At 53.9% G+C, this 132,612-nt stretch overlaps 12 protein-coding genes and 1 pseudogene across 30 annotated transcripts in view; 8 read left to right on the forward strand and 5 right to left on the reverse strand.

The window, feature by feature from the left end:
- The window catches only part of AGFG2 (ArfGAP with FG repeats 2), a 25,997-nt gene extending 180 nt beyond the window's left edge, over positions 1-25,817 (forward strand). Inside the window, exons 1-13 of one of the 5 annotated variants that reach the window (XM_045541440.1) lie at positions 1-199; positions 9,110-9,203; positions 10,072-10,187; positions 11,629-11,782; positions 12,363-12,528; positions 13,201-13,326; positions 14,011-14,043; positions 19,178-19,298; positions 19,534-19,616; positions 19,806-19,889; positions 20,767-20,895; positions 21,187-21,287; positions 21,590-25,817. The exon at positions 1-199 is cut by the window's left edge and continues 180 nt beyond it. In XM_045541440.1, coding sequence (XP_045397396.1) covers positions 1-199; positions 9,110-9,203; positions 10,072-10,187; positions 11,629-11,782; positions 12,363-12,528; positions 13,201-13,326; positions 14,011-14,043; positions 19,178-19,298; positions 19,534-19,616; positions 19,806-19,889; positions 20,767-20,895; positions 21,187-21,287; positions 21,590-21,649 — 1,466 coding nt within the window. In that variant the 3' untranslated portion in view covers positions 21,650-25,817. Of the gene's footprint in view, positions 200-3,821; positions 3,997-7,266; positions 7,899-8,599; positions 8,972-9,109; positions 9,204-10,071; positions 10,188-11,628; positions 11,783-12,362; positions 12,529-13,200; positions 13,327-14,010; positions 14,044-19,177; positions 19,299-19,533; positions 19,617-19,805; positions 19,890-20,766; positions 20,896-21,186; positions 21,288-21,589 lie in introns of those variants that run through there. The other 4 variants (XM_045541442.1, XM_045541444.1, XM_045541443.1 and 1 more) reach the window with 4 other exon arrangements.
- Positions 25,818-26,662: 845 nt separating this feature from the next.
- On the forward strand, positions 26,663-29,368 carry LOC123631629 (insulin receptor substrate 1-like). Of its 2 annotated transcripts, XM_045541439.1 has the most exons (3): positions 26,663-27,297; positions 27,477-28,621; positions 28,963-29,368. In XM_045541439.1, the coding sequence occupies exons 1-2, from the start codon at positions 26,901-26,903 to the stop codon at positions 28,601-28,603; spliced, it is 1,524 nt and encodes a 507-aa protein (XP_045397395.1). In that variant the 5' UTR covers positions 26,663-26,900; the 3' UTR covers positions 28,604-28,621; positions 28,963-29,368. The 2 variants fall into 2 exon arrangements, with proteins under 2 accessions (XP_045397395.1, XP_045397394.1); XM_045541438.1 differs by having other exon boundaries at positions 27,477-29,368.
- A 147-nt stretch (positions 29,369-29,515) lies between these two features.
- Positions 29,516-31,171, reverse strand: SAP25 (Sin3A associated protein 25). Its single transcript, XM_045541455.1, has 6 exons — positions 30,924-31,171; positions 30,617-30,717; positions 30,423-30,529; positions 30,168-30,330; positions 29,962-30,059; positions 29,516-29,883 (listed from the first exon to the last, which is right to left on the reverse strand). Exons 1-6 carry the CDS (start codon positions 31,067-31,069, stop codon positions 29,590-29,592), a joined length of 909 nt encoding a protein of 302 aa, XP_045397411.1. The 5' UTR covers positions 31,070-31,171; the 3' UTR covers positions 29,516-29,589.
- Positions 31,172-31,385: 214 nt separating this feature from the next.
- Positions 31,386-43,211, reverse strand: LRCH4 (leucine rich repeats and calponin homology domain containing 4). 3 transcript variants are annotated; one of them, XM_045541446.1, is made up of 18 exons: positions 42,814-43,211; positions 39,184-39,328; positions 38,897-39,023; positions 38,629-38,734; positions 35,797-35,933; positions 35,545-35,657; positions 35,306-35,405; positions 34,958-35,048; positions 34,796-34,872; positions 34,627-34,688; positions 34,399-34,518; positions 34,189-34,257; positions 34,008-34,111; positions 33,783-33,866; positions 33,477-33,562; positions 33,150-33,287; positions 32,984-33,061; positions 31,386-31,720 (listed from the first exon to the last, which is right to left on the reverse strand). In XM_045541446.1, the coding sequence occupies exons 1-18, from the start codon at positions 43,031-43,033 to the stop codon at positions 31,616-31,618; spliced, it is 1,962 nt and encodes a 653-aa protein (XP_045397402.1). In that variant the 5' UTR covers positions 43,034-43,211; the 3' UTR covers positions 31,386-31,615. The 3 variants fall into 3 exon arrangements, with proteins under 3 accessions (XP_045397402.1, XP_045397403.1, XP_045397401.1); XM_045541447.1 differs by having other exon boundaries at positions 31,643-31,781; XM_045541445.1 differs by lacking the exon at positions 31,386-31,720 and adding an exon at positions 32,038-32,682.
- A 49-nt stretch (positions 43,212-43,260) lies between these two features.
- FBXO24 (F-box protein 24) lies at positions 43,261-52,507 on the forward strand. Of its 5 annotated transcripts, none has more exons than XM_045541448.1 (10): positions 43,261-43,580; positions 45,764-45,862; positions 45,956-46,139; positions 47,094-47,332; positions 47,542-47,776; positions 48,422-48,580; positions 48,843-48,964; positions 49,219-49,350; positions 51,385-51,555; positions 51,893-52,507. In XM_045541448.1, exons 1-10 carry the CDS (start codon positions 43,542-43,544, stop codon positions 52,253-52,255), a joined length of 1,743 nt encoding a protein of 580 aa, XP_045397404.1. In that variant the 5' UTR covers positions 43,261-43,541; the 3' UTR covers positions 52,256-52,507. The 5 variants fall into 5 exon arrangements, with proteins under 5 accessions (XP_045397404.1, XP_045397407.1, XP_045397408.1 ...); XM_045541453.1 differs by lacking the exon at positions 43,261-43,580 and adding an exon at positions 44,935-45,525; XM_045541451.1 differs by having other exon boundaries at positions 43,344-43,604; positions 45,764-46,105.
- A 748-nt stretch (positions 52,508-53,255) lies between these two features.
- On the forward strand, positions 53,256-58,512 carry PCOLCE (procollagen C-endopeptidase enhancer). The gene is made up of 9 exons (XM_045541454.1): positions 53,256-53,648; positions 54,536-54,644; positions 55,018-55,276; positions 56,153-56,277; positions 56,804-56,940; positions 57,277-57,530; positions 57,769-57,846; positions 57,956-58,126; positions 58,268-58,512. Exons 1-9 carry the CDS (start codon positions 53,554-53,556, stop codon positions 58,432-58,434), a joined length of 1,395 nt encoding a protein of 464 aa, XP_045397410.1. The 5' UTR covers positions 53,256-53,553; the 3' UTR covers positions 58,435-58,512.
- Positions 58,513-58,875: 363 nt separating this feature from the next.
- On the forward strand, positions 58,876-62,341 carry MOSPD3 (motile sperm domain containing 3). 4 transcript variants are annotated; one of them, XM_045541458.1, is made up of 6 exons: positions 58,876-59,059; positions 60,297-60,564; positions 60,783-60,858; positions 61,072-61,301; positions 61,847-62,011; positions 62,132-62,341. In XM_045541458.1, the coding sequence occupies exons 2-6, from the start codon at positions 60,360-60,362 to the stop codon at positions 62,161-62,163; spliced, it is 708 nt and encodes a 235-aa protein (XP_045397414.1). In that variant the 5' UTR covers positions 58,876-59,059; positions 60,297-60,359; the 3' UTR covers positions 62,164-62,341. The 4 variants fall into 4 exon arrangements, with proteins under 4 accessions (XP_045397414.1, XP_045397412.1, XP_045397413.1 ...); XM_045541456.1 differs by lacking the exon at positions 58,876-59,059 and adding an exon at positions 59,697-59,830; XM_045541457.1 differs by lacking the exon at positions 58,876-59,059 and adding an exon at positions 59,861-59,943.
- A 3,496-nt stretch (positions 62,342-65,837) lies between these two features.
- TFR2 (transferrin receptor 2) lies at positions 65,838-80,778 on the reverse strand. Of its 3 annotated transcripts, none has more exons than XM_045541462.1 (19): positions 80,722-80,778; positions 79,490-79,550; positions 78,981-79,206; positions 78,695-78,881; positions 74,000-74,140; positions 73,815-73,926; positions 73,595-73,717; positions 73,102-73,218; positions 72,877-73,016; positions 72,448-72,611; positions 71,667-71,786; positions 71,220-71,302; positions 71,075-71,138; positions 70,909-70,976; positions 70,753-70,829; positions 70,589-70,673; positions 70,277-70,504; positions 69,762-69,902; positions 65,838-66,564 (listed from the first exon to the last, which is right to left on the reverse strand). In XM_045541462.1, the coding sequence occupies exons 2-19, from the start codon at positions 79,520-79,522 to the stop codon at positions 66,280-66,282; spliced, it is 2,394 nt and encodes a 797-aa protein (XP_045397418.1). In that variant the 5' UTR covers positions 79,523-79,550; positions 80,722-80,778; the 3' UTR covers positions 65,838-66,279. The 3 variants fall into 3 exon arrangements, with proteins under 3 accessions (XP_045397418.1, XP_045397417.1, XP_045397419.1); XM_045541461.1 differs by having other exon boundaries at positions 78,981-79,233; XM_045541463.1 differs by lacking the exons at positions 78,695-78,881; positions 78,981-79,206; positions 79,490-79,550; positions 80,722-80,778 and adding an exon at positions 75,450-76,825.
- A 286-nt stretch (positions 80,779-81,064) lies between these two features.
- ACTL6B (actin like 6B) lies at positions 81,065-93,186 on the reverse strand. The gene is made up of 14 exons (XM_045541464.1): positions 93,060-93,186; positions 92,506-92,582; positions 92,136-92,301; positions 91,772-91,872; positions 86,838-86,935; positions 86,112-86,206; positions 85,938-86,044; positions 85,414-85,503; positions 85,203-85,264; positions 84,960-85,074; positions 84,784-84,864; positions 84,574-84,669; positions 84,295-84,381; positions 81,065-81,298 (listed from the first exon to the last, which is right to left on the reverse strand). The coding sequence occupies exons 1-14, from the start codon at positions 93,082-93,084 to the stop codon at positions 81,218-81,220; spliced, it is 1,281 nt and encodes a 426-aa protein (XP_045397420.1). The 5' UTR covers positions 93,085-93,186; the 3' UTR covers positions 81,065-81,217.
- Positions 93,187-98,541: 5,355 nt separating this feature from the next.
- On the forward strand, positions 98,542-99,430 carry LOC123632017 (annotated as a pseudogene).
- Positions 99,431-101,499: 2,069 nt separating this feature from the next.
- GNB2 (G protein subunit beta 2) lies at positions 101,500-106,832 on the forward strand. Its single transcript, XM_045541466.1, has 10 exons — positions 101,500-101,860; positions 104,083-104,228; positions 104,467-104,505; positions 104,614-104,720; positions 105,036-105,099; positions 105,178-105,340; positions 105,436-105,502; positions 105,763-105,964; positions 106,057-106,273; positions 106,354-106,832. The coding sequence occupies exons 2-10, from the start codon at positions 104,172-104,174 to the stop codon at positions 106,458-106,460; spliced, it is 1,023 nt and encodes a 340-aa protein (XP_045397422.1). The 5' UTR covers positions 101,500-101,860; positions 104,083-104,171; the 3' UTR covers positions 106,461-106,832.
- A 2,488-nt stretch (positions 106,833-109,320) lies between these two features.
- On the reverse strand, positions 109,321-121,562 carry GIGYF1 (GRB10 interacting GYF protein 1). The gene is given in 28 exon segments (XM_045541465.1): positions 109,321-109,458; positions 109,555-109,684; positions 109,758-109,921; positions 110,013-110,173; positions 110,264-110,385; positions 110,387-110,452; positions 110,702-110,926; positions 111,010-111,150; positions 111,260-111,342; positions 111,541-111,641; positions 111,759-111,875; positions 111,965-112,065; positions 112,202-112,368; positions 112,474-112,645; positions 112,805-112,905; positions 113,082-113,219; positions 113,723-113,831; positions 113,948-114,201; positions 114,428-114,598; positions 114,781-114,821; positions 115,156-115,264; positions 115,378-115,489; positions 115,638-115,733; positions 115,841-115,970; positions 116,067-116,178; positions 116,436-116,587; positions 117,230-117,471; positions 121,500-121,562. Coding segments are annotated over 25 exon segments (3,099 nt in total). The 5' UTR covers positions 116,102-116,178; positions 116,436-116,587; positions 117,230-117,471; positions 121,500-121,562; the 3' UTR covers positions 109,321-109,405.
- A 5,645-nt stretch (positions 121,563-127,207) lies between these two features.
- POP7 (POP7 homolog, ribonuclease P/MRP subunit) lies at positions 127,208-128,411 on the forward strand. 3 transcript variants are annotated; one of them, XM_045541469.1, is made up of 2 exons: positions 127,208-127,298; positions 127,718-128,411. In XM_045541469.1, the coding sequence occupies exon 2, from the start codon at positions 127,728-127,730 to the stop codon at positions 128,148-128,150; it is 423 nt and encodes a 140-aa protein (XP_045397425.1). In that variant the 5' UTR covers positions 127,208-127,298; positions 127,718-127,727; the 3' UTR covers positions 128,151-128,411. The 3 variants fall into 3 exon arrangements, with proteins under 3 accessions (XP_045397425.1, XP_045397423.1, XP_045397424.1); XM_045541467.1 differs by having other exon boundaries at positions 127,249-127,469; XM_045541468.1 differs by lacking the exon at positions 127,208-127,298 and adding an exon at positions 127,478-127,571.
- The last annotated feature ends 4,201 nt before the right edge of the window (positions 128,412-132,612 follow it).

Genomic DNA, 132,612 nt, shown 5'->3' on the forward strand with positions numbered 1-132,612 from the left:
GCCCAGGCCCGGGTGGCGGGGTCGGCGGGGGGAAGGCAGAGGCGGAGGCGGCCTCGGAGGTGTGGTGCCGCCGGGTGCGGGAGCTGGGCGGCTGCAGCCAGGCCGGGAATCGCCACTGCTTCGAGTGCGCCCAGCGCGGGGTCACCTACGTGGACATCACCGTGGGCAGCTTCGTCTGCACCACCTGCTCCGGCCTCCTGTGAGTGGACCGGCGCGGGGGGAGGACCGGAAAGGAGAGGCGGAGAGTCGGCCTGGGGACCACGGGGACCCGGGGCGGGCGGGGAGGCCCAGGCTCCGAGGGGCGAGGGAGGGAAGCCGAGATGGGAGGCGGCGGGGAGGCCAGGAGACGCGCGCCGGCTGTCGTGAGGGGGTCGCCTGCTGCAGAGGTGTCGTGGGGAAGGGAAAGGGAAGTGGAGAGAAGACGAGACTGGAGTCGTGTTGAGGAGGGGAGGTGGAGGTGAAGAAGGACACCCGAAGAGGAATGGAGAAACTCCCCGAGGGAGGCGAGGCGAACTGCAAGTGAGGAGGGAGAAAGTGTGGAGAATTGAAGGGAACTCGCGTAGGGTGGGGTGGGGTGGGGTGTGGGGATTTAAAGGGCCAGAAAATGACATACACTTTTAAAGGGAAGTTTATGTAGGTGGAAGGCAAAAAGGAAAGAGGTAGGGAAAGCTGGCCTCGGAATGAAAGAGTACCTTTCTACCTTCTGGCGTGTGTCCCTCCTGGAGTGTGAGATCCACAAAGCAACTGAAAATAGGTAAATCAGCCGAGACTGACAGCCTAGAGCTAGTGGAAGGTAAGGAGCTATGGTCCAGAGTTCAGGTGCAGATCCTAATCTCTCAGGGCTTTGGAATGCTACCCAGTTGCTAGACTTATGAAATCTATTAGATAAGAGAGTAGAGCCAATGGGTTACCCTGGTAGAGAGCTTAACTTTTGCAAGGGTTTGGGAATCTGGACAAGCCATCCTTAAGTGTAATCATTTACACCTTTAAGCTCCTTGTTGCCATGGCTGGATCCTGGTGGTAGCATTTGGTAAACTCTTTCTAGTTTGGAGGTAGGGGAGCTTTGTTGTATAATCTGCAATGCTCTGCTTGGCACTGGCACTGTATTTGGTCATGCCAGAGCTAATTTAGAGCCACAGTTCTAGCCCAGATTTCTGGTTATATAGTAACCTTCTTGCTCCTCCCTTAAGGTATTATGTGTCTAAATGCATGATTAACATCTGATACTAGGCCTGGATCTCTGTTTTTTGTTTTGTTTTTTGTCAGGGAATTTATTTTGACTTTTTTTTAGCATTATGTTAAGACACTGTTGTTTTGGGGTTTTTTTTTTTTTTTTAAAAACAAGGAAAGCTTTCCTTGTTCTAATACTTTTAGGAGCCAAAGAGCAAACAATATTGTTCTTGCATGACAGATGGGAGAACAGAAGCAAAGAGAGGTTTAGTAACTTATCCAATGCTGTATGGGGGTTGCTGTTTTCAGCATTTATTGTTTGATATTAGTTATGATCACGAGAGACCAGAAATGAGGATCCAGGTCTCCTAAGACACAGTTTGGGATTATTTCTCTACTGGATTTTTACCTCCTTTGCCAAACTTCTATGTTCTGATCAACCTCATTTGTGGATTGTAAGGATGAACTCGATTTTTGGTCTAAGTAAAAGTCTTTGTGGCTCTTGGGATAATGATTTAGAACCAAAACAGGAATGTGTCTTAAGTTGAGATAGAGACTCAAATAAAGCAAGAAAGTAGAGACTTGAGGTTGGCACAAATATTCTGAGGCGAGAAGAAGCAAAGTTAGGAGTACTTATAGTGTAAAGTAGAAAGAGAAAGAGCAGATTCCCGAAGATCCAGTTATGAAAAGGAAAATCTGATTAGAGTCTGGAGAGAAGTAAAAGGAAGCAGGGGGATAAAATTGATGGTCTATCAGAGGTAAGTCCTAGGAAGACAATGTTAGGGAAGTGTTAACTCATTCCCACAGTTAGCGGTGATGGCATGAAAGATAAAACTCAAAGTATCCCACAGATAACATTTCCCTTCTATAATGAATATCTCTCAATCAGGACAGAAGGAAGACCAAGGGATCTGGGACACATTAAAAACCTGGTTTCTTTTGCTAGAAAAGTTATCATAACTCCTTAAATATCAGTACACAATTTGTAGAACCTTACCACTTTTTCTCTGTGGTCACTATTGTTGATCTCATTAATGAAAAGTCAGATACCCGTGATCTGGCATACACTGGATGGAGGTGGCTGACTGATTAGTTAGGATTGATTAGTTAAAGATTGATCAGTTTAATAGAGAAGTACCCGAAGAGGACTGGCTCAGTATAAGGGTGTATGTGCCTCAGACTAGGTGGGGGCTTAGCTCCTTAGGAACTGAAGTTCCCATGGGACCAAGTAGTAAGACTCTACTAGCCCTTTTTTTGGTTTCAAGAAATCCTAGAAAAGACATTTTTGTTTAGTATTTTGGTAAAGCATTATGAGAATCACTCATAATGGGAGTGATTCTTGAGGTGGTAGACTTTAAGGGAACATATTTTGGTGGTTAGGAAATGAGAAGTCAGGCTGTTTGTTAGCAGGAAATGAGAGTAGAGTGAAGGATCACGAGGTTAGGCCAATACATGAAGCTCAACTGAAGGCACGTTGATCTTATAAGGAGAGAAATACCAGGAGAAACTCTACAAGGAAGTTGGAGTTTCCCTGGCTGTGGCTATCTGCCTGGGTTCTAGTGGTACTTCTCATTTACTAGTTGGAGTTCTAGTTAAGCATAGACAAGGGCAAGGCATATAAACCTTTTAAAGGAGTCTTAACAAAGCATTACCTGTGTCCCTTTGAGGTACTATGGCAAGGGCTGGGAGCTGGTAAGTGGGCCATGGGCCGAATGTGTAAGGCAGGGGATGCTTACTGCTGGCTGCAAAGTGAGGAGAGAGCACACACAGTCCAGCAGACAGTAGGGAGGCATGGCTCCGTGGTGGCATGTAGACCAACTAGCATCTTCAATCCACATGGCTGACTGCCCATAAATTAGGATTTTGTGTTGGTGGGAAGTGAAAATTGTGGTAGGCCAACAGCCTGTGCATTCATTCATTCAGTCAGTCAACAGATATTTATTGGATGCTTATCAAGCCCCAGACACTGTCTTATTCACTGGAGATATAGTAGTGACAAAGTCCCCATCTTCACGAGGCTTACCTCCTAGTGGAGGCCATGGACTATAAATAAATCATTCTACATGTAATTGTAGGTAGTGACAAGTGCTATGAAGTAAAATAAAGCTCAGTATGGATTAGGGAATGATGGGAGCTCATATTGAGATATGCAAAGAGAAGAAATATTCTTTGTTAAAATGAAGAAGATATTGAGGAAAAAATGAAATAGCATACTTAGCACCATAGCCAGAGAAAGGAGACAGCAGGATGGCTTTATATTTTTATTTATATATATATATATTTATTTATTTATTGAGACAGAGTCTCGCTCTGTTGCCTGGGCTAGAGTGAGTGCCGTGGCGTCAGCCTAGCTCACAGCAACCTCAAACTCCTGGGCTTAAGCGATGCTACTGCCTCAGCCTCCCGAGTAGCTGGGACTACAGGCATGCGCCACCATGCCCAGCTAATTTTTTCTATATATATAGATTTTTAGTTGGCTAGATAATTTCTTTCTATTTTTTAGTAGAGACAGGGGTCTCGCTCTTGCTCAGGCTGGTCTCGAACTCCTGACCTCGAGCGATCCACCCGCCTCGGCCTCCCAGAGTGCTAGGATTACAGGCGTGAGCCACCGCGCCTGGCCAGGATGGCTTTATTTTTAAAGGCCAGTTTTCTGTTCGCTGTGTTACAAATATGTCTACCTTTTAAGGGGATGGAGTCTTCTGGGAGCAGTGAGCAGAATTACCAGAGTTCCCAGCTGGCTGAGTTGGCTGATGTAGCAAAGTTGACTGTTCCAGCCAAAGTTGAATTTCCTAAGATCTGAAGAACAATGCACATTTTTAAATATTGGTGGGTAGGTGTGACTATGCCTTCATCCCAGCATGTATGAGCTCATTCTCGCTCTCTCTTTTTTAATGAGAAATATTTTTTCAGCTGTAGCAAAAAACTACAGCATTGGTGTGAGGGCCTCAGGGAGACACTGCTAGTTTCTGTTTCTAAATTTACATACATACTGCCACAATTGTAGGTCCCACGTTTGACCTAGTTTTATTCATTTGGTTTTCTTCCAGTACCTAATTTCCTTAACCTAGATATGTATCTGTTTAATTTCCCAAACATACACATATGCTTGTTTGTTTGTTATGTTTCTAACTCTTCTAATGGAGGATGAATCTGCCATTTGAATCTTAAGATGGGGTAAAAGATTGCCACTAAAAGCAGTGCCTTCAGTGTTTTTTCTCATTCTGGTTTGCCTGAATGCCTCTCTGGATAAACCACTGATCTTTATAAAGAAAACAGACATTGAGGCCTGAGAGCTCATTGACATCAGAGATGGACAATGGACACTAACTTTGAAACCCAATTTTTTCAGCAAAGTGTGACATGCTTCCTTGACCTGGCTGTTTGGGTCCATCCTTTAATCTGTCATCCATCAGGTCTCAGTAACAGTTACTTATCTCTTCTACTTCTGCCCAACTTTGCTGTAATAATGAGAGTCAGAATTAAGGTGGGCAGAGCTCTGAGCTGGGTGTCAAGAGATATGTTTGACAGCTCTTTTTTTGTGACAGGTTCCTACCTTGCCTGTACCTTAGTTTCCCTGTCTGGCTTGCTAAGTAGTGGTTCCTAGCTGAAGCATTTTTATTTCCATGGAAGGAAAGGTGTAGTATGTTGTTCAATAATTCAGTACTTTTCCATCTGTCTGGGTTGGAGAGATACACATGTACCTTGCCCCTATTTTAGTCCCATCCCTCCATCCCCTCCTCCCTCACCTTTCCTATTTACCTCTGCTGGGCGGAGCTTGGCACAGTCTCACTAAATTATAGATTTAGGCACTTTATCATAAGGGGCCCATGAACCCCTTGACAAGCCCCTAAGGAAGTAATAAATCACCAAAGGGATGAAAGAAGATGTGGAGGAAGGGAAAAGTAAATGGGATTGAGATTGAGCCTAAAGAGGAGAACAGCTAATGATATTATCGGTACTCTACCTGAGTCTAATCAGGGGAGCAGTTTATCATAGCTACTGAGGAAGAACAAGGGAAGTGGGTTGAAGCAGAATTTAGATTAGGAAGAGAGTTCCTAAAATTAGTGAAATTGACCCTGGAGCATGGTAATAGGAGAGCTTTCCTGTTAGGGACTATTGAGAGTTCCTAATAGAGACACTTGGCGATGTTTGAGTCCAAGATAAAAACTGAACTGCTTTAGTTGTACCCTGCTCAGAGGTAGAGAAGTGGAATCCCAGGAGCAAAGAAACACAATCTGGAGTGTATGAATTTGAACACAAATATTCAGAGGCAAGGAATTCCCAAGTCCATATTTGGCACAAATAAGAGAACCTGGGTGCTGGGTAGAACTGGTTTTTTTCCACTGTTGACCTGGCAGAACCTTCTTATCTGAGCAGGTTTGATGCTTTTATGAAGCAAGATAGAAGCAAAAATTTGGGCCAGCTTGAGGGTGATCGCCACAGAAAAACAATAGGTATGGTATTTTTGGAAATAGTAGTATGCTTAATAGAATCAAAGAGTTCATCCTTGCCAAGAAAAAAAAAAGGAATCAAAGATCAAAGGAAAAGAGGAAGAGAGGAAGGGAGAATTGGGCAGAGTTTAGCATCTACACAAAAAAACTGGCTTCACTGGCCGAATAATCAGAGTACTTTAAATGCCCTTTAGGTGCCCTGTGAAAAAGAAACTGAAATAGATAAAACAACATGACTGGCTGGAGACCTGAGTCCTAGTAATGTACTTGCCTTTTTTTTTTTTTTTTTAATAGGATCTCACTCTGTTGCCCAGGCTGGAGTGCAGCTGGAGTGCAGTTGTGTGATCATAATAGCTCACTGCAACCTTCACATCCTGGGCTCAAACAATCCAGCCTCCTGAGTAGCTGGGACTACAGGCACATACCACCATGACCAGCTAATTATTTTATTTTTGTAGAGCTGGAGTCTCACCATGTTGCCCCAGGCTAGTCTCGAACTCCTATGCTCAAATGATCCTCCTGCCTCGGCCTCCCAAAGTGCTGGGGATTACAGGTGTGAGCCACTGTACCCAGCTGTACTTCCTTGCAATTGGAAAAAATTGCCCTTTTCAAGGAAAATAGATTTAACTCTGTATTTCCTCAGCACCTCCTGGTTAGAAATAACAAAATGGATTTGCTATGATAACTGAAGGGCAGTGCCTTCTACCAACTCTTCCTTCTCTTGGGAAGAACCTGAGAGTTTGTTAGGGAGACTGGGTGCAAGCTGGAGTGTTGTGTCTGTTTAATTCCAGGCCGGTGACTCACATCTGGCCCATTGCATGACCCTGGTATGTACCCAGCACACCTAGACCATTTGATTTCAGCTACTGGGAAGAGAGGGGCTCTTGTTTCTAAAATGCTTCTCTCAGCCAGTCATGGTCTGTCTATGATTCAGAAAGAAATATTCTGACTCATAGGCCATGTAACTAGGCCCTCTTCCTGGGCTGCAGAGTGTTGCCTTGTAGAGAATTCTCCCTGCCCCCAAAGTGTGGCTCTGGTTATACATAATCCAGTCTACAGACATCAAGGTCAGAGCAATGCTTTTTCTACTGTGCTATGGAAACATCCTGTTCCACCAGATTCATTTGGCTCAAGGCACCTAAATCACTTCTTATTTTTTCTGCCTTCCCATCATCCTATCATCCCCACCCAAAAAAAAAAAAAAACTTCGAGTCCAAGCTCAGACATAAGAAGTTCTGTTGTTCTAAGCATCCTGTCTTGATTGATGCCTCAGTTGAGTCCCTCCCCCTCCCTTAACAAGGAAGCACACCTCCCTGTTTACACTTTGCTAACAGTTCCTGGTTGTCCTCTCAGGAAATGTCAATGACCTTTTTGTGATAGGCCTAGAATCTGTTTTTCTAGTGTAAACATAATACGTTTTACCTTTCCCATGACCATTTCTCTTCCCACACTGCTGCATCCTGGAATCACATTCTCCCTGATCCAACAGTGCTGGACTGAATAAGCACCCTACTGCATTGAGAGGTATCCTTGTCCAGGCTTCCTGGGTCCTTCCTGTTAAGCTCCTGGTGATAGACTAGATCCTATAATTTTTGTATCTCCCCAGGTGCCTACCATAAAGCCTTGTATTTTGGCAAAGTAAATATTGGTTAGTAGAAGGCAAAAGAGAAGACCTCTGAGATCATAGGAACAATGAGGTCTGGCTAGACTTCAGAAACTCCTGATATTCTGAGGGCGAAAGGCCAGTGGTCAAGGTGAGAAAGAGCAAGAGAAATACTATAAAAGCAGCCTGGCTAGAACTTAAAGCAAAACCAAACCAAGCCATTAGCAAGAGAGGCTTTAGGAAAGAAAACTGGACTATCTTTGAAATGTGATCGGAAGAGAGTCTTCAGGGCAGATCAAGTTTAAGAGCTATTGTTTGATATGTAGTAACAAAGCCTTGCTTTTGGTTTTCCCTGCTCTTATCTTTCCTTGGAGCTTCAGTCTTCTTTGATATTGCTTGTCTTTTATAAGGGTATTTTGAGACCCTTTACTTAAAAGTCTAGCAGCAGAATTGCTGAAAACAGCCTCCATTGTAGCCTCCCTCCAGTGTTCTGTCCTTTGTTAGAATCCCATAACGAATAATCAGCCATCCAAAAGGGCAGCTGCAACTTTGCTGTTCACTCTGTACTGTGTCATCTGCCCCCTACTCCCTGCCTCACTGCCTTCGCTTACACCAGCAGAAACATTGCCATTCTCCCAGAGTTGGCAGGAGCACCTTTATTCTGTGTATGTGTGGTAAGCATGAATGTGTGTTTTTCCCACCTTCTTTATGAATTTTTTGGATTTCTATTTGGTAAATTTTGTGATTTCTTTTTTCTCCTTTTGCTTTCCTGAGGCATCAGCCAGGACCCTATTCTAGATTTACTTTCATTTTAACATCTTTAATTGCCCATTTTTTCCATGAGAGGAAAAGTCTGAAGAGGCATAATCAGCTGAGACTCTTTCCTTCTGGTCCCAGGGTATAGTTTATTTGTTTTGGTTTGGCCAGTTTTGTTTTAATCTGATAAGGGCAGTAGGTCTAGATAGAGTAAAACTTAAGGTGCAAGGAAAGAGGAACATATGAAGCCCTGCCTGGCTTAGCCCCAAGTTTCCTGTTAGAACACTCTGGAGACCAGTTGAGTCGGGGCAAGGACGCCTTCTTTTCTACTGTAATCTCCACAGGCTTTCTGTAGGCAGAACGAACTCCTAGGGAGTTAACAGAACATACAGAACAGGCACAAAAGCATCACTACAGGATATATATTCTTGCCCGTGCCAGTCTCATATCTCATGGTTGAACTTGATTTCTTGCTTTATTGAAAGATTTCGAAACAAGAAAGTCAAATATTTCTTTTCCCAGAGATGGCTTCCTGAAAGAGAGGAACCCTCTCTATCCTTACTGCCACTCCACATTTATGTGTAGATAAGAGTAGGGGCAGCTGGCCTAGGGACTCCTTTTTTAGTCACCAAATCCTATCTTTGTGTTATCAGGAATAGTCGTGGGCCTTTGTTTTTGCCTTCCTTCATGCTTGAGGGATTTGTGTTTTCATGGGCTCTGGGATCTTGGGAGATGTGCTGCAGGTCTAAAACAATGATAAAACAGGAAATGGAAAGTGGTCACATGTCTGAGTTCCAAAAGTACCCTCTTGGCCTACAGGCTGAACACTGAAACTATCGGGATCTAAACCAGGCTAGAGGAAGCTTCTGGATGGGCAGGCTCTGCCCCTCTCCTGAATGACTGGAATTACAATATGTTCCTGACTCTCCCTTGCCTATCTTTTTATAAGAAGCCTCCAAAATATTCTTGTTTCCCTTCTTTCCTGGAATTAGTAAGTAGCTTCAGGTGGAGGGTTCTAGCTGAGCTTACTTTATGTGTTGTTGTTTTATCCTTTCTCCCTCCCCCTCCTCCCATAGACAGCCTGCAGTGCTAACTGCATTATACTTCTCTTTCTATTTCTCTCCCACAGGAGAGGGCTGAACCCTCCTCACCGTGTCAAGTCTATCTCCATGACAACTTTCACTGAACCTGAAGTAGTATTCCTGCAGTCTCGTGGCAATGAGGTGAGCTGCCACTGATGGAATGGTCAGAAGGCTGTGGTTGCCTTTTCTGTAGGTAGAGCTTTGCCTCAAGATTGTAGAGAAACCCTGTAGTTTTCTTTTTTTGTCAAGTTTCTCTTAATTTTTTAGTATGTAAGATTTTTTATCTTATGTATATTTGTATATTTACAGAATCTTAGTTATACAAGTTATGGTTTGTCTGAGCCCCTTTTAGGGGAATCAAGGGAAGGAGCAATAGCTCCATAGGGGGTGGCCCCTGGGCACTGGAGGGGAAAACGGGTAGAGCTCCAGCTGAGGAGCTTTCAGAGCTGACTAGGCCAGCCCCTCTGAGTAAGATCTCCTGGAGCCAGCTCTGCTGACTTGAACCTGGACAACTGGGTTTAAGTCTATGTCATTTACTTGAAAGTGACTTAAACCCCTTCCCCAGCTAAATCTGTTGATTGAAAGTTGCCATCCTTCGTGTTAGCAGTACCCCTAGCTAACTTACTTAGAGGTGACTAGCTTACTTAGAGGGTGCCATCATGGGCCTCTGGAGGATGCCCTGGAAGCTGGAGCTCTGAAAATTTTCCCTGACCCTACCCCCATCTTAATTTAGTTCTCAAATAATTCTCATGGTCTTCTATTTTCTTTTTTCAATACATATCATAAAATGTAATTACAAATTTATTTTTACTTGTCTAAAGCATGATCTCCCCATTAGATTATAAACTCTGTGAGGACCAGGGATCATGTCTGGTTTGTAGGTATACCCAGATTCTAGCACTGTGTCCATGCTCAATAAATATTTATTGATGAATAAATTGGAAATGGTATCTCTTGTATTTCATGCTTTCTGCTCCAACTCCTTTGTCACCTGACTTCATTCTTTTAGGTTTGCAGGAAGATATGGCTAGGTCTATTTGATGCTCGGACATCTTTAGTACCAGATTCCAGGGATCCTCAAAAGGTGAAGGAGTTTCTCCAGGAAAAATATGAGAAGAAGAGATGGTAAGGAGGAGGAAAGAAGTTGCTATGGAGATGTGTTCAAGACATCCTTCACGTGACAGTCCAGTTTCCAGAGTTCAATTTGGGCTTCTTACAAAGGCTAGACTTGGGTTGATTCTGTTCTACTCATTCAGTTAGGGCTAAATTTTGACTTCAAAATAATAAATCTCCATAAAAGGACAACTTATTCCCAGTTGCTAACCCTGCAGATTTGATGACCCCTTTTTGGGGGAGACAGTGGACTAATTGGAATAGGGAGGTAGGCCTGTGGGAGTCCATTTTTACAGTTCAGCTGATCTTGTATGTGGGGAGAGATGGCTGGGAGCACATGTCTTATAGCTTTATGCTCTTACCCATCGTTTCATGATTTATGTGTATAGTCAGCCCTCTGTATCCACAGGTTCTACATCCACAGATTCAACCAACCACGGATCAAAAATATTTAGGGGGAAAAAGATTAAAAGATAATACAACAATAAAAAGTAATATGAATTTTAAAATGTAATACGGTAATTATTTGCACTGCATTTACATTGCATTAGGTATTATAAGTAACCTAGAGAAGTTTTAAAGTATATGGGAGGATGTGCATAAGTTACATGCAAATAAGTCACCATTTTATATAAGGGACTTGAGCATCCTCTGATTTTGGTATCCACTGGGCCCTGGGGCAGATCCTGGAACCAATCTCCTGAGGATACCAAGGGATAACTGTATTTTGTTTTCCTGATGGAGAAAACAGCATTTCCATTCTCCTTTGCCTTTTCTTTCCCAATTATCACTTCCTGTTGTTTGATCTCTGGGGTGTGTGCACACTGGGAGTAACTACAACGTGGGGAGGAGAATGCAGAGAACACGGAGACTGACGTGGATAAAACCACATTTTGGAGTCCCTCCTAGGGATGTCTTCAGGATTAAGATGATACTTCCAGAGTAGGGGAAGGGGATTTTATCAGAAGCATCAGGAGCTGGCAGATAGAAATATAGACTGTGAGCAGCTAGAGGATGAGGTGGCAGACACCTTTTTGGTGCAACTGAGAAGGAGGAATCTGAACAAACACCCAGGAAATAAAAAGGGGGACCTTGAGTAGGAAGTTGGAAAATAAGATCGCCTGTCCATCAGCATTATTGCATGTGTTATTGCTTGAAACCCAGACGGTTTGAGATGTCAAAAAGAGGAGGGGGAGAAGAAGGAAAAACAGGCACAAACCAGAGCAAACTGAACTCTCCTGCTGAAAAAATGGTCTTCAAGTGCTCAAAGGAATGCTCACAATAGGCAGAATTTTGCTAGGTCACTAAATTCCCATCAAAAAAGGGTACTACTAATGGAAAAAAATATGAGCAAGGACATTGACTCCTATAACTGTGTTTTCCCAAGCACCTAGGCTGAGCCTGGTCCAAGGTTTTATCCCTCTCTTTACAGCTTAACTATTCTTTCTCAAAGGTATGTCCCCCCAGACCAAATCAAGGGGCCCACTTATACCAAAGGCAGTACTTCCACCCCTGTTCAGGGCTCCATGTCAGAAGGGAAGGCCCTGCGGACACTTCCAGGTGATCCCATGCCATCTCTCTCAGCTGCTGCCTCCACCTCGAGCCAGGTAACTCTCAGATCTGCCCTTCATGTTTATGTTGAGATTTGGGAGATAGGGGTGTCAGTTTCCTAAATCAAATCCCCTGGACTTAGCAGATAACAGTACAGAAGGTATGTGCCCTGCTGTTGCCTATATCATGCATTTATCACCTCTGAACCTCATATATTTTGGAAGATAGAGCCCTACAGGAGTGGTATTTAAAGAAGTCAGAGTATCAACTCCAAATCTGACCATTCCCACCAAGGAAACACAAAAGGGACGAGGACACTGCATCCAATACCTGAGAAAGATGAGGAGGTGACAGCTCCAGGGGCGCTTTTGGGCAACATTCCTGTATATCTTAGGGTTATCTTGGCTCGTATGCTCTAAAATGTGTGGTTCTGGTAGCTGAAGTATTGAGAGACAAGGGTGATACGAGGTATGAGAGGAGCTAAGGAAGCTTCTGGCTGGTAATCCTCTTGGTTGAGGGCAATTACTCACTGTCTTCTCTCTCCACCTGCCTACTGGGGACAGTCTGGGGAGCTGTGGAGGGGCCTGGGTCATGTCTGGGATTCTAAGTGCTATATGTAATTCCTTCTCCTCCAAGTCTGTCAGTGAGTCTCAAGCTCAGACATCCCAGGCCCGGAGCTCTCAGCCACCTTCCCACTCTTCTGTCAAGAAAGCAAGTACTGACCTGCTGGCTGACATCGGTGGAGACCCCTTTGCTGCTCCCCAGGCAGCACCAGCTTTTGCTGCATTCCCAGCCTTTGGAGGTAAGTGACACTTGGAATGAGAACCTCCCTATAACATATGTACCTATAACACAAGAAATTCAGCCCCTTGGGGTGGCCGAGTTTCCCAAGGCTCTAGATCTCTACATGCATGCAGACGTGATGGTCATTCTGAAGCAGCAAGGCTGGGAGGACTAAGGTCAAATAAGTACAGCAGGATTATGTTTGGGGATTTGACCACAAGGCATGCGGTTAGGGGCTCCTAGCACTTCCTTTCAGAACACTGCGAATAGCCTTTTTATTGCTTTCTCTCTCTATTAAAATGGGAGGAGGGGGATTATCATGTGTTCATTTCCCCTGCCTCCTTCCGAAAGATCAGCAATGGCCAATAGAGGGTTTAGCAAAGTGGTACCTATATTCCCTTTTTATTTTTTAACCTCCTTCCTCTACAAAAAAAATTGTTTTTAATATGATTCTGCCCCAAAGTAGGCCCTGATAAAAATGTTAATGCCTCACGGAGTAAGGATAAAAGATGGCAGGGAGTGAATATGGAGGCCTCTGGATGTCCCTTTCCCCAGCTGCCATCTCCCTCTGAAGAAGACACTATGGAAAGGCAGATAACCCAGAACAGTGGTCCTTCCCCTTTAGAATTGGTAGACATGTAGATATGCATTACATTTTCTATATATAACTTTTTATTTCCTCCACCTATAGGCCAGACACCTTCCCATGGGGGCTTTGCCAACTTTGATGCCTTTGGCAGTAGCCTCAGCTCTTCTGCATTTGGAAGCATCCCTCCAACTGGCCAAGCCCCATTCCCGGCCCAGCCGACACCTGCAGGTAAACTCTGCCCCACTGGTTTCCTTTCTCTCTTCCAACTGCATCCAGTTGTCCATGTCCATACCTCGCCTTTCATTCACATCCTCACTAACCTAAAGAACTGTGCAAAGGAGATAAAAGCACAAAGAGAAGCAGCTCCAGGAAAGGATGAGAATGATCTGACACATTCTTGTCAGGAAGAGGGGGCTCTATTGCTCTATTTTTTCGCATAAAGAAAATGATGACAATTGCACCAGAAGCTGTCCAGATTATATAGTAGGAAATTTCTGACTAGGAAGTATGGAAGACTCGAGTCCTAGAAAAATTGAGAATGGACATGACCTTTTCTCTAAAGTGCTCTGATTGTCAACATGGTATACTGCCTGAAAGGGTCAAGGTTCAAGATAGTCTCCAGAAGTCTTCACCCATCCTTCTAAGAGCAAAGGCCTATAAACTCTATGCCGTGTCAATAAGCAATTGCAAGAGATTCTAAAGTTCTTCATAAAGCATTTGGCTCCTCCCTATGCTCCCAGACATCCAGTCTTCATAGCCTTTGGGCTGCCCTCTGCCTTCGAACATCCTGGACACATGGGAGGGCAGCTGGAGCACTGTCCAGCCTAGCTGTCTTGGGAAAAGCCAATGACTTATGCTCTCTCTTTCTCCCTTCCTCCACCCACCCTTTCCCTTCACCACCCTCACTGCCAGCCAGTCGGATGCTAACTGGAAGTTACAGCTCTGGTAAGTTATTCTTCCCACCGACAGCCTACCCAAGGTGCTCTGATCATAGAGTTTTGAGGCTGGAAGGAATGGTTAAAATTTAGTCATTTTAAAGATGAGGCAGTTAAGCAATTTGCCTAGTCATGCAACCCACAGAATGGCAGAGCCAAGATCAGAGCCCAGACTTCTTGACTGTCACTTTGCCTTCCCACGGTGCCACTGTGAGCTGGTTGGTTGCTTCTGTTTTTATTTTAATTTTTTTGGATGGGAACAGAAAGAGACATTTTATATTGATAAAAGTTAAAATTCACAAAGATATTCTCACAATCATGTACTTAAAGTAACAGCATAACCTTGAGATTCAAAACCAATTAGACATAATGAGAACATAATGAGCCAATGGAATAGGAGACTGTAATACACTCTCTCACAAGATTAGCAGATAGATAGATGGACAAGGAAGGAAGTAGATGATTTGAGCAACAGTTTAATTAGTTTGATTTAAGAAATGTAAGTGGAACTTTGTAACCAACAGACAGAATATATATTATTTTCAAACCTTTAACCCTTTTATAATTTGACCGTACACTAGGAAACAAATTTATGGAGATAAATTCTAACAAATAGAAGCTGCGTAGGTCACATTCTATATGGTAAAAGCTATCCAAAACAAAGCTTAAAGGTGTGAAATGGAGAAGATATAACATGGAAAACAGACAAAAGTTAATATCCACAAAGTATTTGTAAAACTTTTATAAATATGAAAGAAAGAATATGATAATGTACAAGGGATACAAGCAGGTCATATGCAAAAAAAATATGAAAATATCCTCAATGTAACTAATCAGAAATGTAAGCTAGAATAATTTTGTACATTCTGTTGGCAAAAAATATTAAATATTGATGATAGCCAACATTTTGTGCACCATTGGCAGGAGTGTAAGTTGGTACAAGAATATTCAATTTAGCAAGAAAGATGCGTTCCTGAGAATGGAAGCTATAAAACATCCAAGGGTGTTAAAAAATGATCCTTTGAGAAATGCTTTACTAGCACAATTGATTGCTTTAAAGACAGAGTTTTCAGGGCAGACCCAGAGAGAAGGAAGGTCTCAGCCTCACAGATGTCCCAGGCATTAAACCCTTTGTCCAGTATCTGGTCCTCTCAAAAAGCAGTCAATCTGCAGCCAAACCCAGAGCCAACCAACATTTAAGAGGATCCTGCCATTGCTGGAGCTTTCACATATTATGTCTATATGGAAGGAAAGAGCTCCCTTTTGCAGTGGAGGAAACTAGCTCAACTTGGCCAGTGACTTGGCCAAAATCTCCTGCTGATAAGTAGCAAACTGCATTCACTTTCCACTACACCAAGATCCTGCAGGTGTTCCTGTGAGTGTGACATAAAGAACAATTGAGGCCAGATTTGGTGGCTCATGCCTATAATCCCAGCACTTTGGGAGGCTGAGGCGGGAGGATCGTTTGAGGTCAGGAGTTCTAGACCGGCCTGGGGAACATAGCAAGACTCCGTCTCTACAAAAAGTTAGCCAGGCATGGTGGCACACGCCTGTAGTCCTAGCTACTCAGGAGGCTGAGATGAGAGGATTGCTTGAGCGCAGGAGTTTGAGGCTGCAGTGAGCTGTGATCACACCACTGCATTGCAGCCTGGGAACAGAGGGAGACCCTGTCCAAAAAAAAAAAAAAAAAAAGAACCATTGAGTATCAAATAGGAAAGGAGATCTTGAGAGGTGGGCGTCTCTTCTGACAAGCCTGGTTTTATTTTTATGTTTCTGAGGGGGAGTATGGAAAGGGGAGGTTTTAAAAACTGCATTTTTCCCTTGAAGCTGCTATAAGGCATGTGTACAAATCCAGGTGCATGGAGTGAGGCCCTGGAAGTGTTTAAGAAGCATATGCAAAGCAAACGAGCACAGGTATTCCAAGAAGCCACCCCTCCTTTGTGCTAATAGGCTGTCTGTGCAGGAGGCTGACTCCACCTGGATTACGGACTGTCCTGCCCCCTAGTGTCCACAGGGAGGTACAGCGTGGCCCGCAGCCCAGGGAGGAGCAGCTTCTCTCCCAGCCTGGTAGGGTTGAAGGCCTGGTCCTCGAGGGGGAAGCTCCTGAACATGAAGGCCCAGAGCAGTACTGAAGAATCAGATCCATCTGAGGAGAGAGCTGTGTTCATGTGGAAACTCCATATACTGCACTCTGAGGCAGTTGGGCAGGGGAAAGGCCTGGGCCTGGAGAACCAGTGGAAGATTCCAGCCTGTCTTACATCCCGTGGTTTGGAAAGGACTGATGACCAAGTATGCCCAGTGGCATTATAGCCTCACACTGGAAGCTTGCAACCAGAACTTGTTCATATAGAAAGCCCGGGCGTGTGGCAGGGAGATGGCAGAGGAAAGCACTGTCTTGTGAGTGCTGACACTCAGTGAAAAGAAACGGGCCTTGAGGGTCTGGCAGAAGGTGGGCACTGGGCACTTGTCTCTTCCCTGCTGGATTCTGAGCTGCTCCAACTTAAGGCCCGGGTCGCCCTCGTTCATGGTTAGTGCCTGGCACAGGGAAGGTCCCCTTAAAAAGGATAAAGACAGCCTTTAGAAAAGGAAGTGCAAGGAGATTCAAACTACAGTTGTGGGGCATTCAGAAAAGCCCAAAACTTAACTGATAAGAAATTAGGCTGTGGTCTCAGGGAGCAAAGAAGCTTTGAGAACCAGCCTGGCTTTTCCTTTTCCTTGTCTTGTGTCTTTATCTTTTCCTCTCCCTTTTTCTTCCTCTTACCTCTCAGAAACAAGTGATCTTCTACCCCTCATCATTTTCCACTTTCTGCAGGATTTCATCCCATCGGCTATCTTACCAGGATTTCACCTCCACTTCCTCCGCCTCTGCTGACATACACCCTTTTCCTACTACAAAGGCGCTCAAGGTTTCCCATCCTACAAGATGTTTCCACAGCCTTAGCCATGCTAGTCTCTGTTGTCTCATTTTTCTCTCCACACCCATGGCTCTGGGAAGAGGAGCCTGTGGCCTTCACTTATTCATTTTTTATTTTCCTGTTTGCCCACTCTTTTTTTTTTTTTTTTTTTTTGAGGCATAGTCCCACTCTGTCACCCTGGCTAGAGTGCCATGGCGTCAGCCTAGCTCACAGCAACCTCAAACTCCTGGCCTCAAGCAATCCTTTTGCCTCAGCCTCCCAAGTAGCTGGGACTACAGGCATGCGCCACCATGCCCGGCTAATTTTTTCTATATATTTTTAGTTGTCCAGCTAATCTCTTTCTATTTTTAGTAGAGATGAGGTCTCGCTCTTGCTCAGGCTGGTTTTGAACTCCTGAGCTCAAACGATCCACCCGCCTTGGCCTCCCAGAGTGCTAGGATTATAGGTGTGAGCCACCACGCCAGGCCTTGCCCACTTCTTTTAACCATTTTGTGGCATAATGCATACTATTCTGCACCTTAACAACACTATAAGATCTATTTTTAATCCGTACGTTAAGAGCTTCCTCATTCTTTTTTATAGCTCCATAATTGTCCATTGTATGTATATGCCATAATTTATTTAATCAGTCCCTGTTGATGCATATTCAGGATGTTTCCAGTCTCTTGCTGTTAAACAGTGCCGCAGTTAATAGCCCTCTGTGTGTCATGTTTTGCATGTTTGCAAGTTAGGTCTATAAGAAAATCCTTAGCAGTGGAATTAGTCTAGTGGGGACACAGTTGATACCGAAATAAACCAAAGCTTATCACTACAAGTATGTCAAGTGCTATGAAGGAAATGAGCAGGGTGCTGTGAGAGGAAACCAGGGTCAAATTCACATCAGTGGGTCAGGGAAGGCCCACCCAAAGATATGTTTCTGTTCAGCCTGAGGGTGAGTGGGAGTCAGCCTGCTGAGGCCATGGGAGGGGCCTCTTATTGCAGGCCAAGGCTGCAAGCTGAGGGTTCAGGGAGGATCTTGTTCACTCGTCTGAGACCTTGTCTTGCTTCTCTGACCCTGGAAGCAGTTTCTTGTATTGTAGGTAGATAATCCCTCATGTTTGTGTTATACTTTACCGATTTCAAAACCTTTTCATTTATCTCAGAGGGTCTTTACAACCAGCCTACAAGAAGGCTCAGGAGAGTGAGATTTGCTGGAGTCACAGCACATGGTAGCAAGTGGTAGAGCTGTGACTAGAATCCAGTTCTCCTGGTTCTACCGATTTACATATTCATTCAGTAAGCAACTATTGAGCACCGTCATGTGGCAGACTCTAGGCAAAGTCTGTTTCACTTCAGTAATAAGTGAGTCTTCCAGCACTCATAAAAATAAAGCTTTTTTCCATTTGTGGTCTCATTTCACCTTCACAACAGCCCCCAGTGGTCAACACAGTCCCAAGATACAGAAGAAACTTTTGACATACCGATGAAGAGGCTTTCTTAAAATGACAGGGACTCACGCCTCCTCCCACAAGACGAAATTGCTTGGAATTTCCAGGACTCTTGCCCCCTGAACTGTTTGTAAGGACTCTTGCTTCCCATGGGGCTGGCCCTCCATGCTTTTTCTTCTTGGCTGTGAAGATGGGGAGGGCAGTAGAACCTGGCAGCTGGCCTGGCCCCTTAAGCAGCATACCCAAGCTCAGGGCGTCAGGGTGGCCTCCAGAGGGGAGGTGGCTCAGTGGGGAGGGAATGGTGCTGGCTGCTGGAGATGTGCTTATCAGCTCCACAGCCCAGGACAGGCTTCTGAGTGTGCTCGGCCCTTGCTGTTCTTCACAGCTCCTCTGCCTGCCCCTTCATGTGATGTCTCAATCAATGGAAACACTGGTTTGAGGAAAGGACAAACTTTTTCATCTCTTGAGGGAAAAATGGGACATGTAAGCCAAACTAGAGCAGCAGGGAGGATGGCCTGACACAAGGGAGAGCTGCTGTTCGCTCAGCAGAGGCAGCTTTGAGCACAGGGGAGATCAAGATGGGCTGAGCTATCTCCTTGCCCAGAATCCTAAGTGGGAGACAAGCCCTTCTGAACTGGGTGGGCCCTGGGAAAGTGGGCTGGCTCAGAGAACTCAGCGGGTGCATCTCATACCATCACTCCACTCCTCCTCCTCCACTACACCACTAGCTCCATCTCCTCTCCTGCCCCTTCTGGCCTGTCTCACCGCAGCACTGCCTGTTGTATTTCCTATGATTGCCCAGGGAGCAGCCAGGTGACTCCATTTGGTGCCACTCCTCTCGTACCTGCCAGTCAGCCAAACAGCCGTGCAGATATGGGCAGCTTCCTGGGACCTGGGGTGCCAGCTGGAGGTATCCCTAGCAGGTACGTTCAGACATCGAGGACTCTGCCTTAGGGCAGGAGCGCCAGCCCAGAAGCACGGGCCTTGCCTCCTAGCCTGATCAGCTCCTCCTGGTCTCCTCGCCGCCCCCTTCCCCTCCCCTCCCCTCTCCTCCCCATCCTTGAAAGTGGGACAGGTTGGCCATCTCCTGGTCCCTTGCTCAGCTTGTCTCCTTGGTCTTGAAAGATGTGCATGCCAACTTCTCTCCCCATATTGCAGCATCTTCGGGATGGCTGGCCAGGTCCCCACACTCCATTCTGCCGTGACTGGCAGCGGCAGCAGCACAGGGCTTGCCTTTGGAGGTGAGTCCCACCTATGGAAACTCAGGCGGATCTCAGACCAGGGGGAGACTAGGGACTCTGGACAGGGAGGGGAGTGGAGAGAGGTGCACACCAAGATTTAGAGCAATGCTCAGTCATCAGAGGCTTAAGCAAATGAGAAAATAAATAAATACCTCTTTCTCCTATCTCTACCCATGCCACCCTGCGCAGCCTTCACCAACCCTTTTGCAGCCCCTGCCGCCCAGCCCCAGCTGCCTTCCACCAACCCATTCCAGCCCAATGGCTTGGCCCCAGGTAAGCCTCCAGCATGGTCACCGTTTGAGACTCTCCAGGATGCACATTCCCCCACAGCCTCTCCCTTAACCCTTGTCCTACGCTGTCAGAAGTGGCAGGCAGCCCGGATCATTGCCCTGCCCACTCATTGCCAGGCCACCTAGCACTCGAGTCACAGAATCATATTTCCAAATGAGAAAAAAACAAACTGCTACTTACTGAGACAGAGCTGAAGATCGTTTTAGTGTTGGCCGACAGTGGCAGTGACTCTTCTGTCTCCAAGCCACAGCAGTGTCCCTCTGGGTACCTAGCCTCTCTTGGTTCTGTGTCCCAAATTTAAGCCACCTGAAACCACAGCCCTGTTCCCTGCCTCATCAGCCCGAGCCCTGTGTTCTCCTCTCACCCTGGCTCTCCCCCTGCTCCCTGAAACGTCAAGGCCAGGGAGAGAAAAGCACAAGAGCTAAGAGCTCTGGAGCTGACCACGTGGCAGGCCCAGTGCCCAGTGCTTCACAGCCATTGTTTAATTTTCACAGCAGCCCTGGGAGATAGGTAACTGTCCCCATTTCAGAGATGAGAGAACTGAGGCACAGAGAGGGTTAGAAATCTGCCCTAGTTTATGCAGTTTAGTCGGTAGCAGGAAGCTGGGCCCGGTTCTGTGCCAGTGTTTGTAACCACTGTGCTCTCCATGCCACAACCCCCTGGTTGGGGAGAGGGCAGCTTTGGTTGGTTTTGTGAGAAGCTGAACAATTCCATGGCTCATTCGGGTACTCCCACCAGGTACCTCTTGTTAGGGGGAAAAAATATATATCCCATTTGCCCATCTCGAAGGGATTTAGGAAAAACAGTTCTCCAGCCCATCTTGCAGTTCTCCTTAGCGTCACGTTTCCCCACTCCACAGGGCCCGGCTTTGGGATGAGCAGTGCTGGGCCTGGCTTCCCCCAGACGGTGCCACCCACCGGGGCCTTTGCCAGCAGCTTCCCACCAGCGCTGTTCCCCCCACAGAGCTCGCTGACTCCACAGCAGAATGGTAAGGGGCGCGCCCTCCTTTCTCCCCGCCCTGCTCTGTGCCTTAGAGCCACGCCTCGCAGACACCCGAGCCGGTGCCCTTTTTGACCAGTAGGGGGCGCCAGGGGAGCGAGAGACCTGCCCGTGTGCTCTGACTCTGCTCCGTACCTTTATTCCCCTCGTCTGGGAAGGCCCCTCTCGCTGTCCGCCTGGGGACGTAGCAAGTGCCCATCCCGCAGGAGGGTGGGCGGAGCTGGTTAGCGGCGGCAGCGAGGCGGACTCTGACCTCTGAGTTGTCGCTCTTGTTTCCCAGGCTCTTCCTTCCCAGGCTCTTCCTTCGGGGACTTAGGATCCACCAAGCTAGGGCAGAGGCCACTGAGCCAGCCAGCTGGGATTTCCACCAACCCCTTCATGGTGAGTACCCCAACGTCAGGAGAGTGGTGTGGGGCGTGGGCTTTCACTCCGGGGGTGGGGAAATAATCCTTCCGGAAGGGGGCGATGTGAGGTTCTGCGTTGCCCCAGCCAACACCACTGGGTTGGTCCCTGCCGGTTCTTCCAGGCCCTGTCATTTCCCGCCCCTCCCAGTGCTTCTCCTTCATTTTCCCCGCTTCCCCCAGCACCACAATTTTAAGGGAGAAAGGAATCCTGAACTGTGTTTCTTCTCTGGCTTCCAGCTCTTTGCCTCTAATTTAATAATTTGTTGCATTTCTTTCCAGACTGGATCCTCATCAAGCCCATTTGCCTCCAAACCTCCAACCACCAACCCATTCTTGTAGTACTGTGTCCTTGGGGGCCTCTTCCCTGCATTCTGGGGCCCCTCTGCTCCCTGTAGCTCTGGTGACCACTTGCCTGTGGGCATTTCTGTGGGCCTGAGACCAGCAGGGGCCCTGTGCTGCGGGGTCAGGGGCTTGGGGATGGTGGAGGTGCTGATGCTTTGCTCCGGGCTTACAGGCGAAGTGGCAGCTCCAGGGTCAACTGCCCCAAAACTCCCTCCCTCCTTCCCTCCCTCCTCCTCCTGCCCCCATGGGGAGGGAGGCCCAGCAGGAAGGAAGACAGGGCCTTGTGGAGGAGCCATGGTATTTTTTTGGACTATTAATTATGATGACAGCCTTGTCCTCTCACCCCCATCCCTGTCCGTGGGCAGAGGAAGCTGTGGGCACAGACTGACCGGCCTTCCCCCGTGGGAACAATTCTTCCCCCATGCTCGGCTCCCCAGCGCTGTGCTCCACGTGGACAGAGCACAGTGGTGAAACTAGGGTAAAGATGAGACATGGTGTTGACAGGGACAGTGACAACACAGCTCTGGGATCAAGAAAACCTGGGCAGCCTGAGTGCCCTTGGTGGCCCAGCTTGGCCAGCGCACGCTTTCCTCCACCACCCGCCATTGTTTTGCTTCCCCAGCGCCCCTCCCCGTCCTGGGCACTCAGGATGAATAGTTTTACCTGCATACACACAGGCCCAGCTCCTGTCAAGCACTTTAGTTAGCTGTTGGTGTCATGTTTGGATACCAGTGTTTTATATTTATACATAGAGAGAATTTTCTAATATAGCCTATTATATATATATACACGCACATACGTACATATATACATATATATACACACATCCAGCCTGTCTCCTTCTCCCAAACGTCTCCCATCTGTGCCTCAACCATCAAAGCCAGAGCTCCAGGGGTGGGGAGAGGGCAGCCACGTGTCCTGACCACCCCAGAACCTAGGCTTTTCCAGGGAAAGGCTTTGTGCAATTGGCTGGGTTTTTTTTTTTTTTTTTCCTTTTTCTTTTTTTTCCATGTGCCTTCCCCGCCCCCAAATCTCTGCACCAAAGCTCATTGCAGGCAATGTTGGAAAAGAACTGCATTTGAAAGAAAAGGAAAATGGCTGCCATGTTCTTGCTTTGGCCCAGCTTGAGGGGCCACAGGTCAGTCAACATGACTGATCCTTGACCTGGCTCTGCTGGTCTGGACTGCCTGGGTCGGTGATGACGCTGTGGTTGGCCAAAGACAGGACAGAGCTAGTCCCTGTCTGAACCGGAGTCCTATCTTAGCAATGGGAAGGAACATGGGTGGGAGGGAGCTACCCCTGCGAGGGGTTGGAGTTCGGTAGATGTAGTAAGGGGGGCAGTTCCCACTGGGGCTAGAGGTGGGCAAAGGAGGTTAGTGCCAACATGGAGATGGAAATAGACCATTCCTATATCTGGGACATTCTCTGCACCCCCCAGTCTGTTTCCACCTGGGGATGTTGTATCAACAGCCATGGACTGTTTGTGTGGTGACAAGACAGACTGTGGGGTAAACACTTCACCTGGCTCAGGAGAAGCAGAGGACTCAGGTTTGCTGTTTGGCCCAAGGCCAGGAGAGGCCCTTCCCCTTCCACCATTGTCCAGGGACTCCTGGCCCTTAGCTGTTCATTCTTGGGATTTCTTTGGGTCTTCCACAGAGAACAACAGAAATGTGGGAATTGGGTTATCAGTTTATTTACTTTGCAGACTTTTCTCGAAGTACCCCTACCTGCTGCTATTTGCCTTGCCAGGGTTGGCCTCCCTGCCTTTCCAGGGATTAGTACCCACCCTGTCTGTGTCTGTGTCCCTCCCAGCCTTTACCCTCCTTCTGTCTCCTGGTGGGGCCTCCCAGGGGGTACCATCCTTTGTTCCCTGGGTTTTTCATGTTCTCTCTGTTTCCCTTCTCCCAGTATTTTTCTCTGCCACCTTGATTAAGTAGGGGTGTCCTCCCTACTTCTGTCACCCATTCTTTCCTTTCTGCTTAGAGCCAGGAAGGGAGCAAGTTGAAATCTGTTACAGTGTAATAGTATATTTCCCCACCTCCCTCACCCTTGCGAACTCCAGGAACACTAGGTAGGAAGTGAAAGGACAGGGAGCGGAAGGGCTTCTCACTGTGTTTCCGCCACACCTGTGCTATCTCCCAGAGGTTTCCTCATGGCCTAGTGCCTGGCCCAGGTCCTCCCTGCAGACCTCCCTCCCCTCCCAGTCACCCTGTCCGACATGGACTGCAGCCAGCACACCAGCCAGGGCTGGATGACCCATAGGAGAAGTTATGCCAGGTCAGCCTCAGACCCCAGGGCAGAAAAACCCAGTAGTTCCCTGGGCACAGGCTGAGAGAGGACTGCAGCTGCCTTCCTTGGCTCCAAAGAGCCCCAGCGCCTCGGGCTCCCATCCTCCACTGAGCCGCCTCTTCTGGCAAGTGGCAAAGAACGGAAAAATCCCTAGCCTGATAGGAAATGTCTAAATGACAAGGCTGTGTTCCTCCCTGCACAGCCATGCCTGGTGGCTGCGAATGTGAACCCACTGCACACATTAGACTGGAGTGACTCACCCAGGCTCACACCAGCCTTCTGGCAAGTCTCTACCTCAACATGTGCCCCTGGCCAATGCTGTGACCATGTGCTGCAGACAGCAGTCCCCTGGCTAGGCCGCAGCCTTCAGCAGGTCACCTGTGGGCTGCCCCTATGGGTGAGGAAGCAGGAGCCAGCCCCCAGCTGCTCTCCATATTGGAGCCTACCAGGTCACACCTGGGATCCATGGGGTGGATGTAGGGCCTAAATGTATGGCTGTTCCCTCATCCCCCTCCACAGAGTAGTAAGGACTCAGGATGGGGAGGGAGGGGCACATGGAACAGCCCAGTGTCCTCCCTGCAGGTTCCTCCCCCTGGTAGCATTCTTCCATTGGAACCTAGAACATGGTGCCCTGCCCCTGACATGGGAACAAAGGTAGACTGCTCCCCCCCGCCCCCGAGGTTGGGAGAAGCACTCTTGTCCAGCACAGCTGAGGTTCTGCCACTTCCTGTCCCTGGGAGCAACTCAACGTTACCTGGGCTCCAGGCTGAAATAAATCTTTTCTAGGTAAGGTCAAGGTCAGTGTTGCCCGGGCAACTGACACAGGGCAGTTATTTGCAGGCTCTTTCTGGTACCCAGCAGGCCAAATTACCTGGCATTGATCACCACCTCACTCCCACCCCTGCACCCTCCCCACCCCCTGCCCCTGGCTTGCCCAGATCCCTGCTGCTTCCTGCTTTAGCGTTACCCAGCACTCAGGGCTCAATGACACAAAAGTGGTTTGGAGCTGGTCTCTGTGACAGCAGCTGTGATTTCACAAGGACTAGGGTGCTTGTTGATGGGGAGCAGGAAGGAGAAGGTATGAAGAAGAGACCCTCCTTGAGTAGCTTCAAATCAAGCCTAGGGGAGTAAGGCTCCCAGGCCAGGAGCACAGCAGGACACCTGCAGTGTTCTGCTCCTTGAGGTGGCAGCAAGACATCTTTTGTGTCCCTGCTGCTTCACACACTGCCTGTATCAAGGCCCTTGCCCACACAGGGGACTATGGCCTTGAACACAGACCTGTTTGGTGGCCATTTATAGATCCATTGCATACCTGCCTCTCCCTGGCCAACACCCACCACAGGGCAGCTGCTGTGGCTCCCCCCTGCCCCCCCCAACCACCTGAGCTGTGCGCCTCTCTGCACCTTGGTGGAGCTTCAGCTGACAGGGGGCATCTGGAGCAGGTCTTGAGGCCTGTCTGCCCACCAGTCAGGTACCCATCCCTGTGATGCTCGTTGGTTTCCTGCATCACTCTCACCATGACCTTGGAAGAGGTGTGTGAGGACCCAGGCTCCTTGCACACAGCACACTGGCTTCCTAGTATGCCAGCTCACAAACAGGCCCCTTCCCCGGGAGGTGGAGAAGTGTGGGTGGGAAGTTCTGCTCTCCCCTGCTCAGGCTGCCCTGGGCCCTGGACTAGTCTGAGAAAAAGAAGTGGGTTCCCTTGCTTCCATTCTGCTGTTCTATCTTGTCCCTTACCCGAGGGAGCATCTCCCTGAATACCATCTTGAACAAGAGCCACATGGTGCCTCTTCTCTCCTGGACCCTTAGTGTCCCCCTTTAGGAATTCTATTTGCCTGAAGAATGGTATCATCAGGTCTTCTAAGGCCTCACCATGTGTCAAATGCTGGTTTGTCTCGCAGAGTGTGCGCCATCACCCACCCCAAGTGAGTTGGTGGTCCTTGGATCAGAACTGAGGTGCAAAAATGTCCAATCCCCCAACCCCATCTCAAACCTCTCAGGACACAAGGAGCAAAGGGTACCCAGACCCGGAAGTCTGAATTTCTGTGATCACAGCCTTTCCGCTGGTGGTGGGGTTGCATTTGGGAGCAGTGGTGGTGAGGAGGGGTTGAGGGCAATGGGGCAGCATGAGGATATTGCCCCTGAGAAGTGGCCTGTTCCTTGGCAGAATCTCTGGCAGGTATGGCCTATACACAGGAAGCAATCCAAAGTTATTTATCCAAAGACACCTCTATCACCCCAAACTCAGTAAGAAATGGAACCTCCTGCTCAGAAATCAATCCTGCCCCATCCTCAGCCGCCATGGCTCCTATGATTAGCACAAAACCATTCCCGGGCACGAAGGGGGCAGGTGGTGGACGCCGACAGGCCAAGTGGCAGGTTAACCTGGGAGAGCTGCTGCTGCAAGGGAGGCCCTGCTTGGCCACCCTCTAATCGCCAGCGCCGTCACCACGGACACAATTCAGTCACACTCGCCTCACACCGAGGCTTTCTCGGTTGCCCCGACCTGCCCCTGTCGCGGCCCCCAGCCCGCCCGGGAACAGTCAGGTGACTGGTAGAGACGCCCCACACTCCCTGCCCCTACAAAGTACTCCGCGCCGGGGGTAGAGGCCGCCTCTCCAAGACTTCCCAACTTCAACGCGGGCGCCCGGCCGAGCGGGGGTTAACCTCAGGGGGTGGGGATTCCAGGAGCCGCCAGCGGGAGGGAGGGAGGCAGGGAGGGAGGGGAGCCAGCGGCGTCGGAGCCCAGGGTGTCGCGGGCCACCGGGCAGCCACTGGGGCACACGCTGTGCGCAGACCCCTCAAACTGCAAGTTGGGAGCTAGGGAGAGAGACGCTGGGCATCAAGACGGGCCGCAAGCTGCAAGGTCGCTGCTCCACTACCTCGGACCTGCCACCTCAGCCCCACCTCTGCTGGTCTCTCCCCGCGGCTCAGGCCGCTTTATTGCCTTCGGCTCAGGATGAAGCCCGCAGGCGGCGGCCCCATGGCAAACCCAGAGTCCAAGTGCGCCGACGTGTCCCTCGGCTTGCCGCTGCCCTGGGCCTATCCGGCCGACGTGCGGCTCTGCGGCCACCTGCGGAAGCAGAAGTCCCAGCGCCGCCGCTTCTTCGCCCTGCGCACCGACCCGCCGCGCCTCGAGTGTTATGAAAGCGAGAAGCAGTTCCGCGGCGGCCGAGCGCGGCCCCAGCGCACCGTGAGCCTGGTGGGCGCGTGCACCATCAGCAAGCGCGCGGACGCGCGCCAGCGCCACCTGATCGTCCTGTACACGCGCGACAGCAGCCTGGGCGTGGCGGCGGCCAGCGAAGCGGAGCAGCAGGCGTGGTACAGCGCCCTGCTCAAGGTGCGCGCCGCCGCCGGTGAGGCCAGAGCCCCGGGCTGCAGGGGGCCCGGGGGCGGGGATCGTGGGTTTGGTTTATCCGTAGCCCAGGTCACCGAAAGTTCAAACATTAAGCGTTTACCCGTCTTCAGCTCTCAGGGCAGTGATTCCAACCGCCCGGCCCGGGAGCCCCCTGTGACCAGCGCATTGTCTCCCCAGGTCCCAGCTCCCACGAGGACCCCGGGACCTGGATCCTCTCACCGTTCCAGGACGTCTGGCCCGTGACGCTGCGGCCCAAGGGTCTGGGGCGGACCCGAGGCCTGGGCAGCGGCGGCTACCGCTTGTGCCTGGGTTCGGGGGCCCTGAGCCTGCTGCGGAAGCCCTGGGGCAGGGGCTCCCGGGATGCCCGGGCATTACCGCCGCCCGCCCTGCGCCTGCCCCTGCTCAGCGTGCGCCGCTGCGGCCACGCAGACTCTTTCTTCTTCCTGGAGCTCGGTCGCTCGGCGCCCACGGGTCCCGGGGAGCTGTGGCTGCAGGCGCCCGACGGTGTGGTGGCCCAAAACATTCACGAGACCGTCCTGACCGCCATGAAGCGACTCGGGAGCGGTGGGGGCGGTGGCAGGGCTGAACCACTGCCCAGGGATTCCCCAACGAGCACCTCCAGGCTCTCTGTCCCCCAAACTTATGAGACTCCGGCCTCCGCGACCCAATCGAGCAGCCTGAGCCGTCGGGGGTGCCTGGGTGAGAGGATCAAGCAAGCAACCCTTAGGACCCCGGCGAGGCTAGGGGCGGCAGCCTTGTACTCTAAGGGGCTGGATCCGGGCGGGGGCTACATAACCATGGGAGCCAGGAGTGACTACGAGCCCATGGGGGGCGGCGAAGCGGGCGGCTACACGGTGATGGCGTCCCCAGGGCTTTGTCTGGCCACAGCCAGCGCCGCTCCGGCTCCCGGGCAGCCTCTCCAGGACTGGGGGGACACTGAATACGTGCCCATGAACCGCTTTCCGCCAGGGTCCTTTTCCTTGAGCTCCCTGCTCCGTTCCTACAAGTCCGGGACTGGGAAGCCTGGGCCTGGGCTCCAGGGCGCCCATCGCGGCACTGGGGGCAGCTGGGGACTGGCGGGGGCTCAACCCTGTTCCCTGCCGCCGTCCGAGCTGGCCGGGAAGTACGTATACATCGAATATGCGGCCCCAGACTGCGTAGGAATGGCCACTAACGGGCCAGAGCCTCCCGACGGCCACCTCAACTACGTCGACTTGGACCTGGTACCTCCTCTGGAGGCACACGGCGACATCCTCGGGGTCCGCAAGCTCCTCCCCCATAGCTACGCGCGCATCGAGTTCTAGAACCTCCAGGAGGCGCCGGTGAGGAAACACGGGCAGCTGCGGATGCACCGGGACGAGGGAGGGAAAGCAGGGCAGAGGTGGGAATGCCGCCCCCCACCCCCAAGGGGGAGGGCCCCAAGGCCCAGATGTCCCATCGAACATGTGACCTGCAGAGGCGATGAGCTCCCCCTTCAGGCCGCTGCTCGCTCTGTCTCTCGAGCTGTGGCGCCTAAGGAAACTTGAAGTTTATCAAGAAGTTGACTATGTTTAGGGGAGAAAATTCTAGAACCTCCCCCCTCCCCCCACCAAAATAACCCCCCCAAACTATAAATTTCTGGGTTCTGTCAGCTGAAGGCCTGATCCTCTCTATTTCCCTGCAGAGTTCGTGCATGCAGCCAGCCAGATTTGGTGGTGCCACTTTGCCACCAATGACATTTGTGTGGACCTGCCCCTCCCACACACACCTGCAGTGCCTTCCTTGTGTCTCCTCTGAACCAAGAAACTACCCACACCCAGCCCCAGAGCTGAACTCCTGGGGCCCCAGCACAAGAAGGATGGGAGCACCAGGGATCTTAACCACTCATGCCCCCAAAAGTGATGTGTCTCCCCACCCCAAGTTGCCTCTCTTAGAACCAGCCACCTGCTCACACAATCCTGCCTTCTCCAAGCCTGGCCAAGTTTGATGGCTCCTTACTTTCTCCATGTTCAGCCCCTCACTGTACTGTGGACCACCCACCCAGCCACCCACCCACTCATTAAAGGTGCTCTGCTTGGTGAGGCTGGAAACGCTTCAGGTCGTGGATTCCGCCACTGTACAGTAGGGAGTGGCCAATGCGGGACACAAATTTGGGGGAGGACAGCCAATGCAGTGGGAGAGGAAGAGACCCCATCCCTGTCTCCGTGCCTAACTCTGCGTTCAGCCACAGGAGTCTGTTTTGCAAACCAACAGTTTTATTGTCAACAGAACCTTCCTGGAACAGCGGGGGCCCACTCTGCCCCCAGGAGAGTTAGGGACAATGTGTGTCTGGGGTCTGTGGGAGAGAGGGGTCAGTGCAGTGAGAACAGCTGGGGCCACCACTAGGGCCTGGCTGGTCAGAGATGGGGTCTGGGGGCCCAGCCAGGGCTGCAGGAGCCACCGAGGAGCTGGGTCTCGGCTCCCCCTGGCTCATCTGCAGCAGGCCGGTGAGGGCAATCAGCTCGGGCCCGCTGAGCCAGGCGGTGGAGCAGCGTGGGGAGGGCCTGGGGAGGACCCAGGGGGACATGACCGGGGGCGGGAGCAGCAGCTTCAGGGAGCCCATCACCTGAGGAGACAGAAGGGAAGCTTTCCTGCCAGGTCCCCGGAGAGGAGACTGGGGTGAGGCCAGCTCAAAAGCTCTCACCTGCTGCGGGGCCTCAGACAGGTACAGGGGAACACGCTGCCCACGGGGCAACAGAGGGTCCGACAGAAACACATCTTCTCGGCACATCACCGGGAGCCCTGGGGAGGAGAAAGCTCTAGGGCACAGGCTGGGGCTCCCACCCCAGCCCTGTTCCAGCTGGGGGTTGTGCAGCGTGGCTCCCAGCCTGGGGGCTCCAGGGTTAGTACCTGCATCCTGTGGCGCCTGCTCTCCATTCTGATGCCCTGTTGCTGGGGTCCTGGGGGTCCGGGGCCTGATGCCCCCCCCTGAGGCTGCCTCGTACAGTGGCCAGAAGGAAGGATGACACAGCGTCCGGCCTGAGAAGGAGGCGCCTGACCCACAGCTGGCCCCCTGAGGAGGGGCAGGACAGGGTACTGGGGCCTCAGCCCTTCGCATCGCATCCCTGCCCACCCGAGCCAGAGCCGCAGGCTCCCCCAACTCACCCACACCAGCTGGGCTCCTGCTTTGGCCTGGTAGTTGGGGTCCCAGGGCGCTAGCAGAGTCATCCTTGAGGGGGCCAACTCCCAGATCCTCTGGGGAGAAAGGGGAACTGGGGGGACACTCGAAGGAGTTAAAACAGGCTCAGAGGCAGTGAGAGGATCTAGGGGGTGGTCAGAGGCAGCAGGCCCCGTCCTACCTGGGGATCCCGGGGACTGCTCAGGGGCCGGGGCCGGGCGGTGGTGGGGCAGGAGCTGCTCCGTCCGGGTCCAAGACGCACTGAGGGCCCGGGGCTGCGGGCTGGAGGGGGAAGCACTGAGATGCTCCAGTCAGGCGTCCCCACTGCCGCGTCCGAGTATTTCCCGGAGCCCAGGGGCAGGCCAGGGGTGCCTGGCTTGGGGGAGTCTGCCGGACCCACACTGCCGTAGGACAGTACGGTCTGCTCCAGCTCCTGTGAGGCGCCGGGCCAAGGCGTGGAGGCGCCCCCAATCAGATGTCCCCCTCACCTGGCCTGTGGGGGTGTTCCCGGCTCCCCTGAGGCTTCCTCTCCAGAGCTCCAGGCCGCGCCCTGGTCACTGCCCTCAGAGAGGCCCGGCACTTCGGGCGCCGCCTCCTCGCCCGCGCCCCACCGCGGAGGCGGCCAGGGCAACATGCCGCGTCAGGGAGTGCAGGGCAGCGCCGCCGTGCCCTCCCCGCCCGCTCCGCGACCCTCAGCGGCGCAGCCCCGCCGCCGGCGCGAGCACACCTCCAAGGGCCTCGCCGCGACGCCGGCGCCCAGCGCGTCTCCCTGGCCACGTGGCGCGCGCCCCCGCCGGGCTCCCGCGGGCGCCCCCTGGCGGCGGGGCGGAGAGGTCCGCCCGCTGGGTCACCCTCAGCTCGGCGGCCCGCGCAGGGCGCTGCGGGACCAAGCGACCCCCGTCCGCGTGACACTCGCGCCCGCTCACAGACACATTCAACCTGAGGGCCACTTAGAGAGCTTCCGGCTTCCCTTTATTGCGCTTGACACGACATCCGCTGGGCCTTCCACCCAGAACCTCGGCCGCCCCGGAATGGCCAGCCAGGCAGGCCACGGAGCCCAGGCTCAGGGCCAGGCCCGAGGCCGCCCTCACCAAGAAAGTCCTTGTCAGAGAGCAGAGCCCAGGCGCGTCTTCTGTTTCTGGGGTCCCGGCGGTCGGGCCCTGCGCGCCTAACGCCACCCCTAAGGCCGTTCCAGCAGTGCGTGGACGACAGCAGCGATGTGGGGGAGGCCCCTTCCTGGGGCCCCCTCCTCTTCCAGGATGTGGTGGGGCTGGCACAGGGACTCCTGGGGGGAGGCGCCCGGGTTAATTTCCCCCTTGTCACCCACTCTGCTCAGCTTCCCTGCCCTGGCAAGGTGTAGGAGACGAAGGTCAGGGGCATCCTGGGCAGACACTGTACACCCAGGACTTGAGGACAACGAGATGCAAGGAAGCTGCCAGCAGATAACAGAAGGGAGATGACACAGGGGTCCAGGCTGAGGGGGCAGGAGAGGCCTGTCATCCCCAGAGGAAAATGCCGGAGCAGGCAGGCTGACACACAGAGGTCTGCCAGGGCCACTGCCGGGGCCAGCGACGGGAGCAGACACAAACACATACACAGGCAGCCAGTCTGTACAGTTTATACATAGAGACAGGAACCCAGCCTGGGCCCCGCATCACTACAAATATAGAGTTCTCTCTACAAAATAGAGATAATTTAGCCCCCCAGGGCAGCTGGGGGGGAGGGTGGGGAGAGAGGGGGTCACAGAGTAAGGGAGAGAGTCAAGGCTCCTGGCACCCCTCTGGGGAAACAAGGGCAGGGGCCGGAGCATGAAAGCCCCATCAGCACTGCAAGGGTGGGGACCACTGAGGGCTGGAGGAGGGAGGCCAGAGGCTGGGGGCCCAGGGTCTGGGGGCACCAGAGTGGGGCCTCTGAGGTCAGTGTCTGTGAAGGGGGTACACTAGTGTCTTTGGTAGGGGCTGAAGGCACCACCGGTGGGGGTGGGGTTGAGTGGAGTCTTATAAATAGAAAGTGGGGAGGAGGAGGGTAGGGGAGGGGTGACTTCGGGTCCTAGGAACCCAGGAGCCGAGTGTAGACGACATAGAGCAGCAGCATGAGGACCACGTAGAAGAAGATGAAGCCGCGCAGACCAGAGGGGGGCCAGAGGGGCGGGGGGGCCTTGCCCCCCACCCGCTTCACAGCCTCCAGTATGGTCCGCAGCCCCTGGGCGGTGCCCTGGAGGAGATCCGAGGGCGAGCACAGGTCAGCCTGGGGAGGGAGAGTAGGGCAGATGGACAAGGACAAAGGACAGACGTCAACAGCAGCAGCAAGACAATCTTTCCCACCCCCTGCCCTCACATTGCCAAGGCCAGAACCACGCCAACGTGCAGGCATGCAGGGCAGGAGACATGCAGGGCAGGGGACATGCAGGGTGGGGGACATGCAGGGCAGGGGCACGAGGACATGCTTATTTCTGGGAGCAGACCCCTGTGAGAGGAACCCCACCATCCATGCAAAGTGCTCGGCTCAGCCCAGGATGCTGCCACTGTTTAGAGAACAGCCCCCATACCTCAGGCACTCCCATTTTTCGACAAGCTTCTAAGAAACTCTCCACATTCTTCCGAGACTTGAGGGCACTGAGTTTTGGCTGGGGGTGGGTAAGAAAAGAGGGTAAAGGGAGAGACCACAGGCAACCCCTGTTCTGTCCCCTACTTCCTGCCCTGGCCCCTACTGACCACGGCAGGTGAGGGCACGTGAATGAAGGGCACGGCGCGGGGCCGCAGCTGGTTGGCCAGCTGACAGAGGATGACCCCATTGGCCAGAGCCTCAGCCAGGTCCTCAGGCAGGGGCCGCTGCAGCTGTGACTCGAGGACCTGGGAGACAGGGGAGACAAAGGAGCAGGTCAGAGACACGAGGGAACTTATGCCTGCCCCTTTCTGTCCTCAGGGTAAGTACCAGGGGACAAAGAGGACGTTGAGGGAGGCCTGGGTCCTGAGGAAGGAAAACTGAGGAGGTGCCAGGTGGAGCCCAGGCCCTGCCCACAGGATCCCACCTCTGCTTACCTGGCGCAGCTGAGCCATTAATTCCTTCTCGTCCGGAGCCTGGGGGGATCGCCGAGGCCTCAGGACGGAGTCTGGCGAGGAAGGGCCTAGGAGGAGAGGGGAGCACGTAGCTGTCTCCACTACTCACCGTGGACTTCGTGGCTGGGTCCCAGTGGTTTCACACCCACACCACTGTCTCCCTGCTTGCAGGATTTTCAACACAAAGGGACAACAGACTCAGAGAAATCCCATGCCAGAAGGGTGACACAGTCCGGCAGTTAGTCCTGGTTAGTGCTGGGTCAGTGCTGGAAAGGTGGGGAGACCAACCTGAGCCACTCTGAGAGGAGGAACGGAAGAGGAAGCTGTTTGGTCTCTGAATGGAGCCGAGTGGCCGGGGAGCAGGTGCTGTCGCTGAGGGCCAGAGCCAGGGACAGGGACAGGGCATGTGAAAGAGACATCCACTCCATATCCCACTCTTCCCTCAGGCCACCAGGTCCCAACCAGCCCCTCACCTACACAGCCCCCCATTCTCTTCCCAAAGCCCTATCCCACCTGGTCCAGCTATAGGAAGGGGCTCCTGGGAGGCAGAGGCAGGGGAGGGAGCTCCCTGTCCCCCTGTGGCTCCCAGTTGGGTGGCATTGGACTTCGGTGTGCCGCTAAGGAGAGACAGAAGAGAATTAGAGAGGATGGTTGGGAAGGAGGTGCAGGGAAGAGGACTCCGGAGGAAACCTACTTGTAGGTGGCTTGAGTGGACAAGGCGACAGGTCCTCCCCCAGCAGTCCTGGTCCCTAGCTTCAGGAAACTGCAACAGCGAGGAGAGGTGGAGTCAGCTTGCCCTTCAGGGCCACGAACCCTGGAGCAAAGCAACTTAGGAGGGGCTCGTTTCCATCCATTTCCAGGGCCCACCATCCAGCAACAGCCCCAGCGGAGCCTGTGCCCACACCTGTCCTTCCTGGGGGCGCCCCACGCCCCACTCTGCTGCTGCTGCTGCCGCCGCTCCCGCTCCTGCCATAGCTGCAAGGTGTCTGGGCGCCGACGTTCCTCCCCTGCTGGCTCCTCCCGCCTAAGGGGCCAAGACAGGAGAGAGGTAGGTCCCGGGGTTGGGGAAGGAGAGTGGCCCAGGAGGCCGGGAGGATGGGCGGCGGTGTTGGTGCAGGGGGCTCTGGGGTACCTGCTGCTTGGTGCCCTCTCCCCATCCCCTGCCACGGCGCTTAGTTCAGGTGGCCGCTGCTCCTGAAGAGAGAACAGCAGAGAGGCTGAGGAGGCCTGTGCCCTCACCCCTGCACTGTCTCCTCCCTCCAGCTCCCCCTCTCCTGGCAGAGACACGGCTGGACCCTCACCTCAGCAGCACCTCGCTCTTCGTCCTCTCCAGGGACGTGGCTGTCAATGAAGTCGATCTGCTCAGGGTCTCCGTCAGCTGGAGAGGCCAGGGCATGTCAGCAGGCAGGGGGCCCTCAGGCTTTCACCTACCACTCCCCTCCCTGGCTGACTCTGCTACTCACCAGCGCCATCCTCCCTCCTTTCTCTGGGCCCCCGAGGCTCCCGGGCCAGCTCTGAGATCCGGAATGATAGCTCCGAAAATTCATCTGTTGACTGTAAGGGCAGAGATGCTGAGATGGGACACAGCCTCTCTGCAGGTTCAGGGCCTACACGGTACTGTGTGGGACTGAGATTGGGGTCTGTTGCTGAGCCAGCCCTTCCCCAGAATACTGGGGAGCAGGAAGGAAGAGAACACAGCTCCAACCACCGTCTGACACTCTGGGATTTGGAGGTACCAGGCAAAGGGTCCCCAGCTCAGAGGTTCTCTCCCAGGACTGATACCCCCAGTCTCTTGGAAAGGAGGCCCTTACCTCATTTCCAGACCACCTCTTGCTGCCACTGTCAACGCTGTGGAAGCCCGAGTCCAGCCCGCCATCGTACCGACGTCCCGGAAATAAATCCTCAGCAGGGCTGGGGCCAGCCAAGAAGGTCTGGTCAGTCCTATGCTGGGCAGCAACTCCCTTATCCTCCCTCCAGAAACCAGGGTCCCTCGTGCCAGGAAGGGGAATTAAGTATCCAGGTGCTTCCTTCCGTCACACCTAGGACTTACCAGGGACTGAAACTCGGGGGCCGAGAAGGGGCCAGGTCCCCTAGTGCAGACCTGCGCTGCCCAGCCTCTGTTGACAAGTACTTGAAGATGTGAAGTTTCCCCTTCAGGCAGATCTATGTGTGAGGAGGCACACACGTGGGAGTGAAGTGAGGGAGGGCAGCTCCCCAGATCCTGCTCGGCTACCAAAGGGATCACCCTCACTCCAGCCCAGCCTCATCCCTGTCCCCTGGTCCACCCAGGCCAGCGCCTCACCTGGGCAGGCGGGCTCTGCAGGGGGTTGCTGTCCAGCAGAATGACCTGCAGGTGCCTGAGGCGGCAGAAGGAGACCGGGATGCGGGAGACACGGTTACAGGAGAAATCCAGGCGGATAAGAGGAAGGTCCCCCAGCTCTGGGGGTGGGTGAGGGAAGAGTCAGGAGCGTGCCCAAGGAGGGGCCCTGTGCTCACCTCCTCACCCTCTGCTCTGGCCAGACGGTCACCCCTCGGCCCATCACAGTCTCTCCCCAGGGTGGCTCAGGTCATTCTCTAGGAATAACCTCTCTGCGCCTCTCTCCGCTCAGATCCAATCTACCTCCTGAGCTGCGCCTCCCGAGAAGGGCCCCTGGACTTCAGCTCCTGCTCGGCCCAGGCGCGTCCTTCCTCATCTCCTCACTTGCCCACCCTACACTTCAACCGATCCTTCCTTCTCAAGTGGCAGCACAAGACACAAACCAAACCGTGATACCCACTGCTCAAGCACCTCCCGCGACCTCCCTGGCTGCTGAGGTTGGGTGGGTTGTGCCCAGCCCAGGAGCACCCAGTCCCATCTGCCCTGTACTCGCCCAGCCCTGCATCCTGAGCAAGGCTCTGCCTGCCCACAGGGAGGGGTGCCTCTGACCAATTCTCAAAAAGGCAGTCTGGATTTGTGGTAGCTTTAGACACAATAAAAGTCACAGCTCCCTAGCCCAGCGTGGTCAAGGTCTGAATAAAAGAATATCTGGTTCCGCTCACATTTCCCACCTCACTGACCACCTCTCCAGTCCCTCAGCTTCTGGGCCTTTCCAAGTGCTGTTTGCTCAGCTGGGAGAACTACATTTTTCTGTCCATGCATCTTGCGAGGTTCAGCTCAAACGTCCCCTCCTCTGTGAATCTTTCCAGGTTCACGGAATTCATTGTTCCTACCTCAGTGTCCCCAGGGCATTTTGCTTGGATCTCTTTTTATGGCCCACAAAGAGCCTTGACTAAATGCTTATTTGTACCCCTCTTGATGTGGAAGGAAAAGGGCAGATGCAGAAAGGGGTTGAGGAGAGGCAGAAAAAACAATGACCACTTGACTCCTCTCTTGTTCTTCAAATGAAGTTCAACCCCCTCAAGCCCACGCCCCTTATTTTTTTGAAATAGGGTCTTGCTTTGTCACCCAGGCTGGGGTACAGTGGCATCATCATAGCTCATTGCAACCTCCAACTCCCAGGCTCAAGTGATCCTCCTGCCTCAGCCTTCCGAGTAGCTGGGACTGCAGGTGCACACCACCATGCCTGGCTAATTTTTTTATTTTTTGTAGAGTCAAGGTCTTGCTATGTTGCCCAGGCTGGCCCAGGTGATCCTCCTGCCTTGGCCTCCCAACGTGCTGGTATTACAGGTGTGAGCCACCACCCCTAACCTACAAGTTCAGTCTCTTCCAGGGGTGGGGAACCTACAGCCTTGGGGTCACATGTGGCTTTCTGGATCCTTGAGTGTGGCCTTTTGACCGAATCCAAATTTTACAGAATAAAGGGATTTGTTCTGTGAAGTTTGGATTCGGTCGAGGGGCCACACAGGCCCTTCCTGCCTAGGCTTGGCCTGCCTTTCTAGCCATATTCCAGCTGGACTGTGTTCCCTCCCACCTCCATGCTTTGCACATGGTGGCTCCTCTGCCTGGATACAGAAGGATGGTGACATCTCCTTCAAAGGCCGGCTCCTGCTGCGCCTGCACCCACACCTCCAGGTCAAGTTTTCCCCAGGTTCCCTGGGGAGAGCCAGTGCTGCCTCCCCTCCAGCTCTCAGGGCTCTTTAAATATCCCGCCCTAGCACTTCCCTCTGAACATCTATCTCTCCCCATTAAGCCATTAAATCTTTAAGTGATGGCCCCAGATCTTAGTCACACCACCCACATCTACCTGTGGTAGCCACCTAAAACACAGGAAGCACACACACAAAAACTAAAACACAGGAAACACACGCACAAAAACTGAAACACAGGAAGCACATGCACAAAAAAACAACACCAGCTGAATAAAAGAAGTTGTGGGGGCTTTGGAGCAGAGGCTATCAAATGTTGATGCGTCTCAATTAGCTTCTTAAATGGGATTGCCTGGGCTCTAGCATGTAGCCCCAGAATCTCTGGAGAGGAGTCAAAGGGCACTACCTGACTCAGGTGTTTAAGGGCTCCTGCTGGAGTGAGGGATGACCCTCGTGACCATGAAGGCCGGTTACAACCTTGAGATTCTACCTGGAGCCAATGCACTCAACTGCTCCCCTTTTTATGCCAGTTTCCACATTTCTAAAATAGAGCTAAAGATCCATGCCTTGCCAGCTTCAGAGGGTCACTATGGTTAAGATCAAATATGATCATTTTGTTTTATGTACTGCAAAACCCTAGGCAACTAAGGCAAGATTCTTCTTTGAAGGTTCCTTGCCTGTGACTTCCTCAAGGTAGAGACATTATTTTTGACTGAATGGTTGTGTCCCCCCAAAACTCATGTTGAAATCCTAACCCCCAAGTGATGGATTAGGAGGTGAGGCCTTTGGGAGGTAACTTGGGTTATGAGAGTAGAATCCTTATGAATGAGATTAGTGATTAGTGCCCTTATGAAAAAGAACCCAGAGACTGTCTCTGCTCTCTGCCACGTGAGGATATGACAAGAAGTCAACAGTCTGCAACCCAGAAGAGAGCCCTGACTAGAACCCAATCACAGTAGCACCCTGGTTTTGGACTTCCAGCCTCTAGAACTGTGAGAAATAAATTCCTGTTGTTTACAAGCCACTCAGTCTATGGTATTTTTGTTACAGCAGCCTAAGCTAAGACACACACGTATACACCTCCCCTCCAGTTCTTCATCTTTCTCACCATCAGGCAAGGTGCTGAGCTGGTTCCTCCGAACGTTGAGATCCCGCAGGGAGGAGAGGCTGCACAGCTCCGCGGGGAGGGACTGCAACTCATTGCTGCTCACATCCTGAAATTGGGAAAGCAGGTCCTTATAAGACCAGGATCATCAGAAACGGCCCCTCTGCTTCTGGCCACCTGCCTTTAGTCCAGCCTTTCCCCAACTTCCCCCCAGAAGGTCCCTGGTGCCAGGTTCAATGTTCCCTCTTTTTGCCCCATTTCCCATCCTCACAAGCTGTCGCAGGCTTCCCAAGGCGCCAATGTCAGGAGGCAGGGCTCCCAGCTTGTTGTTGCTAACAATGAGCACCCGCAGGGGCAGCTGGCAGATGTAGGATGGCAGTGACGACAGCTGGTTTCGGCTGTGGAAGGGAGAAAGGCAGTAGGCTGGCTCCTCAGGCATGGCATCCCAGCACTACTCTCTTCTCAGGGCCACCGGGAGGGCCACTCCAGGTAGTGTGTATTGGTACTTGAGGCTGAGAAGGACAAGCCCCCCACTCTCCCCTGGCTCTGCCTCCCTACCTGAGGTTGAGGTAGGTGAGGGCTGTGAGATTCCCTAAGGCTGGGTTCAGGCATCTCAGACAGTTGTGGTAGAGGCTCAGGCCCTCCAGGGACACCAGCTGGCATGCTGCCTCGGGCACCTCGGGAAACCGGTTCCGGGACAGGTCTAGGAGAAGCAAGTGTCAGAGGAGAGTTGTGGAAAGGCCCAGCCCCAGACAGGAGGACCTTGAATTCCCCTCAGCCAGCTGCCCAGCTCCCTACCCCAGCAGATCTAAAGAATCAGGCCTATAAACCTGGGCTCCCGGGAGAGATAACAAAGCCTTCTGCAAACTGGAGCACGTTCCCAGCATGACTAGAATGGCAAAGGGAAGGCAAAGGCCTTAGAGTTACTGAGCTGGAGAAACCAAGACTTGGGTGGAGGGGATACCATGAACGCCATTTTCAAATACACAAATGAAGAGCTATCCCAGAAGAGTGGCTAGATTCTATACCTCTTGTGGTTCCTGTTGTTCTGAGATGCCAGGAGAGGTGGAAGGCAAAAGGTCATAGGAGAAGGTCAGTGCTCACAAGAAAACAGCAAGGTGATAGGCTGGGAGGCTCCAGGAGAGAATATGGAAAACCCCTGGGGAAGACAACTGGGAAAGCCCAACCCTCGTCAAGGGCCCTTCCTCTCTACCTCAACCTGTTATCAACACAGGAGAGGAACCACGGTCACGACATCCTAGCTCTGGAGATTAAATAAGGCCCCTGACATTGGACAACAGTTTTTCACCAGCCCCTATGACCAGCAAGCCAGGTGCAATGGACTATGACGTTACAGATCCCCAACGACTGGGAGGGAAAGGCAGGAAGACCAAGTTGGAGATGGGAGCTGGCATCCTCAGGTCCCTCCCATTTGGGCTCCCCTGTGCCGGGGCTGGCCTCCTTCCCTCCCTCTTCCAGCCCCTTCGGCCTTCCTCTGCTTCCTCTCTTGTTGGCCCAGACCTCGAGAGATCAGCACCTTTGGGTGCATCTTGGGCACGGAGAGGAGAGGGTGGAGAGGAGGGCAGAGTCTATTACCACTCCCTTATCTCGAGCAGTGGCTGGCTACCCCAATGCCAGCAGACAGGCCTCAGGATTCCCCCAATCCAAAGACACTGACTGCTTGGACCTCCAGAAGCCTGTGCTTCTGTTTCCTCAGCTCAGCCTTTACTGGGAGGGGCCCAGTGCCTGCTGGGGAAGTCCCAGGCATCAGACCTTGGGTGAGCTTCTTCAAAGGCCTTCCTCAGGGAGGGGCAAGCAAAAGTTGAGAGGAGGCGAAGCTGGGGTATATCCCCCAAGGAAATGAGTCTTGTGACAGGAAATGAAGGAGAAACAATCTGTCAGGTTGTGTCTCTGGTAGGCTCTGTGTTTACCAGGGTAGATGACAGCCTAGTGCTCCAGGAATCACTCTCTCTTCCTCTGTGCCCAACCCTGGTGCACACAGACAGAAGCCCTGGCACAGGAGATGACAGTTCCGGAGGGGGTGGGAGGACTGCATCTGGTCCTCCCACCCTCACCCTCCCTCCACCTGCCCGCTTTCTCTATGTCCACAAATGTGTGTGTGCATGTGTATGAAGGGGGTGGAGACCAAGTTCTGATGGAGTAGCGGGGGCAAAAGCTAGGAGTGGAAGGGACCCAGGCTGGAGGAGGCAGGGCACAGGGGGCACAGGATGTGGTGTGTGAGAGAATGAACCACACTTCTCCTTTGCTAGAGCAGCCCCTCCCCCCACCTCAGGATTCTTCCTACTATCAGCCCCCCTGGGAAGGAGTCCAAGGGACATCAGGGACCTGAGCCATAGGAAACATGCAGGGAAGACACTCAGAAAGAACTCAGAAAGCAGGAGCAGCGGGTTCAAACTGATTCGGGCAGCAGAGCGCTGAGGCTTTCAGTCTGGTTTGGATGGCAAGAAGATGTGGAGGGTAGGGTATGGGCAACTGTATGTTTTTGTCACTTCCCCTTTCTGCCCCAGGATATGAGCACCCTGCTTGGGCACAGAGGAAAGAGTTCTGGGCAAGATAGACCCCACCTGGTCTAGAACCTGGGTCTGGAAAGGTCTGAGAGCACAGAGGGGTTCTCAGGAAGCTGGGATCTTCCCGCTTCACACAAGCAAACTCACAGGAGCACTAGCTGCACCCTGAGCCGGAATGTGCTGGGGGAGGAGGGCGGGAGGGGGTAGGAGCTGGGAGGGGCCAAGGAGTTCTGGGTAGTTTTCCCCAAGAGTCCACTCACTGAGACAGAGCCCTAAGGAAGTAAAGAATAACATTTGGTCTTTGTCAAAAAACAAGCAAGGGGGAGGGGAAAGGGAACAGACAGCGAGTGTCACACAGCTGCCGAGGTCAATCTGGAGCTGGGGGTTAGGTGGGGGGTGGGCAGGGACTGAGAGGGATGGGAATGGCTCCTGGGGCTCACCCATTCCCTGAACTCACTCATCGAGTACTAGGCAACACAAGTGGCAGTGCTTAAACTGGCTCTCCCCAGAACACGGGACAGAGACAGGGTCTGTGCCAGCCTGAGTGTGCAGATGAGCAGGCACCTGCTTGAGGAGCAATGTGCCCCTTCATCCAGCCCTTATCCCTCCCACCCCAGGATGAGAGGAGGAGGAGTCCCTCTCACCCACAAGCCTGAGTTGGGGTGGGGCTTGAGGAATGTAGTGCTCCTCCCTTCTCCTGATCCCCACCCCCCAGCTGCCAGCCCAAGGTCATAGGCTGCCTCCTGAGCAGCTGAGGCCTGACTCACCTGTCATAAAGAAGTGCCCCCCCACACCATCCCGAAACACCAGGGTGGAGAGAGCATGATTAGAGGGATCCTGTGAGTGGGGGAGTGGAAGGATAGTGGCCATCTCTCCAGCACTCCCAGCTAAGAGATAAGATTTCCTTCCTTTCAGCAGCTGCCTCCAGTCCCTCCCCTGAAGGAAAGTAGAAACTAAAACGGGAATTCTAGGGTCCCTATGAGGTCACAGGTTCAACAGTGACCTCACACATGCAGGAAGGAGGAGGAGTATCAGATAAGGGGGTCAGGGATAATAGGCAAGAGCTCAGGGATAAAAGTGTTAGGGGAGGTAGACTTGCTTCTTTCCCAAAGGCTGGCTGGGTGAAGAGTGGAGCGGGCCAGTGACCTTAGGGAGTGGGACAATAGCAAAGTAAGCAGAAACATCAGGTGTGAGGAGCAATCCATGGGAAGGGGGTGCCCGGGGCTGCTCAGATCTCGGTGGAACGGGGGAAGGAGTTGGAGACAAGGAGGAGGGAGAGAACTGAGTGGTGAGAGGAGCTCGTGGGGGCTGCTTTATGGACCGATCAGAGCTGAGGTTGAAGAGATCATGCAAATGAGCCAACCAGGTGAGAGGCGGGACCATTCTACAGGTGTGCAGATATGCAAATAAGAAGGGGGGGGAATCTCTCACAACGCTCGGCCAGAGACGCTGGGCGTTCTGTGTAAACCCGAAGTGCGTTCATTGTCTAGTGGTTCTTAAAGCAGGGAGGGGGTGGTCGCAGGCTTATGCCAATCAGGAGGGGCCAGAAGCCCGACGGCCAGGTGAGGGGCGGGCCAGACTCCCGGGCTGGGCGGGGAACAAGCGGGGGCGGGTCTATGCAAATGAGGGTCCCGGTCGGGCCCGGGCTGGGCGCACTCACCAGCCTGGGTGATGTCTGACAGGTCGTAGCTGCGGGCCGCGCCCCGGGGGAAGTGCTTCAAGCGCCGGTTAGACAGGTTCAGGGTTCCGGTGGCCACGGCCTCCTCTAGGGCCCGTTCTGCACTGCGGCTCCCGGGCAGACCCGGAGACCCAGGCACAGAGGTCGTGGCCGCCGCCTCCTCACCCCCGGAGGCGAGAGGAGCCGCTACTGCCGCCGCCATCCGCTCCCGGCGGCTACCGCTGCCTGACTGACGGGACCGGCCGTCCCTCCTTCCCCCTCCCCCTCCTTGGAGCCGCCGTAGTCTCCTCAAGGGGGAGGAAGCGAGGTCAGGGACCCGGCGGACCAATCGTGGTCCCGAGACGCGTCAGAAGCGGCTAATCAGAACACGCCGCGGGGGTGGAGCCTCCAGCACTGGAGCCTGGCGAGAGAAGGGAGGGGGACTAGAATGGAGCGCTCGCCAACGGCCGTCGCTCCAGGCCGTCCCGCCCCGTGCAGCCGCATCCAATCACAATGCTTAGGGCTGAAGATGGAGCCAATCAGGTCCAACCAGGAGGCGGGGACTCTGGCGCTCAACTAGAAGGGATTAGAAGCCGAGCAGGGAGCGCCTACCAACGAAGACCAATCGCAAGCCAGACACAGGCGAGTGACTGTCAAGAAGGCCAATTAAGTTCTCCGGAGGGAACCTGGCCCGGTCTCTTCTCTGAGGAAAGACTCTACCTACCAATAGTATGGGCGAGAAGGCGGTCCCTTCGCTGAGGAGGAGGCGGGTGAGCTAGAACTTTGAGACTGAGGTAAAGAATGTGAGCGCGGGGCGCTGGGCCACCTGGGAGCTCAGTGCGGGGCTGGGGTAGCGAGTGCGAGCCGGACGTATTAGGGAGCTAGCCAGCGTCGAGGGGGTGAGAGAGCTCGAAAGAAGCCAGGTGACTGCCCGAAGCCAGTGCGCAGGCGGCTGTCGCATCTGAAGGGGTCGCGCAGGCTACTTCCGGCTGCGGGGGCTGAGGCCCTGCAAGGGTCTCAGGACCCCCGGGCTGTGTGAGGGCGGGCAGCTTCCCAGAGCCTGGAGACGCCCGACTCGCGGAGGACGGAGTAGGTGGAGTGTTGCCTGGCCTGCCAGCCTCACCAGAGAAGGCTTCCTCGTAGGCAGGGATTGGGATAACCAGACCTGAAGACTTCAGAAGCTTAGAAAGGACCATCACTTAGAACAAGCCCTTCTTTTTACGAATGGAGGAACTGAGGCAGAGTGCAGTTGATGTGTTAGCAAGAGCAAACAGCAAGTTCCTGACAGCTGGCCCTGGAAGCCAGGTCTCAATCCTCCACGCAGAGCCCTTCCCCATCCCCTCAGCTTTCACAGGGGACTTTTTCTATTCACGACCTCTTGTTTGCCTCCTGGAGTGAAATAGAGTGAATAAAGGGGACCCAAGTGCAAGAGGAAGCGGAAAATACTTTTTCTGTCCACTTAGAAATCTTAACTTCCTTTTTAGTGGCATAAGTCCCATAGTCCCCTCCATATGTTGACAGTTGCCCAGCCACAAGGAACTTAAGTTGCTTTCTCCTAAGGCACATCTCAGATGTTGATATTCCTGAACAGTTATTGAATTGTTAAAATTCCATCTTAGGTATCCCAATCTTGCTGTTTGCTAGTCACCATACATAAGGGAGTTTGATCGGGTGGCCAGCCTAGCCTGTTAGCGCAGTGAATGAATGGATCTGTGCTACCTGCAGGGAGGGCCGGTTGTCCTGCAGGACTGAGTTCCTCTGAGCTCCAGCAAGAGCCAGCTAGTCCTTGGATTAGTTGGTGCAGATGTTCTGCCCCAACATGAACAGGCCCAACCCTGGCCTCTGCTGTTTCTCCTCATAGATGTCACTTCTCATAAGGTGAAGCTACTAGCAGAGATTCTGGAAGAGATCCTAAGCTTTCAGAGTAAATCCATCCCTTTCTCCCACCTTAATAGGTTGCCCTTCATACTTGCAATGGTGTCACTGTCCCCCAGGAAAGCAGTCTGCTTTTGGAAGTGTTTTCAAGAGCCTGTAAAGAGTTTGTGCTGAATTGTACCCACTGACATCTGGTGCATGCTTTTGTGAGCTGAGTGGTCATTAGCACCTTTCCCTCTCACCTGTCAAACTGAGTTTATACTTTTTATTTATTTATTTTGAGTTTATACTCTTGAGCTACAAATGTCTGGAGGCCCCAGCCTGCTGAGATGTGAAGAATTCACCAATGTTTCTCTGCAGAGTTAGTGCTAAAAGGGCCTCAAGTGGGCAAACCTCCTGCTACTCCCTGAAAGTAAAGGCCTCATGGACCAGTAGTTCACACTTTATTTCTCCAGTAAAACACATATCCCTGGAGCCTTCAGAGGGCTTGGGATGAGCTAGAACCCAGGAACTGTCTAAAAGATAATTTCCCGGGCAAAGTTAAAGAGAATAGGTCACAGTGGCTGGACAGTGAGGTCACAGAGAGGTTTGTTCGCCCCAGACTCCATGAGGGAGGGGCCTAGGAGGCAGAGGGGCCCCAGAGGTCCCCCAAGCCCAGGAAGGGGACATGGTGTGGGAAAGGCAGCAGGGACAGGGGTCAGGGAGCCGAGTACGGGGGGCCAAGGGGCCTGGAGAGATGAGGGCAGGAGCAGGGAGGGGGCAGTCAGGATGATGAGGAGAAGCCGGAGACGGAAGCTGCCAAAACTCACCGGGCTGTGCGGACGGGAGGAGGGGCTCAGGGTGAGGGAGGTGACCACAAGAGATCGGGGAGGGGTTATTTAGGGCAGCTGGGCCAAGGAACAAGGCAGACAGGGAGGGATGGCCTGTGGACCTGGAGAGAGAGATGGGAGGATTTGACAGCACCAAGCTGGAGTCAGATGAGCCCCAAGATAGGAGTTAACAAAAGACAGGCTGAAAGAAGGAGAAGAGAAGGTGGGACCCTCACGGAACCCCTATGCTCCCCCTTCTCCTTGGGTAGGTGAAGCGGAGCTGCCCTTCTTGTGGCCCAGAGCCTGGGGGTGAAGAGAAGAAGGGGAGAGGGAATCCAATTTCTTTTCAGTTGTTCCCCCCAGAGCTGGTGAGTCCTGGGGGGATATTGAGAATAATAGGACTGGGGGCCAGACCACAGAGGGGCTGCCAATGACCCCTGCTTCCTTGCTCTTCCCCCCAGGTGGAGCACATCGTCTCTTTCCTCCCAGTCAAAGATGTAGTCGCCCTAGGCCAGACCTGCCACTACTTTCATGAAGTGTGCGATGCTGAGGGCGTGTGGAGATGCATCTGTCGCAGGCTCAGTCCACGCCTCCGAGAGCAGGGTTCTGGGGTCCGGCCCTGGAAGAGAGCTGCCATTCTTAACTGTATACCTTCCCCCGAACCTCCATTTCTCCTGGCCTCTGTCCTACCTATTCTTCCTGCTCTGTAAAGTTGCCTGGTGACCTCTGCATTCCCAGCCATCTTTCTAGGGCCCCTCTTCTCTGAAGAAACATGTCCAATTTAAACATACTCCATGGCATACTTCTTCCAAGTCTCTAGAGCCACCCTCCAATAGGCGTCCCACCCATAGCCCCCATTAGCATCCCTGCTAAGTCTTTCTCTGTATTCAAACTGTCCCAATCTTACCCTAGATGCAGCCCTCACTCCCCAGATATGGAGTTTTCCCTCCTCTAAATGAGGGTTTCTCAACTGTGTCACTATTGACATATTGAGTGAAATAATTCTTTGTTGTAGGGGGCTGTCCTGTGCATTGTAGGATGTTTAGCAGATCTCTGGCCTCTACCCACTAGGTGCCAGTAGCAACTCCCGTATTGTGACAACCAGTGTACCCCGAGGGACAAAATCACTGCCAGCTTAAGAACCATGCTCTAAAACCCTTCCCCTCCAGGGAGCCCCTATCCAATTACTTCCTTTCACTCCTGGGAGAAGAGGAATCCAGATAGCAGATCTAGAGCTGAGGGCGACAAAGGGTGACTGGCCTTCCTTGGTCATCCCTTTTCCCTCTTCTTTCTGCCTCTTTTCTGTATCTCTATTTTATTTCTTTAATGTCTCTGATGCAAGGTTGGACCAAAGAGGTGTTCCCTAAGAAGCATATATGTGGCCCTGGGGTGAGGTGGGGCAGAAACTAAAGTTCACACATGGGGTATAATCCAATCTTTCTTTCCACATCTCTTTTGGAAAGGGTCTGTTCCTCAGTCCTGGGGATGGGGAGGAGCTAAATACCAAGATGTCTGAGAAATCTGGTTTCCCCAAGCTCTGACTCATCTCCCTTTTGTCATTTCCATCCCTTAAACCTTCCATCTTCTTCCCTCTTCCAGACACAAAGGGCCTGTATTTCCAGGCATTTGGAGGTCGCCGCCGCTGTCTCAGCAAGAGCGTAGCCCCACTGCTAGCCCATGGCTACCGCCGCTTCTTGCCTACAAAGGACCATGTCTTCATTCTTGACTACGTGGGAACCCTCTTCTTCCTCAAAAACGCCCTGGTCTCCTCCACCCTTGGCCAGATCCAGTGGAAGCGGGCCTGCCGCTATGTTGTGTTATGTCGCGGAGCCAAGGATGTGAGTAGCAGAACCCTGACAGCTGAGAACCCAACCCTCCTCCAGTGACCCAGGCCCCCACGAGTCCTGAGGAGTCTTCCTCAGGACATCTGCCCTCCCACACCAGGAACCTGAAAACAAGTCCTCATTTCTCAACCCAGGACCCAAGTCTCTCATCTCCTGCCCCAGGATCCAGTTGCTCCAGCCTCATTCCCATCCTTTTCCCACAGTTTGCCTCAGACCCAAGATGTGACACAGTTTACCGTAAATACCTCTATGTCCTGGCCACACGAGAGCAGCCTGGGGTGGTAGGCACAACCGGCAGCCGGGCCTGCGACTGTGTTGAGGTCTATCTGCAGTCCAGTGGGCAGCGGGTCTTCAAGATGACATTCCACCACTCCATGAGCTTCAAACAGATTGTACTGGTTGGTCAGGAGACCCAGCGGGCTCTACTGCTCCTCACAGGTGTGGCCTAAAGCAGTGGTTTGCAAATTGCTTCCTGCAGATTCTTCAGGCCCTGACGCAGGAGAGTGGGTGGGAAGCCTTTCCTGCAGCGTTCTGCATGCCACCTCACCCTGGTCTCAGTCCAGATACCTGTGTTTCTGTCTGTCTTCTAGTCCAGGATTCTGCATAATGTTTCATGTGAATAAAGGGCCCTGCTGCCAAAAAAATAGTTTGGAAACCACTGCTCTAAGTGAATGCCTGATTTTTAAAATTCTAATCTCTCCAACCTACATGCCAGGCACCTCACTTTATACCCTAACTATTTCTCACTTTCCCAGTGTCCTCTATGCCTGACCACACCCCCAATCCTGAGACCCTGTAGATTTTTGAATACTAGGAAGGGCCCTAAATCCCTAGATCTCTCACTCAAATTGGATTCTGCCAAATCTAACTGCTAGGTTTTCTCTCCCTCTCTTGTCTTGCCAAAGTCTGGGGGACTTGAGGTCATTCGTTTCTTATTTCATCTCTATTCTTTTTCTTCTATCCCCACTGTAGGGCAGTAAATGTTTCATCCCAAATAGCTTAGGGAGTCTATTAGGATGCTAATGTGGATATCACAGAGTCCCCTCCCCAACATAATTGTCTGTCTTCCCACCACCACCCCAGAGGAAGGGAAGATCTACTCTTTGGTAGTGAATGAAACCCAGCTGGACCAGCCACGTTCCTACACAGTTCAGCTGGCCCTGAGGAAGGTGTCCCGTTGCCTGCCTCACCTACGTGTGGCCTGCATGGCTTCCAACCAGAGCAGTACCCTCTACATCACGGGTAAGAACCACCTGCCTTCCTCTCAGTTCCCCAGCCTTGGACAGACCCTCCAAATACTGATACCCTTCACCCTTATTCAAGCTCTCTGGTGAACCTTCAGGCATCCTAGTGAAAAGATGTGTTTAGGTTCCCAGGCATCATGCTGATGCATTTCTAGTGGGTGTGAGACTCTCTGGATCTTGGAGTTTTTGTCCCAGGTGGGGCTTTATCCCTAGGAAATAGGTGCCCAAAGCTGCTGAGCTGAGGGCTCCTGACCCCCCAGACCAGGGGGGAGTGTATTTTGAGGTGCATACCCCAGGGGTGTATCGTGATCTCTTTGGGACCCTTCAAGCCTTTGACCCCCTGGACCAGCAGATGCCGCTTGCTCTTTCACTACCAGCCAAGGTAGGATCCTGGAGGGATGGGGCAGACCAGAGGGTGGGGCTTTAGGGATTGGAAGGTACTAAGGATCTGAAATATGAGCAGGAATCAAATGATTGATCAGGAGGGACAGGGGACCCAGAGAGAGGGCTAACATAGAGGGCATGGCCAAAAGAGATTAGCTGGGAATGGCACATTAGTGGTTGGGAGATTGCAGAGCTCAGAATTCCTCTGGAGGGAACTGAATGCCCACCTCCCATTGCTAACTTACCTCCTAGATTCTTTTCTGTGCTCTTGGCTACAATCACCTTGGCCTGGTGGATGAATTTGGCCGAATATTTATGCAAGGAAATAACAGATATGGGCAGCTGGGAACAGGGGACAAAATGGACCGAGGGGAACCCACACAGGTGAGACTATTTCCCAGCAATTCTCATCCTGACCCCCTTCCTCCAGTTCCCTAACCCCTGGATCTGTCCACTTCTCCAATTTCCATAGAATCCACTTTCTAGTCCCCAGGAAAGTTAAGCCAGTCAGTACGTAATGCCTGTGGGACTGTTGCAGGTTTTACCCAGGGTTGGCACTATGAGGTCGGTTCTGTGCAGTGCACACTGTGAAGTGCAGTAGGGATTTAGTGAAGGGGTGGGGGGTCTGGGTGGGCTAGAGTAAGTAGAAGAGGTGAGATGTGAGCAGGGCTTCGTGGGTTAGATAGCATTCAGGTGGGGTAGGAAAAGACATTCCATGGGGATGGGGGTGGGGACAAAGCTTGCACATACCTGGGACATTGACAAGACTGGCCTGACCAAAGCACAGAGGGAGCATTAGGAATCAGTGAGATATGGGGTAGTACAAGTGGGCACAAGCCTGGAGAGGTAGAGATTTAGGGAAGAGTTACTGCAAGTTCTGGAGCAGGAGAAGGCAGTCCCCAAGGGGTGACTGAGAACATGTCAGCTGGTCTTAGTGCACAGGAGGGAGAGTGGAAGCCCACTGGGAGGCTGTTGACTGATGGCAGCAATTGAGACAAGGGCCTGGGGCTAGTACCATAGCAACACGAATGGAAAGGAATGGATGTAGGAGATGTTTTCAAAGATAACGAACAAGCCCTCAAAACAGATTAGATGTAAGAAGAAGGATATAAGACAACGCTGGCTCCGGAAGAAAGACGTTATCACCAACAAACATGAGGTTTGGAAAGGGATGTTGGTTTGAGGAAAAAGAGTGTGAATTTGAACTTCCTCCAGTGAGAATAAAACACTAAATTGGAAATGTCTAGCTGGCAATTAGATTCCAAGTTAGAACAAGGTTGAAAGCACAAAAATAGAGATAGAGGAGCAACTGTGGGCAGTAGCCCATGTAGGCAGGGGGTAACGAAGAGATGCTTCTGAGCTAGGAGGCACACGCATACCCCTCTAACACCATATCCTAGAAGCCATGGGAGCAGGAAGTTTCAGACGGGGTGGGTGGAAGGGTGACAATGTGACAACACTGTAGAAGTACATTTACTGACATGGTGGTCATGCAGTATTTTTAGATGAAAAACCATTTATGAAATGGTTTACAAAGTACATCCCATTTTTGTTTAAAAATACACAAGTTACGTGTGTTTGTTTAAGCTATAGTGAAGACTATCTAGCAAGATGTTAATGGTGGTGGGATTTCCAGTGATTTTTTTAATTTTTGCTTGCCAATATTTTGTAAGTTTCCTATAATGACCATAAATTACTTATCTGTGTCTTCAGAATTAAAGCACTAACAGTGTCAGGAGAATGAGCATGCAGGAGAGGTCCTGGGATTTAGCAGCTGGGAGGTCAAGTGCCTTTGGAGAGAGCATGCCAGTAGTGTGGTAGGGAGAGAAGCCAGATCACAAGGAGGTTCAGGAAAGACTGGCTGTGGTAAGGAACAAGAATGTGGTCAACCTCAGTGTGGTCATGTAACCAACATGCTGCTTAAAAGAGAGAGATAGGAGGCAGCTGGCATCAGATGGAAATGTTTTCTCAAAATAGGGTGGCCATTTTGGAAGAGAATGATGTGACAAATTGAAAATGCTAGAGAAGTAAGGTCCTTCCTCAGGGGCGCTAACCTGGAATTGCACCAGGAGGGAGAGGGGCCTTAACCCTGGGGAAGAGGAAGGCTAGTCCTCCCCTGAGGCTGGAAGGCAGTATGAGAGGACTGGCACAGACCCTCGGGCTGAGAACGAGGGGCTAGATAGCAGGCCCTGGCCTTGGTCAAGGTGCTTGCTTATTGTCTGGGGAACAAAAACGAGGTACAAAGAGAAGTATGAAACCCCACGTGGCCAGATTCTTGGGGGCTGCGGGGGTCGGCAGGGGAGGCCTCTTCCTTCCCTAGTTTACATTCTGCCTGGGTCTTCTAGTCACCCTTCTCAGGCGTGGGTCCCCCAGTCACTTGGTGTCTTCCACTCAGGGCCCCTGGCCATGTGTCCTCAGGTACATTATCTGCAATGTCCCATTGCCCTGTGGTGCGGCCTCAACCACTCCCTGGTGCTGAGCCAGGGCTCAGACTTCAGCAAGGAGCTGCTGGGCTGTGGCTGTGGGGCTGGGGGCCGCCTACCCGGCTGGCCTAAAGGAAGTGCCTCCTTCGTCAAGCTCCACATCAAGGTCAGAGCAGGGTCAGGCACGTGGGCAACCAAGGGAGGCAAGAGCAGTAGAGCCAAGTGCCCACAGGGCTGTAGCTGGGACTCCTGCAGGGACCCAGGGGTCCCATTACCCCAGCACCATCCCACCTCCCTTTCCTGCCACGCAGCACGGCTCTCTCACTTAGCAGACCCTGCTGGCCTCATCCGACCTCACATGACCTTGGGACTTAGCCAGCTGTAGCTCACTTGCTGGCTCAGGGCTGATGTGAGAGGGAAGAATATAATAGGCGGGTTAGCCAAGCTCCCTGGGACCCCTGCAATGAAAGGCCCGCTCAGCCACGCCTCTTCTCTCCTCCAAGGTCCCTTTGTGTGCTTGCTCCCTCTGTTCCACCCGAGAGTGCCTCTACATGCTGTCCAGCCATGACATCGAGCACAACCCCTCCTATCGGGACCTGCCAGCCAGCAGGGTGGTGGGGACTCCAGAGCCCAGCCTAGGGGCCAGAGCACCCCAGGACCCTGGGGGGGCGGCCCGGGCCTGCGAGGAGTACCTCAGCCAGATCCACAGTTGCCCCACATTGCAGGACCGCATGGAGAAGATGAAGGAGATCGTGGGCTGGATGCCCTTGATGGCTGCACAGAAGGATTTCTTCTGGGAGGCCCTGGACATGCTGCAGAGGGCTGCTGGAGGGGGTGGCCCAGGCCCTCCACCCCCTGAGAGCTGACCCCCATCTCCTAGCCTCACCCCTGGAGGGAGTCTGGCCCTGGGCCAGGGGCTAGGGAGAGCTGGAATGGTAGCAATGAACACTGTGTGTGCATGGGGTGGAGTCACAGGGGGTGGGGACTGCCAGACATGCCAGGGTAGGGCAGGAAGTTGTTTTGTAAAATGTTCGGGGGGCTGCCCAGGAGGGGCCCCCCAACTTGACTATCATGGACAAGAGATTTGATGGACAAATAGAATAAAAAGCTGAAGCGAGGCCCAGTTTGGAAGCCTGGGGCCTGGGAGGGACGTGGGGCAGGGGCAGGTGGGCGAGGAGGGCAGAGTACCAGCTGCTGTAGCTCTCAGTTGTTGCAGAGCTCAGGCAGGGCACCTGAACCCTCCAGCTCACTGTCACCTTCCCAGAGGCCACTCAGCCTTTTTGACTTGGAAGTCCTGGCCCTGCCTTCTGGAACAACTGTGTCAGCCTATACTATTTGGTTTCCCCGCTTGGATCCTCTGTCTACGAGATTCATCCCCATTGTGAGGTGGCCACTTCCTTCTGACCCCAGAAAGCATCCAGCCCATTTTCCTCATTCCTGTGATGTCCGCCCCCCTCTGCTCTTCCTTGCTGTTACTTCCTGGGCCAGCATGGTCTCATTTGTCCTTTCCCCCTTACTTTTTCTGCCTCTTCCTCAGTTACAGGGACATTCCCTTTATCAACATGCCATGCCTCCCTGCCCCTCTCCTGTACCTCCAAATATATGGGAGAGAAAAACGAATGAGCACAATTTTCTCCTTGGCCTAGCCTGGCCCAGGTGTGGAGAGAAGGCAGTAGCCATTTGAAGCGAAAAATGAGCTGGGGTCAGGGTGGCCTGGAAGGGGGTGAGTAATTAGGGATTGAGAGTCTCAGGAAGCACTTCTTCTGGTGCCCAGGAAGCAGGGAGTGAGGAGGCTCCGGGGCTGGGGGGTTCTCACAAGGCTCAGAGGCTATATTTGCAGGGTGCTCGGGGGCACTGGACAGAGTAGGGTTCCAGATGACAGGACTTGACTCCTGGATTATGGCCTCTGCCCCTCATTGTTCCACCCCCTACTTAGGTCAATATTGATGTGTCCTAGACCTAGAGAGGTCCCTGGACTCACCACTGTCCCAGCTCTACTCTCCCTGTCCCGCCTTCCCCGCCGCCCGCCCCACTGGCCAGTCCCCACGCCCACACACCCCAGGCTGCCTCATCTGGCACTGATTATCCTGCTGCTGCCGCTGCTGCCGCTGCTGAACTCAGCTGCTGCCTCTGTCTAGAGGACCCCAGCGCCTGCCCCCCAGCCATGCTGCCTGCTGCCACAGCCTCCCTTCTGGGGCCCCTCCTCACTGCCTGGGCCCTGCTTCCTTTCGCCCAGGGCCAGACCCCCAACTACACCAGGTAGGTCTCTTGGCATCTTCCAGATAGCTTGAGTGAGCTTCAAAAACCCTGATTCTTGGGAGGTTATGCCTGTGGATCTTGCCGGTTCTTTTGCTGACACATCACCCCCTAGATTTCCCACTGCCCTACCCTTCTCTGGTCCCATAGTCCTCTCCCTCTGTTGCAGGATCATAGTCTCTAGCAGGTCATCTCCGCTCCCATCCTTCTACCCTTTGTCCTCTAGCCTCTTAAGTCTTCCCATCACCCAGACCCTTGGCCCCCCACAGACCCTAAGAGAGCCAAGACTGAACTTGCCTGGCAGCTGGACATCTGGATTTCAAGAAGGAATTAGAGATTGTTGGGGGAGGAGGGAGCAGCGAGTGGAGAATTGGGAGTCAGACACTCAAACAGTTAGCTGGAACAGGACAGGGCAAATGGTGGGAGCTCAGGGACCTGGCCTCCAGGTTCAACTTGAGGGCCATCGCTGTTGCTGTTCCCTCATCGGCCCCTCCCACACCGCCTCGTGGCTGTGTCCACATCTGGAAGTAGTTAGGCGGCTCCTGTCCCCGACTGCCAGGCAGGGGGAGGGGGGAGAGTGAGGAAGGGGGGCAGAGGAGGATTCCGGGAATTCCTCTTGGGGTGGGGGTGGGGACCAGGAATTTCTCTTGGGGTGGGGGTGGGGACTTGGGGGGCTGGAGGCATGGTTGAGTTGCTGGTCTCACTTTCTCCTTATCGTTATCTTTTGCTGGTGTCTTTCCCACCCCAATCCCATCCTGGCCGGCTGAGGCTGCCCTGGGGGTCCCAAAGACCTTTCTCCTTCCTCCCCTGGGCTTTCTTCCTCTAGTCTCTGTGCCCATTACCCCATCTCCATCTCTCCACTCCTGACTGACCCCTCTTCTGTCCTCCAGACCCGTGTTCCTGTGCGGAGGGGATGTGACTGGGGAGTCAGGTTACGTGGCAAGTGAGGGTTTCCCCAACCTCTACCCCCCCAACAAGGAGTGCATCTGGACAGTGACGGTGAGAAGGCCCCTCTGGTCACTACCCCTTATCAAAGTCTCAGAGGCAAAGGCCTGACTGCTAACCTGCCCACCAGCACCACTTTCTCAACCTGGGGTTGGTCTAGGTCCTCTCCCCTCTCTTCTCTGGTCACTGAGGGCATCAGTCCCACAATAACAAGTCCCTTGCACCTTAGCTCTTCACCCTGTACCCAGATTCTGATTCTCCACTCCCAACCTTCCAGCCGTCTCTAATCTCTCCAAAGACATCTTGTCCCTCGCACAAGCCACAAGGTGGGCTGCAGAGACCAGGCCTTCTGCTGTGCCCCTGCCTGGGGAAGGGGAGATGCCCTCTACCTGGGCTGTGTGTGGCCTGACTTTGTGGGTCCCGTCAGGTCCCTGAGGGCCAGACTGTGTCCCTGTCCTTCCGAGTCTTCGACCTGGAGCTGCACCCGGCCTGCCGTTACGATGCTCTGGAGGTCTTTGCTGGGTCTGGAACTTCGGGCCAGCGGCTCGGACGCTTCTGCGGGACCTTCCGACCTGCACCCATAGTTGCTCCCAGCAACCAAGTGACCCTGAGGATGACGGCGGACGAGGGAACGGGAGGACGAGGCTTCCTGCTCTGGTACAGCGGGCGGGCCACCTCGGGCACTGGTGAGACCTCCCTCACCTCCGCCTTCCCCTCTCCTGGCCCCGCCCCGGCGCAGGCCCCGCCCACAGCCCTAACCTCCGCCCCAGACTCCCCGCGCCCGAGAGCCTAGGGCCCCCAATATCTCCCTTACCCACGTTCCTCACTAACTGCCCTTTCAGTCCCTCCTCCCCGTCTTCTCTCCCCCCTCCCGCACCCACCCACCCCCTCTTCCAGGCCCCCCCCCAGGCGCGAGGCGGAAATGGGTCACCGACCCGCGGGTGGAATGGGCGGCCTGGGGTTACTGGGACGGTGAGTAACTGCCCGCCCCCGTCCGCAATCGGGCTCCCTCCGACGGGCACGAGGGGGCACCCCAGGGCTAGGGGACTGTTAGGTTCCCCTGACCAGGAGCCCCCTGCGCCCAGCCCTGGGCTCCCGATTGCGGTCCCATCACCCCCTCCTGGCGGCAGAAGTCTCCCTTGAAATGTTTCAGGCAGGGATTTCCCCAAAGGGGCCTCGGATTTCCCCAAATCCAGGGCACCCTTACAGCGTGGGCTTTCCAGCCTACAAAGGAGACTCTTCTGCCAGGCCGGGGAGATGGGATCTCCCAGGGGAAGAGGCGCGGTGTGGCCGCGGGTCGGGGAGGGACAAGAAGGGAGTATGTCCAGCCAGTTTCTCCTCCCCCTTCCAAGGCCGCCTGGGCGCCGGAGGTCCAAGAGTTCCCTGAGCCGCGCTCCTCCTTGGCCCCCTTTCTGCTAACGTACCCCTGCTTTCCTCCCCTTCTTCTTGTCCCTTCATCCTGAGACCCAGACATCCTGCCCGGGCTCCCAGCCTAGAGCTCTCCTAAAGCTGACCGAGGGTCTCCACTGCCACCCACCCCCGCTCCTGTCTCCCCTCCCCAGAGCACCAGTTTTGCGGGGGGCGGCTGGAGAAGGCCCAGGGAACCCTGACCACGCCCAACTGGCCCGAGTCCGATTACCCCCCGGGCATCAGCTGTTCCTGGCACATCATCGCGCCCCCAGACCAGGTACCGACCCCCTGCCCGGGCTGCCCTTGGGGACCCAGGCGTTGCCCTCCAGTATGCAGCCAGCAAAGATTTATTGAACAACTTTTATGTCCTGAACACTGAGCTTACCGCCGGTGGGCACCTAAACCAGACCCAGGTCCTGCTTGCATGCAAACAAAAAATGTAAAATTACAAGTGTGACGAGTCTTAGGAGAGCAAGGTACACGGTACAGGCATAAACTGTGTGGTGCTGGTGGCGGGGGGGTGGGGTATGGGGGATGGAGATCCATCCCTTGAGAGTGAGCCAGGACGAATTTGCCGAGGAGGACCGCCACGGACGCCCCTGCAGGGTCCCGTGGGTGGGTGTAATCCTCCAAGCTGTGGTGTGAATGTATTAAGGTGGGAGTTCAGGGGGCGTGGGTTCAGGGGACGCAGGAGGGGGCAGTGGGAGCTGCTGCCTGAGCCCAGGAGGCGGCGGGGAGGAGGCGGTGAGAAAGGTGCGAGCGCCCGAGTCCAGCCGCGCAGCTCTGCCTTGGCCTGCCGCCAGGTCATCGCGCTGACCTTCGAGAAGTTTGACCTGGAGCCCGACACCTACTGCCGCTACGACTCGGTCAGCGTGTTCAACGGAGCCGTGAGCGACGACGCCAAGAGGCTGGGGAAGTTCTGCGGGGACACCATCCCAGGGTGAGGGGGCGGGACCTGGGTGGGCGGCGGGTCCCAGCGTCCCCTCTTCCCCAGGTGAGAGAGGAAGGGGACCGCGCGGCAGTTTTGAAAGGTGGGGCTAAGCGGAAGGGGTGAGGTCTGGACCTGTGGGCTGCAAACGGGTGGGCGGAGCAGATAGCCGCCGGGCAAAGAGGAAGTTTAGCCCTGGGCTGGGGTCCACAGGCTAATGGGGCTCTGCGAAGTCGGGAAGCTAGTGCAACTGATGGGAGGGCAGAGGTTAAAAGGCCACCGGGGTGGGGAGGGAGCCGCGGTGCACAGCCCACCCTGACACCGCCCCCAATGCCCCACCACCTGCAGCCGCATCTCCTCGGAAGGGAACGAACTCCTAGTACAGTTTGTCTCAGATCTCAGCGTTACCGCCGACGGCTTCTCAGCCTCCTATAGGATCCTGCCGCGGGGCGCTGTCGAGGAGGGGCCAGCCCGGAGCCCAGGAAAGGACGCCCCACTTCTTGGCCCTGGCACTAAACCGGAAACTGGGCCCAAAGTCAAGGCACCCACCAAGCCCCGACTTCCACCTGCAGAGAAACCAGAGGCAACTCCGGTGGGCCCTGGTGAGTCTGGGAAGGCGGAAGAAGGTGGCACGGACTGAAGGGAGCTGTTTCAAAAAGTTCTTCATTCATTTATACAACACTCACTGTGTCTCCGTGCCAGTGGCCATACTGGGTGCTGAGACCCAAAGCTCGACAGAGCTCTGAACGAATTAAAATCAATGAGGCTGTTATGGGGAAAGTGGTCCTTCCTACTTGCTGAGTAGGTCGTCCTCTACAAACAGCGCCCCCTTCCTCCTAGATACACCCAGTGTCCCCTGCCCAAAGCAGTGCCGGCGGACAGGCACCTTGCAGAGCAACTTCTGTGCCAGCAACTTGGGTAAGAAGCTCCTGCCCCTGATTCCAGCTCCTCTAACCACCCCCATTTACTGGTTCCAGTCCTGTCCTGGCCTCCTGTTCCCTCATCTCTCACCCTGGTTTTCCCACAGTGGTGACTGCAACAGTGAAGTCCATGGTTCGGGGCCCAGGGGAGGGCCTCACCGTCACTGTGAGTCTTATTGGTGCTTACAAAACTGGAGGACTGGACCTGCCCTCTCCACCCACTGACACCTCCCTGAAGTTTTACGTGCCTTGCAAGCAGTGCCCCTCCATGAAGAAAGGTAACAAAGATGTGGAGAAATGGGGAGGAGGGGACTTAGCCACACTAAGATGATTGAGGTGTAGAATGTGAGTGAGGAGATGCCTTGCAAGACTGGTGGCAACCACAGGAGCTCTCAATCCCTTCCTCCCCTTCCCCCCAGGAGCCAGTTATCTGCTGATGGGCCAGGTGGAAGAGAATAGAGGTCCTGTACTTCTTCCAGAAAGCTTTGTGGTTCTCTACCGCCCCAACCAGGACCAGATCCTCACCAACCTAAGCAAGAGGAAGTGCCCCTCCCAACCTGCACCGGCTGCTGAGTCCCTGGCCTGAGACCCAGGCCAGCTCCAGCCCTAGCCCTAGCCCTTGGGTCCCCTTTGTTATCCAAATAAATGTTTCCTAACTGAGGAAGGGGTCATGTCTTCATTTCTATGGTTTAGAGGCCCATCTTGGGGAATTTCTTTTCCTGCTTTCATTCATTCATTCAACAGACATTTACTATACAGAATAATCTTTTAAGAATTAAGTCATATCTTGTCACTCCTTTGCTCAAAACTCTCTTATAATTTCCCATTGGTCTAGGAATAAAATCCAAAGTCTAACTGTGGGTTCAAAGCTCTAGGTAACCTGCATTCTCCCTCCCCCCTCATCTCTTACTATTGTCTCCCTTGCACTGGTCAGTTCCAGTCACCTTGGCCACCTCACTTCCCGTTGCTGGTTTCTAGTACACTTCTGGCTTAGGGCTTTGCTGTTTTCTCTAGCCATAATTCTCTTCCTAAGTCCAGTCAGATCTGGTCTCAAAGCTCATCCTAGCCACACATTCATTTGTTCGTTCCAAATGGCAGGCAGTTTTAAGTGCTGAAGATACAACAGAAAACAAAACAAACCCCCTGCTCTTGTGGAGAGGAGAGAACATTCTTCAGGAGGAGAGAGAAACAATAAGATGTCAAGTAGTACTGTAAGTACTATAAAGAAAACAGAAGCATGATAAGAGAACAAATGGGTATGGGGTTATTGAACATATGATATGGTGCTCCGGGAAGGCTTTCAGATAAGATCAACTTTGTTTTTGCTCCACTGCTAACTGTGTGGCTTAGGGTGAGATTCTTCACCTTACCCAGGCTGTTTCCTCGTCTGTAAAAGGAGTTGAAGATTCGAAGGGATGATGTAAGTGGCAGCGTTTGGCAAATCTTAATTTCCTGTAAAAATGTGAGTGATTTCCCAGGCCCCTTACAGGAAGGAGAGGAACAGGAGACAAGCCCGAGCTGGGCTGAGATCCGAGTCCCAGCTGGGAGCAACCTCCAACCAGTACAACGGGAAACAAGCTTTAGGTTGCTGCAGAGGCTTCTAGGAGAGCCTGGAGTTGAATTGGAGGAAAAGGGCTTCCTCGTGGGAGATCCAACAATTTGGACAGTCTCAGAGTAGGGAGGAAGGAACAAAGCCCAGCCCGAAGCCCCGTTCCAGTCTCTCCGAGTTACTTCAGGGCTGGGATTCGAGCCAGAGACGCCAGCAAAAGTTTTACGCCCCTGGGGTCAAGCCAATCGCAGGCGCCGGGGGCGGGAGCGGTCTGTGTGGTCTTTAAGCGCACCAATCGGCGCGTACTTACGGCGGAAACGAGGCCGCCCTTGCCAATGACAGAGGTCGTACGGCGGAAGTGCAGAATGGACTCTCCGGAATATGGCATCCTTGGTCTGGCCACAAGCTGATTGGCAGATGCTTTGACCACAAGGTGTCACAGCACGAGCGGCCATTCGGAGGCGGGAACTCAGGGAGGGGTCGGAGACGCAGACAGGGTCTCCCGGAGAGCAGGCGGCGTACACGGCAGCTCTGCAGGAGGCCGCGGTAGCGGGCGGAGTCTGGCCAGAGAGGGGGCGGGAGCCCCGGAACGCCCGGAAGGGGCGGGACCCGAGGCGGGGCGGGGCTTATGGAGATCGCGAGCCGGGCCTGAAGAGAAGGCCCGGGTTGGAAGCTGCGAGGGGTCGGGTTTAGCGCGGTGGGCGTGGCCATCGAGGTGGGGTTTGTGGGGCGAGTCTAAAGGAACCTGGGGCAGAGCTGAAAGAGGGAAGAGCTGGGGAGGCCTCGGTGCTTCTCTGCGGGAGCCCCATTGAGCGGGGTTCTGAGGCGGCGGCGGTGGCATCAGTCCAGGCCCTGCTCCAGGAGCTCATCTTGTCCCCTTTCGCCCCTCACGCCCCCAGCTCTAGACTCCAGGCCCTGTCCCCTGAGCTCTGCCCTCGGATGTCCGACCGCCCAGAGCCTGCATGCGCCGTGGGGCGCCCCAGGACCAGGAGCTGGTGGGCCCGGGGGCCCCTAGCCGGGGGTCCCGGGGCGCCCCTCCTCCCTTGGGACCCGTTGTCCCGGTCCTCGTCTTTCCCCCGGATCTAGTATTCAGAGCAGACCAGCGGAGCGGACCCAGGCAGCTGCTGACCCTCTATAACCCCACAGGAACTGCGCTTCGCTTCCGAGGTAAAGGGATGGGCGCCTCATGCAAGGGATCTGGGGGCTGGCGACAGGACACTGGGGGGCTGTGTGGGCTGGAGGAATCAGATGGATAGGGTCAAATGTCCAGCCTTCGTGAACTGGAAGAGTCACGTCCAGCCTTGGGGTAGAAGGCAGAGGGAACTCCAGTGACCCGCCATGGGCAGGGCTTGTCTAGGGTCTCTTTGCTTGTCTTTGTACCCCAGTCCTGTGCACAGCACCTGCCAAATACAGGGTGTTTGACGCAGAAGGATATGTGAAGCCTCAGTCCTGCATTGACATGTGAGTGAGTTGAGAGGGTGGGGAGGCTTATGGAAGCCAGGGGTCACTGCCACCTGTTGCCTTAGGTCTGAGACCTTGTCCTCTTTAACATGTTTTCCCCACCCTGTCTGCTCCCTAAGGGAAAGGCTTCTGTGGGGGGAGGCCTGGATTTACTTGGATTAGTGCCTCTCACACACTTCCCCTCAATGGGCCTCTCTCCTACCTTGGAACCAGTGTGATTCGCCACGTGGCCCCCATTCCCAGCCACTATGACATCCAGGACCGCTTCCGCATTGAGCTGTCTGAGGAGGGCGCTGAGGGCCGAGTAGTGGGACGCAAGGACATCACTTCGGTTCTGAAGGCTCCAGCATACCCCCTTGAACTTCAGGGACAGCCCGACCCAACACCCCACCCAGGGCCTCCTGCTGGGACAGCACCACCCACGGCCAAACACGTTCAGGAGAGTGAGTTGGGAGATAGGGATTCTTGAGTTCTGTAGGGTGGAAGAAACTAGCATTGCCCTACAGATGAGCTATGTTGGATTTGAAGTGGTCGGTTGGTCAATCTTTTGCCTTTTGGTGGAAAAATTCCTAGGAGTTGAGATTTTATATCAAGTACGGGGGATAAAAAGACTTTATAATTTCTCTGGTTTCTGACTTTTACTTAGAGGAAAAAGTTCTTCCTTAGGTCTAACTGCAGTACTTCTTGTTATGTGCCAGCTCAGTTCGGTTCAATAGGAAACCTGTATAGAGCAATTAATGCTGTACCGAGTTGTGTGCTGGGTATGGGAGTTAGAGAGAGGTCTCTGCCTGTCAGATAGGTGCACGGAAGATGGTTGTGAAGACAGAGTGAATGCTGAGGGACCAGAGGAGAGACAGTTTCTTGTGTCGTGCAGCACGCCCCCGGAGGGCAATGAAAAGTAGATACGTCTCCCATGTTCAGGCTCCTCCCTGAGCCCTTGGGCTGGGCAGCCTGGGGGCCACAGCTTCTGATGAGCTTTGTTTCTCAGACCCCCACCAGCAATTGGCCACTAGCTCCTTCCTCCTGTTCTTGCTGACGGGGATCGTCTCTGTGGCCTTCCTGCTGCTCCCACTCCAGGACGAACTTGGCAGCCAGCTGCCTCAAGTCCTACATGTCTCCCTGGGACAAAAGTTGGTGGCAGCCTACGTATTGGGTGAGCACAGTCGTGGCTGGGGATCTAGGCCCCAGAGAAAGGGGAGCGTGGGCTGGGGGAGAGCTAATTGAGCCCCATGACTGCTCACGTGACCCTGCTCTTTCTTTGTCCCCTCTCCAGGACTCCTCACCATGGTGTTCCTCCGGACCTGAGCCCCCTGCTCAAGCCACTCCCCCCCACCTCTGACCTGGGCAGGGACTTGAGGCAGCCACTGTGATGCCCCTACCTTGCCTCAACTCCTCTTTTCCCCTTCCTGCTGGACCCCCTCAAAATACCCAGGGATTTGTACTCATTTTCCAAGTTGAATAAAATACATTTTTAAACTCAAAATGAGAAACGTAGGGTATTTACCCCTGTCTTCCCACTTCTTTCTCGGTACCCAGACAGTGAAGAGGCCTGGTGAGGAGATAGAAGACCTGGGTTACTCCTGGTGCTGCATCCAAAAAACTGTGTGACCTTGAGCGAGTCATTTCCTTCCACCGCTAAAATGAGGGCATAGGGGAAGTTGATTCTTAAGATCCACTTTAACCCTAGAATAGGATCCTGTCCCTAAGCCAATGTATCTAACCAAAAAAGCGACAAAAAAAACCCAAAAAAACCAGCACCTAATCCTGCCCCTGTTGTAGAACTCCAGTCTCACCATCCGGAGCCAACAGAGCCTCGTGCCAGGGCTGCCTGCATGTTTACGATTCCCACAATCCTCTTCTGCATTTTTGACATTTTATCTGTTTTTACCTTTCCTTTAAGACTTCAACTCCTGTGGATCAGAAACACCAAGGTTCCTGCCAAGATGGGGGCAGATGGCCTTGCCTGACATAACCCCACCTTAACCAGGCAGGAGAAACTAAGGCACAGGAACGGAACAGGATCCTCAAAAGGTGGGCCTCCAGCTCCCCTGCTCTCCCAGCCATGGGGCCAGTGACACTGGGCAGATTGCTGACTGGGGACAAAGAATCAGCCAGATAATGTGAAGACAGACCCAGTCTGGTACACCACTGGAAGGTTATCAGTTGTTCCAGCTTTACTTTGGGGGCCTTGGGAGCTGCCCCACTACCCTGGGAGTCTTGTCCCTGCCACACCCAGAGCTTGCCCCAGGGGGGTGTGGCCGAATGGGTCTGCAGTCTGTGTCCAGGAGTCTGGGGAGGGCTTGTGCCATGGCCCAGCAAACCCCTCTTGCCAAATTACCCGTGCATAGAGGATAACCATTCATGCTAAACTGGCTAAGCCCAGGTCCCCAAAATGCATTTGAGGTACCACACAGGTTAATGATCCTGATAGTATTTGCTGTGAAAAGGCCTTATGGCTGGTGTGGTGAAGAAGGCTTTCTGAGACACAGCTGTGAAGGGGTGGGATGGAGGTGGGAGGGACTTGGGACACAGACTTTTTTTTTTTAAGTAGATTTTTTTAGAAAACAATACTGAGCTTACTGCCTCAGTTGGAGTGGGTGTGTATTAAGTTTCCTGTAGCTGCTATAACAAATTATCACAAACTTTGTGGCTTAAAACAACACAAATTGATTCTCTTACAATCATGGGGGTTAGAAATCCAAAGCGAGTCTTCTGGGGCTAAAATCAAGGGCTGTATTCCTTTGGGAGGTACCAGGGGAGAACCTTATTTCATTACCTTTTCCAGCTTCTAGAGGCCATCTGCATTCCTTGGCTTACGGCCCCTTCCTCCATCTTTAACGCCAGGAGTGTAGCATCTTCAAATCTGTGACTGACCCTCTGCCTCTGTCATCACACCTCCTTTCTCTATCTCTGCCCTTCCTGGCTCCTTTTATAAGGTCTTTTGTGATTACATCCCCCCACTCCAAATCCAGGATGATCTCCCTGTGTTAGTTTGCTAGGGCTGCCTTAACAGAATGCACACACCGGGTAGCTTAAACAACAGGAATTTATTTTCTCACAGCTCTGGAGGCTAGAAGTCCAAGATCAAAGGGTTGCCAGGTTTGGTTTCTTCTGTGGCCTCTCTTCTTGGCTTGCAGGTGGCCACCTTCTCATTGTGTCCTCACATGGTCTTTCCTCTGTGCATGCACATCCCTGCTACCTCTTTGTGTGTCCACCTTTTCTTATAAGGACACCAGTCAGAGTGGATTAGGGCCCATGTTAACTTCACAGCTTCAGTTTACCTTCATCATCTCCTTAAAGGCTCTGCCTCTAAGGTAGCCACTTTCTGAGACACTAGGGGTTAGGGCTTCAACGTGTGAGTTTGAGGGGGTGCAATTCAGCCCACGACACTTTCCACCTCAGCGCACACCTTAACTCATCCATCTCAAGGTCACATCCACAAGGTCCATTTTAGTTTCATTAGGTAACATTCATTCACAGGTTTCAGGGATTAGGACGTGGACATCTTTGTCCAGACTGTTATTCTGTCCACCGCAGGGAGCAAAGGGACAAGGTGAAGAAGGGCTGAGAAACCGCTTTGGGAAATTTGTTCTGGACTGTGTATCGGGGAAGGAAATAGTCAAGGAGGTTTCTGACCCCAGTTCAGGCTCAGGGGGTTAAGAAGGGGGCAGTTGCATCCTGAAACCCAGGAGCTGGAGTATCCCAAGTCTTAGGCTAAGAGGCCTTTACTTCCCAGTGTCCTGAGGAGCTGGGTGAGCCCTCTCATGCTATGCTGAGAACAAGAGAGGACAAAGTAGCCTGAGAGATGGGCTCTAGGATTTATGTGGCTGCCCTGGGAGTGAGAGCCAGGGCCACAGCCTCCTGAAGCTGTGATTAAAGGTAAATGGGGGCCGGGCACGGTGGCTCATGCCTGTAATCCTAGCACTCTGGGAGGCCGAGGCGGGCAGATTGCTTGAGCTCAGGAGTTCGAGACCAGCCTGAGCAAGAGCGAGACCCTGTCTCTACTAAAAATAGAAACAAATTATATGGACAGCTAAAAATATGTATAGAAAAATTAGCCGGGTATGGTGGCGCATGCCTGTAGTCCCAGCTACTCAGGAGGCTGAGGCAGGAGGATTGCTTGAGTCCAGGAATTTGAGGTTGCTGTGAGCTAGGCTGACGCCGCAGCACTCTAGTCCGGGCACCAGAGTGAGACTGTCTCAAAAAAAAAAAAAAAAAAAAAGGTAAATGGGGCCGGGTGCTGTGGCTTACACCTGTAATCCTAGCACTTTGGGAGGCTGAGGCGGGAGGACCCTTGAGGCCAGGAGTTCAAGACTAGCCTGAGTTGAGACCCCATCTCTACAAAAAATTAGAATAATTAGCTAGATGTGGTACATGTACCTGTAGTCCCAGCTACTCGAGAGGCTGAGGCAGGAGGATCGCTTGAGCCCAGGAGTTTGAGGTTGCTGTGAGCTATGATCATGCCATTGCACTCTACCCAGAGCAACAGAGCAAGACTCTGTCTCAAAAAAAAAAAAAATTAAAAAATAAATATTTTAACTTTGAATTTATGTTTTGGAAGTCCATCTCCATGCCTGAGAGAGCGGGACATTAAATAGCAAGCAAAAGAACACCATGACAGGTTGAGAGATCACGGAAAAAAAAAAATTGTTCCTGCTTTTTGAACAAAGGGGTCCTGCGTTTTCTTTTTGCACCAGGACTTGCAAACTGTGTAGCCTTACATAGCCATCTCACGTCCCAGGAGAAGGTACAGAGCCAGGCCCCCACCTCATGGTGGTCTTTAGAGAACAGGGCCTTCACTATTTCTTAGACACTTCCCTAAGGTGACAGGACCAGCTCAGTTTCCCCCACGGAGACAGCATTCTCACGTGCATCCTCTCTGATCCCTTCTGTCCACCCCTTCCTTGGGGCTCAAGGGAAGGATGATGGGATGGGGGTGAGGGTGAGGAGGAAGCATGAAGATGCTTATGAACAACCAATGTCACCAGGTGGTTTATTGACATCCAAACCCCACTCCCTTCCACCGCAGACCACCTGTTGGCCATAAGGCTATGGTGGCAGCAATCTCTCCCACTAGGAGAGCTGGCAAGGTCCCAGGTTCTAGCAAACCTTTCCCAGTGGTCTGTAGCTATGGAGGACCCTGCTCCTGAAAGGGGGAGGGGCTGTGATTCACTGAAGGGATGCTGCCCTCTGGTTAACCGACAGACTGACCGTCACTTATGGAAGGACTGCTCACCTACATTGCAGGGCCAGGGATTTGTGGATGTCTGCCCTGGGGTCTGGCCCCAAGGAGAGACGGGAAGGGCTAATGAGAAATCGGTTAGCAGTGACAGGCCACTGGGCCACCTCCCTCACCCTGAGTTGCTCAGGCGGGGAGCCAAGGAGCTCCCGACAGGGCGGACAGGGGAGGGCGGGCAGGCCTCAGAAGTTGTTATCAATGTTCCAGACGTCCCCGCTAAGCGCGTTGGCGGAGCCTTGGAGCGTCCAGGTGAGCAGGGCTAGTTGGCGCCGGAAGCGGCTCTCCTGGAAGCCCAGGCCGGGCACCACCCCCGAAGAGGTGGCCCCAGGAGCCCCAGTACCGTTGGTGCGCAGCAGCCGCAGGTGGTCGAGCAGGGCGCCCAGCGTGTGGTCTCCACGACCCAGGAAGATGTGGCGGAACGGGGAGTCTGCTGGTGACACGTACTGGGACAGGAAGTAGAACTCCACCTGCGCCGAGAAGAGGATCAGGTTGGGGCAGGGGCTCTGCTCCAGGAGCTAAGGCCAGAGTCATCCCTGCCGCCTGCCAGCCCCTGCCAGCCCCTGCCAGCCGTTCCTAACAGAGCCTGGGGCCTAGTACCTGCTCAATAAATACAGTTGAGCGGTTCCTTAAGCCCCGCCTCCCTTTGGCTGTCCTATCAGGAATAGCCGTACTGTGACGTCACCAGTAGCTGGGTAGGATGTGTCTTCAAGCTGTGTTCTGGGTTCTGGCCTCTTTTCTCTCTCCCAGAGCCCCCAAGCCTGCATCTAGGTCTCCCCACTCTTTCTTCCTCTCCCATTCACTTCCCTGTCCAAGGCTGCGAAGAACAATCTATCGTCCTCCTGTTCCACTTCTTAATACTCCACCTTCCTACACTTGAGTCATTCTGCCACCTCCACCACCGTCTATAGCCCAGAGTCAAAGGCCAATGGGATGGCCCAGTCCTAATGAAGCGCCTGATTCTTCATCGTCACCCTCTGACCCAGATGCCGTTCCCTCTTTCCTGAGATGGCCTCGCTCCTGGCCTAGTCTCCTCCTATCCTCTGCCAGCCTCTCTGGTTCCTTCCGCTCCCACCTGTGGGCAGCCGTCAAGGTCCTGCCTCCCTCTGCTCTTCTCTGACCTTCAGTTCAGTGGTCCCCAGCCCTGACTGCATATTAGAATCACTTAGGGAAGATTTAAAAGTACCATTGTCTGGGCGCCACCCCAGCAAAATCAAAACCTCTAGGGGTGGTCTCAGATGCTCACATCTTTTTAAGGCCTCCATGGTTCACTCACAGAGCTCATCCATGCCCCTGGCTTCAACCAGGACCTCTATGGAGACAGCTGACAAGTCTCCTCACCCAATCATCCACTGGGATCCTGCCCTCCAGCCTTCGTGACCTCCCCACTGGGTTAGGGGGCACCTAGACACAGCCTCACACACATGTCAGCACTAGCCTCTTGTAAAACTGTGCCTTGAGCCCACACTCATGAGCACCATGGTCTTCCCCAGGTGCCAGACACTCAATATGGAAGGGAAGTGAGAATGGGGTGAGCAAAGGGTGTGGGATAGACTGCCAGGTCTCTAATTTCGGCTCCCCCACCTACTAACTGTGTGACCTTGGGTAAGTTACTTAGCCTCTCTGAGCCGGTTGTGCATACAGTCCTAGCAACCTCACAGGGACTGGGGGAGTCCTGTGGGAGAAAGTGAAGGAAAGCCCCTAGCATGTGGTAGCCCTCTATCCTTGGCAGCTGCGATTATTATTCTCCTACTCTTCCCTCAACACCCAGTCTGTCCACTTTTCCTTCCAAATGCCTCCCATCCGTCCAGTCCCCACCTACAAGCATTTGCTGCCGCCTGCCACCCGCACCCAGAACTCAGCCTTCATTAACTTCATTCTCTCTTCAGGCCATTTCCTCGCTGGCCAAAGTCCTCCCACATCACCTTCCTGCTCAAAAACCTCCCTAATTTCTTAGATGCCAAGACCCTAAAAATCCATTCTTATCCTGGTGTTCAAGGCTCCCAACAGTTGATGCCTAACCAGCAATTTGGGGCTCCCCTCCCCTCTACTTCTCCACGGGGCCTTTGTTCTGGCTCTGCTGGTCCACGCCCTGCTTCCAAGTAAAGCCAGGCCTATACAACTGCCACACCCTTATTCTGGGTCTCTCTACCCTGAAATGTCCTCTTTTCTTTGCACCAGCCCAAGTTCTGCCTGTTCTTCAAGATCCATGTCACAATCTAAAACAGAGGTCAGCAAACTTTTTCTGCAAAAAGCCAGATAGTAAACATTTTAGTCTCTGCAGGCCATACTTCTATTGCAGCTACTCAACATTGCTGCTGTAGCACAAAAGCAGCCACAGATGATACGAAAACCAATAAGCGTGGCTATGTTGCAATAAAACTTTATTTACAAAAACAAGCAGCAAGCTGAATTTGGCCCGCTGGCACTAGTTTACCAACCCCTGGTCTAGAGCTGCAAAGGTCCCTGGGTTTGGGCCAGCCCTGTGTTGCAGGCTCTGAAGTGCTGAGATCTTTCCTCTCCGACCCTGAGCCTGAGTCATGCATCTTACACACAGGTGCCATTTATCCCAGGGCAGGGGGTGACTTTGGGAGAGGGGTGTCTGTTTGTGTTCTGACACAGCAGACCAAGATCTGTGAATGGGGATGAACCATGCCCAGTCTCTTGTCTTACCCCAGGGTCACATGTGTCTCAGTGGAGGGGACAAAGGGAAGGGGAGAATGTAAGGAGGAGAGATAAGAAGCAGAGGAGGAGATCGAGGAGGAGAAGAGAACGAGAGAGACTAGGAGAAAGGAGTGAGGAAGAAAGAGCGAGAGGGACAGGTTTGTAAATAGAAAGAAGGAATACATGATGCCAAGGGAGACAGGCAGGGTTCCAAGCAGGAAAGAGTACGGAGAAGAAAGAGCACAAACCACCCAAGGGCAGACATGTTCTCTCTGAAAACCATGAGTGCAAGTTCACACGCGGCTCAGTATGTACACTGTGGGTTCCCTGCTCACCCCACACTCACGGAGGACCAGCCTGCTTATGATTTTGCCCTATAGACCTTTTCCCACGCCCGTTGTCCCTACCCACACATTTCCAGAGATCAAACCATTGAGGGGTTGAGTTCTTGGGGTAAGGAAATGGAAGGAAGAGGAAGAGGAGGGGTTGGAACTGGAGGTGGGGAGTAGGCTGCAAAGTATTCAAAGCTAAGCAGGAGGGACTGTCGAGGGACTAAGACCTCGTTTAACTTTCACAGGACACCTCCTCCAGGCAGCCTTTCTGGATTTCACCCATTTCATTACCAGAAGGAAGAGAGCTCTCCACACTGAATTTCTTTAGCCTTTTGGATCTCCCAGGCCGTAACCTTATGCCTCTTGTACTGTGGACCACTGGGGGCATGCTTTTTCTCTCCAGAGGTATGGGGGAGGCAGTGGCAGCTGTGGGACAGGAGTCAGGGGGTCTGTCCCAGTTCTGCCAGGCGTTGGCAGGTGACAGTGGCCAAGGGGCGCTCCCTCCCTGTCCACTTCATCACTTTGCAGGGCCTGCCTCAAGGACTGCTGTGAGCATTTTGGGTGTCCAGGACTGGCAGCGCCCTGAGGACAGGGCCTGGTCAGGGGAAGCAAGGCGGCGGGAAGGAAAGGCAAGCACCGGCGGCGGCGCCCCAGCTGGGGCGGGGCCTCACCCGCATGATGCGCACGTTGTACATGCGCATCAGCCGCTCGTCGCCCGGCTCCGAGCTGTAGATCTCCTGCCGCAGCTTCTCCGCCGCCCGGAAGAAGTCCCCGCGCGCCGAGTAGACCCACTGCAGAGTCAGCCCGCGGGCCTGAGGGCGGAGGCGCGGGCTGGGGCCGGCGGCAGGGCCGGGACCCCAGTCTAGGATGGGTCAAAGTGCTAGGGGACGGGGCTGGGACCCTGGGCCTGGCAAGGGGTCCAGAGTGCTGGGGGCGGGATGAACGGGGAGGAGACCCTGCACCTGTGCAGACGGGGGAGGCACGTCCCGGGGGCTGGGGAGGGTACCAGCTGCGTCCCAGGGGCTTAGGAGACTGGAGGCAGGAGGAACAGGGCCAGGTTGCCAGAGGGGACCTAGACCCCAGGGATTGCAGGGAGAAGGGGCCGGACCCCCTGGCCTGGGCTGCACTCTAAGGGGATATAGAGCCCCCCACCCCCAGGGTTGGGAGCGGGGCCGGCCTCTTGGACCTTGAGGTCCCCAGAGTACTCGTTGAGGCTGCCGATGTGCCTGAGGACCACGTCCCCGTAGCGGCCGAAGTCGAGGGGCAGCAAGTGATCGTGGCTGAGCCGGATGAGGAGTTGCCCGGCGAGCTGGGCCACAGCCTGGGCCACGGCGGGCAGCCGGCCTCGCAGCATCTTGTGCAGGTTCTCATAAGTGTCCTCCTTGGTGTGCAGGAACGGGTACGCCTGGTCGTCCTGCAGGGACAGCACAGGACTGGGGCGGTGGCAGGCAGGCTGGGGGACTGGCACTCCGCCTGCGGCAGGGTGAGGAAGTCTCACCTCCAGGAAGGAGAACTCAACGGCAGGGACCCCCACACAGGCCGTGAAGGAGTAGGCGCTGCTGTCCATGGCCAGGGGCCGGATCCTGGGGGCAGGTGGGTGGGAGGGCTCTGTGGGCTCAGGCTCCCCCACACCCACCCAGGTCCCCCATGGCCCAAACTTACACCTCAGCATCCCAGCTGGGATTGGTGAACACCACCTGCTCATAGATCGTCTGCCCACTGTGGTTAGGAGAGTCCACCTGGGGGCAGGTGGGGAAAGGGGTCAGGCCCCACCCCTGCCGGCTGCCCCCCATCCCCTGTTCCTGGCGGGGCTCTTGCCTGCTTCAGGATGTTCTCAATGAGGCTGATCAGAAGGGGGCTGGTCTTGGCCTGGAACTTGTCATCCCCTGGAGAGAGGGGAAGGGGCGATGCCAGGCTCAGGGCTTAGCCCCAGGGCCGAGGGTGGACCCTGAGGAGTCCAGGGGGTGGCATTGCCCCGGCTCACCCAGCACTGCGTTGTCCAGGCTCACATAGGCCACGGCTTTGAGGTGCAGCACGCTGAGGTAGCCCTGTGGGTGGGTGAAGAATGTGGAGAATGGACCCCCCGCCTCTCCCCGCTGCCCGACCACCTGCCCAGGACCCCACATCACCTCCAGCCACTCCGTGGAGCCCACGCTCCCAAAGTCGCCTCCATCCCAGCTGATGAAGAGAAGACTCCTGCGGGGCCGGAAGCCTGGGGAGAAGGGGAGGGAGTGTGGGCTCCCTCTTTAGCCTCTGTCCTGGTCCCCCCGGGGTCACTCCTTCCATCAAACCCCCATCCCCGCCTGTCTCACCCTGGGTCCACCCTGACTCGACTGTAACAGCGATGGAGACGGCTTTGCAGGTAGAATCTCCTGCTTAATCTCCGCTCAGAGCCGTGGACTATTATTACTTTCAGTTTTAGATGAGGAAATAGAGGTGCCGTGACTTGCCCGGGGCCCCACAGCTAGGATGTGGAGGAGCCAGGTTTGGAGCCCAGGTCCAAGCGACTGCCTCTCTGTCCCAGTCCTGACTCGGGCCACAGCCCCAGCTCTGCCCGGCGCAGGCCACGACCTTACCGTTGCTCACCATGGAGGAAAAGGTCCGTAGCAGCTCCAGCAGTATGGCCGTCCCCACAGCAGACTTGGCTGCCCCTGGGCCCCACGCATCCCTCTGGGCCCCGATGACAACATAGTGATCTGGGGAGATGTTTGGGGCCCAGCTTTTACACTGGCAGCACCCCTAGTCTTCCCCTGCACCCTCGGAGGGTGACTGTTCCCAAGCCTCACCCCCACCTCTCAGGCTCAGCCTCCCTGCCCCAGCCCCTCGCATCTCAGCAATCCAGCCCTGCAACCCCTGCTGTCCCTAGAGACAGTGCCCCTTCTCCCCTCGTCCCTCCCAGGATGGCCTCATCCTTCAGCAGGGTGCCTGGGGTCATTCTGGACTTCATTCCCTCTCTGGTCCGTCATGTCCCCACTGGTCACCAGGTCCTGACAGGTTTTCCCCTTAAATCTCTCTCCAGCCCTTCTCCCACCTGCGGCTCTCACCACCACCATCCTCACCTGAGCCTACCGCAGGCCTCCCTGCACCTGTCCCTTGGTGCTGATCTGAGGGCTTATCGGGAACACACTGTTCCCAAAGTGCTTTCATGCCCTGCTCTCCAGCTGGGAACTCACGCTGTGCAACACTGCACATTCCAGCCCTGGACAGGCCGGAATGGGAGGTCTCCTCGCCATCACCCCATCGGTCCCCACTCAGCCTCCGTCCTCTGATCTCCCCTCCTGCCCCCTCTCTGGCCACCGTTTGTGAGCAGAGGCTCTCCTCGCACAAGCCGTGGGTGACACTGGGCAGCGAGCATACCTGGCTCTGAGAGGCCTTCGATGCAGCCGAAGATGTTGCTGATGGGGGTGGAGGCCCTGTGGTTGTTGACCCCTAGCTGCAGGCCTGGCCCCGGGCCCAGGCGATAAGGGGAGCCTGGGAGGCGTCCCTGCCATTCTTGGGGGGCCACAGGGCCATTGAGCTTCCTGGAGCAGAGCAAGGCAGAAAGAGTTAGAAGTGGCAGAGAGGCCCAGGCTACAGAAGAACCCAAAGCACCCTCTGGCTCCAGATCTCTGCCTCTGGACCCTGCCTAGGGGCGCTGCAGGACCAGGTTGTGTCCTGCTCAAGGACACCCAGGAACTTTGAACAGTGAGCCCTGGCAGGAGGTTGTGCCCGCACAGAAGGGTTGCCTTTTTCTAGTTCACCCTCCCTCTGCCTCCTCCTCCGCCCTGGTCCCCACATTGCCCTCACCTCAGCAGGCGGGAGGCAACGTCTGCACTGATGGGCTGGGCTGGGATGCTGGGGAGGCCAGAGGATTCAACTGGAGGGAACTGGGTTTGATTGAAGGAAGGAAAGCCAGGCGTGTAGGGGTCCCCAGTTCCCAGGTGCACCTGTGGGGAAAGGCGTGCCCACCGTGAAGCTCTGGGCTGGGCTTGGGCCCCCAGGGAAGGGCACTGCTTGTTTTCCCCGACTCACGTGTCCATACACAGCCTGGTGGCTGGACAGGCCTGGCTTGTGTGGGCCCTGATAGAAGTCTTCTGGGTCGGGGTATATGAGCACTCCGCGGGCCCCAAAGTCCTGGGCACTGGCCACCTGGGAGAGGGAGGTGAATACAGGACTCCTTCTCCCAGGAGAAAATGATTTGTAAGGGCAGGAGAGGTCAGGAAAAGTGAAATGGCAAGGCTTTTGATGGGACACTGTCCATCCCATGGAGAGGCTGTGCCAGAGCCCCACCCTAGGCAGGGCCTTGGCAGCCCTCAAACCCCACCCTGCCGCACTGTCCCCTGTGTTCCTGTTCGCTACCCCATCTGATTTCCCCCAACCTCCTGATTTTGTTCCCGGCCAACATTTTCTTACCACCCAGTTGGTTCTTCCTTTTCTCCTTCTGACAGCCCCCCAGATGTTTCCCATTGGCGGTCCGACCCTCCGGTTCCCCAGCCCGCGCCCTCCCGGCTCCAGGGACCCTCACCTTCTGGGCAAAGCTGGTCACCCCCACGCGCACCAGCAGGAGGCGGCCCGCCGGCTCCACGCCCCTGGCCCGCAGGTCCTGCAGGTCCTCCGGCCGCCCGTAGTGGGCGTACACCAGCTCTCCCTGGGGACGCGGGGGACAGTGAGGCGCGTCCTGGGACCCGGGAAAGGACGCGCGCAGCCCCCCATCCTGGGCACGGAGGGGTGGGGGAGGCGCTCACGGTGGCGTTGCCGGTGGCGCTGTAGGGACAGTAGACGTCGGGGTCCTCCAGTGGCAGCTGCTCCCCGGCCTTCCCGGCCGCAGCGACCCAGTGCAGCGTGTTGGGGTGAGCCCTGCGGAGGGGCGGTGGTGAGCGCACCCCCCGCTCCCCCCCAGCCGCGCGCCCCCCGCCGCCCACGCACTCACGGGTCCGGGAACTGCAGCCCCACGTAGTGCGTGTCTGCCCACACGTGGTCCAGCTTCTGGCGGGAGAACGCCGCGTGGATGTCCTGAGTCAGGGCGGCCATCCCGGCCGAGCCGGCCACCCGTTCCCGGAGGCTGGTTTGCCTGAGCGGGGAGAGGTGGGATTGGGGCCCGGGAGGGGAGAGGAGCTGGGGCTTCCGGGCGCGAGGAGGGGAGGGAGGGAGGAAGGATGCCAGAGACGTGGGATCGCCCCAGGGCAGGGGCGGGGAGGGGCTCCTAAGTTTAGGAAAAAGCTCTCCCTGCCGATCGGTCTCTCCCTTCACCGCCAGGGCAGCGCCCGAGGGTCCCCAGCACCTCCTGGGGCTTAAAACCTTAGCTTCCCACAGCTAGGGGTCCTGTCCACCGTCCCTTAGGTTCTTCCTAGCTCAGGCCAAACTCACCCATCCTTCTACTTCCCCTTATGCACAGGCACGTGCGCGCGCTCTCTCTCTCTCTCTCTCTCTCTCTCTCTCTCTCTCTCTCTCTCTCTTTGTGCTTTGCCCCAGGCATGAAAACACTTTTCTTCCAAAGGGCCAACTGGGCAGAGGCACCAGATCCTCCATCTCCCCCAAACCCCGGGGCCCCGTGGAGACATTTTACAGCAAGGTTCCCGGTAAAATCATGGGATCCCTTGTCTCATTGGAGACCTCACCCTGTCTTCTTCCATAGTCACCATCCAACCACAGGGTTGTCCCCCGAATTCTCCCTGTTCTTCCATCTCACCTCTTTCTATGGGCTGTCTCCGTATGGCCTCCCTGTCACCTGGCTGCACTTGTGCCCTTTCCATGGCAAGCAAACTCCCCTCCCCAGTCATGGTTACAGAAGACCCCTTCTACGGCTTGCCTTGGCCAAAACCTGGCTCTCCTGGAGAGACCAAGTCTCCTGTGGGACTCTTCAGAGAGGGCGGCTCAGGCTCTCATCCCCTTGACCTGGGAGTGGAGGTGAGCTCCTGGCTCTATTTTTCCAATTTCTGACTGTTTTTTTTGTTGTTTGTTTGTTTGTTTTTTGTTTTTGAGACACAGTCTCACTTTGTCATCCAGGCTAGAGTGCAATGGCGTCCTCATAGCTCACAGCAACCTCAAATTCATGGGCACAAGTGATCCTCTTGCCTCAGCCTCTGGAGTAGCTGGGACTACAGACGTGCACCACCAGGCTAATTTTTTCTATTTTTAGTAGAGACGGGTCTTGCTGTTGCTCAGGCTGGTCTTGAACTCCTGAGCTCAAGCGATCCCCCTGCCTCAGCCTCCCAGAGTGCTAGGATTACAGCGTGAGCCACCACGCCCAGCCTCTGACCATTTCTTCTCAGGGTAAACTCTCTTCCTTTGAAGCTCAGTCTACCTGGCTCTCCCACCCCCTCTCCCTCCTTACTGTTGTTACCATCTAACCAGTCGGTCACTTGTCCACTCTCACTGACCTCCCAGGAGCTCAAGTGTTTGTTTGAAATTCCACCCGATCAGTGGTGATGCACACTGTGACGTCCTGTGCAGCAAAGGAACAATCAACTAGATGTACACACCACAATGCAGACAGATCTTTAACACACGACACTCCGTTTCAAAAATTATCTAAATTAAAAACACACACTAAAGAGAGCTATAGCTGAATAATGGGTCTTGGAGCCATATTTTTTACTTCTTTATATTTTTCCATGTTGCTTAAATTTAAAAATAATGAACATATATCATGTTACAGAAACATTACTGTTTTTTAAAAAACCTACATATACATGTAAAACCACATTACATATATGTCAAAACCATATGTGTATTTAAAGGAACACATCAAACACACTAGACGAGGCGCTTATGGGGGAGGTGGATGGAGGGGGCACTTAAAGGTGAGGCAGGGAAAACAGGAAGGTCCTTCTGCAGCCCAGTGAGGACACTGAACTATGGGGTCAGAAGTATGACCAACTCTGTTCTTTGCACTTGACCTTAAAAAAATCCCCTCTACCAGCTAATCATACTCTTTTGCTTCAACCTCTTCACTTCTGTCTCTTTCCTCTTAGAATGAAATCCGAAGGAGCTAAAGTAGCCATTAAGTCCCTTTAGGGCCTGCGTGCGCTATGTCCACCTCACCAGCCACCCGGGCTGTCTTTCACTTCCTCCAGTAGGCCACCACCTTCCCACTTAGACCCTCCGCACGTGCTGTCCTCTGGCCTGAAATGCTTTTCCACTATCTCTTTGTCTGGCAAACTACTCGTCTCTCAGGTCTTGGCTTTTCAGTTCCTCAAGGAAGCCTTCCCTGACCCCCAGTCTAAATCAGGTCTCCTGGTTATCGTCATTTTTCACATCCTTTACTTGTCTTTCAAAGCAGTGATCCCAGTAGTAATTATGTAGTCATTCGTGTGATCATTGATTTAGTATTCATTTCTTCCAGTGGATTATAAGCTACATGAGAGCAAGGTCAGACTGTTTTGGTCTCTGTTCTGTCACCACCACCTGCTTAGCTTAGTACCTGCCACTTAGTAGGTGCTCAAGAATATTTGTTGGATAAATGAATGAATGACCTCATTAATGTCACTTCCAATGCAGCCACCCACTTCCCTGCATCTTGTGGTTCCCTAGAACTGCATGCCTGGAATATTTATCTGCTGAGGATTTACTGACCACCTACTAAGTGCCAGGCACTGTAGTGGTAGGTACTGAAGACTCCAAGATTAATAGGACACAGTTTATCAGATAAATCTTCAAGGTTCCAGAATCCCACTCTCTGAGGAGACCTCGTGAGGTTCCAACTCACCATCTTGCCCTCACTGTACCTCTTCTTCACCCCTTGAACACTCCAGAGGTCCAATCTCCAAGTCTTTTATTTTATTTTTTAATTAGTTAATTAATTTATTATTTTTAGAGATGTGGGTCTCTCTATACCGTCCAGGCTAGAGTGCGGTGGCTGTTCACAGGCACTGTCATAGCTCACTGCAGCCTTGAACTCCTGGGCTCAAGTGACCCTCCTGCCTCAGCCTGGCAAGTAGCTGGGACTACAGGCACGCGACACTGCACCTGGCCCAATCTCCAAGTCTGTCAGTTCCTCCCTGGCTTTTCTTCCCTCCGCATCCACCTAGAGCCAGGCTTCAGTTCATTGCTGTCTCCCCTGACTGTCCCCTCTTGCCTTCCTGCCCCGAGATGGCACCCACAGTGCTGCACCCCACCCTTAGACCTATCAAACCATCCACCTGCTCAGCCTGCACCCAGACCACCAAGTGCTGCTCAAGAATATAAAAATACCCTGAACATTGTTGATTCCACAGATTTCAGGTCTTTTAGCAGGTGGCCCCAGCAGTGTATCAAAACAATTATAACACACCTTGATCAAGTTTAGCTTTGAGCTCATGAAGATAAGATCTATTCATACAAATTCCTGTGTAAACATTAAAGACCATCTCAGTACATTCTGGAAAAATATCTGAAAAAAAATCTCTATCTGTTCTTCCTTTCCTGATCATTAAACAAACAAACAAAAAAACAGGCCGGGCGTGGTGGCTCACGCCTGTAATCCTAGCGCTCTGGGAGGCCGAGGCAGGCTGATCGTTTGAGCTCAGGAGTTCGAGACCAGCCTGAGCAAGAGCGAGACCCCGTCTCTACTAAAAATAGAAAGAAATTATCTGGACAACTAAAATATATATAGAAAAAATTAGCCAGGCATGGTGGCGCATGCCTATAGTCCCAGCTACCCGGGAGGCTGAGGCAGGAGGATCCCTTAAGCCCAGGAGTTTGAGGTTGCTGTGAGCTAGGCTGACGCCATGGCACTCACTCTAGCCCGGGCAACAAAGTGAGACTCTGTCTCAAAAAAAAAAAAACCAAAAAAAACACAACTCATCAGGCTAGGAATAACTAGAAAGGAACTTCCTTAATTCAACCTTTAAAAAGCTCTCTGGAGTCTGCAGCAAAGTTCATACTCAATGACAAAGTATTATAAAAAACACTCCTATTAAAGTCAGGAAACAGGCAAGGATGTCTACTGTCACTGTTACCTAAATTCGTGTCCTCTCAAATGCAGAAAGAAATGAAAAAAACATAAAAGGTATGAGCATTGGAAAAGAAAATGTGCATCTCGTACTATCTGCAACTTAGCTGATTATCTACTTAGAAAACCCAGGAGACACTGAAAAAGTACTCCGGGCCTGAAAGAGGGCTATGGGCGGACCTATCTTCTGGACCTGTCTGGGCAGCTTCTTTCCAGTAAGGGAAGGTGACCGCAGCAGGACGAAGGACACAGGCCAGCATGTGTCTGGCATCCCCCGTGATGTAGATTGGGGGCTGTGCCCACAAATGCATGTACTTGCTTGTTTTTACAATTCCCTAGAATTCCCAGAGCCCCCCAGAGCTCCCTGCTGCCACAAGTCTAAATCCAGGGTGCAGCATTCAAGACTTTTTTGGGTCTGTCCTGCGTCATGTTGGCTGCCAGACTCCTCTGTTCTTAGCCAGCTCCCTCATCTCCCAAATACGCCACCCCCAGAGCCTGAGCCCCCTGGAATCTCGGTTCCAGATGCCTGCCATCCTTCCCAGGACCCCCAAACAGGGAAGACAGGGAGGCAAGTGGAAGGACTCAAGAGGGGGACCCAGACGCCAGCATCCTGGGCGAGGAGGAAGGGAGGCCCAGTCTGGGCGGATGAGGGGAGGGCACTTGGGGCAGGGAGGGGCGCAGGCCGATCCCTACCTGATGTAGTCCTCCAGGTGCCCCTCCCCCAAGAGCCGCAGGAACATGGCCTGGAGGTCGCTCCAGTACAATGTGCCCTGTTGGGAGCCTGGGCCAGGCTCATAGTTGACATCCTCGCTGACCACCAATAAGGAGTCCCCGCATGCCTGGCAGGACCCTCGGAAGGCCACGTATCCCAGAAGGAAGGCTGATGGGTGGCAAGATGGGGTTCTCCTTGTGCCCTTCTCTGGGCCCCAGAAATTTCCCCCAGCCCAAGCCCTTCACTGCGGGTCGGGGGATGACTCACCCCCAGTGAAGATCAGTAGGGCCGTCAGGACCAGGTAGGGGGCAGCCCTTCGTCCTGCTGCTGCCCAGGGTATGAGGTTTTGCCGCCCCGGTCTAGAGCCCAAGGGCTCAGGGCCCCTCAGCTCCATGGGGCAGAAGTGGGCCAGCGGCTCGGCCCCCTCCTCCCCGTCTTCCTCTTCCTCCTCCAGGCGCCCCTGCTGGGGGCCTTCCACACGCTTGTAGATGTTCTGAGAGGATCGTGGGGATAGCTGTTGCTATAGAGGGCAGGGTGGGCATGAGATTGGGGGAAGGGGCTCGGAGGATGGGGAGGAATCTGGCAATAATGGGGCAGTGACTTTGGGGTGCCACATGAGCACAGGGTGGGGTGGGGAGGGGCTGAGAGGCAGCTAGAAGGGAGGGACAGAGGTGAGGAGAGGGGAGGCCAGGAGGGGCCAGTCTGAGGGGCTTGGGAGGGGGCTGAGGGATGGGGAGAGAAGGTCTAAGGTGTCCCCCCAACCCCACCAGTCTTACCGCTCTCTGGAGTAGACCCCAAAGCCGATCCATGGTCGTGCCCCTTCCTGAACCCTGCGGGCTGTCCCCCCCACCCCCAGTGATAAACCGTTTGTGGGAACCCCAGGAGGGCCCCTTATCAGTCCTGGCAGGCAGCCTGAGCCCAAGCTGTTCCCCCCCTAAGGGTGGGGGCACAGGCCTGGCCTCAGTCCAACCTTCCAGATGTGGCCCCCCGCCCAGGCCAGAGCACAAGGAGCTGTGCCCTTCCCCGCCAATCCCTCAGCAGCCCCACTCCTGCCCCTTCCCTGCAAAACAATCAATTTTTTGACCCTGGGGCAGACTTTGGCCTCTAGTTCCCGTCAGGGGTGGGGGAGGGGGCCTGTTGGTAGGGGAGGGTGGAGATATGGATGCTCCCTCCCCTCTCCTTCTTCCACTCCTCCCTGTGTCCTTGGGGACCCTTCCTAAGCCCCCCACACTTGGGGGTTCACCATGGACATCTGCCCCCTCCTCTTCTGGCTGCAGGTCCCAGTACCCAGGCCCTGTAACACACTGGCTGTCCTCCCTGCCCTAATGCCTGCCCCAATGGGATCCTAAGCTGGAGGTGCCACAGTGGTGACTTGGGGGTTTGGTCTGGCCATGTGGATGTCTGTCTGTGAAATCAGGCAGAAAGGCAGGTCTCAGATCCTCACTGGCTGCTGGGGAGGGACGGGCATGGGTAGGAGCACATGGCCAGGCAGTACCAGAGAGTGTCCAGGATGGGGGTCATGGGGTCACAGATCTGTGGGTCAGGGTCACAGTGGGGGAGGTGGAAAGAGTCCTGGTCAAGGCATGGGTCCTCCCTAAACACCAGCACCTCTTTGGTCACCAAAGGACTTGGATCACATGGGTTTCTACCTCTTTTGGGGCTGGGACCCTCTGGGGGTCTAATGAAAAGCTAGGTAACCTCACCTCAGAAACACATCACAGGCGCAAACCCCTAAGTTTTACCTACAATTTCAGGCGAGGTGCACAGGACCCCAACCCCACCTAGGGGCCCAGGACAAATTCTGAATAGGAGGACTCAGGGGTTCCTCCAATCCCCCTTAGGTGGCAAGATGGGGGTTCCTCAGGGTCTCCCCTGGAAAGCCTCAGCTTCTACCCAGGACCAGAGAGAATGTCTGAGTTGCCGGGGCACAGCAGTGCCCCAGTCCCTGCCCCATGCCTGTCACCGCCAAGAGCCCCGGGGGGAAAGGCACAACGCAGCCGGGGCTCACCTGAGCTGCAGGTCCTAGGGAGCTCAGGCACTGCTCCTCTGAGACGGGAGGCTGGTGCTCAGGCCCCGCCCACACAGCGCCCCCGCCCATATCTGGCTCGGTCCCGCCCATCCCAGGCCCAGCCCACCGCGTGACTTTCCCTCCCGCAGCCCTTCCCGCCCCAGCTCGACTCTCCGTCGGGTCCTCCCTGCGTGGTCCCCCCCTGGGTCGCGGCCCCTCCGGACCCTGAAGAGTCCGTGGCTCCTGGGGCTGTGCCCTGGTGTGCCTCGCGGGATCGGCGTGAGTGTAGGCGTGGCCTTCCCCTTGCCTCCCTCCCCTGCGCCCACTCCCCACGACGCCAAACTTTTTTTTTCTTAAAACATTTTTACTTCTTTTAATCCAGAAACATCACAATTTAAGAAGACGAGAGAGAAAGAGGAGGAGGCGATGTAGACATGGGGGTTAGGGGGCTTCGATCTGCGCCTATGGAGGCCCGGTGTGTGGGGAGGGGACTCCCTCAGGGGCACTTCCGCTCCACGCACTGCTTCCCGCCCTCCTCGTATTCCTGCTTGGAGATCCACATCTGCTGGAAAGTGCCCTGGGTGGAGGGGCGACATCTGCCGTCAGGGCGGCCCCCTCCGGAGCCCCCCTCCCCCCGACTGGCTTCCGCCGCCCCTCGGGCCCACGTCCCGCTGCAGCCCCACCCCTCCGCCTCCTCCCCGCGTCCAGCTGTCTCCTCTTTCGTATGCGCGGGGAGAATACTCCCTTCGTATCATTCAATCAAGAATTCATTCATTCAACCAGTGTTTGTTAAGCACGTGTCTGCCCTGAGCCCGGTGCTGTTCCTGAGCTGGGTGGTGGCGCTTAGAGCCCCCAGCCAGCCAACCGGCACCCAACACCCCTACACGCATTCCTCCCCTACAGGTGTCATCACGGCTTACAAACCCATCACGTCTTTCCCATCCCCAAGAAAACTCTTTCCTCCACCCTCATCATTCCGAGACTCTGGCACCTGGCACTCTGGCACCCAACTCCTATGCACCCGTTAAAACTTGCCCCTTGAGGGTTCCTCCCCTGGGCAGCTGGGACTGTCCCTTCTCTTTCATGGTTGTTCTGCCTCTGCTTGAAGGGTACTGTCTGTGTGTCCCTGGCTTTTGTCCCTGTCTCTCTTCGCCGCTCAGAGAACAGCCTGCCTGGGCCATCCCATCCTCCCCGCTTTCCCCATCTCTTGTTCCAGACCTAAATACCCAACTGTCTTTTGGACACTTCCCCCGAGTGTTCCTCAGGACCTCAGATAAACATCTCAACAACTGAGTTCACCATCTTCTGCCAAACCTCGCCAAACCTGCTTGTTCCTTGCTCTTTCTCGCCCTGCACACCTGTGCTGGCCAATGCAAGGGCCACTAGCCTCCTGTGGCCCTTGAGCACTTAAAATGTTGTTGGCCTAAACTGAGATGTGCTCTAAGTGGAAAATATATACCAGATTTGGATGACTACAGAAAAACAAATGCAAAATAGCTCAGTAATAATTTGTTTATATTGATCACACAGTGAAATGGTAAATTTTTAGATATATCAGATTAAACAAAATATATTCTTTTTCTTTTTTTGGAGTTGGGGGTCTTACTCTGTTGCCCAGGCTAGAGTGCAGTGGTGTCATCATAGCTCACTGTAACCTCAAACTCCTGGGCTCAAAGGATCCTCCTGCCTCTGCCTGCCTAGTAGCTGGGACTACAGGCGCCGGCCACCATGCTCACGCAGCTAATTTTTTTTAACTTTTTTTGTACGGACAGGGTCTCAGTATGTTGCCCAGGCTGATCTCCAACTCCTGGGCTCAAGTGATCCTCTTGCCTCGGCCTCCCAAAGTGCTAGGATTACAGGTGTGAGCCACCATGCCCAGCTGTAAAATATATTCTTAAAACTTAATTTTGCCTGTTTCTTTGTACTCTTTTTATTTTATTGTTTTGTACCCTTTTAAATATGGCCACTAGAAATTTTTTTTTTTTTTTTTTCAGACAGGGTCTCGCTTTGTTGCCCAGGCTAGAGTGAGTGCCATGGCGTCAGCCTAGCTCACAGCAACCTCAAACTCCCGGGCCTCAGCAATCCTACTGCCTCAGCCTCCCGGGTAGCTGGGACTACAGGCATGTGCCACCATGCCCAGATAATTTTTTCTATTTTAGTTGGCCAGATAATTTCTTTCTATTTTTTTAGTAGAGACGGGGTCTCACTCTTGCTCAGGCTGGTCTCGAACTCCTGACCTTGAGCGATCCACCCGCCTTGGCCTCCCAGAGTGCTAGGATTACAGGCGTGAGCCACCGCGCCCGGCCTAGAAAATTTAAAATTACATATGTGGCTCACATTATGTTCCTGTTGTACAGCAGCCCTAGCCCCTGCAGGAGCTGGCATCCCAGGTCTCATCCTTGACTCTGTCTGTCCTTACCTCTTGTTTGCAGTGTCCACATTCTGCCAGCCACCTGCTGAGACCCACGCCTCTGCCCTACCCCTGTAGGAGTAGAGACCACAGTAGCCGTCTCCCTGCCTTCTGTCTGGCCCCCTTTGATCCACTTTCTACTCTGCAGCCCAAGCGGGCTCCCTGAAAGCCAGATCCGCCTGCACCTGCCCTTTGCCCTTGGGCCTGCCTGGCTCTCCCCACCCCCTGAACTCCCTGTCTTCCTCTCCACCTCGTGAGCCCTCACTCTTCCAGTCTCAGCTTCAATGCTCCTTGAAGGCTCTTCAAGACCCCCAAACTAGGTCAAGCCCTCTCTTGAAGGAACACTCCTACACTTTGTGGTGACTTCCTGTTTAATTGTCTCAGTTCTAGATTGTCCCTGCTCACACAGGGGGGGACTGGATCAGGCTCGTCCACCTGTCTGCTTCAAGCACAGAGGAAGCCCACAGTAAGTTAGCCCCGAGCTAAGCTCAGGCTGCCAGCCTCCACCTTTCTGACTCTTGTTTCCATCTCCCTGGGCAGCTCCCCTTCTGGTGGATGTCCTGCTTGTCTGTCGTGACCCCACTGTTCCCCTCTGTGTGGCTGGCACCTTCCAGATGCCGTTTTCACTCGGCTCCCAGCTCAACATCTTATCTCTGCCCCAGCAGCAGGTCCAGACTCAACTCGCCACTGGCCACCCCAGAACCCACCTGCTCCATTTCTAGTTGCCCCTTGCTTTCCAGCCCGTCCCCACTGCCACCCACACTATGACTCCAGGACAACAGAAAGAGCCTGCGTGCAAGGTTCCTGTGACCCCAGCTCATACCCTGATGCTAAGACTGACAGTCCTTCCAATCGTGCCTGTGATCATCACATTACTCCCTTGCCCCAAACCCACAGGGTCTCCCCTCTGCCGACTGAGCACGGAGGGCAGCTCACCACAACCTCACCCCAACCAATCTCTCCAGGTTCCTGTCCCTCTGCCCCCTGCCTTGTGTCCTGACGAAGCATTCACCCTTCTGGGAACACTCATGGACTGCCTTTTCTCCAAAATAAATGTTCACTGAATGAATGAATGAACAAATGAGGAGGCAGGCAAGGCTGTGGGGGCGGTCTGGGGCTCCCCCGCCCCACATTCAGCGCTAGGCCCGGCCCCTCCCTCTCACCAGTGAGGCCAAGATGGAGCCCCCGATCCAGGGGCTGAACTTGCGCTCCATGGTGCTGTTGCTGGCGATGAGCTTCAGACGCATGCTCTGTGGGTGAAAAGGGGCTCGGGGAGGCAGACACCCAGGTCCTGGGGAGGGAGGGACAGGGCCTGGGGGGCCTGGGGAAGTCTGGGAAGCCGCAGGGGCAGGGGGCCTGTTCTGGGGCCAGGACACTCCATGCGTGGAAAGGAGGAAGGTCTTAGACTAGAGTCCAGGGTCCGGGTCAGGCTGGGCTCCTACCGGTGGGGTCTTCTGCGAAAGCTCTCGATTGAGCCTGTCAGTGAAGCCCTGCAGCAGTGTGTTCCCACCAGTGACAATGACACTGCCATAGAGGCCCTGAGAGCAGGGAGGAGGAGTGAGCCTGCAGGAACAGCCCCCGACCCCCACCCCACCCTCCTGTCTCCCTACTACTCCTGGGCCCCACTGCCCAGCCTCAGGCTCCAGCCTCACCGGGCGAATGTCGATGTCACACATGCCAATGCTGGTGGTCACCACGTGGCCCACGCCTAACATGGTGTTCCCTGACAGGCCCTGTGGAAAAAGGTGACTGAGGCTTTGGGCCTCCACTCTTCAGGACCCAGGGACCCCAGCCAGCACCCGCCCCAGTGTGCGCCACCCAGCCAAACCTTGACATTGGAGGGATCAAACAGACCCTCGGGGATGCGGAGCCGCTCGGCGCCATAGTCTGTGTTGTAGCCGTTGGGCATCTCGTAATGTACTGTGGGCATCTGTGCGGCCACCCTGCCCGCAAGAGAGCAAGACTTTGCCTGGGCGCTTGAGAAGGACCAGGGAGGGCAGGCAGTGCCAGAGGTCCCCCTGAGCCCCAGTTCTGCTCATTTCCCCGCTCCCCCAGCCCCCAGCCCACTCACTGCTCATCGTAGGGGGAGTCTGAGACCTGCAGCACCGAGGCCTGGAAGTCCTGGATCACCTCCTGAGAACCCAGGGAGGGGTGAGGGCCCGGCTTCCTCCTGAGCACCCCCAACCACGCCCCACCAGCAAGGCCTCTGTCCCACCCCCTGTTCATGGCATCGGACTAGGAGCTGGGGAGGGGGCTTCGGGAGACCCTTGCCAGCGCCTCACATTGCACATGTAGTTGTGCCAGGACTTGGAGACCTGGGGTAGCTTCTCCTTCTTCTTCCAGTTTGGGGGGGCTCCCTCCCGTACAGGCTCCTGTGGGGGGGGCACAGCGTGTGAGCACCTTTCCCCAGCCACTTGTTAAGTACAAGTGTCACTTAATGACACTGTCTGCTGTTGTTCCGCTTTACAGGACAGAAAACTGAAGCTCAGGGAGCTTTCATATCCTGCTGCTGGTCACACAGCTCTGACATGGCAGGGGCAGAACTTGAACCTGGGTCTGCTGGACCCCAGAACGCACCCAACTGGCCCTCGCACATGCTGCTGCCGGCTGGTTGCATGACCTCGGCCATGTCCCTCAGTCCGTCTGGATCTCTGATGCCTCAATTATAAAATGAGGAACCAGACTCAGGGTCCTCTGGGGGCCCTGCTGCTCTCTGCTGTGATATCTCATGGGTCAGTGGGCCAGTGGTCACAGGGTGAGTGCCCAGGACCCTCTGGTGGCAGCTCAGGCTCCCCAGAGGCCCCACCTTCGCTGCGATCATGTAAGGTGGGATGATGTCGATGGCCATTTCCTGGAAGAGCTCCCGGCACTGCATGGAGATGAAGTCCCCTGCCAGGGGTGACTTGACGATGCCTGGAAGGGGAAGCACTGTCAGGACCCGGTCCTCCTGAGGCACCCCCAACCCCTGCCGAGGCCCCACCTTGCTGCAGGACGTAGCCGTCATGCACTGGAATCGCCGTGGTGTGGGTGGCCCCACTGTCCAGCACGAGGCCCGTGGAGCGCCCGTTTGCAAAGCTGGTGTGGGATGGGTAGGTCAAAGAGACAGCAGCAGCAAATGAGGGGCTGGGACCCAGGTCTGGCCTGGTTACTCTCTGCTCCACCAGGGTCTAGCCCATCCCCAGTCTGCAAATTCTTGTGGTTTGTGACCCATTTCCTGGAGCAACACTCTGAGACTCCAGTCTCTTCTTCCCTAAGTAACAACTTCTATTCCTTCTGAACCTCTAGTCTCTCTTTATTCTTGGTTTTGTGTCCTATGGACACCCTGAAATTAGAGTCCCTATCACCCCAGGACCTAGCACAGGGTCCAATGCAAGGCAGATCCTGAAGAAAGTCAATGCTGATTGGCTGCTTGGGAAGGAACTGCCTCAGTGTCCTACACTTGTCCCTCCTCTATCTGGCCCCAGCGCCTGCTGTCTCCTTGGCCACCTCGCTCTGCTCGGCCTGGTCTAAGGAAAGGGACAGGGTTGCTGGTCTGGCCCCCAGGGTCTGAGGCGCTCAGCCTGGGCCTTCTGCACGAATGGGGCTGAGGGAGGCATCTGCCCATCAGGACACTGATCTCCAGACAACCAGGCCCAGCTCCCAGCTCAGCACATGGCACCCCACCCTGGCCCTCCACCCAGGCAGAGCAGCTCGGCCCAGAGGATACGCCGTGAGCACAGCCGTCTTGCATAAGAAGAAGGCAGGAATGTTGTACTGCTCGAACATCAGCTCTGTCAGCTTCTCCCGCTTGGCCCGCGTGTTCCACTGGGGGAAAAGTGAGGGACAGGAGGATTCAGGATGGGAGAGGCACAGACCCATGAGCACATGCACACACACACTCACACATACACATGTGCTCATACTCACACACACTCATACACATACACTCACAGATGCACATACACTCACCCACACCCACACTCATACACATACACACATGCATATGCACTCACACACACACAAGCACGGATATACATGTAACTTAAACTGGGGGCCACAGGTCAAGCCCCTCAACCTGCATAGACCTATTTTTTCTTTCTTATTTTTGAGACAATGTCTGACTCTGTTGCCCTGGTAGAGTGCAGTGGTGTCATCACAACTCACTGCAACCTCAAACTCCTGGGCTCAAGTGATCCTCCTGCGTCAGCCTCAAGTAGCTGGGACTACAAGTATACACCATCACATCTGACTAATTTTTCTATTTTTCATAGAGACAGGGTTTTGCTCTTGCTCAGGCTGGTCTTGAACTCCTGACCTCAAGCAATCCCCACTCCTCAACCTCCTAAAGTACTAGGATTACAGGCATGAGCCACCACGCCCAGCCTCCCCATAGTCCTTTAGAATGTGAGAACTATAAAGAATTTTAAAGATCATAGCCCAAACCAAGCTGAGGGAAACAAAACTCAGAGAGGAAGAATGACTTGCCCAAGACCACACAGAAAGCTCTTGACAGAGCTGTGTCTAGAGTCACAGTCCCTTGATGCCTGGCTCAGGGCTCCTTATTGTACAGGACACGCTTCAGGCTCCCCCCCCCAGTCCCCAACACACCCCACTTCCCCATTCTAATCATCTCAGAGGTAAGACAGCTGGGGAAGAGGATTTCTGGGTAGTACTGGTGGATTGAATACAAATATCTAATTTTATTCCCCCCAAGATCTCAGCAAAACTATAATAAAGGGGTGATTTTGAAAGATATAAACCCATAAAAGACAACAAGCACATGAAAAAATGTCCAACATTGTTAGCCATCGGAGAGATACAAATGCAAGCATGATGAGGTACCACTTCACACCTACCGGAGTGGTGATGATAATTAAAAAATAAAAACAAAATAGAAAATAACAAGTGTTAGCAAGAATGTGCAGGAATTGGAACTCTCACACATTGCTGGCGAGAATGGAAAATAGTTTAGCCATTGTGGAAAACAGTTGATAATTCCACAAAAAAGTAAACATAGGATTACCATATGATTCCAGCAATCCCACTCCTAGTTATATACCCAAAATAATTGAAAACAGGTACTCAAACAAATCCTTGTAAGCAAATGTTCATAACAGCACTATCTACAACAGCCCAAAGGTAGACATAATCCAAATGTCCATCAGTGGATGAATGGATAACTAGTAAGGATGGTTGCACAACATTGTGAAAGTTTTTTGTTTATTTTTGTTTTTGTTTTAAGAGACAGGGCGTCACTCTGTCACCCAGGCTGCAATGCAGTGGTGCAATCATAGCTCACTGTAACCTTGAAACTCTTTGCTCAAACAATCCTCCTGCCTCAGCTTCCTGAGTAGCTAGGACTGCAGGTGTGCACCACCATGCCTGGCTAATTTTTTAAAAAAATTTTCGTAGAGACAGGGACTCACTATGTTGGCCAGGCTGGTCTTGAACTCCTGGCCTCAACTGACCCTCCCATCTCAGCCTCCCAAAGTGTTGGGATTACAGGTGTGAGCCATTGCACCCAGCCCACATTGTGAATGTACTAAATGCCACTTTCCAACACAAAGACATGATAAATATTTGAGGTGATGGATATGCTAATCACCCTGACTGGATCACCGTACATTATATACAACTATTGAAATATCACAATATACCCCATAAATACAATTATTATGTGTCAATTAAATATAATAAAAGTTTAAAAGTGAATTGTTAACTTTTAAAAGGTTAATTTTATGTTAATGAATTTTATCTCAAGGAAAAAAAAGAGACATAAACCTTCAGGTTGGGAGTAATAAGAAAGGCAAAAACAGCAACAAAATTTTGAAGGCTGAAAAGCAGATAGGTGAGTGGTAACTGACTTAACAGATTCAAGAATGCTGACTCCTAAGCCAGTAGCAGAAAAGCCAGGAACAATCTGGGTTAAACGGCAGAACTCTGCAAGTGCTTAAGAATTGGCAGTTTCTGGTACCTCTGGAAGTGGTGGTGAAAGAAAAGCTAAAATAAGATTGTTTAAAACTGTACAAATAGCAGATTATTAAGCTCTCTTCCCAACTGTATGTCAGTGGGCTATCACCCACCCCAGTTTCAGAAGACTGGAAGTTTAGTCTCTGTAAAGAACAAAATTGAGAATCTCTAAACTGGTAGGACACTTGATACAGTTGGGAGTGAGGGCATTATACTTAAAACAGGGGAGTTAAGAGATGCCACACATATTGAATGCTGAGAGCAGCAGCCCTATTCTGCCACTTGGCCCCAAGAAAGGGGGCAGCCAGACCTATCTTCAGGGTGGAAGTCTGTGGGATCCCAACAAAAATATGAAGATGGCTGAGCACAGTGGCTCATGCCTATAATCCCAGGTATTCAGGAGACTGAAGCAGGAGGATCACTTGAGGCCAGGAGTTCGAGACTAGCCTGGGCAACACAGGAAGACCCCATCTCTAAATAAATCCATAAATAAAGATTAGTCAGGCATGGTGGTGCAAGCCTTGTAGTCCCAGCTACTTGGGAGGCTGAGCAGGGAGGATTGCTTGAGCCCAGGAGTTCAAGACTGAAGTGAGCTATTATCGGGCCACTGCACTCCAGCCTGGGTGACAGACACAGTGATGCCCTGTCTCAAAAACAAACGAACAAACAAACAAACCAACCAAACAAACAAGAACACTAAAAGAGGCCAATATCAGAGGCCAAAAAGCAACCTAGCCAGATCATCATATAGCAAAGATCATAGTCAACAACCCCCATACCTGACACACACAGAGCTTCTAATCAGCTTTTTAGTCCCCTACCCTTAAACATAAGCAGACAACCAAAAATTTTCAGAAATCTGAGAAAAGCCTATAAAATGAGATAGAGACTCTTCAAATATAGCAGAAAAAAGCAACTTGGGAGAACAGAGATTATACAGGAGGATGAAAACTTCCAAAAGCAAAAAACAAAACTAGTAATAGTCTCAGTAAGATTACAGATGATATTGCACCTGTGAAACAAGAATAAGGTACTCAAAAAGGAACATTCATGGGGACAAAAAAAAAAAGAGCTCTTGGAAATTAAAAATACAGAATTGCAAATGAAAAACTCAATAGAAGATATTGAGTTGGAATATAAAGTTGAGAAAATATTTTGGAAACTAAAAGAAAAAGGCAAAGAGATGGAAAACATAAAATAAAAGATGATAACATTAAGGGACCAGTTCAGGGGGGCACAAAATCCAAACAACAAGAAATCCCAAAAGAGAGAACAGGGAAAATTGAGAGAAATAAATAAATAATTAAAATTTTTTCACGGAATTGAAAGACATAAGTTTCCAGATTGAAGGGACATACTAAGTGCCTAGAGTATGAAAACAAGCCAATATCAACATGTATCATTGTGAATTTGTAGAATACTGAGGATGAAGTGAAAATTCTACAAACATTCAGAAAGAAAAAAAATTATATCAGAGAATCAGGAATCAGAAAGTTTTGGCTTCTCAATGGCAACAATAATTGTTGGAAAAAGGTCAGTGGACAATGCCTTAAAGATTCTGAAGAAAAATGATTTCCAGCCTGGAATGTGATACCTAGCTAAGCTATCAATCCAAGGTCACACATGCAAGGTCTCAAAAAAAATTTACTTTCCCTGACCTTTCTAAGGCAGTTACTGGAGGGTCTGCTCCATCAAAACAAAGGAGTAAATCAAAAAAGGAGTCAAGTATAGGAGACAGGACCTCTGACACAGGAGAGGGGCAAAGGGATTCCCCAAGATGATGGTGAATGGAAATGTCAGGATGCCAGCTATGTCCCTAGTGTAGAAGGCTGCTAGTGTGAAACGGAACAGGTCAGTCAGCTCCTGGAGAAATTTCTTCAAGATGAAATTGATAAGCTATCTAATGTAATTAATGTCTTGAGAAAAGAGATAGATAATTGATGAATAATGTAGGGTCATATGACAACATAGACAGAAAACTAAGCAAAATAAAAAACCAAGACAATTTTCAGTTCCTGGGAAAAGAAAAAGTTGCACAGGAAATGAAAAGTAATCATAGGCTATTGTCAGCCTCAGCCTTGATTAGCATACATAGTAATAAGAGTGTAAATACTGAATATTGATCTTTTAAAAATTCTAAAATACAATTGTACTTAAGGATGGGGGATGAGAAGTATGTGTAGTGTAGGCTGGGGGAGAAAAGAGAACTAAATGCTCATTTCTGTAGTGGGAAATTCATACATAATGCCTAAAACAAAAAAGTCCATAAGCAGCAATGTAAGTGTGATATTAGAGATAGGAAGGAAATATCCCAAAAATTAGCTAATAGGAAGAAAAGCAGATGCCTTTGGAGGGAAACAGAAGGAGCAGGGTGAGAACTGCCATTTTTTTCTTAACATACTTTATAAAGCAAATTGATTCCTTATATATATATAATGTTGGGGAAAAAAGTTAAAAGATAACAAAGGACTCTGGGAGGGGGAAGGGCACCAGAATGGGTAAAGCAGGTAGAGAGAGGGAGGGATGGAGACTAAGCCATGGAGGAAGGAAAGTGGTTGAAGAGGATGGGATGGGAAGGAAAGTCTGAAAGGGGAGGTGAAGTGAGTGACAGCAGTGGCTTGAGGTGAGAGGTGAATGGTGGAAAGGAGGTAGGGGTGGCAGGCTGGGGATGGGGCTGGATGAGGAACTTACCGGGGCCTCCGACATGAGCACTGGGTGCAGGTTTGGCTCAGACTTGACATGTTTGCTGTAGGTGTGATCCAGGATGGCTCGGAAGCACTCCCAGTCCTCAACTGGGGCCAGAAGACCAGCGTGGAGAGATGCAGGTGGGGCAGGCAGCGGTCAGGGACAGGAAGGAAAGGAGGGAGGCCAAGTCCAAGGGAGGGTGAGCCCAGCACCCAGGCCCCCCGTCCCAGGAATCTGGTTGGCCCCTGGGGTGGGAACCAGGCAGCTGTGGGAAGCAGTGAGGCGGTCCCTGGGACTTGGGCAGCTGCAAGGAAGACTCCATGGGTGTGGGGGTGCTGTGTCCCAGGTCGTGGGGGAGGGGCCCCCTTACTCATGCCATTCTTGAGGGGCGACATGACCTCCGCTCCATCCCGAGGCACATGCAGGGCATTGGTGTCGATGTGGAAGATCTTCCCTTTCTTCTCTTTCTCCCCCTCCAGTTCCAGCCCGCCCCCCTCCTCCGCGGCCAGCAGCCCCACCGTGGTGGGGAAGTCAGCCTGGGGGGAGGATGGGCGGGGAGAGGGATCACCCTCTTGCTCCAGTTCAGCCCATGGCAAGCCCTCAGCCCACCCCTGGGTTTATTCCCACATTCTTGCTCAGCAGAGTTTCTGGGCTGGACTGTGAGAGCCCTGGGTCACTGGAAAGCCTGGAAGGGAGTCCGGAGCCCCTAGGATTTGAGGGAAAGGGGCTGGAAGGCTCACCTTGGGGCAGTCCTCCCCAGCGTACCCAGCGCGGACTGAGAAGGAGCCAATGTCAAAGACCAGCGCCCCCACCTCATCTGTGCGGGGAGACAGGCGTGTGAGGGGACCTCCCCCAAACTCTCTCCCCCTGGGTAGCTCCGAGAGGAGATCAGGACAGAGCCACAGTCTCGCCACCTTCAAAACCTGTCCAGGGCAGGTGGGAGCTGGGCCTGGAGTCCAGGGTCCTGGGAGTGGGGGGGTCAAGCTGCCAGAGTCTCTTCTTGCTCAGTGGCCTTATTCAGGCCACTCTCCCGGCCGGGAAGGAAGGGGCCAGGGGCCGGGCAGAGGTGGGTTGAATTGTGGAGAGGTTGGGCCCGGTGCGCGCGAGGCGTCCGGGGAGGACAGGAAGTACCGGTGGCGCGGGACCCAAGCCTCAGACTGGACACGCTCGAGCACGGAGCTGACAGGCCCAGGGGTGCCCGGAGCTTGGATCGCGCGGGTTCGGGGCGCAGGGGCGCATGGCCGCGGGCGAGGCCGCTCCGGGATGGGGAGCCCGAAGCCCGAGGCTCGCTCACCTCCGCCGTAGACGCCCCCGCTCATAGTGCCCTCTCTGCGCGGCTCGCGGCCCGTGGGCGGCGGCGGGATCAGCACCGAGACGGCCGGACAGCTCCCGGGATCCCGGGCGGGGCGGGGCGCGCGGCGGCCAATCGGGAGGCCGGATCCCCCGCTCCCAACGGCGCCGTCGATTGGCTGCGCGGCGAGACAATAACCCGGCCAGGGTCCGCCGCTTTAAAGGGGCAGCCGCCTCCGGGTTCGGCCGCGGGGAGGAGATGGGGGAAGACGATGGCAAGGCCATGGAGACCGGCCCTAAGGAGTAGGCAGCAGAAAAGGGATGGAGACCTTGTCCATCCGGGGACCCGGGCTCCGCAGGATGACTGACGCGGCCCCCACTCCCTTACTTTTTAAAATGGGGTCGGGGAGAGAGCGCCACAGTCCGGAAGGGTCGTCCATCCGCAGGCTCGGAGCAAGGGTCTGCCACCCCAGGCCTGAATAAAATCACCCGGAGAGGGAGGGAAGAGAAGACTGAGAGAGGGGGAGGGTGTCGGAGGGGGTGTGTCTCCATCTCTCCCTGGTCTTTTTCCTCCTTTGTCTCTCTGATGACTCCTCTTTCCTTCTCCCCCACCTGGTGCCTGGACCTTACACGTACACACCTGTGCACTCACACGTACACACGCATACGCACGTGTACACACGATCACACACAGGCACTCAGGTAACCCGGGTTTAGCTCCCTTTCCCATCTCTTTCTCTTCAGCACCCTGTTCTCCTGAGGAGGCGTTTATCAAGAGAGTTTCCTCCTGGTAGCCCAGGTTCTTCTGGGCTCCCGGCACCACCAGCATGGCAGTTTTTCTGGAGGAGGTGAAAGAGCAGCTCTGACAACCTGGGTGAGCTGAGAGACTTTTACGTGATTGTGTGTCTGTAGATGTATGCCTGTATGTATGTGTTTATGTGTGTGTGCATATGCACATGTGAATACATGCGTTTGGGGGACACTCCTACCTACTTGTTTGGGGGTGGCGAGAGCATTGAGGCCAAAGATGGCACAGGAAGAGGGTACTGTTTGATGACTACATGTTCCTGAAGGTTCTCTGCTCACCAGATGCCCACTCTGGAAGATACCCCATGCTTCCCAAGCCAAAGGACAGATGGTTTGAGCTAACTCATTGACTGGTTACCTACTAGTGACAGTGGCATTTCACGTGCCTAGGGTTGGTTCAGAGTTCAGGTGTGGCACCCCACACTGAGAGGGTCCAGGCTTCAGTGGGACTGGTGAGCAGAGGAGAGAGCTGACTCAGGAGCTGGGAGATTGAGATTGCCCCTAGTGACCCTAGGTCAGTGACTGACCTCTGTATAACATTGAGGCTTGGTTGAATTAATTGGATGAGCCTCTAAACCTCTCTGCACTTGCATTTCTTCATCTTTCAAAATGCAGAGGTGAGGATTAAAGGAAAGCTAGAGGGAGAGTGATTATATTCATGGCTTGCACCTTTCCTTTTTGTTAACATTTAATGATGTTGCCTCACTTTCCATGGAGTTCATCTTGTCAATTCCCACTATTCCTTCTCCTCGTCCCGCCAGCCATCTCATCTCAGATTCAGAAACTTTCCCACTCAGAAGAAACCTTACTGATCATGGATCCAATCCCAGGATTTTTTTTTTTCGTAGAGACAGGGTCTTGCTCAGTTGTGAGTGGAGTGCAGTGGCACAATCATAGCTCACTGTAACTTCGAACTCCTGGGCTCAAGTGATCCCCTCACCTCAGCCTGCTAACAACCACTGGATTTTACAGATACGGCTTTCCCCAGCTAGGGCTGGGCCCTGGGTCACACTGGGGTCAGAGTCAGGGTAGAGCCAACATCTCTTATCAGCCAGTTGAGGTATGACTTTGTCTCATAACACCTCTGTGTTCCTCACCAAGCTTTGCTGTCTCCATCCGTGGGACAGCTGGTGGTGAAGACTCCAGCTGATGCCAGAGTCAGTGCCTGGCTGAGAGCTGGGCACATAAGACTATTCAGAAAACAATGGTGTCTAAGAATGTCTCTGAGGAGTTTTTTGAAACTTTAATGTTATTATGCATAAGTTAGAAGCCTGCAGTCTAGCTGGTAATGAGAAGTGAATTTTGCTGTCATGGCTGAAGAAAAGGCTAACTACAGGGTTAGACTTGATTTACTTCTCAGTCAACTATGGCCAATTTTTATTTGTCATGGGATCTGATCTAAAATGCTAGTGTATTGGCTGGGTGCAGTGGTTCAAGCCTGTAATTCTAGCACTTTTGGAGGCTGAGGTGGGAGGATTGCTTGAGGTCAGGAGTTCAAGACCAGCCTGAGCATAAGCCAAACTCTGTCTCTACAGAAAAATAGAAAAATTAGTTGGGTGTGGTGGCGCATGCCTGTAGTCCTAGCTACTTGGGAGACTGAGGCAGGAGGATCGCTTGATCCCAGGAGTTTGACGTTGCAGTGAGCTATGATGAGGCCACTGCTCTCATGCGTGGCCAACAGAGTGAGACCCTATCGCCAAAAAGTTAAAAATAAAAAACTTTAAAAATTCTCGTATATTATAGAAATGGCTAAGGCATAGTAATTAATACATTTCACTTGTCTTTTCATTGATTCAACAAACATCTTTCATGCCTCCTGTGTGGCAGGCACTGTGCTAGGCATGGGAGGGAATACTGAGGGGCTGAAGATACAGTATATCCCTGTCCTCAAGGAGTTTTGGTGCTGTGGGGAGCACAGGCATGCACAAAAGTGAGATGAGATGGAGGCCAGAGGAGGGAGGGGCTGCCTGTCTCTGAGAGTCCAGGAAGGCTTCTAGAAGTCAAATTTGAGGCCCCACGCAGTGGCTCATGCCTGTAATCCTAGCACTCTGGGAGGCCAAGGCAGGTGGATCAGTTGAGCTCAGGAGTTCGAGACCAGCCTGAGCAGGAGCGAGATCCTGTCTCCACTAAAAAAAAAAAAAAAAAAAATAGAAAGAAATTATACAGACAACTAAAAACATATACAGAAAAAATTAGCTGGGCATGATGGTGCACACCTGTAGTCCCAGCTACTCGGGAGGCTGAGGCAGGAGGATCTCTTGAGCCCAGGAGTTTGAGGTTGCTGTGAGCTAGGCTGACTCCACAGCACTCTAGCCTGGGCAACAGAGTGAGACTCTGTCTCAAAAAATAAATAAATAAAATAAAATGAATAGAAGTGAAATTTGAGTTGAATTGTGAAGGATGAAGAGGGAGTCATGGGTGAAAAGGTGGGAAAAGTCTTCCACACAGAAAGCAGCATGTGCAAAGGTCTAGAGACAAGAAAACTTCCAGAATACATGGAAATAGAAGCTGGGTCTAGAAGGAGAGTTGGATATGAGCTGACAGCAGAGGCTGAGGCCAGTGTTAGGAGGAGACAAGGCTGGAAAATAATCAAAGGCCAATTGGTTTGTGCCTGCAACTCTGCTTTTATTTAGAAGACAGAAAAACTCTGTTTTTATTTATTGCATGCCAGGCATTGTTATAAATGGCTTACAAATATTAAGTCACTTAATCTTCATAACAACCCAATTATTATCCCCATTTTGCAGGGGAAACAAAGGCATAGAGACTTGCCCAAAGTCACTCAGCTGGTGACAAGGATGAGATTTGAACTGAGACATGTGAAAAGTGTGATCCTGGAGCAAATGTTGTCATGTTTTTATTCATTCCACAAATGTTCTCTATGTGCCTTATAGCACTGGGAATAAAATGGCTCATAGAACTTGATGTGACTCTGCTAGAGTTTAATGTCCATCCAGGTAGATGGATGATTAACTAATTAATTTAATAAAGTCACCCGGAGGTTCTCACATTCTATGCCCACCTTCAGCTTGGCCAAACCTGAGCACCTGGTAGTGATGTCCAAGGTGCTAGGGCCAGGGTCAGGGCCCTCAGACCCCACGTCTTGGCAATGATTTGGCATCTTGTGAGGGTCTGTTCCTTGCTGGCTCAGCTCTCACCCAGCCTTCTGCCAGATAAGCCAAGCTCCTTGGCTTCCCAGGGAGCCCCTGGCCCAGTGCAGGTTGGCAAGTGCCCAGTAATACACAGTCCAGCAAAGGCTGCAACAGGAATGAAGCCAGCATTGCAGTGGGCACAAACAACAGTGTGGTCAAGGAGGCAATATTGAAATTAAGCCCCAGAAAATGTCCTGAATTTTTCTGGCAGACAAGGAGATGGAGTTGGAGTGGGGGATGGATAGCATTCTGAGTCGAGGGGACAAGACTTGGCCTGAGTGTCATGCAAAGAAGTTGGCCCTTCTCATGGAATCACTGGGGAACTACAGCATGGTTTGGAACAGGAAAGTTAGCCATCCAATTTGCATTTTAGAAAGATATCTCTGGCAGCTATTTGGTAGGTTGATTAGAGAGGAACTCTCCTACAGGCCAGGAAATAAGCAAGAACCATGGTGACAGCAGCTGGCATATAGTAGAAGGGACAAATTTGGTATTTAATTCAATATTCAAGAGGTAGCATGAACAGGATGTATCCACCAGTGACGTAGACTGCTAGCCTTACACCAATAACCATTGCCCTTCTTTGTTTATTAATTACATTTTAGTTGTGTACATAACTAGAGACTACACATCCCAGCCTTCCTTGCATCTGGCTAACTTCTGAGCAGTGGTGTCCTTGATCAGGAAAGAACTTGTGCTTCCCACCCACCCCACTTCCAAGTGGGTGAGATTCAGATATGATGGTGATTGCTGCCTAGGCTATGTTGGACAGAGATGGAAGCCTTTTTTTTTTTTTTTCCTGAGATGGAGTCTCACTCTGTTGCTCTGGCTAGAGTGCAGTGACGTCATCACAGCTCCCTGCGACCTCAAATTCCTGGGCTCAAGTGATCATCCTACCTCAACTTCCCAGGTAGCTGGGACTACAGGCACAAGCCACCATGCCTGGCTAATATTCTTTTATTTTTAGTAGAGACAGGGTCTGGCTCTTGCTCAGGGTGGTCTTGAACTCCTGAGCACAAGTGATCCTCCCGTCTTGGCCTCCTAGAGTGCTAGGATTATAGATGTGAGCCATGGTGCCTGGCGTGGAAGCCACATGTTGAAGATGGCAGGGATGCCCCACAGTTCTGGAGTACCTATTTTGGGGTTGTTGCTTAAGTCACTGAATTTTGGGGATTCTTTGTTATAGCAGCTTTGACTATACCTTAATTGCTGACCATCCTTTGGCTTTGGGGAACGAGGAAGTGCAAAGCCCCTGGGTGGATGGTGGTGCCAAGAGACTCAGGGAAGGAATAAGGTTGGGCAGTGTGGGGTGTGGGGAAAGATGATTAATTTAGTTTTGAATATGTCGGGTGTGAGATGTCTGTGAGCAGCAGCGTGTAGTAAATGTTTTAACAACCATGGAGGGGGAAGCCCTGATCAGAAGCATTTGCCAATTTGCATGATGCAAATACTCCCACCATGGATGAATTCAAGTTACCACTATCAACATGACTTCACTGAACAATGAGTTGGGAAGAGAGGTGCACAATGGGCTCCTGTGAGCTGGCACAAGCTGACACCAGCAAAGTACTGTCCCTGAGCATCCAAGTGGAGATACTCCATCTGCAGTTGGACATGTACTATGCCTGCACATGGGGAAGCGACATCTGGGCTGGAGATAGAGGTTGGAGAGTTATGAGCCATTAGGCGGTAAAGTCACAGTAGTGACTTTAGTCACTGACGAATAACATGAAGAGAAGAGGAGGCCAAAGCATCAGCATTCTGGAAAAAACAACAGAGGTTTTTTGTTTTGTTTTGTCTTTTTTACAGAATGCCCTGAGGAGGAGGAGAGGCCAAGAGAGAACAGTTAGAGGAAGGAAGACCTGGGACCCATCAGAGCCATGTCTTCCATTTGTGCTCCAGGGCTTCTGCCTTCTCAGACAAGTTGGTCACCCACTGGTCATCCCCACCACCTCCCTCTCTCCTACTGTCCTTCCCATTAGCATCTAAGCAAGCTCCCATCAAGAACCAAATATCTGGCAATGGTTCCTCTAAGGGACCTTGGAGATAGTCCTTTCTGATGTATATTCATGTGTCAGACCTTGTGCTGTCCCCAACCTAGGATCCAGACTGGTATGCGCAGTGCCTTTGGAAAGCCCCAGAGCACTGTGGCCAGGGTTCACATTGACCAAGTTGTCATGTCCATCTGCACTAAACTGCAGAACAAGGAGCATGTGATTGAGGCCCTGCACAAGGCTAAGTTCAAGGTCCCTGGCCACCAGAAGATCCACATCTCAAAGAAGTGGGGCTTTACCAAGTTTAATGCAATGAATTTGAAGACATGGTGGCTGAGAAGCTGTTCATCCCAGATGGCTATGGGGTGAAATACATCCCCAATTGTGGCCCTCTGGACAAGTGGCCGGCCCTGCACTCATGAGGCTTCCTCTGTGCTGCCCCTCCTTACTCACGCCCGCCAATAAATCCTACTTCCTGTCCACCAAAAAAAAAAAAAAAAAAAACACCCAAATATCTGGACTCTACATTCTCTTCCACTGTTGTCCCAGCTTTCTATAGCCCGCTCCCAAGCTAAGATTCCCAAAGCCCTGGCCACTTCTGCTGTCTCCACTGCTTCATTTCTCACTCACCCGCAGCTCACTGCAAGCAGACTCCTGGCCTGAGCATCCATTGCAAATGCTCTGCACAAAGTTACCAGTGGCCTTCATGGTATCCAATCCTTTGTACATATCCCAGCCCAGTCCTGCTTCATCTCTCTGCAGCGTTCAACACAGCTTACCATTTCCTTTTTGGAACATTCTTTTCTTTTGGGTTCCAGAACTCCCCATTCTCCTGATTTCCTTCTTAGCTCTCTGGCTTTTCCTTTGGCAGCTTGTTCTCCAGCTGACCTCTAAATGTTGGAGTTCCTCAGAGCTTGGTCTTAGGCCATCTCATCTTTTCCCTGAGCCTCTTTATGACTTCATCTGCTCGAATGTGGCACTCACTCTCGGGGCTGTATTCCAACCCAGATTTCTCCACTGAGGCCCAGACCTGCTTCTATAGCTGCCTATTGAACATTTCTCCTGGCACTTCATGGGCACCTCAAACTGAAAACTGCCGAATCTAAAACTCTTGATCTTCCTCCTCAAATGTATCCCCGCTCTGATATTCTGTTCCCAGTAAACGGCACCTCTAGGCCACCAGCATTAACTGTTATTTCAGTGCCCATCTACCTACCATCTGTGCCCTCTATAGATGGTAAGCTCGCTGCAGCCTGTTGTTCACAGTTCTATCTGCATTGCCTAGGACAGTGCCTAGGCAGTTACATCATTGGGGCTCAGTAAACATTAGCTGAATGAGCTAAAACAGGAAAACATATTATCACAGAAACCAAAGTGAGAGGAAGCAGCATCAGATGCCCTATAGAGATTGACAAAATTGGGTTCTAGTGCTCAGCTGCTAGTTTTCTAAGTGACTTTAGGGAAGTCACTATTCTTGTCTGTAGATTGAGAAAATCGAAGTGAATTATCTATGAGGTCTCTTCCAAATTGTAACATCTAATTGACTGACATCTATTACCTATTGCTAATATGTCATTGAATTGGTAGGTGCACATACATAGAATTTGTGCATAACTAAGAATGTGACTGTGTTTCTTATTTTCTTTAAAAAATTATGCTTTTGAAAAATATTTGTACCGCCTTTAACAGGGACCAAATGAATAGCGTGTTTTGATACTTTTAAATTGCAAGGAATCAATGGAGGCTATTCATTGACTTGAAATTTCTAAAGCATTTTCACGATCTATGGTATCTCAACAGTCCAAGGAACTTGTGGGGCAGATGACCATCAACACTCCCATTTAACAGGTGTGGAAACGGAAGCAGGCCTATGCTAACATTCTTGTCCCATTATTGGGATGGTCCCCAGGGGGATTCCATCTAGAAGCTGGTGTAGATGTACTGTAATTGCACAGCAAAGTCGTTAAGGCTGTCTGGGTTCATATTTTAACTCTGCAGCCTTCGGTCTATTTCCACTGCTAGAAAATGGGGTAATGCTAGTACTTAACTTCCCAGTGTTGTGAGGATTAAATAACGTAAGTATGGAACTCAGTAAATGAGTTGCTATTACGGTGGCATGCGACCCTGTAAAAGGGTCTACAAAAACCTGGGCAACGCTAAGGAACTGTCTGGGCAGGACTCTTATGGCATTCCAAGGGGTCAGCACCAGCCCCCACCCACTCCTGCTCAGGGGACGATCAGAATCGCTGTTCTTTCGTTCTGCTACCTCGAGGCGGGCCCCGTCCTCACCAGGTCCGGATTTCTCAGGCTCCGCCCCCTTGAGAGGGGCGGGGCCTCTCCGGGGCGGGGGCGTGGTCCAACCGAGAACTGGGGCGTCGAGCTCCCCTTCCCAGTCTAGATCCACCCAATCTGGGAGGGGCTGGAGGTCTATCACGTGACCAGAGAGCCGTCTCACCCTCCCCTATGCCTGTACCACCTCTGCCAGCCCCAGGGGGACGTCTTACTCCTTTTCGGGAAGCAAACCATTTTTTTTGGTCCGATTTGCGTCGAAATAGTGTGGCATACTATCTTTGTTGTGACTGAGTCAGTGTTTGCCCCTTAAGTGGTGTTTTCTCTTCTGGCCTCCCCCCCCAAGTAGTTGGTATCGTCCAGCCGGGCCCTGGGCGCGGCGGCGACGGCCGCGTCACTGGCGGGCGGGATCCCTCCGCTCTGGGGAGAGCAGCGCTGGACGGTTGAGTTGGGGTGACTGAGGAAATCCATCCGCGTCGCCGCCGCTGCCGCCTCCGCCGCGGAGGAAGACAGGACCTCCCGCGCTCCTCTAGCGACCCCTTCGCAGAGTCCCACCGCCACAGGTACCTCCGCTGACAAAAGGAGTCCTCATGCCCCCCAGCCCCAAATTCCCATGGGGGAACCTCTCTTCTGTCCCCCGGGTCTGGCCTCTTGGGAGCGGACGTAACTCCCCAGACCTCCCCTCCCTTCCTTCGGCCCCGTCGCTTCCAAACCCGGAAGGGGAACTGGGGGACCCCTTCCCCCATTAATGCATGCGCTCCCTGCACCATCAGCGGCATTTTGCCTGACCCCCAGACCCCAGCTCAGCCCCGCCTGCCTCTTGCTCCCTTAGAAGTTGGGGGGCTAAATTCCGGGCTTCCTTTAGGCCCCGTCCCGCCCCCTTTCCCCATCACCACCCCCCCTGCCTGTCCCAGGTGGCACCCCTCGTGTCCCCCTCTTTCACACCCCCGCCGGCATTCGCTTTGCAAAACTGCAGAATCTGGGGAGAAACAGGCAAGGCCGCGAGCCACCCTTCGCTTCGTCTCCACCCTACCCCGATTGGGGTTCTGCCCGTGTTTTCTGGCCCCCTCCCTGAAACCGGAGACTTCGTCACCCCATTCCCCCTTTACAAGTCCTAACCCCAAGCCTAGCTCCCAGGTGTCTGTCCCCCGCCCAGCTTTGTTTTGGGCAAAATGGAGGTCGTGGGGGCTGGAGGACCAGGCCCACTGCGCTTCGCAGCGCGGCACCAGCCCGCGCCTTCCAGCTGCCAGATCCGGGGACCCTCCCCTGTCTCCTCCTCCTTGCCCCACCAGACCTGCGGAAATGGTGGCACCCCCATTTCTCTATGAGGCCCTGGCTGCTGTATCCCCAGAATTCGGGGGCCGCTGAAGGGGCCCTGGAAGGTGATGGGGACTGAGGCTGGGAGTGTCGCCCCCGCCCCCAGCGGCTTCCTCCTGGCCTGCTTCCTTCTGTCCCGGGCCTCTGGCGTTGCCGCCCGGCCTGGGCTGCTGGCAGCTGGAAGGAAGGGGCTTTGTCCGGACCTGGGGGTGGGGTGGGTAGGGATTTCTGTCCCCCTACCCCCGTTTTCGAGGGGCATCCCCTGACACTGGCGTAGAAAGCTGAACTTACAGAGGGGAAATGTCAGTAGGGAAGAGGAACGCCCAGCGCCTGGGGGAAGTGGGAGCTGGGTGGGGGACGCCTGGGTCGGCACAGTGCGGTGTGCTTGGCTAGATCACACAGGTGTCCAAGGGGGGGCAGGACTCCGGCCCCGGGAGGAGCCAGCCAGGCCCGAGGATGGGCCCCTGGGGTGCCGAGGGCGCAGGGGCCGGGCCGCCTGGGGCTGCCGCCTGACGCCTGGGAGAGAGCAGCTCCGCGCCTCGGGGCCGGGAACCTCTCTTCGGAGCCCTAATTACTCGAGAGCGGCTCCCGCGGGCCTTCTGCGGGCGCGGCGGGCCGGCGGCCTCGGCGCTGGAGGGAGCAGCGGCTTGGGGCTGCCTTCCCCGCCACTCTCGCCCCAACCTGCGGCGGACGGCTAATGGGGCGCAGCCGGCCCAGGGATTATCCGGGGTGAGCCGTCCCGAACCTATTAGTGCCCAATCGGCTTTTCCCAAATCCTGTAAACAGCCACCCTGGCCGGTTCTGGGGAGGGGCTGGAGGCAGGGTCGGGCGGGGGCGACGGGGCCGGGGGTGGGGTCACCCACCCTACAGGTCTCTGCCTTGGATGCGGTTGCCTTGACAACGGGGCTAGGGTGGGGGCACTTCACCAATGAGGTGCTCTCAGTCCGGGTGACGGTTGCCTAGGCAACCCCACGAACAGCCCAGCTTTCCCCTCTGGTCTCCCCCCCACCGTCGAAGCTGGGGGTGTGTGTGGAGGGTGTGCGGCGTGTGGGGGTGAATTTAAAGAGGCACCGCCCCTTTTAAAATTAGGTGCTTGGAAGGTGGTGCCTGTGCGGGCAGGGGCGGGCGCCAGGTCTGTTTTCGAAGGGACTCCCCCCAACCAGTTCCTGCCTCTGGTGTCCCGCCCGGGCTGCTGTCCGAGGGAGGGGTTTCCCCTGCGCTTCCTCTTGCACTTCCCGCTCCGTTTCCGGGGGGCGGGAGGAGGATTGGGGAAGTCGGCCAGACCTGGGCCTACACCTCGGCAACACCTCTGGTGCCAGAGACCCCGATTCTGCCCCGGCGACCGTGGCTACCGCTGCCGCCCCCTCCCCCCTCCGGTGCTTACCCCTTCCGGGCCGCGCTTCAACCCCGCCTTTCCCCCTTCTTCCCCGGCGGCCTTGGGGCCTGACGTCAGCCCTGCATCCCCCAGGCCTCGGGCCAGCGGCCAGGAGCTGCCTCCCCCAGCCCCCGTCCCGCGGCCCCCAGCCGCCCCCAGCCCCGCCCCACGGGCCCGGCGCCATGAGTGAGCTGGAGCAACTGAGACAGGAGGCCGAGCAGCTCCGGAATCAGATCCGGGTGAGGGCCTGGCCGGCTGGGTTGGGGAGGCCAAGCGGGCAGGGCTGGGTGGCTTGTGTGTATTGCTGCCCAGTGCCCTGGAGTGGGCGGGGTGAGGGGTTAAGGGGGTGGGGGAGGGCGGCCCCCCTCATCTCTCAGCGTCTCATCCTCTCCACTCCTGTCTCCTGTTTCCTTCCTTCTCCTCCCCCACCTGTCTTCTCTCCTGCTTCTCCCTGCCTGGCTCTGCCATCTCTTACAGGATGCCCGAAAAGCATGTGGGGATTCAACACTGACCCAGGTGAGGTGAATCCCGGGCAGGACTGGAGGCGTGGGGGGGCAAGGTTGCAGGTGTGCTGCTCAGTGGGGTCCTGCTGCCTCCCTGAGCCCATTCTGCCTCTGCTTCCAGATCACAGCTGGGCTGGACCCAGTGGGGAGAATCCAGATGAGGACACGGAGGACCCTCCGTGGGCACCTGGCAAAAATCTATGCCATGCATTGGGGGACAGACTCAAGGTGTGTGTGTGATTGGGTTGGGGCTCTGTGCTGAGCTTTTGTGTTCAAGTGCTGTGGGCTGACTTGTAGCAGGCGGGGCAGATCTGGCGGGATGAGCAGTAGACCCATACTCCTGGGGTATATTTGGGAAGACTGTGATCCCCACACATCTCCATGGGACTTGGGAAGCAGGGCCATCCCAACAGGAACTTCTGGGCTGCTGCTGGGGTTATCTCAGAAGAGCTTCCTGCCCGATCAGAGGGTGGGGAGGGTGTCCTGCCTCCAGAGGAAGGCTTCTCACCTGAGCCCTCTGCCTCTCTGCGCGCTGTCCCCCAGGCTGCTGGTCAGCGCCTCCCAGGATGGGAAGCTCATCATCTGGGACAGCTACACCACCAACAAGGTAGAGGTGGTACCTAGGGTGGGGTGGGTGGCAGGGCCCTGGCTGGCTCTGACCCTGGGCACTGCCCCTCCTCCCTAGGTCCACGCCATCCCGCTGCGCTCCTCTTGGGTCATGACCTGTGCCTACGCGCCCTCAGGGAACTTTGTGGCTTGTGGGGGGTTGGACAACATCTGCTCCATCTATAGCCTCAAGACTCGAGAGGGCAATGTCAGGGTCAGCCGGGAGCTGCCTGGCCACACTGGTGAGAGGGCCTTGGCTGGGCACGGGCACTGTCGTGGGGGCAGGGGCTGTGCTGCCCTCCCTGTCTGGACCTGGCTGACCAGCCCCTTCCCCCAGGGTACCTGTCGTGCTGCCGCTTCCTGGATGACAACCAAATCATTACCAGCTCTGGGGATACCACCTGGTGAGTCCCTGTCTGGGGACAGTTGCCCCTGCTGGGCAATCTGGGTGAACCCACACTTCCTGCCTCAGTCGGGTCACTCTCTCAGCGGGATGGGTCCGCTCCCCAACTAAGACTCTTTGACCTAGGACAAGAGCAGGCTCCTGGGGGGTCCCTTCCTTAGGTACTCTGACAGGGCTGGGCCCATGGGGTGGAGGGGATAGGGAAGCAGGGTTCTGTCCTTCACCCCATTTCTGACTTTTTCCTTCCTGTCACCTCTCCAGTGCCCTGTGGGACATTGAGACAGGCCAGCAGACCGTGGGTTTTGCTGGACACAGTGGGGATGTGATGTCCCTGTCACTGGCCCCCGATGGCCGCACCTTTGTGTCGGGTGCCTGTGATGCCTCCATCAAGCTGTGGGACGTGCGGGATTCTATGTGCCGACAGACCTTCATCGGCCACGAATCCGACATCAATGCTGTGGCTGTAAGTTCCAGGGCGAGCCAGGGCAGCCTCTCCTGACCAGACTCCTGGTCCTGCTCTGTGCCCTCATCCCACCCTGGCCCTGTGTCCTGCAGTTCTTCCCCAATGGCTACGCCTTCACCACCGGCTCTGATGATGCCACGTGCCGCCTTTTTGACCTGCGGGCTGACCAGGAACTCCTCATGTATTCCCACGACAACATCATCTGTGGCATCACCTCTGTTGCCTTCTCACGCAGTGGCCGGCTGCTGCTTGCTGGCTATGACGACTTCAACTGCAACATCTGGGATGCCATGAAGGGCGACCGTGCAGGTGAGACCAGGGTGCCTGACAGGGCAGGTAGAGATGGGGAGCCCAGGCCAGGTAAGTTTTGAGGTCTCTCTCCCTCACAGGTGTCCTTGCTGGCCATGACAACCGCGTGAGCTGCCTTGGGGTCACTGACGATGGCATGGCTGTGGCCACAGGCTCCTGGGACTCCTTCCTCAAGATCTGGAACTAACCGCCCCAACCCTAGCTGGGCCCAGGCCGGGAGGGGCCCTGCCCACGCCCACACTACAGGCCGGGAGCTTTGGGGCTGGGTACACACCAAGCCTCCTTCCCCAGGCCACGGGGCCTTGGGTCCCTGCTCCCCCACCCAGGTTTGGTTCCTCCCGGGGCCCCCACTGTGGAGATTAAGATGGGATGGAATGGGGGAAGAGGAAGGGGCAGAAGGCCCTCATCCTTTTGCTGCCCTGGGGTCAGGGCCTCACCCCTCTGGAGGGCCAGAGGCAGAAGGTGGAAACTCCAGGGGCTGGCTTTTTTAAAACTGGTTTTATTTTAATTTTTATTATATTTTCAGTTTTTCCATAAAGGAACCAATTCCAACTCTGTACCTGGTCTCCACCCTTGCTTGTGTCTTTCTCGTTCTTGAGGGCAGACAGGCCCGGGGGAGGGGGCCCCACCAAGCAGAAAGGGCCGGGGAATCTCACTTTTGCTCAGAGCAATGCTGAAGTCCTAGGTAAGAAAGCCTCCGCCCAGCAGGGCCACAGGTGTTCCAGACACGGCCTCCACTGTCCTCGTGGCTGGTTAGGCTGCTGACCAGAGCGGCCTCAGCCCTGAGTTATGTGCTCATCCCTAATGCCCCTTCCCCCAAATAAAAACAACAGTTGACTCAGAGGGGAGAACACACACAAATTTTATTGGGGGAGGAGTATTTACAGGGGCAGGTAAAAGAAAGGGAAGTCACACAGGGTGAGGAAAATTGGGGGTACAAGGCAGACAAGGGAATACAGAGCAGCCCCTGCACCAACCCAAACCCCAGGAAGGGCAGGGGGCAACTAGGGCCCAGGAAGACGGGCTGGGGAAGGACAGCAACAGGTCTGAGTCCCTGGGCTGGGGGCTCAGGGGCTTGTAAACATTGACCACTCTCAGAAGGGGATGGGGGTGGGAGAGGGCTCCCCCTACACTTCCTCACAGGGTTAAGGCCTCTCCAGGCTCTTGGGCCCCCTAAGTTCAAAGTCTCTTTAGCTGGGGGAAGGGTCAGGAAGAGACAGGAAGTGTCCCCCCCTCCCCTGCATTGGCTGCGCAGGGGCAGGGGCAGTTACATTCAGTCACAACAGGAGTCTCCCCTACACCTTGGATGCGCCAACACGGTATGCGCCAATGATGCGCCAACATTGGCGAGAGGGAAGGGGGAGCTGGGGGCCAGCAGCATCAAAACTCCCCGGCCCATTACCCCCTTATTGCTTTAGAGAGAATATTGTCTTTTCACGGATGCTAACACTGTCAAGACCAGGGAGAAGCAGGTGGAGGGGCCCTTCCACCCCGAGGCCAGCTTGATTCCCCAACACTGACCCAGTTGCCACTTTGGTGCAAAAAAAAAAAAAAAAAAAGTAAAAAGTCGTCATCTCTCTGGGGACAGATGGGGAGACAGCCCCTCCCTCAGTTCCCCAGGACAGGAAGGATAAATACATTCATGGAAGGAGGCAGTGGGACAGTCTCGCCCTAATACTGCACTCTGAGCAATGAGGTCGGTGGGACGCGTCAGATGAGAAACCCAAAAGATAAAACTACTAAAAGACAAAAAAAAACGGATGGAGACAAATCCATGTGGGGATTAGGACTAAGAAATCAGTGAGCAAGAGAAAGGGCAGCCTACTACCCTGACCAAGGAGATACCCACGCTCCATTCCTGACCCCAACATCACCCAGCACCGAAGAACGCACCCGACCGGGAAGGCCACTCGCTCCTCTCCCATTTGGTCAGCGGCGGGGTCAGGTGCAGAGCTGGGTGGTCCACACCCCACAGCAGGCCGCGGGTTGGGGGTGCCCTGGCAGCAGCCCCCGCATTGCAACCCTAAGCCCCAGGTGCCCACTTCTTGCCCTTCAAGGCCCCTCTTCCTGCCCCCGTCACTGGAGAAACAACTCAGTCTGGTAAGTGGCGCCTCCTCCCTCCGCAGCTCCTAGAGGAATCATCCCACCCCCACCTCTCGCAGGGGTGAGGCAGGGGCTTGTGGCCCAGAGAATACATTCATGTGGCAAGGCAGAGAGCTGGGGCTTTCAGGTTCACACCAAGGCGTCCCCCAAAATGGCAGCGGTGGGGGAAGCCCCTCGCCAGGGCTTCCAGAGTCAGAGTCCAAGTCCGGCCGCCCTGCCCCACCAGCCAAATGAGGTTGGCACTGACCTGGCCCTTCCCATCTACCCATAGGCCAGTGCAGGAAGGTAGCCTGGGGGCTGAGGCAGCTCATCCAATTTGTGCAACTTTCCCCCAAAGCAGCAAAGCCAAGGCGCTACTTTGGCCCCTACCCTAGACACCTCTGCCATAGTCACAGCAACACGGAGCTGGTCACAGCTGGGCCGGCGGGTGGGGGTCTGCAGGGGTCTCGCTGTGCAAACTGCTGGCGCCCCAGCTTCCAATTACCTCACCGCCCACCTTCCAGGGGCAGGAGGTAAGTGCAGCCTCAGGCCCAGGCAGGACAGGTCCATGGGGCCTGTGTCCCCACTGCCCCAAAATAACAGTGTGTTTTTCTTTCAGCCTCCTAACCATTTTTTTTTTCATTATTTTTCAACTTTTTTCTTAAAAAAACAAACAAAAAATCCCCAAAACAAAACAAAGAAACCTCTGTGGACCTTCCACTGTCACCCCGCCCCCCAATCCCCAGAGGGGTAAGGGGTGTTTAGAGTCTAGTTTTTTAACAATATCTTCTGTCTCTCCTAACATTTTCTTCAAAGTTGCTTAAAATTACAAAACAAAACAAAACAAAAAAAACAACCCCTTCCCCCCAATCTGTAAAGTGCCTCGTGGTGGGTGAGTTAAGGTGCATCGTGTGGTTTGTAACAAGTGCTGGGGCCGCCACCCCTGCTTCCTCCTCAGCTCCCTCTGGGGAGCCTGCAGGCTGGGGACCGGAGGGTCCATGCCACTGCTGCCACCCCTGGCCTACAGCCCAGGTGCTGGGGACCGGCTGGTCAGTAGTCATCCACGCTCTCGATCTCACCAGAAGATCCATGCAGGGAGTACCCTGAAGCCGGGGGAGAAGCTGCGTCTGAGCTGGCTCTCCCAGGCTCCTGCCGCCCTGTGCCAAGTGAGCACAGCCCCTGCCCCTGCCCCAGCTCACCCAGGATGCTGGGGTCTGAGTGCAGCATCAGCGCCCGCCTCTTGGCCTTGCTGCCCTCCCCAGGGCCGAGTTTGGTGCTGTGGTTGGCCTGGAAGGCCGTCTGCAGGGAAGCGCCGCTCAGCCACGCCTCCTAAGGCAGCAGAGAGGGTGAGTCAGGAGGGCACTGGGCGCTCACCCCCCCTGCCAGGGCCCCACGATCTCACCTGCTGCTGCTGCCGTTGCTGGCTGGCTTTCTGCTTGGCCCTCCGCTCCAGGAATTGTTTGGCAAATTCTTTGGCTTCCAGCGTGTCCCCCAGGCAGGAACGGATATAATCATGGACGTCATAGGGGGATTCCACCTCCTTGAGGATGGCTACAGCCATGGGCACTGTGGGCCAAGGTTGGGGCTGTCAGGCCCCCCTGGTTCGGGTCTGGCGACCTCAGCCCCAGCCGACCCTCCCAGGTCCGCCCACCAGTACCGTCCAGGCTGCCCGTGGTGCTCAGCGTGTGCAACATCTGCTCGCACCACTGGGTGAAGCCGTCCTGGGCCCGGGGGATGCCCTGCAGCAGCTTCAGCAGCTTCTCTTCTTCCTCTGTCTTTTTGCGAACAGGGCGACCTGCTAGGTGGCTGTAAGAGTCGCTGAGGGGAGCGAGCGACTTAGAGGCCAGCTCAGGTGTTCCCTCTCCTTCCATCCCCAGCCGCCCTGGAGCCTCCGGGCCCTGCACCCACCTGAGAGACGGGCTGCTCCGGCTGTTCTTCAGGCCAAGGCCACGGACCAGGCTCCCGCCGCTCTTGGGGGTGTCCTCCCAGAGCCCCAGGCTGCTGCTGCCGCCCCCACTCTTGTCGGGCCCCGCCCCACAGCGGCCCTGCCTCAGATACCCACTGGTTCAGGGGGGCAGTGCCCAGGCCCCCAAGCTGCTGCAGAGGGCACGAAGTCAGGGTGGCCACAACAAAGCACCTAAGAGAGCTAGGTGGGGAGGCTCACTTGCGTGGCAAAGGGATGAGGAGCGAGGTGAGGGGGTGTGTGGGAAAGAGACCCCTCAGGACAATGTGAGGAACAGGGCTTGGGCGGAAAAGCCTGGGCTCAGGGCCTCTCCTCCCCATGTCACCCTGGAAGCTGACTAGAAAGGGCCCAGGGTTCCCGTCAACGGGAGGGGCCCGGCTTACCACGCGGTGGTTGGGGGCCTGGGCCCGTGCTGGCTCCCGAGTTGGGGGCTGCTTGTGCAGCTGCCGCTCGCCCTCCAGCTGCAGCTCGAGCAGCGTCTTCATGGAGAGGCCCTGCTTGGCCAGGCCAGCCCAGAGTGGGGGCGGGGAGCTGGGCGCAGGGGGCACAGGGACTGCGGCTGCCTGCTGCTGCTGCAGTAGCTTCAGCAGCAGCTCCTGCTGCCGCACCTGAACCAGAGGGACACGGTGAGAAGGGGGTGAGGGGGCCACAGTGAGGAGAAGAGTCAACCAGAGGACAGGGTGGCACTGACCTGCTTGCGCCGGAACAGTTCCTCCTCCTCCTGTCGCCGCTTCTGCTCCTCCTGCTGCTGCTGGCGGCGCTTCTCCTCCCGGCGCTTCCGCTCCTCCTCCTCACGCTTCGCCCTGAGCTCCACTTCTCTGCGCTCCTGGAACTGAGACCACCGACCTGGTCAGGTGCAGGGGGCTGGCGGTACTGGCCTCGGGCCCCACCTTGGTCCGGCCCTCCACACCCAGGGACTCAGCCCCTGGACGCCTACTCACTTTATGTTGCAGCTGGAGTTGTTCTAGAATTGGACCCTGAGTCGAAGAGTTAATTGGTATGTCCCAAAGACTGGCCTCACCACCTGCAGGCGGCAAGGGCAGCTTCAGGAGGGAACCTGGGCCCCCCGGTCCCAGCCATCAGCAGGGCTCCTCAGCCACAACGACCGCGGGAGCAGCGTGCAGGTGAGAAGAGGCCAGGGCCCCACTCCCACAGAAACTGCCTGGGGAGGGAGAGAAGATGGCCGAGATGCGTGGGCAGGGGAGGGAGTCCCGCCACACACCTGACTGTGATGAGGCTGAGGTATGTACGTCCCAGAGGGGGCCCGAATCTGGCACCGACAAGGACCGGCTCATCGTCGGGAGCAGGTTCTGGTCCCCACCTCTGAGGAGCAAATCACCGATTCTCAGGACCCCAATCCATTTCCAGCCCACTCGCCCCCTCCATACACATCTCCAGGGCACACACGCACAGCACTGTGACACACGGCAGCCCACGGACCTGGGGGGTTTGAGAGCCTGGAGCTGCTGCAGAAACGCTGTGAGCTGCTGCTGCTGCGGCGGCGACAGGTCCCCCATAGCTGCCTTTTCCCGGAGCGCACACTGCGGGAGCTGGCGGCTGCGGAGATGTAGATAGCACGTGGGGGTGGTGGGCCACATGGAGCCAGCGCCCTGCCCTACTTCCAAGCCCTCCTGGGCCCCCCGTACCTGCTGACCAGCTGAAGAAACTGCTGGTGCTGCAGCTGCTGGTACAATGCCACCGCTGCCAGCTCCTGTTGCTTCTTCAACCGCTCCTGGTCCATGTTTCCCTGCACAAGGGTGAGATCAAGCCCAGTGCACAGGGCAGGGAGTGCAGGGGGCTCTGCTGGGGTCCCAAGGCTGTGATCTGGCCCTGCCCCACACCCCCACTCCCCGTCCACCCACGGAGAAGAGAGGCATGCTCACCAGCAGGGGGGGTGGTGAGGGTCCTGGGGCAAAGGGCACGCGGCCCCACATCTTGATCACCTCACCCAAAGGCTGGAAGCCCTCATCACAGCCCCGCTTCACGAGCAGTGACATGGAGAAATAGCCAGCCTGGAACCACTCGGCCATTTCCTGTGTTGTGAAGGGGCCTGGACCAAGGAAGCAGAATAAAACCACTCAGGGTCAGAGGGTGCGCCGAAGACACCCTGAAAAACAAAGGCCCCTGAACAGCCCTCCCCACTGGCCACAGGCACCTTGGATCTCCCCCTGCGGGTCCTTGTAGAACCACTTCCGGGCAGCGCCATGGCTGAGGGGGAGGGCAGTGGCTGCGGTGGAGTGGCGCAGGCCCTGGGTCTGCATGGCGGCCGTGAACTGCTCCTCCTCCAGAGAGCTGTCCTGCAGGGAAGCCACCAGCTTCTCGGCCTCCTGAGAGCCCAGAGAGAGAAGTAAGGCTCAGCCTCGCAACATCAGGATGGGGCTGGGGTCAGAAGGTCAGGTCACGGATGAGCCAGCACGTAATCAGGAAAAGTGTGGCTCTCTGTTCCCCGCAGGAAAAGCTCCCTCCAGCTTTCCTGCCTTCCCCACCTGCTGCAGGTGCTTCAAGCCTTCATCATCTTCCAGGTCACCGGGTGGGCCAGTGGGGGAGTCCACCCCAGGACTCAGCTGGATGCCCCTCATATCGTCTCCTAGGAGAGAAGGACGGAGGGTGGACAGGGGCAGCAGAGGAGACAAGACAGTCCCCGCCCCGCCTTCACTCCAGAGTAACGGGCCCTTGCTGTAGCCACCCCCCAAAACAAACGCCCTGTGCGCCCCTCCCCACAGGAGAGGGTGCTGTCTGCAGCAGCCCCAGCCCCCACCCTACCTTCAGCTGCTGGGAGCTCTTTCTCCACAGTTTCGTCACCATCCCCATTTGTCCCCCAAAGTGGGCCCAAGGCAGGCAGTGGGGACGGAGAGCTGGACTTCTCCTCCTGAGGAGGCAGTGGGGGCAGCTCCTTCCCACCTGAGAGAGAAGGGTAATGACCAGAATTCAAACCTGAATAGCCAGAAGGCCTGACACGTGAGTCAGCACAAGCCCTCCATGTGGCCGGAACTTGGGCCTCTGGGCAGCGAGTCCACTCACTGAACTTCGGGCAACTCAGCTAATGTTTGAGTGGGAACGTGGAGAGTTTATAACCCCAGACTCTACCGTGCACACTGACTCTCGCCTGACACCTCAGGACGCAGCACGCACGTGTTGCAACACCGCAGACGGCTGTGTACATGACACCACTCAGTTAACACCATGCTCTATAGCTTCTCCAAGGGATTTTCAAAGGTCACTTTGATTGTGCTTGATTTTTATCTGACACGCTGCCTTTAAGACACAGCTCTGCTGGTTCTAGGTTCCTCCGCATGTCTCTCAGCACTTGCATTTCTTGCAGTTCCAGGCAGCCTGACCCTGCAGGTAGGCGGGCAGCCAGCACCAGCCTCTCATGCCTCCTCCCTGCCCACCCTGTGGCTCACCTGCCTCAGGCCCCTCCTCGTCCACCCCTTCGGGAGGCTCCTCCTCTTCCTCCTCTAGACCCTGGAAGTCGAGCTCCTGCTCCTCAGGAATGGGTTCCTTGGGACCCTTCTGTATGGGTAGGGGGAGGCGATGGGGTCAGAGAACAAATGGGCGAGAGGAACCCAGCGGGGCAGGTCCCCAACAACCTGACCAAGAGCGCCCCCCCCTCGCCTCCTCCCAAGTACCTTAAGAGGCAAGAAGGCCCCAGAGGCATCAAAGGTGCCCATTTCTTCATCCTCATCGTCCAGGCACCATTCTGGGAGCCCATCCTTGTCATCATCAAAGCCATCAGGCCCTCGGCACCTCCGGAGGTGAGAGCTGCCTCCCCCACTCCGCCCGTCCTCTTCACCACACCCTCCTCGATCCCCTCGCAAATCAAATTCAAACTTGCGACGCCGGTCCCCATGTTCCCGCCAGCCAGCAGAGCGGGGGCCACCATCTGGGCAGGAAAAGTCAGAGGAAAAAGAGAATAGGTATCCGAGACAAGCCAGAGTCTCTCCTCTGCCACCGTTCACCCCAGGAACCACTGGCATTTCAAGGACTGTGCTCCCAGCCACCCTGTGCCAGCAAGCTTTCTGCTCTCTCTTCACGGCCACTGGAGCCCACCCTCCTGAGACAGTTCCTGCCTCCCACAGCCCCTAGGATGCCACCTGGCCTAATCTTACCAGGGCTGGCTGAGCGCCAGCGGTCTCCTTCTCGCCGGGGTCCCGCCCCGAGTCTCCAGCTGCCCTCCTCCTCTTCCTCTTGCTCTTCCCGCAGAGAACGCCAGTTCTCGCTATCTGAGCGGGCATGCTCCTTCCTTGGGCCAGCCCCTCCCTCCTCAAACCCGGATCGTGCTGGGTGTGGGGAGAGACATGGCAGAATGGCAGTCACAGCACCTGGAAGACTCTCGCTGACCCTTGTTGGTCAGTGAGGAAACCAGCTCCAGGCCCTCCTGCCCCCAGTAAACATCCTCCCAACTAAGGCACACATCTCAGTCCCCCGACACCCCACCACCTCCCTCTCCAGCTCTCCATACCTCCATCCCTCCTTGCTGACTTGTCAAACCGCCTTTCGCCTCTGCAGGAGGAAAGGTGTTGGTCAAAAATAAGTACGGCTTCTCCTCCCCACCCTGTAGGCCTGCTGCACGCCTCGTCCACTATGCCCTGAGACGGGATGGGGAAGGCAGGGGACAAAGGGAACTAGGGAAAAGTCAGGCTTGGGAGAAGGGATCACAAAGGGACACATGGAACAGAACATCACAGGGACAAACTGGTAGTAACAGAGTCAGAAGGAAAAGGGCAGGGCCCAGAGCTCTCCGACAAGGGCTTCCCATTACCCGTTAATGACAAAGACCAAAGCCTGCCTCCATGGGCCGGCCCACTCTGCCTCTGCCACCGTCCCCCAGCCCCACCTGTCATCCCAGCTCTGGCTGCGCTGGATCTCCCGGGGGTTCCGTCCAAAGGCCCCATCACCCTCTTCGATGCTTCTTTGGTAAAAGCAACTGTCGCCGCGGCCTCGGCCTAAAGAAGGGATGAGATACATGCAGGTTTGAAACCTGCCAGAACCTCTCTCCACATCCTTGAAACCACGGCCCCAGCTCTGCCCACCCCCAAGCACGTGATCGCCCCTCTACCTCGGCTCCGAGTGCTGCCCCTGCCACGGGAGGTGCCAGCCGGGGGGGGGCCAGCCCCTTTCCCCATCAGCCTCAGCACAGCCACACTGTTCACTGACAGGGAGAAGTTTCTCTGAGGAGGGAGCCAGGGGTAGGAGTGAGGACCTGGGCACCTGATCACCCCAACCCTGCCCCAAACCCCAACCTCCTCACCTGTCCTTCCAGCCTAGCCCCTCTCCTCCCAACCTGAGGTCCTGACCTATAGCCCTCGCTCAGCCCACCTGCTCCTCCTCGGTCAGGGGCTCCAGGGCCAGGGGCTGCAGTGGCTCTTCCTGCAGCACCGCAGCAAACTCCCTGTCCTGCAGCTCTTCAGGGACCTGTCAGATGGGGCAGGAGGACCAAGATACCACATGCCCCAGGGTCCTCTCCACTGGCCGAGGCCACAGGGCAACTTAGCCACGTACTGCCACACCTGCCCACTCACCTTGTTCTCCTTGACATAGAGAGCCAGCATCTCCTCGCGCCCGTAGCGGTAGTCAGCCAGCTTGTATTTGGGCATGGCAGGGGAGGGGGGTGGGGAGGCCACACTGCCACCGCTGGAAAGGGCCCTGAGCCTGGAAGAGGAACAGAAGGGAAGGAGAAAGACAGTAGTCAGAGCAGTCCTATTCTTCCCTGGCTTCTCCACAGCAGCCAAAGCACATGTGACTCACCACTCAGGCCCAAAGTTGAGCGTCTCTGCTGCCATCGTGGAGCTGTGTGTGCTTCCTAGAGGACGGAGGGAACGGGCAGAGCAGGGAGGACCAGCGTTCACACGCCAAACACCTGTCGGGGCACGAGGAACACAGGGCCTTGGAGAATAGCACACTCAGACACTTCACAGGGTGAGGGGAAGGTCCTACACGTTGGTGGGCAAGGTAATGGGCCTTGGGCTAGTGGGTGGGTCACTTAAGCCGGCCACACAGCCACTCACACTATGGGCTATTAACCAAAGAAACGTGAGTCAAGACAAAGGAAAGAAGCAGGTATATTAGAGTCCCTTCCAGCCTCTGCAGGGGGCCCTCCCTCAGCCTCAGGCTCACCTGGAAGTCTTGGCCCTGGGAAGCTGTAGGGAGAGGGGCAGGCTCTCTTCAGGCAAGGGCCCGTGCCGGAGTGAACTAGGGTCCCCAAGCCACTGGGTTATCGGTCTGGCCTCAGTAGTGCCCGGGAAGGACCTTCACATCTGGGAAAAATCCTTAACGAGAGCAAGGGGAAGAAGGTGGGGATGAGTTAATGGGCTGGTAGGCATCCCTGCCTCCAGCCCGCCCCCGTCCTGCAGAACTGAACAGGCCCACAGCCAGGGCACTAGATGCCACAGGTGTGGCAGAAGACACGCCACACATGGTATCAGGTCATCAGCACCCTCACCTACAGACTGAGACAGGAAGTGTGGCACAGAATCCGGGAAACGGGCGGCTGAGGTAAGTACGGACGCTGAGGACAAAGACAGAACAACGAAGCAAAAAAAAAAAAAAAAAAAAACCACCACTGGAGCAAGAAACATTCCAGCAGGAAAAGGTCAGTTATGGAGAAAAGGATTAGGGATAAATCTAGGAGCAAAATTCCTTCCCTCATGGAAATAATCACGGTTGGCTGCTTGGAGACTAGAGTCCAGGGACCCAGTCTGGGGAGGAACCCAGTGGAAAGGAGCGGAGAGGCCAGGCCGGGGCCAAAGACGGGCACAGGCTGAGGGCTCCGGGCAGGCGGGTCCGGGCTGGCCCACTCAACAGGAAGAAACGCCCAGACCCCCTGGCCTCAGATCAACAGTCGCTCAAGCAAAACAGCCAAGACGGGAACAAGGTTCTTACGATAATGGCTGGGAAGAAGGTTCCCTCACCATAAAGTAAAAATAAGGTCGGAGTCACTGAGGCTGACAGAAGAGGAGGTGGTGGCAGCGGCAACCGGTTCCTCTAAGGGACTACGGAGGAGACTCTCAGGAGGAGGCTCATCCCCGGCGGTACCGGGCAGAGGATGAAGGGCAGGCAATGTCCACGAGCTGGGAGGGCGTCCGTCACTGGCTGGGAGGGAGGCTGGCCCGGCGTGCCCCTGCAGCTCCCATCAACTCCAGGATGCCACAGTCTGGGAGGGAAGAGGAAGTGGGTGCCACCGGAGGGCCCAAGGTGACAGGGTCAATCACCTGAAAGCTGAAGCAAAAGCCCGGGACAAACACAGGGCCAGCTCAGAGTCCCAGCACCCTAGGGTGAAACGTGGCCCTCAGAGATGACCCAGAGCCCGGCTGAGGTCCCCCGAATGGGCACCTTTACCACAACAGCCGTGGCTGGACACCCTACAAAGCCGGCAGCCTTTCACCAATCCAAGTGGCCTGCAGGGCAGCAGAGAAAGGATCGTGCTTCCTGCACCACAATCCCAAAGCAACCTAGCGCCTAGATGAACCTTGAGGACATGACACTAAGTGACATGCGCCAGTCACAAAAGGACACTACCATCTGATTCCTCTCACACGAAGTCCCTAGAGCAGTCAAATTCACAGAGACGGAAAGTGGCCGGCAGCTTTGGGCCTCGGGGGGGAGTGGGAGCCACTGCTGGACGGGCCGGAGCTTCAGCAGAAGAAAACAGAAAAGTTCTGCGGAGGTTGGTGGTGACAGCTGTACAACAACGTGAACGTACTTAAAGCCACAGAACCGCACATTTAGAAATGGTCAAAATGGTACATTTTATATCATATGCATTTTACCACAATAATTTTTTTAAAAAAGCTTTAGGAAAAAAGTTATCTGGGGATAACCACTGCATACCTACGTTTTCCCCACTCCAAGAAAAACACCCCACATTCCTTCAAACAGGCCTCAGGAGAAGCAGTTTTGAGCTTCCTCCAGTTCATTCCTTCTAGAAGGACAGAAACTAGTCCTGGGGGCATAGAAGGGCTGCTGAGTGGGAGAGAGAACAGAAAAAGAAACCACCCCACCCTCCCACCTGCCAGGAGTGCCACCCGATCCTTGGTGCCACCAGGTCCTGGCAGAGGGAAAGGCAGGTGGGGAGAAGAGGCAAAGGGCAGGAGAAAGCCCATGCCACGCACCATCTTGGGGAGAAACCAAGAGAATGAGATTAAGTCTCTGGGCCCCACCAGAGAAGGGGCTGGTGCCAGAAGCTGGGGGCTGCCCAGCTCCTTCCTGGAACACAAGAAACCAGTGCAGCAGCTGCAGCCACCCGGTGTGTGCATGGGTCCCACATGCCACCGCCGAAGCCGGCGGTTCTCAACTGGGGACCCCTCTGCTCCCTGGAGGACTTCTGGCACTGTCTGGAGATGTTCTGGGCTGTCACAAACGAGCAGAGGGTACTACTGGCATCAAGGGGGTAGAAGCCAGGGACGCTGCTCAACACCCTATGAGGCACAGGGCAGTCCCAACAAAAAGTTCCCCAGCCCTAAACGTCAACAGTGCCAGTGCCCAGAAACCTCCTCTATGCCACGAGCACGGGGAAGAATGGAAGACAAGACAAACCACGTTCGGGCCTCTGAATAGCAGGGAAATCATTCCCTAATTACACTGCCCCACGAGAGATATCTGAAATCTTGCCAGGAGGGAAATCCTTGAGAAAAGAATACATTTTTTAAAAAAAAAAACTACCCTAAGTCTGTCTATCACAAAGTCTCAAAGCCAAGTGTTTGGATCCCTTTCCAATGAAGGAAAGAGGGGGAGAGGTGGCGAGAGCCCAGGGATGGCACGCTGTCCTGCCTTCCCTTTCCCTGGCTGCCCAGGCTAATGGTCTCCTCCTTCCAGGCCCCTTCCAGACCTCACTGGCCCTCAGCCTACCTCAGCTACTCATTCCCTCCCCAATCCTTCTCTTTCTCTGGCCTCAGTCTACCCTGACTGCCCCAGTGACTGAATTATTCCTATTAAAAGGCTGCCCCCTGCCGGAGACAAGGGGCAAGGACACGCTGGGCCTGGGTGCTCCCAACCGGCTGGAGGGCACTGGAAGGGAGCTGGTTCCCCAGGGGTTCAGAACTCCCTGGAGAAGAAAAGACGCAGGCGATAGGCGTTCCCAGCACACGCTAAGTTAAGAACATTATCTCCTCGCTTCATCTCCCCTAAAATTAGCCCCAATCCGGAGCAATGTGCCTTGGCAAAAAAAAACTGTACCACTATTAACAGAAGCAGAGTCCCAAATTCCCCAACATTTGGAGCAACCGCCCAGCCCCAAGCCTGTTGGAGGTGACTTGGCCCTTTCTCAGGATGGAAAGATTCTCTGTGCATGGTAGAGTGAGGACTCTGAAGCTTAAAAAAAGAGATGCAAACCCGAGCTCCCCCAGCCCAGGCTGGTCAGTTATCCCAGCTCTACTCTCTCAGACATCACGGCAAATAACAAGACCACTTGGCAACTGCACACTAGTTAACAGTTTTCAGAGCTCTTTCACACTTTACCTCATTTGATCCCTTTTGCCCACTTGCCCAGCCTTGGGCTGAAGCCAGGGAAAACAAGGAAGGGAGGCTGCAGCTTCCCCTACAGGGTACCCCTAAGTCCTCAACACTCTAGCCAAGACTGAAGGCGGCACGCACGGTGGCAGTAGCCATCCCAAACTCTCAAGCATGCTTCCTGAGTTTGAAGGCATTTTTAATTTCCTGACACTTTTTAAATCGCTCCCATAGCCTCTTCTCACCTCTCTCTTCTAAAGTGGGGCTAGTTTTTCTAGCCCAAACTCCAACCACAGATGTAAAAGTGAGGGCAAACTTCTATCAAATCCCATACAATACTAATGTGTCCACTGGCAGAAAAAGCTCGTCCACAAGTCTAAGCACACAATTCACTTAACTGCAATCACCATATGGGGCCCCCAAGGCCCCTGGTCCCCAAGCAGTGGCAGAACACAAAGTCCAGGTCTGCCCCAAATCCTCCCCAAGGACACGCAGACCACTGGAAGACCAAGACCTACAATCTAAGAAATAAAACTGGAGCTGAGATGGAGGGTGGCTGGGACTACAGAGGCAACTGTGGAGATGGGAAGGAGCCAGAGACCAAACTCCTACTCGCAGACGGGAAAGGGGAGCAGCTTATTGGTGGTGATGGTGTCTCAGTGGCAAAGGCAAGGGGGTGGGGGGCTAAGAAGAAACTGCTGTCAGCTAGAGGGGCAGTGGAGAGGGTGCGTGGAGGCTGACGATCTCCGCAAGAGCAGCACTTTGAGGCAGGAGGGAGTAAGACTGGGTGGGTGGAGGAAAGATCCGGCCAACAAGTATTTATGTAGCATCTCCCAGTGTCGAGCACTAGGATGGAAAAGACCTGGAAGCTGACTAGGAATTTCAGCAACCAGTGCGAAAGAGAGAAGAGACACGAGGGTCTCTTTAAAGTTACTTAAAAAAAAAGAGGCAAAGTGTGAGGGGCTATGGCCAGGGAGCTGCTCCATCAAGGGACATAAGCTAGGAAGGGCCTGGACTGGTGACAGGTAAGCCAAGCAGGCCCTGCTAAGAAAGGTGTTTAACGAGACCGAGCAACGAGGAGGGAGGAGACCCCAATGACCAAGCACTAAGGTCACCGGCTGAAAGAAAACGTAGGTGAAGAACCAGGAGAGGTGCCTGGGTGGAGAAGAAGGCTTCCATGTTGGCCAAAGTGGAACGCTTGGACTTGGAGACCCATAAGGCCCAGCTCATTCCGACAAGAACCCAGCGGCACGTTGGGGAAGCCTCCCGGGAGCGCGGGGCGCACAGCACGGGCCCGGCCACCGCGGGGCATTTGGGCCAGGGCGGCCGGGAGGGGCCCCGGGCAGGGTTTCGCAGGGGCCCGGGGCCGTCGGTGAGGAGCGCGGGGGCGGGAGGGCGGCGGCGGCCGGGCCGGGAGGACGGCGTGCCCTTCAAGGAGGGGCGCCAGGTGCGCGCGGAGCGGGCGGAGGGCGAACGCCCCCGAACGGGGAGCCGGCCTCCCGGGGCCGCGCGGAGGCCGGCCCGCTCCGGGGGAGGGTCCGGCGGCGGGGAGGGGCCGGAGGGCGGGCGCACCGGGCGGCGGCGGCGGCCTCGGGGAGGAGACGGGGGAGGGTCCTCGCCGGCGGCCCGCGCGCCGCTGGCTCCTGCGCTCGCTAGCTCGGCGCGGCCGCCGCGGCGTCGGGGGCGGGCCTGCCCGGGGCCCGGCTGGGGCCGCGGGGGCCGCCGAGCGCTTACCGCGGGCAGGCGGGCTGCGCGAGGGTCCGGTCCCTGGGCGTTGGCGACGCGCGGCGGGCGGCGGCGGCGGCGGGCGGCGGGCCGGGGGGCGGCGGCGGCGGCGGCGGGGGAGGGGGCGCTGGCGCTCCCGCGGCGGCCGCTCCTCTCTGTTTGTGTTTGTAGCAAGATGGCTGCCCGCCTCGCACCACGTGACGCGGACGCGGGGCCGCCCCCTCCGCCGCTGCCGCCGCCGCCGCCGCCTCCCGCCGCGGCTCCAGCCCGCTCGGACCCGCACGGCCTCGGCGGCCTCGCCTCGCGCGCGTCCAGCGTGCCCAACGGGGCGCGGCCCGGATGCCCGCCACCCCCGGCCTCCCCCCCCCCGGCACGTGACCCGGGCGCCGGGCTCGTCACGTGACGCGGGGCCCTCTGGGGGCCGGGGGTGGTCCCCGGGGTGCTCTCTGAGCTCCCCGTGTGCCCCCCGGCATGTGACGCGCGACCCTCCGGAGGAAGGCCTCGCCGGCCTCTTCTAGTCTGTCAGCTTCCTCCAGGAAGCCCGCCTGGATTGAAGGAGACAAAATCCAGAACCATTCATCAGTCATCCTGGTACATAGGAAATAAGTGGCCACCTAATGGTTTAGAAACAGTCCAAGGCAGCAGTGACTGGTGAGACCTGTAGTGTATATCTGGCTCCCACCAGTGACTAGACCTCGAGCGAATGAGTTAACTCTTAGGAGCCTCAGTTTCTCTTGTGGAAGGGTGTTAATGCTACCCTTCTGTCGCTCTGCGCCCAATCCCCAACCCCCACTCTTTAACTCTCTTCTGGGAGTGATGTAAGAATTAAAATAAGTGAATGTGAAAGGATTTAGAAAGAGAGAAACACTATGCAAATGTGAGACGTAGACTGAACGAACCCCCTTTTGTTTAAAAAAGGGTTTTTCAAGAGTGATTTTTGCGACTCACTGAACTTTTCAGGACGCAAGAGTCCCGTGTGTGCTTTCGCCATTTTCTTCAAAGTCATTCCAGAATGTATGCTCTTACTTTCTTGCTCTCTAAAACAGCCTTTGCCCAACACAGTGTAATCCTTCTCAACACAGGGAAAAAGGTAAGTTCATGATTTGGAATTTGAGTGCCTTGTGTCTTGCAAGACGTTAAATAGAGTGCAGAGCTCAGGAGCTACCCGGAGAATGCCTTTTGTTCCTGCAGTGAGTCCACCAGGCTTCTCTGCTTTTTACATTCCCTCGACTTTCTTGGCAGTCAGGATTCCTGCTTCAGTGTGTCAGTCAAGCTGCTTGCTCACCCGCTGCAAAATGGCAGTGGTTAAGAACGAGTAAGGGCTCCTGTGCTTGTTCCATCCATTATTGACTGTGTCTCTGGACAAGTTAATGAACCTCTGTCTTTGGTTTGTATGGTAAAGCACTTACCAGAGAGCTTGGCACAGGGCACACAGAGCAAACACTTTAGCTATGGGAACTTCTGGTTCCACACAGTCCCTGAAACACAATTTTTAAGACTGTTCATACTGTTTGAAAATGTATCAAGAGAATCCAAGCTTGAGTCAGAGAATTCTCCTAACATAAAGTTTATAAGCTGTGACAGCTGTTTTTTCTCAAAAGCTTTTGTTGTTGTTGCTGTTTCTTTCTTTTTTTTTTTCTTTTGTACATTGGAGCTGTGTTCTGGGTGGCTGAAGTCACCAGCAGCCTAAACCTCTGAACGAGTGAGGTCTTAGCATGTTTTCATAGTTAATAAGCAAATGTGATATTGTAGTTTATGGCAGAGAAATTGTACAGGATAAAAAGGGGGGACTTATATAGAGTGAAACCAGTCTGGGAGAGTGGTGGCTTCTGCTGAGCTGGAGGGAAAGGCAGGATTGGGTAGATTTAGGAAAAGTGGGCATGGGCTTGGGAATAAGCAACAGTCCAGGCTGTTGAGAGAAGAGGACTGGAAGTGAAGGAGAAATTTTAGTTGAGGGCCTTTAATGCCACTGAAAGTTTTTGACTGGACACTAGCACCCACTGTAGATGCAGCATGTCAAAGACAGCACAGTGACTCCAGGATAGAAGACTGGAGGATGGCCCTGGGTCTCCTGGGCACCAGTTTGTGACATTGGGCAAGTAATCTCCACCAGCTGTAAAGTGGGAATGCTGATGCTGATGACAATGGTAATTGAAGCATATAAAGTCCCTCTTTGAGAGAAGAAACTCTGAAATCAGAACTGTGAATCTCCCATACGGAATTAAAGAAATCACTTGGACCTAACATATTTTTGTTTATCCAGGTGTTAAGCTGTGAAATGTCTGTGTTTTAAATTTGCGAGCTTTTGAACTAAACAAAGAGATTTGGTTAGAAGATTAATTGAGATGAAAGAGTGGTCTCAAGCAAGACCAAACAGCCAAACTCTGCCTTTTTTCTCAATAACAGATTCCTCTGCAATGTTTTCCTTCTATAAAATGCAAAGAGATAAAGACTATCTTACTGTCAAATCGGTTTATTACAGAGCCTGGCTTCACCCACCTAAATTGTGAACCTTTATATATATATATACATATATATATATGGATATCAAAGTTTATAAAACATTTTAGATATCATGGAAAGACACACAATCTGAGTAATGTAGTGATAGCCCATAAACTGTACTTATTGTTAATTATCAAACATAATGGGCCTTAAAATTAATTTATTACATTCAGAATTACTTTCTGCCATGAGCTAAGTTCTTTGGTCAACCAAATATAACTGCCTATTAAGTCACCAATGACCTCCATGTTGCTAAATCCAGTGGTCCATTATATGACCTGTCAGCAGCCATGACTACTGACTGTCACTTTCTCCTCCAGAAGTGCTTTCAGGACGCCCTACTCCCATGGTTTTTCTCCTGCCTCACTAGCTGCTGCTTCTCTGATCTTTGCTGGTTCCTCTTTTCCCCAACATCCCAGAACTGAGTCTTTCAGCATCTCCCCATTGTAATAAAATATCAAGTCCCACTGCTAGACATTCCTGTCTCAGCTTAATTGTCACCTCCTCTGGAAAACCTTGGATCCCCAAGATCATATTGGCTGTTTCCTCTTGGGGGGGGGTCCACCAAATCCTTTACATGCCCCCTCCCCCTTAGCACAGGTCACGATATCCTGCTCACCTTGTCTTCCACACTAACATATTCACTACTTAGCACAGAAATATGTACTATAACCAGTATTCTAGCAGCCTTGCAGGTCTCCTTGATCCAACCCTTATTGCTGCATAGTATTCTATGGGATGGATGTACCATAGTTTGTTTACTATTCACCAATTGAAAGACATCTGGGTTGTTTCCAGTTTTGGCTATTATAAATAAAACTGCTGTGGATGTCATGTACAGGTTTTTAAATGCCCAGGAGTACTCTCCCTGGGTCATATGGTAAGTGTATGTTTAATTTTAGAAGAAACTGTCAAACTGTTTTCCAGAATGGCTGCACCATTTTACATTTGCACAAGCAGTGTATGAGAGATCCAGCTTTTCTGCATTCTCATCCACATTTGGTATTGTCAGGATTTTGGATTTTAGCCATTCTGCTAATTGGATAATGGTAGTTATGGTTTTCATGTGCATTTCCTTAGTGGGTAAGGATACTGAACATCCTGTGGTGTGCAGTACGTACTTGCCATTCTTATATCCTCTTTTGCTGAAGTGTCTGTTCAAGACTTTTGTCCATTTTCTAATTCAATTGTTTTCTAACTCTTGAGTTTAGAGAGTTCTTTGTATATTCTGGATACAAGTCCTTTGTTGGATATATGACTTGCAAATATTTTCTCCCAGTCCCTGGCTTCTCTTTTCATCCTATTAATGTGATCTTTCACAGAGCAAAGGTTTTAAAATGTTGATGGATTCCAGTTTATCAATTTTTTTCTTTTACAGATTATGCTTTTGGAGTCATGTCTAAGAACTCTTCACCTAATCCTACATCATAAAGATTTTTTTTTCTGTTTTCTTCTGAAAGTTTTACAGTTTCAGATTTTATATTTAGCTCTACCATCCATTTTGTATTAATTTTTTGCACAAGGCTGAGGTTCATTTCTTTGCCTATTTGTCCATTGGTTTCAGTACCACTTGTTGAAAAGACTGTTCTTTCCCCATTGAACTGTTTTTGTATTTTTGTCAAAAATGAGCTGTCTGTACTTGTTTGAGTCTATTTCTAGGTTCTCTATTCCATTCTGTTGATTTTTTTGGTCTGTCGATACCACACTTTCTTGATTATTGTAGTTATATAGTAAATATTTGTTTCAGAATATTATAGGGGTACACACATTTTGGTTACATACTTTGCTTTTGTACAGTTTGAGTCAAAGTTATAAGTGTGCCCTCCACCCAGATAAGTGTGCATTGTACCCGTTAGGTGTAAATTTACCTGTCCCCTCCTCCCCCCTTATATAATAAATCTTAAAATCAGTAGTATTATAACAACAACTTTTTCTTTTGTAAAATTGTTTTAACCATTCTTCTTTTGACTTTCCATAATTTTATAATAAACCTATGTAAATCCCTTGCTGGGATTTTCATACGAATTTCATTAAACATATATCAATTTGAGGAGAATTGATATCTTTGCTATGTAGAATCTTCCAATTCAACATAAACCCCAAGCTTATGGTTAATGAAAGAATCTGAAGGCAAAGGCTAGAACCGCAGGATTTAAAAGGTGCGGGCAGGGAAGTTGTCAGGAATCCGACCTCTTTCCAGACTTCGGTCGAATGGGGTCAGACTCCGCCCTAGGCGACTGGAGAAGGGTCTGGGGGGCATAAATATGCGAACGCACTTGTGTAGGTTTACAATTTACAGGATTAGAGGGGTTTCACAACACATTTGCAAGATAGGAATTAGCATTCCCGTTTGAGTGATGAGGAAACTGAAGCGGAGAGTAGTTCAACGTCCCCAGTGCGAGTCTAACTCATTTCCGAAGGGAACTCTCCAGAAGCTACACAAATAAATATAGGCAGACAGCCCCTCCCCCCGCCTCCGGCCTTGGGAGCCACGAACCGTGCGCGGCCACCCAGTCTTGCCCGCCAGGGGGCGACAAGCCCCGGCTCCCGAGTCGGGCCGCTGCGGCAGACTATGGGAGATGGTTGAGGGGCGTGGGTGGGTCAGCGTGCGCTGGGGGAGCCATGAAAGCTGGCTCTTAGCCTGAGTCCCCGGCAGAGACACCGGAGAGGGTTGGGTTTCCGTGAACTGCAGGGGCGTCCTGGGGCGCTGTCCTTCTGGGAGGTGGGGACCCGACCTTGTCGCTAAATGCCCCCCTCTGCCCTTGAGCAACAGCGACCTTGAGCCGTAGGTCAACTTTGCCAACTATGCCCACGCTTCTGATCAGAACCGCGACGGACCCGGGAGTTCAGATTCGCCTTCAAGCCCCTTCCCGATCACAGTCTCCTGAACTCGCCCCGCTCCCTGCTCAGCTCTCTGGGAAGAGGGAAGACACCCCCACTCCCCAATCCTCCACGCCCCTAGAATAGCCTTCGCGCCGGGTATCTCCCCTTCGAGACCCTTCCGCGGGCCAGGAACTTGGACTGGCCTAGAGAAGCCGACCTTCCCCTTCTAGCTCCTCCCCGCTCGGACTTGGTGCCCTCCCCCTGCCTCCCGCCCCGCCCCGCCCCCGAAGCGTACACGTGGTAGATCCCCTCCCGGCTGGAAGCCTCGCGTTACTCAAACGCCTCGCGCGGGAGCGGGGGCGCTCAGGAAAGGGGCGGGGAGAACGGAGGCCGGGAAGGCGATTTGTGGATCTCGCGGGCCTGGCCGCGGGGGACGGGCGCGCGTGCGCACTCTGCCGCCTTTTCCGAAGCCCGGCGCCGGTAGGGCTGCCGCGATCTGGAGTGGCTGTTTGGCGCTCCTTTCCTTTTTTCCGTTTCGCTAGGACTAGGGGTCGCGGGCAGCACCCTCTACTTGGGCCGGCCGGCGAGCCCTTGAGTGGCCTGGCGGGGAGCGGGCCGCGCGCGCCTGCAGGGCACGGGGGAACGGAGAAAGTAGGCGCGCAAAAGCCGCGGAAGGGGGCGGTGGAGGGGCGTGAGGTTGGGGCAACGTGATGAGCGAATAAGAACTGGGGCGGGGAGGTGCGGATGCTTGAGGTGAGTGGCAGGGAGCTGAGAGGCTGGAAGGGAAGACGGACGTAGAGTGCGTCCTCTCACGGGCGCACCCTTTGTACAGGAAGCGCGGTAGGAGAGGATGCAAAGTCGCGTGTGACCCATCTGTTCTCATCCCTTTCCCGTGCCAGGGCACACAGCATGGCAGAAAACCGAGAGCTCCGCGGGACCGTCGAGGCTGAGCTGGACCCGGTGGAGTACACCCTTAGGAAACGGCTTCCCCACCGCCTGCCCCGGAGGCCCAATGACATTTATGTCAACATGAAGACTGACTTTAAGGCTCAACTGGCCCGCTGCCAGAAGCTGCTAGACGGAGGTGCGCGGGGTCAGAACGCATGCACTGAGATCTACATTCATGGCTTGGGCCTGGCCATCAACCGTGCCATCAACATTGCTCTGCAGCTGCAGGCAGGCAGCTTCGGGTCCTTGCAGGTGGCTGCCAATACCTCCACCGTGGAGCTTGTTGATGAGCTGGAACCCGAGACTGATACACGGGAGCCGTTGACCCGAATCCGCAACAACTCAGCCATACACATCCGAGTCTTCAGGGTCACACCCAAGTAATTGAAATGAAGCTGGTCCGCTTATCCCCTCTCCCCACTCAGCTAGGCCCAGATGTGGCTCTCCTTATGCTGAGTACTGTCATGGATCTCCCATCATAGTCATGTTAAGAAAAGGCTACTCTCTCACAGCCCAAAGGACTCTGCATTGAGGGAGGGGGCAGTTGTCTCTAGTTAGGCCCAAGCAGTGGGTCTTCCTGAGTCTGTGTGTTCTGTAACTTGTCCTGTACAATAAAAAGTGCCAAGTTGTGTTAGTTTCCTGCCACCCCACTGCCACTGCCTCTTGTCTGTGTAAATTCTGTATGTACCTAGAGCAGGAAATTTTACAGGTACCTAGTTACTACAGGAGGGGAACCCAAGTGTTCCTGCCTCCATAAAAGCATAGATCATACTATGAACAGTGTGTAACATAAGACAAACTGTTTAGTACCGTGCAGAAACCTGACAATCCCAGTGTTTGTTTGAAAATTTTTCATCTCAGGGAGGCTGGGCAGATAAAGTGTATACTCTCACGTGCTGAGATGCAGCCATGGTGCTCAGGATGCATCGGGCTCCTTGGCAATAATCCCAGACATGGGAGAGGTGAGGGTTTAAGGATGAAGGAAGCAAACTAAGACTTCGTGGCCTCCCTTGTGTCAGTCTCTGTGGTAGGGACTGAGAAGGTGCTTCATGTAATTTCTGGTCCTGCAGGGCCCAGCTGGCTCCCAGGCAGCTGTGGTCCAGAGCCCTTCAGATCCTTTCTGATTGGGCTGCTCCGGTGGGAAAGGGAAGCCCCACTCTGAATAATTAATTACTGGCACACAGGTAATAAATAATTTTTGAAATATTTTTGGGATGTCCCAGTTTTTCACATTTATCACACTTAGAACCAACTAAAGCAATGTTTTGTGTTATTTTTGAGTTGGTGTCTAACTCTGTCACCCAGGCTAGAATGTAGTGGAACCATCATTTGCTTGTTGCCCAGGCGGGTCTCAGATTCCTGTGCTCAAGTGATCCTCCTGCCTCAGCCTCCCAAGGTGCTGGGATTACAGGCATGAACTGGCACCATGCCTGCCTAAGGCAATGTTTATTGAAGTGAGTAGTGACCCACCCATATGTGGCTTTGAGATCAATTTACTGTGTCATAGCAGTTATTTTAAAAAAGCATGTAGGCGGCTGGGCGTGGTGGCTCATGCCTGTAATCCTAGCACTCTGGGAGGCCGAGGCAGGTGGATCACTCAAGGTCAGGAGTTCGAGACCAGCCTGAGCAAGAGCGAGACCCCATCTCTACTAAAAACAGAAAGAAATTAGCTGGGCAACTAAAAATATATAGGAAAAATTAGCCGGGCATGGTGGCATGTGCCTGTAGTCCCAGCTACTCGGGAGGCTGAGGCAGAAAGATCACTTGAGCCCAGGAGTTTGAGATTGCTGTGAGCTAGGCTAACGCCATGGCTCTCTAGCCCGGGCAACAGAGTGAGACTCTGTCTCAAAAAAAAAAAAAAAAAAAAAAAAAAAAAGCACGTAGGCCAGGCAGGGCACAGTGGCTCACGCCTGTTACCTAGTACTCTGGGAGGCTGAGGCGGGAGGTGGGAGGATTGCTTGAGCTCAGGAGTTCAAGACAGCCTGAGTAAGAGTGAGACCCCTGTCTCTACCAAAAAGAAAAAAATTAAGTGAAAAATAAAAAGTGCAACTTAAATTGTAATGTTTATTGAAGCTTTTTCAGTTAGATATGTGTGTATACACATGCATACTAGTTAGGACATAAATTATGTTTTTTATTGGCGGTCACAAGAGTTTGAAAGCCTCTAATATAAGGGTTAGTAACAGGATTTTACTTTAGTTCTTGTGAAGGTAGTTTGGTTTGGAGGTCTGAGAATCAGGCTTCTGATTTCTCAAATCCCTTCCTCTGGCTTGTTTGTATGACATGGCACCTACCTTCAAGGGACTCACCACCTAATTGGGAAGGTGGACAAACATAAGTGTCTGTGAACGAGTAAGATGTGTTATGTAAGAAGAGTGGGGTGCAATGGAAATGTGGAGATGGAAAGGGCTAACTTCCTGGTGGGGTCCAAAATAGTTTCCCCTTTGACCTGGGTGTTGAAGGGTGAGTAAGAGTTTGCCAGGCAGAAAAGACAGGAGAGGGCATATTTGGCAGAGAGATCAAAGGGGGTTCATGAATAGGTAGGGTGTGTTCTGAGACTGGAGGGACTCCAGGTGGCCAGAAAACAGGAGGCACGGGGGAGACAAGGCCGCTGACTTTTCTATTGGGCCACACTCCCCCCATCAGCCTTGACTGCAAGGCTCCCTTGTCTGGGAGTCCCTGAGTAGTGGAGTGGGGAGCCTGCGGCAGCTGGATAGAACTGTGTCTCCTTGCACGTATGTGCTCTTGTCTCTGCGTCCCTGGCCTTGGCCCAGCTGAGGTGGTGGCAGGCAGCCCTTTTGCGTTTGGTTTGTTTTGGCAGCTCCCTCTTCAGCCTAGTTGTTGTTTCTACTCCATGTTTTCTCACTGCTTGCCAGTGGGGCTTCCCTCAGTGGCAGTTCTGCAGAAACAGACCCTAGACGTTATCACTGAAGGGAAAAAGGGTCTAAGGGCTCACTGTTTAGTGTGTGCGGGCAGGTAGTGGGCGTGAGCAAGGCTCCTGTATCTATTGGAGTGCATGCATGGTGGGTGGATTGGGCAGGGAACCCCGAATCCAGTACCGTAGGGAGGCTCTCACCTCTGTTCCCCTCCCTTTACTGGTCCTTTGAGGTGACTTCCATCAAAGCTTCGGAAAATGGGAGAGGGTTGGGGACGGAAGGGGTGTCCAAATGCAGTGCCCCTCCCTCCTTTTTATTCAACAGTTGCAGAGCCCACATGAATGGGAAATGACCTCTAACTTCAGAACAGATCCCCAGAGGCCAGAATGCAAATGCTTGTCTTGGAGAAGAGTGTAGACATTGGCTTATCATCCATAGCATTTACTGAGCCTCCACTAGTTGTCAGGATCTGTGTTAGGCACCCTGCCTACCAGGAGAGGTATAAACTGTGGGTCCTGTAAAGCCTAACGGGGAGCAAATAGATTTAAAAAGACAAGTAATTTGTGTAGTGTTTGCAATTGTCCTAGCAATAGTAAGAGTTTAATAAATAGTAAGGGCTACTATTTTTTCTTTGAGACAGGGTCTCACTCTGTCATCCAGGCTAGAGTGCAGTGGCATCATCCTAGCTCACAGCAACCTCAAACTGCTGGGCTCCAGCGATCCTCCTGCCTCAGCCTCCTGAGTAGCTGGGACTACAGGTGCATGCCATCACACCCGGTTAATTTTTCTAATGTTTGTAGAGATGGAGTCTCGCTCTTGCTCAGGCTGATCTCAAACTCCTGGCCGCCTGCCTTGGCTCATAGATGTGAGTCACGACATCTGGCCTCAGGCTACTATTATTTAGTGTGACGCCATTTTGCTAAGAAATGGTTTAAGGCTTCGTAATAGGAATGGGGAAAAGGGAAGGAATGTGATTTTGTGTATGTTTAACTCACTAGTCCAGGTTATTCTGCCAGGCTTTTAATTGTGGCTCTCCTAGCAGGGAAAAGGATAGACTCTCAGGACACATTAAGTGGTTCAGATGAGCTGATGACTCTCCTAGGAAGGCCCAGCACTTTGTCCCAGGTGAGGTCTTGGTGCTCAGTCAGGAGTCAGGGGAAGAATGGTGTGTTCCACAAACCCTCGAACCTCTCAAGGGGTTGGACAAGCCTGTGTCAGATATCGCTCCTTAGGGAACAGGTGTCCAACTGCGCAGAGAGTTGGGATGAGGCAAAGGTCACCCCACCAAGAAAGATGTCTGTGAAAATGGCCACTTAAAGCCCCATCTCCGTAATGACATTAGGGGTGCTTTGTAATTTATGTGTTTGGGTTCAGCTCTTTTTTCTAGTTTTTCAGTGATCACGTTATTGTTTTTGTAATAAGAAAAAGTTAATTTTTTACAAAGCCTGTTCCTGATTGATCCTTTGTTCTCTAGGTGCGGTGATTAGGGAGTTAGTTAGAAACCTAATGCGATAACCTCAAGAAGTGATTTTATTGTCTAATCCAATAACAAATATCTGATGAATGAATGGGTGGGTAGATACATGGATGGGTAAGCATGGGGAACAGCTTGCTGTGTCCTCTGTAACAAGCGTCTGCTTCCTTGAGAAACACCAAATGTCTTGTCGCTGAAAGTATGCTAGCAGGACCTCCTGGATCCCTTCCAACTCAGACTCTACGACTCTTGTTTATTGCAAGAAAAATAACCTTTCTTGCAGGACTAAAATTGTTTGCTGGCTCATGAACTATATAAGACATGAGCCAAAAGGCTCACTTACCTACAGATCAGGGGATGCCTACGGGATCAAGCAGCAAGTTCTTATAATTTGTTAGTTCTCAGTGAACCACGAACAATTTGGGAACATATTTGCTAAATTTGGATGTTGATGCCTATGTCTCAGGCTGCTATAAACTTCCCTTGGCCTGTACTC

Source organism: Lemur catta, chromosome 2, assembly GCF_020740605.2.
Source record: "Lemur catta isolate mLemCat1 chromosome 2, mLemCat1.pri, whole genome shotgun sequence".
Taxonomy (NCBI): Eukaryota; Metazoa; Chordata; class Mammalia; order Primates; family Lemuridae; genus Lemur; species Lemur catta.

Bases quoted from the DNA above. Each gene is read 5' to 3' on its own strand.
- GNB2 (XM_045541466.1), top strand. From the start codon at position 104,172: ATGAGTGAGCTGGAGCAACTGAGACAGGAGGCCGAGCAGCTCCGGAAT. The intron at 104,229-104,466 runs GTGAGGGCCTGG...CATCTCTTACAG, and splicing joins AGCTCCGGAATCAGATCCGG to GATGCCCGAAAAGCATGTGG. The intron at 105,965-106,056 runs GTAAGTTCCAGG...TGTGTCCTGCAG, and splicing joins CCGACATCAATGCTGTGGCT to TTCTTCCCCAATGGCTACGC.
- TFR2 (XM_045541461.1), bottom strand. From the start codon at position 79,522: ATGGATCGGCTTTGGGGTCTACTCCAGAGAGCG. The intron at 70,977-71,074 runs GTGAGCCGGGGC...CCCTCTCTCCAG, and splicing joins CCTGGACAACGCAGTGCTGG to GGGATGACAAGTTCCAGGCC. The intron at 69,903-70,276 runs GTCCAAGAGGCC...CTCCGCCCTCAG, and splicing joins AGTACTCTGGGGACCTCAAG to GCCCGCGGGCTGACTCTGCA.
- PCOLCE (XM_045541454.1), top strand. From the start codon at position 53,554: ATGCTGCCTGCTGCCACAGCCTCCCTTCTGGGGCCCCTCCTCACTGCC. The intron at 57,531-57,768 runs GTGAGTCTGGGA...CCTTCCTCCTAG, and splicing joins GGCAACTCCGGTGGGCCCTG to ATACACCCAGTGTCCCCTGC. The intron at 57,847-57,955 runs GTAAGAAGCTCC...GTTTTCCCACAG, and splicing joins CTTCTGTGCCAGCAACTTGG to TGGTGACTGCAACAGTGAAG.
- LRCH4 (XM_045541445.1), bottom strand. From the start codon at position 43,033: ATGGCGGCGGCAGTAGCGGCTCCTCTCGCCTCCGGGGGTGAGGAGGCG. The intron at 35,934-38,628 runs GTGAGAAAGATG...ACCCACCCCCAG, and splicing joins GCTCAGCACCTTGCCTGATG to AGCTGGGGGACCTTCCTCTT. The intron at 34,112-34,188 runs GTAGGTTTCCTC...GTCTCTCCTTAG, and splicing joins TCCACTCAAGCCACCTACAA to CGGCACACCGAAGTCCAATG.
- POP7 (XM_045541469.1), top strand. From the start codon at position 127,728: ATGGCAGAAAACCGAGAGCTCCGCGGGACCGTCGAGGCTGAGCTGGAC.
- FBXO24 (XM_045541453.1), top strand. From the start codon at position 45,292: ATGAGGGAGGGGCCTAGGAGGCAGAGGGGCCCCAGAGGTCCCCCAAGC. The intron at 47,333-47,541 runs GTGAGTAGCAGA...CTTTTCCCACAG, and splicing joins TATGTCGCGGAGCCAAGGAT to TTTGCCTCAGACCCAAGATG. The intron at 48,965-49,218 runs GTAGGATCCTGG...CTTACCTCCTAG, and splicing joins CTCTTTCACTACCAGCCAAG to ATTCTTTTCTGTGCTCTTGG.
- LOC123631629 (XM_045541438.1), top strand. From the start codon at position 26,901: ATGAAGCCCGCAGGCGGCGGCCCCATGGCAAACCCAGAGTCCAAGTGC. The intron at 27,298-27,476 runs GTGAGGCCAGAG...TTGTCTCCCCAG, and splicing joins CAAGGTGCGCGCCGCCGCCG to GTCCCAGCTCCCACGAGGAC.
- SAP25 (XM_045541455.1), bottom strand. From the start codon at position 31,069: ATGTTGCCCTGGCCGCCTCCGCGGTGGGGCGCGGGCGAGGAGGCGGCG. The intron at 30,718-30,923 runs GTGAGGGGGACA...TTCCCCCTCCAG, and splicing joins GGAACACCCCCACAGGCCAG to CCCGCAGCCCCGGGCCCTCA. The intron at 30,060-30,167 runs GTACTAACCCTG...TCTCCTCCCCAG, and splicing joins GCAGGCGCCACAGGATGCAG to GGCTCCCGGTGATGTGCCGA.
- MOSPD3 (XM_045541458.1), top strand. From the start codon at position 60,360: ATGCGCCGTGGGGCGCCCCAGGACCAGGAGCTGGTGGGCCCGGGGGCC. The intron at 60,859-61,071 runs GTGAGTGAGTTG...CCTTGGAACCAG, and splicing joins CCTCAGTCCTGCATTGACAT to TGTGATTCGCCACGTGGCCC. The intron at 62,012-62,131 runs GTGAGCACAGTC...TCCCCTCTCCAG, and splicing joins GGTGGCAGCCTACGTATTGG to GACTCCTCACCATGGTGTTC.
- ACTL6B (XM_045541464.1), bottom strand. From the start codon at position 93,084: ATGAGCGGGGGCGTCTACGGCGGAG. The intron at 86,936-91,771 runs GTAAGTTCCTCA...CTTTTCCCCCAG, and splicing joins TGCTCATGTCGGAGGCCCCG to TGGAACACGCGGGCCAAGCG. The intron at 86,045-86,111 runs GTGGGGCCTCGG...TTCCCCTTCCAG, and splicing joins CGGCTACGTCCTGCAGCAAG to GCATCGTCAAGTCACCCCTG.